Source organism: Oncorhynchus keta, chromosome 29 (assembly GCF_023373465.1).
Source record: "Oncorhynchus keta strain PuntledgeMale-10-30-2019 chromosome 29, Oket_V2, whole genome shotgun sequence".
Taxonomy (NCBI): domain Eukaryota; kingdom Metazoa; phylum Chordata; class Actinopteri; order Salmoniformes; family Salmonidae; genus Oncorhynchus; species Oncorhynchus keta.
In genome coordinates, this window is record NC_068449.1 from 31370217 (window position 1) to 31477642 (window position 107426).

General features: G+C 42.0%; 5 protein-coding genes across 7 annotated transcripts; 4 read left to right on the top strand and 1 right to left on the bottom strand.

Moving 5' to 3' along the window:
- Positions 1-6014: 6014 nt before the first annotated feature.
- Positions 6015-37166, top strand: LOC118362711 (tectonin beta-propeller repeat-containing protein 2). 3 transcript variants are annotated; one of them, XM_035743272.2, is made up of 20 exons: positions 6015-6252; positions 9244-9489; positions 9672-9800; positions 10101-10232; positions 10382-10539; positions 10782-11088; positions 11603-11735; positions 11929-12405; positions 12659-13395; positions 13643-13826; positions 14074-14247; positions 16300-16480; positions 16848-16989; positions 20471-20711; positions 21833-21922; positions 22126-22359; positions 32851-32999; positions 34132-34273; positions 34506-34655; positions 35157-37166. In XM_035743272.2, exons 2-20 carry the CDS (start codon positions 9268-9270, stop codon positions 35306-35308), a joined length of 4134 nt encoding a protein of 1377 aa, XP_035599165.1. In that variant the 5' UTR covers positions 6015-6252; positions 9244-9267; the 3' UTR covers positions 35309-37166. The 3 variants fall into 3 exon arrangements, with proteins under 3 accessions (XP_035599165.1, XP_035599163.2, XP_035599164.1); XM_035743270.2 differs by lacking the exon at positions 6015-6252 and adding an exon at positions 7071-7943; XM_035743271.2 differs by lacking the exon at positions 6015-6252 and adding an exon at positions 7950-8124.
- A 478-nt stretch (positions 37167-37644) lies between these two features.
- Positions 37645-40046, bottom strand: ankrd9 (ankyrin repeat domain 9). The gene has a single exon (XM_035743274.2). The coding sequence runs from the start codon at positions 38787-38789 to the stop codon at positions 37899-37901; it is 891 nt and encodes a 296-aa protein (XP_035599167.1). The 5' UTR covers positions 38790-40046; the 3' UTR covers positions 37645-37898.
- Positions 40047-42951: 2905 nt separating this feature from the next.
- Positions 42952-53691, top strand: rcor1 (REST corepressor 1). Its single transcript, XM_035743277.2, has 12 exons — positions 42952-43810; positions 43912-43971; positions 44703-44783; positions 47684-47898; positions 48098-48216; positions 48404-48482; positions 48564-48617; positions 48740-48946; positions 49152-49229; positions 50219-50276; positions 50468-50715; positions 51575-53691. Exons 1-12 carry the CDS (start codon positions 43663-43665, stop codon positions 51614-51616), a joined length of 1389 nt encoding a protein of 462 aa, XP_035599170.2. The 5' UTR covers positions 42952-43662; the 3' UTR covers positions 51617-53691.
- A 144-nt stretch (positions 53692-53835) lies between these two features.
- Positions 53836-74039, top strand: LOC118362713 (TNF receptor-associated factor 3). Its single transcript, XM_035743276.2, has 12 exons — positions 53836-54571; positions 54749-54794; positions 57473-57747; positions 58001-58052; positions 58691-58795; positions 59055-59219; positions 61210-61290; positions 61464-61538; positions 61786-61878; positions 62873-63013; positions 68994-69168; positions 69474-74039. Exons 3-12 carry the CDS (start codon positions 57476-57478, stop codon positions 70034-70036), a joined length of 1722 nt encoding a protein of 573 aa, XP_035599169.1. The 5' UTR covers positions 53836-54571; positions 54749-54794; positions 57473-57475; the 3' UTR covers positions 70037-74039.
- A 3081-nt stretch (positions 74040-77120) lies between these two features.
- On the top strand, positions 77121-103303 carry ehd4 (EH-domain containing 4). The gene is made up of 6 exons (XM_035743278.2): positions 77121-77717; positions 82765-82941; positions 91755-91852; positions 99368-99780; positions 100721-100885; positions 101862-103303. Exons 1-6 carry the CDS (start codon positions 77488-77490, stop codon positions 102417-102419), a joined length of 1641 nt encoding a protein of 546 aa, XP_035599171.1. The 5' UTR covers positions 77121-77487; the 3' UTR covers positions 102420-103303.
- Positions 103304-107426: the final 4123 nt, after the last annotated feature.

Below are 107426 nucleotides of genomic sequence, written 5' to 3' on the forward strand. Positions count from 1 at the left end.
CTCTCCCCGACTTTCCTATGTACTTGGAATAGATGCCTGCCTTTAGTGTCTCTATTCCACTGCTGCTGCCATATCAAATCAAATCAGGTGAAAAAAAACAGGTGTAGACCTTACAGTGAAATGCTTATTTACAAGCCCTTAACAAACAATGCAGTTTTAAGAAAAATAAGTTTTAAAAAGTACGATAATTAATTAAAAAATAATAATAATTAAAGAGCAGCAGTAAATAACAATAGCGGTGCTATATACAGGTGGTACCGGTACAGAGTCAATGTACATGTTAGAGTTATTCAAGTGACTATGCACAGATAATAACAGAGAGTAGCAGCAGCATAGAAGAGGTGGGTCAATGCAAATAGTCTGGGTATCCATTTGATTAGATGTTCAGCAGTCTTATGGCTTGGGGGTAGAAGCTGTTTAGAAGCCTCTTGGACCGTGCGGTAGCAGAGAGAACAGTCTATGACTAGGGTGGCTGGAGTATTTGACACATTTTCGGGTCTTCCTCTGACACCGCCTGGTATAGAGGTCCTGGATGGCAAGAAGCTTGGCCCTGGTAATGTACTGCGCCGTACGCACTACCCTCTGTAGTATCTTGACATCGGTGGCCGAGCAGTTTCCATACCAGGCAGTGATGCAACCCGTTAAGATACTCTAGATGGTGCAGCTGTTAAACCTTTTGAGGATCTGAGGTCCCATGCCAAATATTTTCAATCTCTTGAGGGGGAATAGTTTTTGTTGTGCCCTCTTCACGACTGTCTTGGTGAGCTTGGACCATGTTAGTTTGTTGGTGATGTAGACATCAAGGAACTTGAGGCTCTCAACCTGCTCCACTACAGCCTAGTCAATGAGAATGGAGGCGTGCTCGGTCCTCCTTTTCCTATAGTCCACAATCATCTCCTGTGTCTTGATAACGTTGAGGGAGTGGTTGTTGTCCTTGCACCACACAGTCAGGTCTCTGACCTCCTCCCTATAAGCTGTCTCATCATTGTGTCATCAGCAATCTTTTTATTTTAACATTTTTTATTTAACCTTTATTAATGATGGTGTTGGAGTCGTGCAGTCATGAGTGAACGGGGAGTACAGGGAGGGGACTGAGTACATTCTCCCTGAGGGGCCCCCGTGTTGAGGATCAGAGTGGCGGATGTGTTGTTACCTACCCGTTCCACCTGGGGGCGGCCCCTCAGGAAGTCCAGGATCCAGTTGCAGAGCGAGGTGTTTAGTCCCAGAGTCCTTAGCTTAGTGATGAGCTTTGAGGGCACTATGGTGTTGAACGCTGAGCTGTAGTCAATGAATATCATTCTCACATAGGTGTTCCTTTTGTCCAGGTGGGAAAGGGCAGTGTGGAGTGCAATAGAGATTGTATCATCTGTAGATCTGTTGGGGCGATATGCAAATTGGGTGGTCTGCACCATCACTGTCCATATCAGGCTTTTTGCATTTGCCTTGCTCATTGAAACTACAACATCCACATCCCCACTACTAAGTGCTTGTTTAGCCAGTACATCAGCTGCCTAGTTCCCCCTCTACCCCCACATGGACTAGGACCCAAGTAAATCTTGTCTGAATACCCATCTGTAGTACATCATACAGCAGGTCTTGTCTGCTACGTGAGCTAAAGACTGCAGACTCATCAACACTGCACATGAGTCAGAGCAAATAACTACATCCGGTGACTTTATTAGACCATCTATGGTCGTTCCACAAAGTTTATAAACTCAGAGGCTTAACATTGTGAGATTTTCTGGGAACGCATGTGAAACAGACCAAGCAGATCGGGCTGGGATTCGGGGTTTTGAAAAGTCAATGAGAGAAGTGAAAAATTCTTCCTTAGTTGTTAATTTTCTCTAAATCTAAATGCACAAACTAGAATCGAGGCAATGTTATTACTCTAACCTCATAAAAGTGACAAACGGACATGTTGGAATTTTTGTCAAGAACAACTTTATAGCGAAGGAGTGTGTGAGACCAGATGAAGTGATTCTGCGCATGCACTTAGCTAGACAAGCTAGACAATGTCGCCATGACATTGTCTACAAGCGTTATCTGGAGAAGCAGTTTTAGCCCATCTTCATACTGTACTGTCTTTGGTTTTTCTGTATGGGTTTGGGTCTTTGCTTGTCAAAAAAGATACACGTCAAATAATACTATTTGACAGGTTAAATAAGCTTTTAATTTGACACGTCAAATAACATAATTCTATTATAGAAAATAACATTTGAATTAAAAACAAGTTCAGCCCCTGGTTCGACCGCTATCTTTCAGAGTTACTCCATCTCAAGAATTGCATTTGGCGAAAGGCTCGGCACACGCATACTGAGGTTGACTGGCTATCATTCAGGCAAATTAGAAATAAGTGCACTCAGGCTATCCGGAAGGCCAAAGTTTGTTACTTTAAGGAGCCGTTCTCTCTCTGTGGGTCTAACCCCAAGAAGTTCTGGAAAATGGTTAAATACCTGGAGAATAAACCCTCCTCCTCACAGCTGCCCATGTCCCTTAAAGTTGATGATGTGGTTGTTACTGACAAGAAGCATATGGCTGACCTCTTTAATCACCACTTCATTAAGTCAGGATTGCTATTTGACTCAGCCATGCCTTCTTGCCCGTCCAACATTTTCTAATTTCCCTCCCCTTCTAATGCTACTATCCCCGATGCTTCTTCCTCTTTTTCCCCTGCCCGAAACCAAATTTCTCCCTGCAGGCAGTCACTTAGTCTGAGGTGCTAAAGGAGCTCCTGAAACTAGACTTCAAAAAAACATCTGGGTCAGATAATTTAGACCCTTTGTTCTTTAAGGTTGCTGCCACTATCATCGCCAAGCCTATCTCCCTTTTTAACCTGGCTCTCCTTTCTGGGGAGTTTCCCATTGCTTGGAAGGCAGCCACGGTTAGTCCTTTATTAAAAGGGGGAGATCAAGCTGATCCTAATTGTTATAGGCCTAGTACTATTTGGCCTGTTTATCAAAAGTGTTGGAAAAACTTGTCAATAATCAACTGACTGGCTTTCTTGATGTCTATAGTATTCTCTCTAGTATGCAATCTGGTTTCCGCTCTGGTTATGGATGTGTCACTGCAACCTTAAAAGGTCCTCAATGACGTCACCATTGCCTTTGATTCTAAGCAATGTTGTGCTGCTATTTATATTGACTTGGCCAAAGCTTTTGATACGGTAGACCATTCCATTCATGTGGGCCGGCTATGGAGTATTGGTGTCTCTGAGGGGTCTTTGGCCTGGTTTGCTAACTACTTCTCTCAAAGAGTGCAGTGTATAAAGTCAGAAAATCTGCTGTCTCAGCCACTGCCTGTCACCAAGGAAGTACCCCAAGGCTCAATCCTAGGCCCCCACGCTCTTCTCAATTTACATCAACAACATAGCTCAGGCAGTAGGAAGCTCTCTCATCCATTTATATGCAGATGATACAGTCTTATACAGCTGGCCTCTCCCCGGATTGTGTTAAATGCTCTACAACAAAGCTTTCTTAGTGTCCAACTAGCTTTCTCTACCCTTAACCTCGTTCTGAACACCTCCAAAACAAAGGTAATGTGATTTGATAAGAAGAATGCTGCTCTCCCCACAGGTGTGATTACTACCTCTGAGGCATTAGAGCTTGAGGTAGTCACCTCATACAAGTACTTGAGAATATGGCTAAATGGAACACTGTTCTTCTCTCAGCACATATCAAAGCTGCAGGCTAAAGTTACATCTAGACTTGGTTTACTCTATCGTAATAACTCCTCTTTCACCTGAGCTGCCAAACTAACCCTGATTCAGATTACCACCCTACCCATGCAAGATTACGGAGACATAATTTATAGAGCATCAGGTAAGGGTGCTCTCGACCGGCTAGATGATCTTTACCATTCAGCAATCATATTTGCCACCAATCAATCAAATGTATTTATATAGCCCTTCATACTGTGGCCCCATCCGAGGACACCCCCGGACAGGGCCAAACAGGAAGGATACAATGCTCCTTATAGGACACATCATTGCACTCTATACTCCTCTGTAAACTGGTCATCTCTGTATACCCGTTGCAAGACCCACTGGTTGATGCTTATTTATAAAACCCTCTTAGGCCTCACCCCCCCCTATCTGAGATATCTACTGCAGCCCTCATCCTCCACATACAACACCTGTTCTGCCAGTCACATTCTGTTAAAGGGCCCCAAAGAACACACATCCCTGGGTTGCTCGTATTTTCAGTTCGCTGCAGCTAACGACTGGAACGAGCTGTAACAAATAGTCAAACTGGACAGTTTCATCTCAATCTCTTCATTCAAAGACTTAATCACGGACACTCTTACTGATAGCTGGGGCTGCTTTGCGTGATGTATTGTTGTCTCTACCTTCTTGCCCTTTGGGCTGTTGTCTGTGCCCAATAAAGTTTGTACCATGTTTTGTGTTGCTACCATGTTTTTGTCATGTTGTGTTGCTAGAATGCTGTGTTGTCATGTGTTGCTGCCTTGCTATGTTGTTGTCTTAGGTCTCTATTTATGTAATGTTGTGTTGTCTTGTCATGATGTGTGTTTAGTCCTATATTATATTTCATTTTAAATCCTAGCCCCCAACCTCGTAGGAGGCTTTTTGCCTTTTGGTAGGCCGTCATTGTAAGTAAGAATTTGTTCTTAGCTGACTTGCCTTGTTAAATAAAGGTTTAAAAAAAATCAACAACTAAAAATATAGAATGTTGTGTGTGCTGAATTTGCACGTGCAAGCCATTACGATCATTGTCAAAGCTGTAACATTAATAACAGTTGGTAATAAGGCATTATTTGTTCGACCAAATAGTAAAATGTCTGTGTGAGCATTTGAAATTAGATCAAGATCAAACGAACAGGATCAAAAATGTTTGCAAATATCTTTGATACAGATGTAATAAGCACCTTCTGGGGTAGCTAGCTACCTCTCTAGCTTGGTAACGTTACCTAGCTAGCACCAATGCAACCAGTCTGAAAACAATGACCAGTAGATACTGTCATTTTCAATATTCTTAACAATGATTTAGGTAGTATTTGCTAGGTACCCACTTGTTGTTCCCCTATTGAAATAACTATCAAGCCAACCACTTCACAATGTTGCCCAAAACTACAGTTATAAGCAGCCAGCTAGTGTCAGTCATCTGGCTAGTATGGCTTCACCGGACCGTTATGTGTTGTGATAATAAGGATTAGCCACAATAGTGAAATTTGCGTTTCGCCTTCAAAAGAAAAGTCCATCTTTGAAAGTGATGCAGAAGGTTCATTGGTGGAATCATGCCATATTTAGACTAGAATAATGTTAAACAAGGTTGGAGTGTTGGAATTTGGAGCTATGAACTGGGGTATCATTCTACTCGGTGACACCCACAGAACACAATTGTGAAGAGTTTATGCAAATATTAGCATCATAGCTCTTATTGTGGGACTCTGACTGTGGGAAATCACCACCTCAGTCATCCTATTGTGTGTATTGACATTCATATTGCACTGTACAGCCTGACCTAAGGATTGGCTATCAATGCAATGGGGTATCAGCCTACTCAGTACCCAAGTGATTTTCCCCCAAAGTACTCCTCAAGAGTTATCAGGCTCCAAAACATCCACATTGTATTGTTTTTCCTCTGGAATAATGTTCAATATACATAGTAGGTTGACTGGTACAATAAATGTGTCTCAATTCACAGTGGTTTCAGAGTCCTGCAATAAGAGCTACGAAGCTAATCTTCTCTGGGTGTCACTGAGTAGACTGATACCCAATGTCATTGATCCACATGCCATTAGGCTGTACAGTGAAATAAGTATGCCCCCAATGCAATTCTAAAGTCTAATACATCCAGTGGTATTTCAACAGATTTTATTAATTATTGTCTTTTGTTGGATTTATATAAGAACATTCCAAACTCGTTTAGCATGATTTATGCGATTATGGCATGATTCAACTTTTTGTATTCATTTGCATCACTTTCTGTTAGACTTTTATTTTAAAGGCGAACCGCAAATTCCACTAATGTCCACTAATCCTTATTGTGGCTAGCTTCGCATAGGTGGGTCCGACCACCATTTATCAAATAAGAACTGTTTTATAAATTAGGGATATATTACATGATGGCACCCAGCTAGATCGTTAGCTAGCTAACTATAGCTACTGAAACGGATTAAATCGTTTTGCTGTGCTTTTGGGGAAGAACATTGTTTGCATCCATCAGCTAGCTTGCTTGTTCATGACCAGCTGTCCAGAGCTCGGGAAGTGTTCCTGCGGTCGTCTGGCAGCGGCAGGTGCGGGAAACAAAACTTGACCAGCATCATAGCATAAGTATAAGTATCGGTGAATCGTGGTGACATGTGAAATACGAGTGACAGTGTAATCAATCTGTAATAACTACGTAAAAATGTATGAACATGTTAAATTATTATGTGACGTGTAGTCATATTCAGATCCCGATTGGTCAACAAGCTTATTTGACGCGTCAAATAGTGTTATTTGATGTGTATCTTTTTGACACGAAAAGACCCAAACGGCGTTCGATATTTCTGTGTATTTGTTTGCAAAAATCTACTCATAAGTGCATTTCATGCATTGAAATATGCTCAACAATGCTAGAGGTGTACTGTAGGCGTAGATTTCAATAACATATTAGTTGACAGCTAAAAACCTGGGCAACCAGAGGAATTGACTCCAACCATAGAGCTAGATAGAAGGCTTGTGCTCAAAAGCCAGTTTTAGCATGGGCAGCGTCATTGAGGATTTTCACCATTTTGAAGTAGTCAACTGGGTGGGACATGGTTTAAGGAAGTGTCACATAATTTCATCCAGGTCACAAGGACGGATCACCAAATGAATTATACTCGTGAGGATACATTCCACAACTGCAAGTGGCAGTAAATCGCAAACACTGGCTTTATACCTGTACAAACAGGCAGTGTGCACCCTTAAAGTTATTTTGCCAACTCATAGAAGTAGTAGAAGAAGAAAATTGACTACTTCAAAATGGGAATCCCTAAAAACACGTCACTTCAATACAAGTGCCTTTTCGTTGCATGATAGGAAACAATTTTCATTAACCGTAACCGAATTCTCCTAACCTGTTGCGAAAAAGTCATAACTGTATAGAAGTGGTGTGTTTTCATGGAATCTCACGTAAAAATGGATATGGGCCACAATGGCGCTGCACATGCTCTCACGGACGCCATAATGGGAAAGCTACAAATAATATGATCATTGTGAATAGTCAGATTAATATGATAGTTAGATTTAAACGTTGACATGCTTTGCAAGAAAAAATATTTCCCTAATAACCCTGTTTACATGGACACATCTGAAATCAGGCTACCTGATGGGACTTTGATAAATGCTGAAAATCGTAAACCAAAATAAAGTTTCCAACATTCTGAGTTCGGACATTTAACGCTGGTGTGTGTTTTTTCTTCTTCAAACGCATACGTTCAGTTTTTACGAACTCACTTCACTCGCGCAAAAGAAAGAAGCTCGCGCTGCGCGTGCTAGAACATGCGAAAATACACCGCTATAACTGTACAAATCCTAATAATTCGAAAAATTCGAAAGCAAGCATTTGCTTACTTCGATTTTTACCTTACGCCGATTAAAATAACGGAGTAAGGTGTTTCCATGACTGCTGCCATAATCAGTTTAATATCGAATTATTAGCGTGCATGTAAATGTACAAGGCGATGTGTATCTAACGTTAAGTCTATGGACCCAACATATCTTTGCTTCACGTATTCTATTGAAATTCAACAATTTCCCCTTGCACATACACATATGGATGCTGTTCACAGACTGTGCCCATAAATACACAAATATTGGTAATAATAAAGGTGCCTTTGACACAACAACAGAGAAAATAAACAATATTGATAAACCTGTCAATAAACGTCTCATCTGGCACAGCAGGCAGCAGGCATGCATGATTGTGTTTTCCCGCGAGACAAGGAAGTGGTGTGTTGGGGTTTGTTGACGTTCATACTCCATAGCTCGAGACGGAAACATCTGCATGATAAGAGATGTTCTCGAATAATAATTCATAGAAGTGTGCGACAGCAATGTCGTCAGCTCTCTCTTTTATACATGCTTTTAGCGTAACGTATTTGTCATCTATATGATAATAGGATATAGGGACACAATCGAATGTAAGTCTGTATGAACAAGTCTTGTATTTTGTTTTTGTAGCTAGCTAACGTTAGCTAGGCTAGCTAACGTTAGCTAGCTAGCTTGTCATGTCTGAAACGTCAACATTACTTAAACTGCTGTTGGACTGGTTGTGCCTTAGTCCAAGATCGTTAGCTTCCCAGTATTTTCGGTTTCATACGATTTCATCTTGGATCTCCAAGTGATGTCACTATCTATTTACTATAGTTAGCTAGCTAGTTAGGGCCACTATGAGAGATATTTGGTAAGGTTAGTTTCAGTTGATGTGGAGTTAGCGCTAACTGTGTTTGTGCTAGTTAGAAGTAGAAGCAAGGTGTGAAAATTGGAGGATAACCATTGAGGATAACCCCACAGTAGCAACTAGCTAGGTACCTACCTTGCCTGGTCCCACACTGTATTTGCCGTAGCCAAATGTTCTATAATCATTGTATGCCATACATGTCGGCAGGTAGCCTAGTTTTTTCAAATTGTATTTATTTCACCTTTATTTAACCAGGTAGGCCAGTTGAGAACAGGTTCTCATTTACAACTGGGACCTGGCCAAGATGAAGCAAAGCAGTGCGCCAAAAAACAACAACACATAGTTAGTTACACATGAGATAAACAAAAGTGCAGTCAATAACACAATAGAACAATTTATGTAAGGTGCGTGCAAATGGAGTAAGGAGGTAAGGCAATAAATAGGCCATAGTAGTGAAGTAATTACAATTTAGCAAATTAACACTGAACTGATAGATGTGCAGATGATGATTTGCAAGTAGAAATACTGGTGTGCAAAAAAGTAAATCAAAACGATATGTGGATGAGGTAGGTTGTTGGATAGGCTATTTACTGATGGGTATGTACAGCTGCAGGGATAGGGTTAGAGCGTTGGACTTGTAACCGAGAGGTTGCAAGATCGAATACCCGAGCTGACAAGGTAAAAATCTGTCGTTCTGCCCCTGAACACGGCAGTTAACCCACTGTTCCTAGGCCATCATTGAAAATTTGAATTTGTTCTTCATTGACTTGCTTAGTTAAATAAAGTTGAAAAAAGTAATGTCTATCATTCATGTGTTCCCATGTTTATGATTGCCATGCCTTCTTTTCCTATTCCACAGAGAGCAGAACATTGCCTGTCCACCATGGCAGCCCAAACCCCTCCACAGAGCGCCTTAAGGGAGTTCTGTCCCCTGTACTACCTGCTCAATGCAATACCTGCCAAGGTTCAGAAAGGCTTCCGCTCTGTAGTGGTCTACCTGACTGCTCTGGACACCAACAGTGATTACATTGCTGTGGGGAGCAGTATTGGGATGCTCTATCTGTACTGCAGGCGGGTCTGCCAGATGAACAAGTACAACATAGAGGTGAGTATGCCACTGTTTCATGCATTGCTTATTTTATTAAATTATTTTGCATTTTTACCCTGAAACCAAATTAGATAACAAACATCCAATTATTAGTGATTCTATGAACCACGTTTACCCCCCCCCCAATAAGTAAGTTTGTCATTATGTTTAACTGTTAACATGTTACTGTATCTTCCCAGGGGAAATCCGAAGCTATCACAACAGTGAAGCTGCTCAGTTGTTTTGATGACTTGGTGGCAGTGGGCACAGCGTCTGGTCGGGTTGCTCTCTTTCAACTGGTGTCTCAACTTCCAGGCAGGAATAAACAGGTATGCCAACCAATCAACTGATCTGTTGATACGAGTAAAGATAGTGTCATGTTTTGAGCTTTTTGTTGTTGTTGTTGTATTCTATTCCCTTTTAAAATGGAAAGGTGCAAACTTAGCACATGCACTGCTCAAGCCTTTAGTGTGTGTGTCTGTGTGTATATCGGAGTGGTTCGAGAGGGGGAAAAAAGCACAAGACAAATGTCCATCTCATATGGATTAAAGTACATCGTATCATATTATGTGCTAAGTAAATGTATCCCTTTGTGTAGCCAAACACTGAGGCCTCTCTCATTTCTGTAGCTAAGGCGATTCGATGTGGTCGGTTTGCATAAAAGCACAGTCACTGCTTTGGCCTGGAGTGCCAATGGAATGAAGCTTTTCTCTGGTGATGACAAAGGAAAGGTTGTGTACTCTGCTGTGGACCTGGATCAGGTATAGCAGCTTTTATTCTTTCAGTTATGTGCTGTTTGTTTTCTAACCATCTTCTCTCACATATTTGTTGTACCCTTATACACTCAGGGTGTATGTAACCCAGTATTGTGGTTGGAGCTTTGACCTGTGTTGTATGCTCATATCCTTAGGGTGTGTGTAACCCAGTGCTGCTGTTTGAGGAGCCCTCAGCCATAGTCCAGCTGGAGTACAGTCAGAAAGTCCTGCTCATCTCCTCTCATCAGAGATCCTTGCTCTTCTACACTCAGGAGCAGGCCCTGCAGCAGCTGGGCACCAAGCCCAGGAAGAGGTAACCTACATGTTGTACTTATTCATTAAAAAGTACCACAACTTCTACATCATGACTTTTCAGCAACAAGTGAAGTATGTCCCCTTCAGACAATTTATTGAGACATTTACATTTTCTCAGCTGAGTTTCTTCATATTTTTCTGATGTATTAAACAAGAGAGGAATAGATGGTGCAACAATCTAAGCTCTGAAGTTATGTGTATATCTTATATATGTCTCTTGCGTTATTCTTTTCCTCGAAGCAATGGGAAGTTTGGTGCGTGCTTCCAGCCAGGCCTGTGTAAGCAGAGTGGCCTGCTGGTCTATGCAGCGAGGCCTGGTCTTAGGTTGTGGCGGACGGACGTGCGAGGACTGGTGGAGGACACGCGGGTCCTGAAGCCTCTGTTCAACCAGCAGGTGCCCCAGTTTGAGCTGTTCCCCAGGCCAGCCCCCACAGGGGGTTATCGGCCCCAGGAGAGGCAGCTGGGCCTGGTGAGCTGCTTCCTCAGAGAGGGCTGGGTCCTCAGCTGGAACGAATACAGTGTCTACGTGTTGGACTGCCTCAACCAGGTAAAGATGTCCTCAGGCAGGAATGGATACTAAACTAATAATACATGTATTTTATTTAGCGCTTGTTACAATGTTTTGTTAGAGAGTAATGGCGAGAGGTGGTTAGAAGTGGATCAGTTGAGACTGCAAAGAATGTAGTAATTTAAGCCATCTTAAAATGGATTGCCTCAACCACAAGGTAATCAAGTGTGAATTGCATGTGTTACAAATTATATATTGATGGAGAATAATGAAAGATAGTCGGGTAAGTGAATCAGCTTAGACAATACAGGTACCTGTAATTGAAGCCATCTTTGTGTCCTGTCAGAGTGTTTCTTCTTTCTAAAGGTCGCACACATCGCATCGAATGTGGATCTCCCGTTGACGTCTGGCTGCTGACATTTTCGTGCGATTGTACATTTAAAATCGTTTTTCACTCGGTTCGCAAGTACTCTCGGCAGGCAAACGCTATTGGTGTGTTCGAGCCCTTACGGGAAGTCGATCTGTCAATGTTATTTTGTCTTTGACTTTCAAGGTGATCATCGGTGCACTGGAAAGCTGCGGGGACATTGTCTCTGTGTCATGCACTGAAAATGAGATCTTCATCTTGAAAGGAGATCGAGACATCGTTCGCATCTCCAATACTCCCGAGGGCCTAGCTTCCAACAGTAAGATGTCATATTGTATTTTGTTTGCTTGAATACATTGAAACCACTTTGGACTACAGTTCAAACCAACCAGACGGTGGAAAGAGAGACAATCACAATCTACAAATAACTTTCTTTAGTCCTTTAATTTCTTCTATCTCTGTAGTCATTCCCTGAAAAGTCATTCCCTCTTAACCTTCTTCTTCCCGTCCAGTTTCTGAGTTGTCCCTCCGTTTGACCTCTCCCCTGACCACTCCCACCATCCTGCTCCCGCCCACCGGCTCCGTGGAGACAGCCCAGCCTATCAGGACCATGGCCATCATCACAGAGCACGGGGAGAGGCTGGTGGATGAGGAGGTGGAAGAGGTAGAGGAAGTTCTAGAGCAGGACCAGCTGAGTGACAACCCCGAGGCGGGGGAGGCCGTAGCCATGGTGGAGAGGCCTGAGGTGGGGGAGCGACTGAGCCACCAGAGAGGGGCCAGTGCAGGGGGCACCAGTGAGTCTCGTAGCCGCAGCAGCTCCATAACATCCTGGGATAGCGTTCAGGGCATGATGCTCTCCACCCCAACCACCACGGAGCAGTCGGACCTCTCCTCCAGCCGCTACAGTGCCATCAACCAGGAGGACTTCCAGCAGGAGCTGGTGGTCAAGGCCATTAAAGTCAAGAAAAAGGCAAAGAGGAGGAGACAAGGTGAGTGGGCAGTAGTATCCAATTTGGTAAGGCTCTGATTTTCAACAAAGGGCCAAGAAAACTTTGAGGTCTAGTGTTCTTTGCTCTGGTTGATCACAAAATGTTCCAAAATGGCTCTAAGTAGCATTTTGATAGCTTTAAAAAAGTTCATTGCTTGTCTTAGAATTTACCTTTTCCATATGAGTCTGGATTCAATACATTAATGTTGAAACTTAATTTCGGCTATGTTCTCTCTCTCTTTTTCTCTCTACAGAAAGTGGAAACCGCATCTGTGAGCAGCACAACAGCTGGTCCGAGAGCATTTGCAGTCAGGATGGAGGAGGGGGCAGCGACGGGGGGGCCAGCACTCCTATGAGTGAGCCCCCATCCGCCTCCGACCACACCAGTCTCATGTGCAGCAGTCTGGACCTGCAGAGCAGGAGCAGCGGATCCCCAGACCAGGAGGGATCCGTCAGTGGCGGTTCCCCAGAACTAAATAACTCTGAAGCTCAGAGCCAGGGTGGTGGCCAGGGACAGGACCCTCAGACTCAACCCCCTGACGCCCGTCCTCCTTCCTGCCCCGCGTCCCTGCCTTTCCAGGACATGGAGTGTCAGTCCTACCCAGAGAACGGCCACGGCCCCTCAGCCACGAACAAACAGGGAGAGGCCCCTACTCCAGATGTAGACCTTCTACTGGAGTGCACCTTTGCCTACATGCAGACCTCAGAGGACCAGGACCCCACTGAGGAGCAGGAGGATGACTTCCTGAGCCCCCTCATTGAACCGGATGACTCTGAGGACAAGGACGACCCGCACCATCTGGAGCCTCCTAGCTGTGTTGATCAGATGTGTTATTCCCGGGAGCCTGAGCAGTGCCCCTCCAGTGACGAGGAGGACATCTATGCTGCCCAGGGAGTCCCGTACTCAGCCTCCAGTGTCAGCCTTGGAGACGGCCTCGACGCCCTCAACCTCCAGGGCTCCAACATCGGACAGCAGGACCAAGACAAGACAGTAATATAACACACAACATGTTGTGTGATGTTTCTGCTTCCTTCCTCAGTGTGTGTGCTGCTACAGTACATTGCATTCAGTTTCATTCTGACACTATATGACTAGTAGTGTCACATCAAAATAGAAGCAATGACTCATTTGATTTTTGTTAAACGGTTGGATAGTTTTCACCATAGAATGTTGTTCATCACCAATACCAACAGTTCTGCCCCTGGTTGAACCCTCTCTCCTCTCGTCTCCTCTGTAGTTAGCAGAGAGCTGGATGGGCTACACAGGGCCAGGCTGTGGCATTCTGAACCTAGTGGTGACTGACCGATACATCTGGTGCCTGGACTTTAAAGGAGGCCTGTACTGCAGTGCTCTCCCAGATGGGGGGCTGAGCTGGCAGAAGTTTGAGGAGAACGTGCAGCAGGTGGCACTGTCACCTTCAGGTGAGGATGTCTAAAAATATGATCATTTAGCGGCAGACACTTTTATTCACAGTATCTCTGTATTATGCGTTATAGATAGAAGGTACTGTGGTACCTGGTCTACATCATTGTTGCCTCTATTTAAGATGAACATTCAATGTGTTGGTACTTTTGGGAGTTGGAAACTTCATTATCCAAGATTTCTCCTTTGGATATAAATACTAGTGGTTTGTCATGGCTGTTACATTGAAGTCTGATTTCATTTCAGGGTCCCTGCTATGGAAGGTGGAACAGAAGACCATGACAGCGTATGCATGTGGTAAAGTCACCATCAAAGGCAAGAGGCACTGGTACAAAGCCCTGGAGGATTCTGCCTTTGTGGCGCTTAGTGAAGACACAGCCTGGATCATCCATACCAGCGGAGACCTCTACCTGCAGACAGGTGAGATAGTTAACCACACAGGGAAGGAGTTTGTGATTATACTCATGAGTCTTGTTGTTCTTTACTATCTGCTTTAAGAATAAGATCACTTTATTGGTCAAACCACATTACAGGGTTCATCTGAAATTTGACCTCCTCTTTTAACCCAACCCCCCCGAAAGACACACATACATGTTTTTGGAGAGGTGCGGGGAGCTACCACGCTGGGCGCCCGGGGGGTTACAACGGCAGGCAATGACATCTAGGGTTTGAAACCAGAAACCCTTCAGTTGCCAGCTCAACTCTCGACAGACTTTTCCAATCGAAACCGGGATTCGACCCTCCGCGGGCTACCTGACACCCCCCCTTGCTCATTCCGCTATGGAGTAAAGATGAAGAAATCTGCCACTACATTTAGCAAATTCATTGCTGCATAGAAAAGGTGCTCACAGGAAGTTTCTATAATATGGTTTTTGTTACAAACCATTTTACTTTATTTTAAATGTAAGATTTGTTCATGTAAGCTATTTGGACTATTCAATTCACTCCTCCATTTGCAACAAGACTTCTGGGTTTCAGCAGCAGGTGGCCTCAGGGCATAAAGAATATTACATCATGACCCTGTTCATTGGTTCAAGCCGGCAAATAAGTTCCTGCAATTAACCAATTGGCCATTAGATGGAGCTGTTTAGGCTCCATAATAAATAGTATCATCAGTCACTGGCTAAAATATTTTAGAGGTAATCATAGTGCTGTATAGATGCCATATTTGGGATGAGAATAATGAAGACGAATAAATCCCAAACATTACAAAATAATATCTGTCCCTTGTATTATGATGGCTTGTGAACAACACCGCTAACCCTGCTGGTCAGGACGAGTAATATTATTTCCCTGGTTGTGTAAGGATGTCAGTTGTACATGAAGCATGACTCTAGCAGCTGTTCTGACACATCCAGAGCCAACAGACACAGAGGCCTGTTCATTAAATTACATGCTGTGTATGTCTGCCTCTGTCTAGCCTCAGAGAAACCCTCTGAAATGGGCAGGATTTGTCACAGAAATTGGGTGGTGGCAACGAGATAAATATACACTTTGGAGACTGACATCAAAGAAATTGAAGATTAGTGATTGGTGGGCATAGTGTTGCTGCAGGCTTGTAATTTCAAGTGGCACATTTAATTTCAATTGGATATGATAAACTAAGAAACTAATGGGAGACTGGTAATATGGCTAGATGTTCTTTACTATTCGGTCATCAGATTTGCCACCAATGCTCCTTATAGGACACATCACTGCACTCTATACTCCTCTGTAAACTGGTCATCTCTGTATACCTGTTGCAAGACCAACTGGTTGATGCTTATTTATAAAACCCTCTTAGGCCTCACTCCCCCCCCCCATCTGAGATCTACTGCAGCCCTCATCCTCTACATACAACACCCATTTTGCCAGTCACATTCTGTTAAAGGGCCCCAAAGAACACACATCCCTGGGTCGCTCGTCTTTTCAGTTTGCTGCATCTAGCGATTGGAATGAGCTGCAACAATCACTCAAACTGGACAGTTTTATCTCAATCTCTTCATTCAAAGACTCAATCATGGACACTCTTACTGACAGTTGTGGCTGCTTTGCGTGATGTATCGTTGTCTCAACCTTCTTGCCCTTTGTGCTGTTGTTTGCCCAATATTGTTTGTACCATGTTTTGTGCTGCTACCATGTTGTGTTGCTACTATCCTGTGTTGTCATGGTGTTGCTGCCTTGATATGTTGTTGTGTTGTCGTTATGTGTGTTTTGTCCAATATTTATATATATTTATTTTTAATCCCAGCACCCGTTCCCGCATGAGGCCTTTTGCCTTTTGGTAGGCTGTCATTGTAAATAAGAATTTGTTCTTAACTGACTTGCCTAGTTAAATATAGGTTAAATAAAATAGAAAAATAGTAGTCTAGACTTGGCATGATTACCATTTTGTTTACATACAGACACTCACTCACTTACTCACAAAAAAACACAACAAATGCACTAACTCACAGACTAATCCCTGATTGTGGTCGTGGTCCCATCCTGCAGGGCTGAGTGTGGACCGTCCATGTGCACGGGCTGTGAAGGTGGACTGCCCGTGCCCAATGACCCAGATCGCAGCACGGGGCGGGGTGGTATGGGCCCTCAGTGAACACAGGGCCGTCTTCTACAGAGAAGGCCTCAGCAGCTACTGCTCTGAGGGGGAAATGTGGAAGTACGACAAAATCAGGTAGAACCTTTTCTGTGTGTCATAGACCCCAGTAACAGTGAGAGATGAGTTAGCTATGCTTGCTTCTCGTGAAACTCATACGGGTTGTCATGTGTTTGTTCTATTGAATTGTAATCCAACAATGACTCTTTCACCTCTTTTGAAAAGAGGAAGGAAGATGTGTGTCATACAGGCCTAGTAACAGTGAAAGTTGAGTTAGTATGACCAACCTGGGTTAAAATCCAGCTCTCCTGCACACCAGAAGACTGCGTTAGCCTGCTGAGTTAAAGGGAGCTAATGCACGTCTTCAGGACTCAGGCAATGTTGGCTGTGCTTTCTTTGCTAATCATCACGTATTTGTGTGTGTGTGTTTTTCCTCCTTTCAAAGTGAGAGTCAAGGTCTGGAGCCCATCTGTATAGCCCTGGGAGAGAACAACACAGCCTGGGCTCTGGACACCGGTGGAAGTCTGTGGTTCAGGACTGGAGTCACTGCCAAAAAGCCCCAGGGGGACGATGACCACTGGTGGCAGGTTGGTATCCAATGTTACCCACACAGTGCTAGGGCTGTGGCGGTCACGAAACTTTGTCAGCCGGCGATTGTCAAGCAAATAACTGTCGGTCTCACGGTAATTGACTGTTAATTAACATGAACACATTTAGCATCTCCTGGCTTCCACACATAGCCTACAAGGCATTTAAAAAAAGTCTAATAAATTCATGTAATATAGCCTACACCTTCACAATAAATTCATTATTTATTGTAGACAGGTCTATAGAAACATGATATGAAGAACATGTAGTCTATTTCAGAAGAACAGAATAGCATACTCTGAGTTGTCCTTATGTTAGGTACTGATGTGGCGATGTCAAATGGCTGTAGCAGACAAGATTTACTTATAATTCCGTGGCATTATTTTATAGTATGAAGAATCCAATTGAACAAATATAAATATTTTCCCCAAACGATTTGAGGGATATTCTGTGTTGAGCGGAAATATGCTTACTTTAGAGTTATTCATGTAACTATAGTTCTACAAATGTTGGGCTATATGTTTTGATTTTTAATACATTGTATGGCTGTGGGACGAGACTCTAATGATGAATTGAGTTGCTTGAAAGGCATGAGCTCTGCTTTGTTTTTTGCACAGGCTGTACACATCCAAGTTATATTTTAGCGCTTGGCTACGCAGACACTCGCGAGCAGTGTGTGTGCGCAATAACTGAATAACATGTATTTGTACAATTATTTTTGCCACGCATTTTAGGCTATTTCTTCACATTATAAGCACAGCAATGCCCACATGGTAGTAGGCTATAATGCTTTTATTATAAAGCTGCATTTTTATGATGAAAATGATCTTCCCCAATCTTGAAACTCACACGCTGCTTATATATGCCAGTTAGGTTCTACACCCCATGTGAAGCGGATGAATGTGCTTAATTGCCCACTTTTAGTTGTGATACAAACCTTTTAAAACATCTAGGCCTCTGGGCTAGGCTACATGAGGTGTGCTACTATGTTTCAAACAAGTCGCAAAAAAAAACGTTGTTTCTATGGGCATGATGCTGGGCGTCATTCACAAGTGATAATATATCATTCACAAGTGGTAGGCTAATATTGTCACCCATCAGACTATTATTGGTTTAATCTTGTCTTTACATATACTAAATAATATACAGTTGAAGTCGGAAGTTTACATACACTTTGGTTGGAGTCATTAAAACTAGTTTTTCAACCACTCCACAAATTTCTTGTTAACAAACTATAGTTTTGGCAAGTCGGTTAGGACATCTACTTTGTGCATGTCACAATACATTTTTCCAACAATTGTTTACAGACAGATTATTTCACTTATAATTCACTGTATCACAATTCCAGTGTGTCAGAAGTGTATATACACTAAGTTGACTGTGCCAGCTTGGAAAGTTCCAGAAAATGATGTCATGGCTTTAGAAGCTTCTGATAGGCTAATTGACATCATTCGGGTCAATTGGAGGTGTACCTGTGGATGTATTTCAAGGCCTATCTTCAAACTCAGTGCCCCTTTGCTTGACATCATGGGAAAATAAAAAGAAATCAGCCAAGACCTCAGAAAAAGAATTGTAGACTTCTAAGTCTGGTTCATCCTTGGGAGCAATTTCCAAACACCTGAAGGTACCACTTTAATCTGTACAAACAATAGTAAGCAAGTATAAACACCATGGGACCAGACAGCCATCATACTGCACAGGAAGGAGACGTGTCCTTTCTCCTAGAGATGAACGTACTTTGGTGCGAAAAGTGCAAATCAATCCCAGAACAACAGCAAAGGACCTTGTGAAGATGCTGGAGGAAATGGGTACAAAAGTGTCTATATCCAGTAAAACGAGTCCTATATCGACAACCTGAAAGGCCACTCGGCAAGGAAGAAGCCACTGCTCCAAAACTGCCATTAAAAAGCCAGACTACGGTTTGCAACTGCACATGGGGACAAAGATCATACTTTTTAGAGAAATGTCCTCTGGTCTGATGAAACAAAAATAGAACTGTTTCGCCTTAATGACTGTCATTATGTTTGGAGGGAAAAGGGGGAGGCTTCAAAGCTGAAGAACACCATCCCAACCGGGAAGCACGGGGGTGGCAGCATCATGTTGTGGGGTGCTTTGCTGCAGGAGGGACTGGTGCACTTCACAAAATAGATGTCATCATGGGGAAAGAAAATGATGTGGATATATTGAAGCAACATCTGAAGACATCAGTCAGGAAGTTAAAGCTTGGTTGCAAATGGGTCTTCCAAATGGACAATGACCCCAAGCATACTTCCAAAGTTGCATCAAAATGGCTCAAGGACAACAAAGTCAAGGTATTGGAGTGGCCATCACAAAGCCCTAACCTCAATCCTATAGAAACTTTGTGGGCAGAACTGAAAAAGTGTGTGCTAGCAAGGAGGCCAACAAACCTGACTCAGTTACACCAACTCTGTCAGGAGGAATGGGAAAAAATTCACCCAACTTATTGTGGGAAGGTTGTGGAAGGCTACCCAAAACGTTTTACCCAAGTTAAACTATTTAAAGGCAATGCTACCAAATACTAATTGAGTTGTATGTACACTTCTGACCCACTGGGAATGTGATGAAAGAAATAAAAGCTGAAATAATTAATTCTCTCTTCTAATTATTCTGACATTTCACATTCTTAAAATAAAGTGGTGATCGTAACTGACCTAAGACAGGGAATGTTTACTAGGATTAAATGTCAGGAATTGTGAAAAACTGAGTTTAAATGTATTTGGCCAAGGTGTATATAAACATCCGACTTCAAATGTATGTGTGACATTTGTTTTGATTTGGAATGGACCATTATCATGTACATGTCTCGAAACAGGGGCATCGGGAAAAAATGTATGTACTTAAATAGCGAATGGAGGATGCTTTTCCCCGTGGTTCATTTTCATGCCAGCCAGGTAGGCTATACACCTGTTGTAAATATAAGCAATGTGCTTTATAGAGTTGAGATATAAATATAGGAGGCATAGCCTATAGAAAGCTGATTCTTCTATTTTTAGTAGAGGCCATCACCCTTTTTTCTTGCACTGTTGCATAACCTATTGAAATGAGCTCATGGACTCTCATGAAGTGTGTTTGGTTAGATTATCAAATGCATTTGCATTGATGTCAGACTGATTAGAGGAACAATAAAGTTCTGAGTACCAGGCAGTTAGCAAGTTTGGTAGGCTACTGATGACCAGCAGCAGCATCAGGGCTTGGAGAAGCCTAATTACCGCGACTAAATGGTAATGTGGAATTTGACTGCCTTCATGACTCGTGACCGCCGGTGTGGCGGTAATACAGTCACCGCAACAGCCCTACTCACACCCGTAATTTCCATCAGTCCTCTATTTTGCACTTCGATCGTTTTTTAAGAATGTCTATTTTATTAAGTCAAAGGGGTTGCATTACAGACAACACCCCAAGATGACTGGCACACCTTCTAATGCTTATCTATTTCTGGCCTTTTGTTCCCTCCCTCAGGTGAGCATCACAGACTATGTGGTGTTTGACCAGGGCAGTCTGTTCCAGACGCTGATCCAGGCCACTCAAAACGTGGCCACGGCCACCAAGGCCCCAGTGGAGCGGGTGGCAGAATGCCTCCGCGTGGCCTTCCTCTCCCAGCAGTCCCAATGCCAGCCCAGCCTGGTCTCTTCCAACACCACTGGCGTCTGGATTGCATCTGGCAGGAACGACTTCCATGTCGCCAAGGGCAGCCTCAGCGGTTTGTAATTAGACCTCAATACTTTTTTGTTAACTCACCAAGCTAATGCCTAGGCTTAAGCTTGGTGGGTTAACACAAATGTTCAGTCAGGAGCCATTTTAATTGTTGTTTTCTGCATTAAAATGCCATTTTGGAGAGCCCTTGATGACATAACCACATTCCATAGAAACACAGAACTTCATCAGGTAAGCCTTCAGCCCAGTTCAGGTACAACAGCCAGTCAAGACGAGACTAGATGGTTTTAAGCAGTTTTAGAACTCTGAGTGGTGTAGTTTTAGAATGTGTCATCTCAGCTGCTGGAGTTTTCAATATTCCACATGTCAAATCTTAGCAAACTACTTGAAACGAGACGGGTCCGTTTAAATAAGAAATCAAATAAAATTTTATTGGTCACATACTCATGGTTAGCAGATGTTAATGCGAGTGTACTGAAATGCTTGTGCTTCTAGTTCCGACCGTGCAGTAATATCTAACAATTTAATCGAACAATTTCACAACAACTACCTTATACACAAGGAATGAATAATATTAACATAAATATATGTACAGTGAGCTGATGTTCACTGTACATATATGTAACTAACTAATTATATTTAACTAGCTATTTTGCTGCAGTTAGATACCCTAGCTTGCTGATATTTCTCTGACAAGTTGGAAAGTGTGCCTGGTTTCTGGTGCATATATTTCATAATACTCGTTTTCTACAGCACTATTTTCTTCAACACGTTTTTTAAAATATAATTTCTATTTATCATTTATTTAACTAGGCAAGTCAGTTAAGAACAAATTAATTTGCTACAACAAGCGGCAACTTTTTCTCAAAGTTTCATCACATCCTTGTAAAGAGGCACCGTTACCGTAGATACGGTCTCAACCGTGCGTCCTATATTTTTGATCTGAATTCCCCGTCTTTGGTCAGCTGTTATACAACACAAATGTCATCTCTTCTCTCCTTATGTCGGCTGTTCTATCTGAACGGGCTTTAAGGCAACAACTATTTGCATTTCTTTACTGACACCTTCTCAAAGGTCAACGTGTGTTAAGGCAGTGAGATGGACAGTGACTTTTGTGATAATACTGCAGGGTGTTTAGTGTGACAGTGATGTTTTGTGACACCACAGGCACTTTCTGGCAGGGCGTCGTACCCAGAGGAACCGTCTCTGCCACGAAGTGGGCCTTCGTCTACTCCTCGGCTTTACTCAGTAAAGAAGGTAGATTGATGACCACTCTTTGTGAACACATAACATTATTACTATCATCCCTCCACCTTATGGCAACGACTCATTTCAAATAAATGTACAGAAATAAAGAAGACCACTCCTTTGACATTAAATTGACATTACATGTTATCTGTGTCTCTCTGTGTATTACATCACCAACATGTGACTGTGTTTGTATCTCTCTGTCTCTGCAGGGAGCTTCCTGTGGCTGGGCCAGAGCAGGAAAGACCTGTTCTGTGTTTGGGACCAGGATGGTCAGATGCACCCCACCACGGTCCAGCTGCCCCAGGACATAGAGATGGTGCAGCTCACTGCCTGCCGCGATGCCCTGTGGGGACTGGACCACCACGGCCGTGTCCACATCCGCACCCTCTCCACCAGCTGCCCCACTGGCATGCACTGGAATCTGCTGGACCTCAGCCAGCTCGGTGAGACCATACTGTTCACACATAGAAATAACATTGGTTGCCTCATCAGACAGATCACAAGCTAGGTAGCTAAGTTTAGGCTAGATGCTAAATGCAAAAATAACGTTGATTTTGTTTGCTAAATTGGTGATTTAGTGGCCTCACTGGGAGATTGATTGCAGTAGTTTTGTGGTATTTCCTCTCTGTTTTGTAGGAAAACTATACTGAACAAAAATATAAACGCAACATGTAAAGTGTTGGTTTCATGAGCTGAAATAAAAGATCCCTGAAATTTTCCTTATGCACAAAAAACATAATTCTCTCAAATGTTGTGTACAAATTTGTTTACATCCCTGTTCGTGAGCATTTCTCCTTTGCTAAGATAATCCATCCACCTGACAGGTGTGGCATATCAAGAAGCTGATTAAACGGCATGATCATTACACAGGTGCACCTTGTGCTGTGGACAATAAAAGGCCACTCTAAAATGAGCAATTTTGTCACACAACACAATGCCACAGATGTCTCAAGTTTTGAGGGAGCATGCAATTGGCATGCTGACTGCAGGGCTGTCCACCAGAGCTCTTGCCAGAGATTTGAATGTTCATACAGAGGCGGCGCTCCTAGTGAACGGGGAATTTAATGCAACTTAAATCAGTTTTAACTCATTTCTATCAGCATGTTAAATGTGTGCAACCAGAGGGGGTCAAATTTGAGACCACCTTTACTCCACACACCGAGACGCGTACAAAGCTCTCCCTCGCCCTCCATTTGGCAAATCTGACCATAATTCTATCCTCCTGATTCCTGCTTACAAGCAAAAATTTAAGCAGGAAGCACCAGTGACCTGGGTCTATAAAAAAAGTGGTCAGATTAAGCAGATGCTAACCTACAGGACTGTTTTGCTAGCACAGACTGGACTATGTTCAGGGATTCTTCCGACGGCATTGAGGAGTACACCACATCAGTCACTATCAATAAGTGCATCGAGGACGTCGTCCCCACAGTGACTGTACATACATACCCCAACCAGAAGCCATGAATTACAGGCAATATTTGCACTGAGCTATAGGCTAGAGCTGCCACTTTCAAGGAGCGGGACTCTAACCCAGAAGCTTATAAGAAATCCCACTATTCCCTCCGACACACCATCAAACAGGCAAAGCGTCAATACAGGACTAAGATCGAATCATACTACAGCGGCTCCGGCGCTCGTCGGATGTGGCATGTCCTGCAAACTATTACAGACTACAAAGGGAAGCGCAGCCGAGAGCTGCCCAGTGACACAAGCCTACCAGATGTGCTAAATAACGTCTATGCTCGTTTCGAGGCAAGTAACACTGAAACATGCATGAGAGCATCTGCTGTTCCGGAAAACTGTGTGATCACACTCTCCGCAGCCGATGTAAGACCTTTAAACAGGTCAATATTCACAAGGCCGCAGGGCCAGATGGATTACCAGGATGTGTACTCCGAGCATGCGCTGACCAGCTGGCAAGTATTTTCACTCACATTTTCAACCTCTCCCTGTCTGAGTCTGTAATACCAACATGTTTCAAGCAGACCACCATAGTCCCTGTGCCCAAGAACACTAAGGTAACCTGCCTAAATGACTACCGACTCATAGCACTCACGTCTGTCGCCATGAAATGCTTTGAAAGGCTTTTCATGGCTCACATCAACACCATTATCCCAGAAACCCTAGACCCACTCCAATTTGCATACATGGAACAGATCCACAGATGATGCAATCTCTATTGTACTCCACACTGCCCTTTCACACCTGGACAAAAGGAACACCTTTGTGAGAATGCTATTCATTGACTACAGCTCAGCGTTCAACACCATATTGCCCTCAAAGCTCATCACTAAGCTAAGGACTCTGGGACTAAACACCTCCATCTGCAACTGGAGCAGTTTGAGAGCTTCAAGTTCCTTGGTGTCCACATCACCAACAAACTAACATGGTCCAAGCACACCAAGACAGTCGTGAAGAGGGCACGACAAAACCTATTCCCCCTCAGGAGATTGAAAAGATTTGGCATGGCAGATCCTCAAAATGTTTTATAGCTGCACCTTTGAGAGTATCCTGACAGGTGGCATCACTGCCTGGTATGGCAACTGCTCGGCCTCCAACCGCAAGGCACTACAGAGGGTAGTGCGTACGGCCCAGTACATCTCCGGGGCCAAGCTTCCTGCCATCCAGGACCTCTATACCAGGCGGTGTCAGAGGAAGGCCCTAAAAATTGTCAAGGACTCCAGCCGTCCTAGTCATAGTCTGTTCTCTCTGCTACTGCATGGCAAGTGGTACCGGAGTGCATGTCCAAGAGGCTCCTAAATAGCTTCTACCCCCAAGCCATAAGACTTCTGAACTGCTAATCAAATGGCTACCCAGACTATTTGCATTGTCCCCCCTGCACATTGACTCTGTACCGGTACCCCCTGTATATAGCCCCACTATTGTGATTCACTGCTGCTCTTTAATCATTTGTTATTCTTATCTCTTACTTTTTGGGGGGGTATTTTTTCTTAACTGCCTTTTGTTAGGGCTTGTAAGTAAGCATTTCACTGTAAGGTTTACACATGTTGTATTCTGCGCATGTGACATAGAATTTTATTTGATTTAATTAGTCTACTATAAGCCACCTCAAACGTAGTTTTAGAGAATTTGGCAGTATGTCCAACCGGCCTCACAACCGCAGATCACGTGTAACCACGCCAGCCAGGACCTCCACATCCTGCTTCTTCCCCTGCGAGATCATCTGAGACCAGCCACCCGTACAGGTGATGAAACTGTGGGTTTGCACAACCAAAGAATTTCTATACAAACCGTCAGAAACCGCCGCAGAGAAGCTCATCTGCATGCTCGTTGTCCTCACTAGGGTCTTGACCTGATTGCAGTTCGGCATCGTAACCGACATCAGTGGGTTAATGTTAACCTTCAATGGCCACTAGCATGCTGGAAAAGTTTGGTATTCACGGTGAATGCCGGTTTCAACTGTACTGGGCAGGTGGCAGTATGGTGTCTTGTTGGCTCGCGGTTTGCTGATGTCAGCGTTGTGAACAGAGTGCCCCATGGTGGGGTTATGGTATGGGCAGACATAAGCTACAGACAACCAACACAATTGCATTTTATCGATGGCAATGTTAATGCACAGAGATCAAGAGGCTATTGTCATGCCATTCATCTGCCGCCATCACCTCATGTTTCAGCATGATAATGTACCGTCCCATGTTGCAAAGGATCTGTACACAATTGCTGGTAGCCTAAAAATGTCCCAGCTCTTGCATGGCCTGTATACACACCAGACACACCCATAGATCATGTTTGGGATGCTCTAGATCAACGTTTATGACAGCGTTTTCCACTTCCCACCAATATCCATCAACTTCACCAAGCCATTGAAGAGGAGAGGGACAACATTCCAGAGGCCACAATCAACAGCCTGATCAACTCTCTGCAAAGGAGATGTGTCACGCTACATGATGCAAATGGTGGTCACACCAGATACTGACTTGTTTTTTTGACTGTTTTTATTTTTAAAGGTATCTGTGGTGACCAACAGATGCAAATCTGTATTCCATTCATGTGAAATCCATAGATTAGGGCCAAATTAAGTTATTTATTTTGACGTATTTCCTTATATGAACTGTAACTGTATGAAATTGTTACATTATGCATATATATTTTTGTTCAGTGTAAATGTTTTCCACATTTCATTATACTGTAGTAACTAAGCCAATTTGTTTGCAGATGTTAAAGGGACATTTTATATATAGGCAATAAGCATTCTTAAAAATTAAATGGCCATTTCATAACTGATTAGAGCTGAACATTTATTCCCAGTGTGACATACTTATCTAGCACATTCTGTATGTCTAGTCTGTCAAATGTCAGCATGTCTTTTGGTGTCAGTTCCATGTAGCTGCATACTTTCGCACGCCCATCGTAGTGTCCCCACCAGCTTACGTTTCATGTCCCAGTGGTCGGCAATGGTACTCGCACCTCCAAACTGCAGTCTGACTTTGACCTAGTTCATGTGAGGTTGTCTTTCTAGTCCTAGTTACGCCCCTCAGGAATACAGGGAGAGCAATAAACTAGCACTCCTGAAACAGAGGATCTGGATCTAGAGGCATTGTCTTGAGTTGGCTGCTGACACAGATTCAGCAGGCAGACGTCACTCGCTTCCTCAGTTTTACTAGGGAGTTTTTTTAACTTAAGTATAGGCAGGTGGTACTTACATAAGACTTTTTTTGTGATAAGGTCCTCCTTGAGCAAGGTGTCAAAGTTCATGCCAGGCAGGGAAATTATCAGAGCAGTTCCTCCTACTACAAGTCAAGACCTTTCAATACTCCATGAAGGAGTGTCTGATAAGTTCTCCAAAGAAATCCTTATATTTTTTTTGAGTGAACTGTTTACATTGCCTTTTAGACTTTTTTGGGGGCTGTACCACGTCTCAAGCAGTAAGCTGACATGCCTGTAGAAAACACATGATTCTAAAGAGATATTAGGCCTATGTAATTACCGTCATTTGGCAATGAGTCCCTACCCTCCATTCCAAGAGGTTGGTGTCATTTAAAATTCATGGAAAGTAAGTTATCTAACAGCAGCTCGATTTCAACCCTTCGATAGATGCACCAGGGTCTTGGTAGAAGCTTCAGTGTTTGTTTATTGAAGAGGTTCAGGTTGTATATGTTCTGCTGCTGGAAAGTGGCTGGATGCAAATAGACAGACACGTGACGACAGCAGACAGCTGTAGCCAGGCCGTATTGGGCTATGTGTGCATCACAATGTAACATGAGAGGGGGAGGGAGCTGAGAGTACACACATTTTTAGCCGTGTTCTGTTAGATCATGTGGTCATTGACACTAAGTCTCCGTGCTAGAGCACTGCACAGGAATCAGGACAGGGACAAGAGTGTTTTGACACCTTTCACAGTTCATTATAGTTCATGAAGGAAGTTTTGAAAGTTATCGCATAATGAAAATACATTTTTCAGTGAAACTTATTTCATTGTAAGACGTTCATTGGGTGTCGAACATTTAGGTAATTTGTTATAAAATATTGATTTACTATATAATAACAATTATTTTTGGAAGGGAAATAATCAAGACTGGGGAAATAAATCACAAAGCATTGGTCTGCCTTGTGTGGGTTCTCCATGTTTGACATAAAGAAACATTTAACAATGTTTTATCATTTGTTTCTCAATTGGCATCTTGTCCCTGATAAAACTACTAGTAAGCTTAGGGCTGTGGCGGTCATGAAATGTTGTCAGCCAGTTTCCAGGCTTCCAGGCTCACAGTAATTGAACGCTAATTAACATAAATATGTTTTGCATCTCCAGGCCTCCACACATACAAGTCGCTGATGCGCCACTTTGGAACATCGACATTTAAAAAAGTATAATATATCTATTTAATGTACACCTTCAGAATAAACCCATTATTTATTTTTAGTCAGGTCTAAAGAAACATTATTATATGAAGAAAATGTATTTCAGAAGAACAGAATATGAATTGGCCTACTGTAGGCATATGTTATCTGGCTATGTGCCATGCTATAGGCTGTAGGCTTGTTTATTTAGCTGACAAAATAATACCATATAGTCCTGTGGTATTATTGTATATGATCTTATAGTAAAAATAATATAATTGGACTTAGCCACTTCATATCCTTTCTATTTTACTCAGCTATGTTGAGTGTAAAAGTGAACATTTTGAAACAGGTCCTATACACTAGATTTGGAGTTATTTGGGAACTTTAGTTGTGAATGATACAAACCTTAGAATGTCTTAGAAATCAAGACATACAGTATATGGGCTGCATGGTGCGACTCTAGGCTATTGATGATTTGAGAAAGTAGCAACAAAAAAAGCTTGCACTCTGTTCCTTGGACTCAGGCTGCACAGTTGTTCTCTCATCAAGTGATCATATTTTCACCCATCACACTATATTCAAATTAACCTTGTCTTAACTAATATGAAAATAGGCAGGAACAGGGGGGGAAAAGACATGTCATCTGTATGCACTCAAATAGCGAATGGAGGCCTCGCGCTTTTCCACGTGTCCGTTTTGTAGGCTACTTCGGGTTTATATCGGAGCATGTGCTTAATATGAGCAGCTGAGAAATAAATCTAAGAACACTTATTTCACTCCAAGCATCAACCACTGCTTGATGAGCAAGCTCTTGCTGCCCTGTAGGTAACATTCTGCCCAAACTCTGTATGCCATGGCCTGTCCCAGCTACCCAGTGCTTAATTTGGGAAACTTTTTTTGAAATCTGTTCCGGAACATCGATAGTGACATGTTTTTCGCAAAACAAATCATATTTCACTAAACTGTTGAGAGCAGGAGATGGAAACGCATGGTGGTGCGATATTCTGTATAGCTAAATGTAATGTGTAACCCAATTAATTGTGAAAATATAAAACAATCCCTATTACTAGGCTATTAAAATACAAATGCACTGATTGTAAGCTAACTGTAAGCCACCCTGCACAATCAATGAACCAACAGCATCTCTCCCAGACTCATGGATAGACATTTTAGAGCGTAGCATATGGTAACCAGTCCATTCTGTATGCATTATAATACTGTCCACACTCAAAGGACATTACTCACGTTTGTTTAATTTTGGAGTATAGGCTAGACCAATTATGTACCAAAGACATATCAGTTGTATTTTATGTTTTTCTACCATGTGTGATATGCCTTAGGCTAATGTATTGTATTACGGCACAATCATAATTTTAATTCAGTTTTTTTTATGGGCTTGGGCTCATAAGCTTATGCATATGCATAAGCTTTAATATGCTTATGGGAGTTTTGAATTAATCATCACCTTAGAAAGCAATGTCCATTTCGTTGTGTTAGTCTTTGAAACAAAGACTAACTACACTGTTTCAACCTGCTGTTGAAGTTCTTTCTTCAAATTGATCATCACAGTGAGGTGAGTTTTAAAAGTAAGGTAGGCCTTCTGATTTGATGATAAGTATTTGATGTGAATATGTAAGCCAATGTCAATTGTCTGTATGAACACATATTTTCTCCACTTTCATGTGAGCATCAGTTGCTGCTTGAAGGCATAGTACACTAGTAGTACTAGAGTAGGCCTAAATAGGGCTTTTAGTGTATTCGTCCTGACCTGGTGACCTTGCCAGGAAAAGTGTTTGGCTCATAGATCACCTGATATACAGTACCAGTCAAAAGTTTGACCACACCTACTCATTTAAGGGTTTTTATTTTATTTTACTATTTTCTACATCATAAAATAATAGTGAAGACATCAAAACTATGAAATAACACATGGAATCATGTAGTAACCAAAAATGTGTTAAATAAATCTAAATATTTTAGATTTGAGATTCTTCAAAGTAGCCACCCTTTGACTTGATGACAGCTTTGCACACTCTTGGTATTCTCTCAACCATATTCTAGTCAGCTGGAATGCATTTCAATTAACAGGTGTGCCTTGTTGAAAGTTGTGGAATTTCTTTCCTTCTTAATACGTTTGAGCCAATCAGTTGTGTTGTGACAAGGTTGGGTGGTATACATAAGATAGCCCTATTTGGTGAAAGACCAAGTCCATATTATGGCAAGAACAGATCAAATAAGCAAAGAGACTTTAAAACATGAAGGTCAGACAATCCAGAACATTTCAAAAACTTTTCTTCAAGTGCAGTCGCAAAAAACATCAAGCGTTATGATGAAACTGGCTCTCATGAGGACCACCACAAGAAAGGAAGACCCAGAGTTACCTCTGCTGCAGAAGATAAGTTCATTAGAGTTACCAGCCTCAGAAATTGCAGCTTGAATAAATGCAGACACATATCAACATCAACTGTGTCGAGGAGACTGTGTGAATCAGGCCTTCATGGTCAAATTGCTGCAAAGAAACCACTACTAAAGGATACCAATAAGAAGAAGAGACTTGCTTGAAACACGAGCAATGGACATTAGACCGGTGTAAATCTATCCTTTGGTCTGATGAGTCCAAATTTGATTTTCTTTGTTCCAGCCGCTGTTTCTTTGTGAGATGCAGAGTAGGCGAATGGATGATCTCTACATGTGTGATTACCACCATGAAGGAGGAGGTGTGATGGTGTGGGGGGTGCTTTGCTGGTGACACTGTCTGTGATTTATTTAGAATTCAAGGCACAATTAACCAGCATGGCTACCACAGCATTCTGTTTGCGCTTAGTGGGACTATTATTTGTTTTTCAACAGGAAAGGGCTTTTTGACCAAGAAGGTGCTGCATCAGATGACCTGGCTTCGGCAATCACCCGACCTCAACCCAATTGAGATGGTTTGGGATGAGTTGGACCGCAGAGTGAAGGAAAAGCAGCCAACAAGAGCTCAGCATATGTGGGAAGTCATTCAAGACTGTTGGGAAAGCATTTCTCATGAAGCTGGTTGAGCGAATGCCTAGAGTGTGGAAAGCTGTCTTCAAGGCAAAGGGTGGCTACTTTTACCACCAGAGGATTTCCCAGTGAGGTCAGAGGTGAAAGGGGGATATCAAAGGGTTAAAACAGTATATCCAATGTCTCTGAACACCAAAGCATGTTGGCTCTAGTACCATATACACTATTCAGAAAAATAAATACAAATACTTGTTTAGGCTAGACATGACTGTAGACCCCTATGGCGTCTATGGGCTCCACACCCAAGTCTCAGGCAACATTTAGGACTAGGCTAATCTTTTCTAAGAATGTATCTTGCCCAGAAACTCCAGGAGTAATCCTGAATTGCAACCGATCCCTTTAGCGATCCCTATAGATTATAGGTTATTTATATAGAGGTCCGGGTTTTCATTTTTTAGGGATAGGTGGAATTCATCAAGTCGATATGTTCCAGATTTTTACCTTGTCAGCTTGGGAATTCGATCCAGCAACCTTTTGGTGACTGGCCCAGTGCTCCTACCCACCAGGCTACAATGACAGCCACCTTATCAACAGTAGGGTGGTTTCACTGTCCCTGACCCTGTCTCTCCCCACACAAAGTTTGTTACAGAATGTCAATAGCTTAATCTAATAGTGATAATGTGATGAATGCAGAGAACAATGATTTTGGAAGGGTTGACCATTAAAGGGATGCTCCCAAGCATTTCAGCCAGTAGTTTTAAAAGTATTGCTCACGAGCAAAAAACAGTTCCTTGAAAATGTTGCACAATTGTGTACTACGCCATCCATTTCGTATAATATGTTACACCCTGCAACAACAAAAAAACATCCAATTTGTACAATCTGTTACGAAATTGTAAGTCCTTAAGATCCCAGACTGCATCTTTAACCCTTTGACAAGAAAATACTAAGTAATACGCTATGTTTTGTTGTGTCGGTCCTCATATTTCATAAAAGTATTCACGTCATTCAGTCGGAAACCTCTTCTAAAGACTGAAATAAGTATTTGTTTTTAAGTGATGAAGCCTTTGAAAACACAGTAAGTGTTGTAATGTTTCACATGAAATAATAACTTGTCTTTTTTTGCCTTATTGGCTTACAACCCCTAGGCCTTCATTCATTTGTTAAACAGAAGCTCAGAGAACTCTTTGCATCATCAACATTTTTATTTTATTTTCATTTAACCTTTTATTTAAACATGCCATCTCCTGTTCTGGGCGATGTGCTTTTCCTTATCTGGCTTAGATTAAAGGGACTGTCATCACATTAATGCAATCATGGGATAGAGGAGCGTCAAGGTTAGCAGGACAAACCAATTCAACTTTATCAACACCTTGCCCTGATGTGTCTGTGAGGACATCCAGGCATTTAAACTTATCCTCTCCCGGTGGTCGCTGTCCATCCGTATTCTCTGTCCTGATATCACATGTCCTATGGTTTAGTTTGGGAAAGGTATAACATACCAAGCTTCTACAGTGTCAGTTTTGTACGCACGCACGAGACCATGCATACGCCACTCACTGAACATTTTGAAGTGGACATATATGTATGCAGTCTTTATTAGAATAGAATAGATTGACTTCATTTTTCCCTGAGCGAACTTGCCATTGTGTCATTTGGATTAGATAATAAACACAACAGCACAAGAAACCGATGACAGATATACAAATAATACAAAGTCATTAACATAAAGTCAAGAATATTGCAGGCGAATGGGATTGCTCTATTTGGAGGTCATTGTTTGTTTAGAGGTCAGCCAGCCCAATAGTCAGATTATATAATGTGTGAGATCACTGTGACGTAATAGTGCTTTGTCACATGGGCCTCTAGTGTGCTGTGTTATATTGTGCCGCACAAAGCAATATCAATGGCTGTGGTTTCTGTTTTTCTTACTGAACAATAGTAAGAGAAAGTCTTACATACATATACTCCCAGTTAAAATGAGCCTATTATCAAAGTTTGTTACAATATTATGTAAAAGATCTCTGCTATTATTAGGCCTATATGTCTGAACCAATGTTCCTGCACAATCGTTTCTTCAGTGTCATGAAGAAAGACTTCACAGAAGCTGAAGAACTGACATTGGTTTGGTTTGCTTTGTCTTGCAGGTCAGGTAAGGCTGATCAGCATATCATGTGGCAGTCAGAATGTGTGGGCGTGTGATGGCTATGGGATGGTCTATTTCCGCGTGGGCACTCAACCCCTCAACCCCAGCATGATGCTTCCTGCCTGGATCTGCATTGAACCACCAGAGCAGGTAAATCCACACAGTGCATCTGCTTAGCTTATGAATACCATTTGATTGGCACAGTGATAGTTGCTTATACGGTGGAGTCCAAAATTATTGACACCCTTGATAAAGATGAGCAAAATGACTGTATAAAATAAGGAATTAAAATACTGAGCTATATTGTATGCTGCAAAAAATTGGGAAATTATGTTATTTTATACTAATACAATTGCTAAGAGAAAGATATATATATTTGACAAGTAATACTTTTTTTTCTCAATGGTAGGGGTTATAATTATTGGACACCCCTGTTTTCAATACCTCACCATGCGAGGATAACGGCACTGAGCCTTTTCTAAAAGGTTTTATGAGTTGGAGGACACTTTGGGAGGGATCTTAGACCATTCCTCCATACAGAATATTTTCAGATCCTTGATATCCTTCGTCTGCACTTATGGACTGCCCTCTTCAATTCAATACACAGGTTTTCAATGGGTTTCATTTCCGGCGACTGAGATGGACATGGCAAAATGTTGGTTTTGTGGCCATTTAACCATTTCATTGTTGATTTTGATGTGTGCTTGGGGTTATTGTCTTGCTGGAAGATCCACTTGCAGCCAAGTTTTAGCCTCCTCGCAGAGGCAAACAGGTTTTTGGCTAAAATGTCCTGGTACTGGGTAAAGTTCATGATGCCGTTGACCATAACTAGGGCCCCAGGACCAGTGGAAGCAATATAGCCCCATAACATCAAAGATCCACCCCCATATTTTACAGTAGGCATGGGGTTCTTTTCTGCTTATGTATCCTCATTTCGACGCCAAACACACAACTGGTGTGTGTGACTAAACAGCTCTATGAACATGTCATCTGACCATAGCACTGGTCCGAATCCAAGTGCCAATGCCGTTTTGCCACCTCCAGACGTTCACATTTGTTGGATGACATAAAATAAAGCTCTTTGGCCACGCACACCAGTGGTGCGCTTGGCATCAAAATGAGAATGTATGAGGGGGAAAAAAACATACCTACTGTACAATATGGTGGTGGATCTCAGTTATGGGGTTATTTTGCCCCCGCTGGTCCTGGGGCCCTTGTTCAGCCCATTATATTTTGAGTTGTGCTGTGGTGTTCACATCGTCATGGTTTCCTGCTCCATCAGCCAGTAGGAGTGCACTTGATAAGGATCCACACCAGTCCCAACGACCGCATGCTGTGGGCCATGGACAACAGAGGGAACGTACATGTCCGCACAGGAATCACGGACGAGATGCCTGTCGGAACAGACTGGGAACACATTCCAGGTAAATGACCTGTCGATTGACCGTCAATCAGACACCCAATGATATTAACACCTTTTGTTCCCTATCCCTACACCTGTCATCCATTTTCGATTTTTACCCAGTGCGTCATTGTCTCTTTGTTTAAGTTAGACAACCACGTTTCCATAAGCGGAAGATCAGACACCCATTCATAAAACCTTCGTCCAAAGACGAGACAATCAACTTCAGTGTTCTATATCCAATGTGTTCCCAGGTCTTCAGGCCAGTCAGCTGGTGCTGAGTGTGAAGACAGTTTGGGTGCGTTGCCCCAACGGGGAGGTGGCGAGGCGCTACGGTATCACTGACAAGAACCCAGCAGGGGACTACTGGAAGAAGATACCAGGCCTGCTCAACTGGCTAACAGGTGAGTGATGAGATGGAGACAGAAAGAGAGAGAGAGAGAGAGAGTGTTCCAGTTGTGGAACAACACGTTTCAAGTTTTAATGTCAAACGAACAAGTACAGTGAAATGCCTTTCTTGCTAGCTCTAACCCCAACAATACAATAATCAATAACAAGGTAGAACAAGATATACAAATAAAAAATAAGAATAACATGATACAGTAAGAACACAACTGTGTTCTAGTACAGTAGCAACAACAAAGTGTTGGCTTCCGCTCATTCCCACATATCTTGGTCCACAATTCAAGCATGTTTTGTACACAGGTCAGGGGCTTACTGTAGCTTAGAGTTAATGTTTGGCTTGCTGTTCCTTTGTGCATGTTTGAGATCGACTCCACAGCCAGAATCACTGATCTACAAATCACCTTGCGTCCCAAATAAGTCCTCATTAAGTGATCAAGATTAGCGATTCTGCTCCTTGCTTTGCTCAATCTGATCCCTCCAACCCGCTGATTGTCCCACAGTGACACCCATGGACGAACTGTGGGCTGTGAGTTTGTCTGGAGGTCTGAGTCACCGGCTCACCAAGACCATGGTGCACACCGTTGTCAAGTGCCACGTCAACACAGGCTCCCTGAGTGGAGAGGACCTGGAGGAGGAGTGGGAGGTCATCTAAATAAGACAGAATTTGCATTCTATTCCCTATACAGTGTACTACTTTTGACTAGGAACCACAGGGTGCATAGGGCTCTTGTCAAAAGTAGTGCACAATGTAGGGAATAGGGTGCCATTTGCCATGTCTCTTCCCAACCGAAACAACCACTATTATTATTCTCTTTCACTACTGAAATGGGCTGCATTTCATTTATTAGTCTGTACTTTACTTACTGTGTATTTTTTTATGTTAACCTCCTATGTACATAATATCGAAGATTTTATGGCAACTGCTATATGGTTATGAATCAGAACTGAGTGCACAATGGCTCTGTAGACAGACAGGACGGGATGATTTTGTGTTACCAAGGGAATGGGGTGTGTCGCCCAGCCCTCCATATGCTGTTTTCAAGCATTATTAAGTGTCCGACCAGTGTTTACGTTTAACCTAACCCAACCAATCCCTATTGAATTTGAATGAATTAATTTATTGATATATTAGTTATTTTATTTGTTATTTTTATCTGATGACATTGTAGGAAGGCGATTTTGTTATATTTATTCATTTTAGTTAGTCTGCACTTTAGTTGTAAGGGAGAAGGTAACCCCACTCAAGTACACAGCACTAGTCGACTTGCTGCCCTGAGACGGTTTATTTTTGTTTTCTTAGGAAACACCCTCTCCCAAAGGAACTTACTGTAGCTCTGGTGTTATTTTTTACACATTGATCAATTCCGTTGAATACTGTATTTACCACAGCACACTCAAGAGCCTTCCAATAGGGTACGTTCGATTAAAGACTTCAAACTGTTAGACCTTTAGTCCAGTTTAACCATTGTCACCCAACTCAATGCCACAGGAGTTAGATAGGGCCATGGTCTGTGAAATGATGTTTGTATATTGTTTTAAAGGGAACTACGACTGTAGTAGGAAGGAGATCCATTATTTATTGTTATTTTTACTGTATATAATAACACAGTGGTAACATGTGAATGTAAGTACTTGAATGGAGAAATTGATTACGTTAGTCACCTTGCAAGGGTACCTTAAGTTCATCTCTGTAGGCGCTTACTGTGCACAGATTGATTGATTGCTTCCTTTTTTACTGTGGAATGATGTGTGCTCACTAAGGAAGGGGTATTACTTTGCAGGATTTTGAGCTAGGAGATTTCTAACGTGTATTTTGTATAACTACCAGAAAGGGAAACTAACCAATGAATTTATCCAGTCTTAATACAGCTACTGTATTAATATGGGAATCATGCATTTAATGGTTGACAGATACTTTAATCAAACATATTAACAACAGCTAAACAGCTTTGGAAATATAACGCAATCACTGACTAGTACATCTCATAGCTTTGTGAATAAGTTGGTTGTGTTTGTGAAAAGCTATAAGTGTGGCTTAACTAGTACTGTATTACAATGCTGAATTATCTAGCTATAATATTAACATATAGAAACCAGGGTTACACATTGACATTAGGCATACTACATGGTATCATAATGCTGCTTCTGAATACTGTACTCTACATCAGTGCTACTTAGTCATTAGGGGCTTGCCAGTTCAATTCACTTTGACAAAGAGTGCATCCCAAATGGCAACCTATTATTTCCTATGTAGTGCACTACTCTATTGTTTCAACAGTGGGGGATCCCTGGTCAGACGTAGTGCACTTTGTAGGGGAATAGGGTGCCATTTGAGATGTAAAGAAAATCTGATGGGTTATCAAATGACCAATGTTTTGGAATATACTGGACAAGTTGAAGTACTGTAGCCCCTCTGTGCGTCTTTCATGGGATGCACAGTACTGTAAGTCCACTGTATGAATCCATGCCTCTCCTCAGTATGACTTCCTTAATAAAGATGTTTACAGTTATTGACTCTACGTGATGATACTGTATGACGACCATAAAGCAGCGTTTCTCAACTCTATAGGACTGCACATTTTTTGCTCTAGCCCAGCACTAACACAGTGCTGAGGTGGAACAAAAATGTGGGAGCTGGAGTTGAGAATGTTCTCCTTCTGACCACGAGCCAAGCATTTGTCAGAGAAAACAAAACCATGAATGTGTGTAAAGAGCTCATTCAAACCATTGTGCCATTTTATGGGTGGGTGATACCATGATGTAAAACATATGTTCATGCTGCCATGTAGTTTTGGACCTATTCTATAGTTTATTCTGTAGTTCTGTAACTACATTGTTGTTCCATTGCCTGTGTAGTAACTGTGTAATTACTGTAGTAGTAACATTGTATTAACATGTTCTCTGCACCCCTTCAGCCCACAACCTCCAGATAATGGCCCTATAGGTGAAGCACATTATAGATAAAAGAAAACAACAGGTTCATATATTTTATAGACAATAATAGTATTTTATTTACACATTGCAACATTAACACCATTAAATTCACTCTCGAGTGTCAAATATGACAACTCAACATTTATTCTAAAGTGCATTGTTTTTAAACATCAAAATGTAAAGAACATTTTGAGTTGCTATTTACAAAGCCACATGCTGCATTTAATTAACTTTTATTGACACTGTTGTCGAAGTGTTCACACCATAGCCAAAAATAACTATTTGATTCCAGAAGTCAGTACAGTAGTTTAATCTGAGAGGTTTGAGAGAATGTTTAACTGGTGTAGTCTGAAGTCCAGTGGTTTCAGAAAGTCTGGCAGAGGGTCCAGCTGTTCAACAGGTATGGACTGGGTCAACTTCCGCATAGCCTGAACAAAGAGAGAGGGGGGAGATAGTCCTGATAGCCACTGGAACGCCTGCTCTCCAATAAGACCCTGCCACAGCCCTGGATTCTTCTCCAACTTTCCCTTCATTTGAAAATGGAATTTTGGCATGAAGAGAATGAGATAACCAAGGCAGACGTGCTTCCGGCGCATGTCAGGCTCACCCCGGCGTATCTGATTTAAGAGGCAGTCCAAGGGGGTGTTCCCATCTCGATCTGTGACATAAGGACATGCACCGTGTCCTAGTAACAGAATCAAACACTCAGGGCGAACCAGTTCGCACGCCAGATGCAATGCGCCTTTGCCTCCCTCCACGTGAAAACATCCACGACTGTTAATGTAGCTCACGCGCTCGCTATTGGAGAAGTCTTTCAGAGAGTCCAGAATCATTTTCAGGATAGTAATACGGTTATAGCGGACAGCTACTGTGAGATGTGGTGTTGCAGATGCTTGGCAGCAGCAGAAGCTTCGACTGGGCATCTCCAGTGCGCCGACGGAGTATCTGTTGAGCAGGTATCTGGCGTATTGTTGATGATCGTGCACAAGTGCATACAGAAAAGCCTCGGATGGAGTAAAAGAGCACGCCCGCCCGTCATCTTCCCAGTGAAACACCTCCATTGTCCGCATGTCCTCGAGTACCCATACTGGTAGCAGGTCCCGCACTGCTTGGTAGAAGGCAAAGGAGGTTCTTTGGCACTGTTTCTCGGATTTATAATCCGCCCGGTTGTCAAACACACCCGCTAGATCGTAAGGCATGGTCACTTTGTTCTGCAGATACGTTTAATTTCGGAATATACCTTTTTTTTGCAAGGTATAAGCACCTCTGTGCCAGGTTTGTTTACATCAAGACAGGATGTCAACAGAAGTTATTTTTTTAGAAGACAAAAATAATCAATAGCTGAATTTAGAAAAGTTGCATGACACACTGGAAAATGTGTTTTCAAAATAAGAAATAAAAGCCGATAGCAATCGTTTAGAGCTCTTCGGTTTCGCTGCTCTCTGAGTCTGTGTTCAGTAGCAAGGGCCCTGCCTGAGTCTGTTCAGCACCGCTATTCTTGACTTGCTTCAAACCCCTTTTCGAACTCCATCGGCAGTTTATATATCCTTGCTGGTGGCGAACGGTAGTGGAACTCCCTTCACGACTGCCCTCGTTGGCCGCTGACTGCGTCAACAAATATCCCCATTGGCTGATGACGACTTCAAAGTGAGATGAAATGTGACGTCAGTTCAAGTGTCCCTAACTTTTCCATATTTGTTGTGCCATTTGAGTGATTTGTTTGGGAGACGCGCTATCGCCCCCCTATCGAGTGTCCCCACTGCATACAGTACATTCAGAACAGTCCGGTGTAGAGGATGTATGTTGGGTTGTGGGTCGCCACAGTGCAAGTTATATAATTGCGCGTCTGGTGCAACGTGCTGCTACCAACACCCCCACTGCTAAATTCTGACAGACATGTCTGTTTTACGCGTTATAACTGTTTCTCGTTTGGGTCGTAATGTCTCATCAGGATTAGGCTAAACCTATCAAGTGTAAAATCTATTTTAAGGATCGAATAAAAACGTATATTTACACCACATTTACAATGGTCAAGCAACTATAGGCATTTGAAAAGCGGTGACATGTGCATTGCAAAAACACTAACTTTAACATTAAAATGTAACCTCAAATTATGAAACAGTTTGTGAGTTCACGCAAAGTCAAATCCAGGCTATTGGTTTTAGTAGCTTCAGTATAGGGCTGACCATAATCGGCTTTTAGATAGTCGACCACGCCATCTGTTTGGTGAATACGTGTCATTACATGTCATGCATAACCTTGAATTGACAAGGTTCACCACTCATTTTCAAATGTACTGCAAACAGTATGTCCCCACATCATGATCAAATCTGATGTATTGAAGTTATTTCTTATGAGCCATGAAGTGGAAATGCAATGTGAAATGGGTATAGAAGTGGGAATTCAATGTAAAATGGTTAGGAATCTGCTAATTAAAAATGTCTAGTTAGGAAAGACAGCCTGGTATCAATAAAAAAAATTGGGGAAAGTGACATCCTGGTATGGAGTTGCATGGACTTATTCATATCCTCATTGATCATGGTTGTGAGTAATAGCAATTGAGAGAAGCATGATCCAGCTGCAGGTGGCACTCTCATGTCCCAGTGACTATGATGCAAACAGACACGGTGATGTTTCACAGTCATAAACCCCAACCCTAACCCTGCGTTATGGCCTGGGTAATCTGTGTAGCCTATGTCATGAGAAATAGATGATCACAAAAGATAATATTTAGATTTAGTGTATATCAACATGACGTGAGCATGCCTGCTGCAGCTAGATAGGTAGGATGGGACTATACTGTATAAATAGGCCACTTTACAGTTCAAAAGAAGCATGATGGATGAGTCTTTTTGATTAAATGAATGTTAAGTGAAGAATGAAATCCATCACAATCTGCAACAACCACATCTCTGTGGGAACTACATTGGAAAAAGGAATAATAGTCTTGTATCTTGTTCATGTATCTGCACAGATACGGTGCCTTCCAGATGTATTTTGCCACTGTAGTAAAAAGACCAGATACATTAACATCAGGCAATAGTAGCCAATAGAAAGTATTCCCAATGCCTATGGGAGGACCCCCCGATTTAGCAAGAAATGAGTCTAGCTCAAGTGCAATCTTTTGGAGGTATGATCTTTGAGCCTCTGTAAGCTTCTCACTCATTGTTATTAATTCATTCATGATTATCCCTAATCATGATAGCATCCACATTTAATGTAGAGGTGTTCAGAAACATCTTCTATTCCTATTTACAATAAAAGTACCTCAAAAGACACAATACATTGTTCACCATTCAGTTCAAATTGGCCAAAACAAACCGAAACACAACCAAAACAAACTGCAAATGCATCCAGAAAGTTTGTAGAGTCACAAGCTTGATTTAATCATTGTGTGCTAGGCATATGGAACCAAATAATATACTTTTGACTACTTTAATACAACCTCAGGAGGCTGAATAAATGTGGCTTGTCACCTAAAACCCTCATAAACTTTTACAGATGCACAATTGAGAGCATCTTGTTAGGCTGTATCACCACCTGGTATGGCAACTGCACCGCCGACAACTGCAGGGTAGTCTACCGGGGGCAAACTAACTGCCCCCCAGGACACCTACAGAACCAGATGTTACAGGAAGGCCAAAAAAATCATCAAGGACAACAACCAGGAGCTGCTGCCTGTTCACCCCGCTACCATCCAGAAGGTGAGGTCAGTACAGGTGGATCGAAGCTGGGACCGAGAGACTGAAAAACAGCTCCTATCTCAAGGCCATCAGACAGTTTGCCATCACTAACACAGAGAGGCTGCTGCATACATACATACATGACATCTTTGGCCACTTTAACAACTGGATCACTAGTCACTTTATTAATGCCACTTTAATGATGATGTTTACATATCTTGCATTACTCATCCCATATGTAAATACTGCTTTTATACCATCTGTTGCATCTTGCCTATACCGCTCAGTCATATCTCTTCCATATATTTATATGGACATATTCTTATTCCATCCCTTTACTTAGATTTGTCTGTATTAGGTAGTTGTTGTGGAATTGTTAGATTACTTGTTGATATTACTGCACTGTCAGAACTAGTAGCACAAGCATTTCGCTACACTCGCAATAACATCTGCTAACCATGTTTATTTGACCGATAAAATTTGTTTTGATTTATAAGTGAATTTGTCCAAATAGGGGGGACGAGCAGTGGTGGAAAAAGTATTCAATCGTCATACTTGAGTAAAAGTAAAGATACCTTAATAGAAAATGACTTAAATAAAAGTGAAAGTCACCCAGTAAAATACTACTTGAGTAAGTCTAAAAGTATTTGGTTTTAAATATACTTAAGTATCAAAAGTAAATGGAATTGCTAAAATGTACTTAAGTATTAAAAAGTAGAAGTATAAATCATTTCAAGTTCATTATATTAAGCAAACCAGATGGCACAATTTTCTTGTTTTTTTTTATTGATGGATAGCCAGGGGCACACTCCAACACAGACATAATTTACAAACAAAGCATTTGTGTTTAGTGAGTCTGTCAGATGTTCTCTTGATGAGGGATGTTCTCTTGATAAGTGTGAATTGAACCATTTTCCTGTCAACATGTAATGAGTACTTTTGGGTGTCAGGGAAAATGTATGGAGTAAAAAGTACATTATTTCTTTAGAAATGTAGTAAAGTAAAAGTTGCCAAAAATATAAATAGTAAAGTAAAGTACACATATCCAAAAAAAACGAATTAAGTAGAACTTTAAAGTAGTATTACTTAAGTACTTTACACCACTGGGGACTAGATACATAAAGTTCCTTTCCTTCTAAAACAGATATGTATGAAAATACCTTAAAATAAAAGGGGACATTCTGTACTGTCGTCTCATATGAAACATTTCAAAATCTAACTGCTGCAGTATAGAGACAAATTCAAATGTTTTAGCTTCACTCCAAATAAATACAGGGAGGAGTTTAAATAGCCTCCAGCCTCCTCATTTTCAAGGAGCCCAGAAGTAGCTTGATTGTGACAGTGCGAATGCAAGACACTGCTCCCTTATTCGGCTTCTAAGGTTGGAGAACACGGCCCTGAGGTTAGGCCATGGGGGGACATATTTGGGATATTCTGATAGGCCTATGTATAATTTGTGCATGGTCCCTGACATATAAAGAAAATATAAATTAAATGCAGTCCATATGATTTGAGGAATGTGTCCATTGTTGAATTATTTTAATTCACCTTTTTGAATGTAAATTAATTCCATGAATTGGCTGTAGAACGTAGGAAAACTTATTTTGTTTAATTGCACAAGTTCCCATCTACCCAATTAATTAATTAATTGTAGCCTCTAGTTTCCAGGCAAGAAGAGAGTTGGTCCACTCATCATTATTAGCTTGAGGGAGGCCTCTTCAGGGCAAGCCTTGAAAAATTCAGTTCCATCTGATGCAGCCAGGCACTTTATCAAGACCCCGTGGAGTGTCAACTAGCAACCGACCCACCTGGCAAGATTCTCGACACCTAGCTAGTAACGATTGTAATGGACAAAAGTAGCCAGCTAACTAGTCAAAATCTGTAGAATATCGTCGACAAATGCGTGTGTTAAAGCCACGTAGCTCTAGCTATGCTAATTGATTTCATAAATCAAGCTAGCTAGCTAGTTGCTACCGCAACTTTTATCCAAGTAGCAGCGAGCTAGCAGTCAAGCATCCTCGCGAACTTGGGGTATTTTTGCTCGCTAACTGGGGTGGCTGGTTAATATTGAAAGACCCATACAACACAGTTATTTGGCCACCCGTTATATTTTTGGAGCCAGCTATCTTAACAACTTTTATAACATAGCCGTCTTAATTGAGATTGCTGGCTAGTTGAACAGTTTAATCAGTTGGTCATCGCTTCGTCTAGCTAGCCACAATAGCTTTGCTAGCTAACCTGCTAACGTTACTTTGTTCGCTAGCTAGCAAACTAGCGCCAGGCATCTAGCAAGGTGCTGCTGACTACAGACAGACAGTAACGTTACAGTAGCTAGCTAGCCAAAATCCGAGTACTTTTGTTGCTCTTTCTCCGTTAAGAAATCCCCGCAATGATGGAAAAGAGTGGTTCGGAAATGTCAGGGAAAAGAAGGGGTAGGAATACAGTTAATAATCCTAACAAAAGTTTAGCTACGAATGGAAATAGCAACAATTCATGGGAGGAAGGAAGTTCGGGCTCCTCCAGTGATGATGAGCATGGTAGGTCAACACGACGGTGGTAGCCTCGGTCACTCTAAACTAGTTCATACACTTGTACAGTGATTTAAAAATGTTAATCCTGTGTTTTGTTATATGTTTAGGTAGTGGTGGTATGAGAGTTGGGACTCAGTATCAAGCACTCGTGCCAGACTATGATCCAGGTGAGTAATTTTACTGTTCAGACAGTCAAGAAGATGGAACAGGTTACCAGACATGATAGCCTCGAACAATTCCTGGTCGTCTATTCCACGAGCCTTGACTAAGCGGGCTACTGCTAACTACATCTGTATTATTTTGACATTCCGACTCCTGTCCACGGCTACATTGTTTGATGTTTGAACCGATTTAACTGCAGAACTATTGTCAATGTATCCAATATATTTCAGCATATTTAGCATATAACAAATCTGAGATGAGCTAATTAAAAAGTTTGTAACAGATTTACATCTGTTATAGCTAGGCCCTAATTGTTGGTCGAACGACCATGGTTATAAACGTTTAATTAAACTATCTGGAGTGAGAATGGTGTTGATTGCTTCCCTTTAAGCAATTAATCATTATGAAATGTAGTATTTGTAACATGAACTGAATAAATTGTAGTTGCTTTCACTAGCCTATTTGATTAAGCCCTGACTTCTAATGGTCCATATTTTTTTCCTTTTCAATTTGGTCTCCATGCGAGAATTGATAGGCTTGTGCTGCTAATAATACATATTGTATTTTCCAATGGAACATAACATTTCATTCTCGCTAAACTTGTATTGTTGGATATTGGTTTCACTTTCACCAGAGTTTCACTTTCAACATAAAAGCATTTACGATGAAGGCAATGAGTAGTTTTGAGTAATTAAGTCACTGGTCCTCATTCGATCCTTTATCCCCCCCGTGACAGAGATTGCCAAGGCGGCTGAGGAGAGGGACAACCTGGGCATGCTGGTGTGGCTCCCCAGCCCGAACCTGGCTGAAGCTAAATGTGAGAGCCATTCAAGCCATTTTCCTCATAATGTACCAAATGTAAACTACTTGCCCATTTTACTTTTACAAATCTTATGTTTATCTGAAGCAAAATATTTAGTTATTGTAATAGCTATGCAATAACAGAAATGGGTAGCTGAGTGTTGTGCAAGTGAGTGTTAGTCTTTCGGATCGATATATTTACACACACACAGAGAACCAGTCAAATGTTTGGACACACCTACTCATTCAAGGGTTTTTCTTTATTTTTACTATTTTCTACATTGTAAAATAATAGTGAAGACATCAAAACTATGAAATGGCTCATATGGAATCATGTAGTAGCCAAACAAGTGTTAAACAAATCTAAATATATTTTACATTTGAGATTCATCAAAGTAGCCACCCTTTGCTTTGATTACAGATTGGCACACTCTTGGCATTATCTCAACCATCTTCATGAGGTAGTCACCTGGAATGCATTTCAATTAACAGGTGTGTCTTATGGCCTCCCGGGTGGCGCAGTGGTTAAGGGCGCTGTACTGCAGCGCCCAGGGTCTGTCGTATCAGGCTGTGACTGGGAGGTCTGTGGGGCGACGCACAATTGGCCTAGCGTCGTCCGGGTTAGGGAGGGCTTGGTCGGTAGGGATGTCCTTGTCTCATCGCACACCAGCGACTCCTGTGGCGGGCCGGGCGCAGTGCGCGCTAACCAAGGTTGCCAGGTGCACGGTGTGGCCTCCGACACATTGGTGCGGCTGGCTTCCGGGTTGGATACGCGCTGTGTTAAGAAGCAGTACGGCTGGCTGGGTTGTGTATCGGAGGACGCATGACTTTCAACCTTCGTCTCTCCCGAGCCCGTACGGGAGTTGTAGCGATGAGACAAGATAGTAGCTACTACAACAATTGGATACCACGAAATTGGGGAGAAAAAGGGGTAAAATTCAAAACAAAAAGAAACCCAGGTGTGTCTTGTTAAAAGTTCATTTGTGGAATTTCTTTCCTTCCTACGTTCCTGCGTTTGAACCAATCAGTTGTGTTGTGACCAGGTAGGGTTGGTATACAGAAAAGAACAAGTCCATATTATGGCAAGAACAGCTCAAATAAACAAAGAGAAACGACAGTCAATCATTACTTTAATTAAGACATGAAGGTCAGTCAATCCGGAAAATTTAATGAGGACCGCCACAGGAAAGGAAGACACAGATATACCTCATTAGAGTTACCAGCCTCATAAGTCAAGTAACAGACACATCTCAACATCAACTGTTCAGAGGAGACTTCAGCAATTTGACCATGAATTCGACCTGATTCGCACAAAGATACCCCTACTAAAGGACACAATAAGAAAATACTTGCTTGGGCCAAGAAACATGAGTAATTAGACTGGTGGAAAATCTGTCCTTTGGTTGGATGAGTCCAAATTTGAGATTTTTGGTTCCAACCGCAGTGTCTTTGAGACGCAGATAAGGTGAACGGATGATCTCTGCATGTGTGGTTCCCACCGTGGAGGTGTGGTGGTGCTTTGCTGGTGACACTGTCAGTGATTTATTTAGAGTTCAAGGCACACTTAACCAGCATGGCTACCACAGCATTCTGCAGCAATATGCCATCCGATCTGGTTTGCGCTTAGTGGGACTATTATTTGTTTTAGAACAGGACCATGACCCAACACACCTCCAGGCTGTGTAAGGGCTATTTGACCAAGAAGGAGAGTGATGGAGTGCTGCATCAGATGACCTGGCCTCCACAATCCCCCCACCTCAACCCAATTGAGATGAGATGGACCGCAGAGTGACGGAAAAGCAGCCAACAAGTGCTCAGCATATGTGGGAACTCCTTCAAGACGGTTGGAAAAGCATTCCAGGTGAAGCTGGTTGAATAAATAAATCAGACGGTGTCACCAGCAAAGCACCATTACACCAGCACCTCCATGCTTCACCATGGGAACCACACATGCAGAGATCATCCGTTCACATACTCTGTGACTCACAAAGACACGGCGGTTGGAACCAAAAATCTCAAATTTGGACTCATCCGACCAAAGGACAGATTTCCACCAGTCTAATATCCATTGCTCGTGTTCCTTGGCCCAAGCAAGTCTCTTCTTCTTATTGGTGTCCTTTAGTGGTTGGTTCTTTGCAGCAATTCGACCATGAAGGCCTGATTTACGCAGTCTCCTCTGAACAGTTGATTTGTCTGTTACTTGAACTCTGTGATGCATTTATTTGTGCTGCAATTTCTGGGGATGGTAACTCTAGGGAACTTATTCTCTGCAGCAGAGGTAACTCTGGGTCTTTCCTGTGGCGGTCCTCATGAGAGCCAGTTTCATCATAGCGCTTGATGGTTTTTGTGATTGCACTTGGAAGAAACTTTCAAAGTTCTTAATGTTCCGTATTGACTGACCTTCATGTTTTAAAGTAATGATGGACTGTCGTTTCTCTTTGCTTATTTGAGCTGCCATAATATGGACTTGGTATTTTACCAAATAGGGCTTCTGTATACCACCTCTACCTTGTCACAACACAACTGATTGACTCAAACGCGTTAAGAAGGAAAGAAATTCCACAAATTCACCACCTGTTCATTGAAATGCATTGTTGTTACTACATGATTCCATATGTGTCATTTTATAGTGTTGATGTCTTCCCTATTATTCTACAATGTAGAAATAAAGAAAAACCATTGAATGAGGACTGGTACTGTATGTAAAATAAGGTATTTGTTTTTATTTTTCATATATTTGCCAAATTTCTCCACCAAATTTGTCTTTTGTCATTATGGGGTATTGTGTGTAGATTGATGAAAAACATTTTATTAAATACATTTTAGAATAAGGCTGTAGCAAAATGTGGAAAAAGTCAACTGGTCTGAATACTTTTCGAATGCACTGTGTGTGTGTGTAAATATTTTTTTGTACAGTGGATGAATACATTGCAATTGCCAAAGAGAAGCATGGGTACAACATGGAACAGGCACTGGGGATGCTCTTCTGGCACAAGCACAACATTGAGAAGTCCCTGGCAGATTTGCCCAACTTCACACCTTTCCCAGATGAGTGGACAGTGGAGGACAAGGTCCTGTTTGAACAGGGCTTCAGCTTCCACGGAAAAACGTTCCACCGTATACAGCAGATGGTGAGACTAACGCCTCCGAATTGTATCATTTTTGTTGGTTAACAGCAGACTACTCCATTGGCTAACATGGAACACAGGATGACATGAGACATTGAATTCTAATTTGGGGTGTTCATTGTGTGAAGTCTCTAAAACACAAATAATGCACAAAACTGTGCTTTCGTTTGTTATTTACAAGTTCTTCTTGTTCATGTGCTAGCTACCAGACAAGTCCATTGCTAGCTTGGTTAGATTCTACTATTCATGGAAGAAGACACGGAGCAAAACCAGTGTCATGGATCGCCACGCACGCAAGCAGAAGAGGGAACGAGAGCAGAGGTATGAAGTGTGTTCTTTTGTTTAAAAAGCATGAACCGCATTCTCTCAACTTCCACTCCCTTTTGGAAAAACTAGTCCTGGGTGGTTTCAACCATTCCAAATGAGACAAAAAAAAATGTATTGGAAAGTTAGGCCAAGAATACCATAATTTGTTTTCTATGTGTTAAGTTTTTGCTTTATGTTTCAGTGAGGATGAGGCTGAGGAGACCAATGGAAATGCTCCAAGCGATGTAGAGTACGACCCAAATAAGGAGGAGAAGAAAGAGGTGGATCTGTTCAGAGGCTTTTATCAGTTTTAGTAAATGTTGTTTATTGAAGCGAACTAACAAGGTAATTTTGTGTTTTAGCTGGGCGTAGCACCTGAGAAACAGGAGCCAAAACCACTAGCAGTGGTACAGAAGGTAGCTTTCGAATTGCAAATATTTGCATTACCATTTCAATAGAAACCTACAACATTCATATTAAATTGACACTACTTTTGATGGTTTGGCTTTTTAACCTAAATCTATTCCTTCACGTCTAGCCGACTACTGGCGTGGCAGAGAAACTGACCCACGTCAAAAAAGAACCACAGGGTCCCCCAGGGAAGAACCTGCATCGTGCTAAAAAGAAGCCTCCTAAAGGAATGCATCTGAGCCAGGGAGACGTAGCTGCAATGTCCACCAGCACCCCCGCTGCAGTCGGTGTGCTGCGGCAAATGGACATGGAGCTGGTTGGCATCAAACGCCAGGTTAGTGCACTGTCTCAACATTAATTCATTCATCTTCTGTGACCGCATTTCCTATCCATTGACGAGTCCATTTTGTGTCGGTCATGTATTCATGTCAATGGGAGATTTGTGTGGAAACGAAGAACCAAGCCTGTGTACCTAGAGTGTCTTTAGGGTGACGAGTTAACCTGACCATTTTTCCTTAATGGGTTTTATCCCCTTCTAGATCCAGAGCATCAAACAGAATAACAGTGCCCTGAAAGAGAAGCTTGATGTGGGAGTAGACAACTTCAGAGTACCTGAGGTAATGCTATTGCTGGCCTAAAGTTCTGACCATCTCATTTTACTATCTCCATAGAATTAAAGGTGCATTATGCAGAAATGGCTCGTAACAGTTAGCCTAATTTCAGTTTGTGACAAAACAAGCAAGTATACTGTGGAGAACCATTGTACCATCTAAACTGCTGTGAAATATATTTTTCAGAACCAAAAATATTGTATTTTTTTTAGCCGTTTGAAGCTGGTGTGCAAAAAAAAAAGTCAAAGATGCAATAACGAAACATAACGGGAAGCATAGGAGTAGTGCATGTGCATAGAATATATCTACTACTGCTTAGACTTGCTTTCAATGAGTGACAGATCTATAACATACATTTGGTCAGATCGCTCCAAAAAGTGACATATTGCAGCTTAAGTGTTACTATTGTTTTGTAAAGTGATGGGAAAACAAAGCTTTCTGAAGCATGGACGCTTTCCAGCCAAATGTGGAAAAATAGGTTGATCACCCTAGTGGTGTCTGTCTGCTGGTCAAAAGAATTTAGAGCTGCCAAATGATTATAGATTACGTCACACATGCCGTAGCGCAGAGACAGCGCTGAGATGTCTAGCAGTTGTAATGTTTTCAAATACTATATATTTTAAATCTACATTCTTCATTATGTTTGAAATTGGGTCCCATTTCCCAGCTCAATAGACGCTAGCGGCTCTCAAAATCCACCTACACACAACTTTCGGCAACCAACCCTCGAAATGAAAGGCGTTTCGCTTCCTTTTTGTTTTCGACCAATGCCAAACCAATCAGGTGGTTTGCGACAAAACAACGTTTCGGATGTCGTTTGATGACATGCTTCGGATAAAGTGATATGGGTATCGGCACACTGCTTTGAAGCAAACTGCTTTGCGGTTTCAATGCATGCTCCGGTATCCATTGTTACGGTAAATGTAACATCACTAGTCTTGTAATACATTTTGACCTGTCTTGTTGCTTGTATGTTTGACCACTTTATGTCTCAGGTGAACCAGAAGTTTAACACTCGTTGGACAACAGAGGAGCAACTGCTTGCTGTACAAGGTAATAGATTGCAAGTGCAATAGATGGGTTGGGATTCGAGAAAGGGTAGAAAGTGGAACCAACTGAAGTGGGGCCCATGTGAAAAGTCAGATGATAAAATATCTTGAATTCTGTTTCACTGGGGGGGCCTGGCACATAACAATCTCAATTTGTTCAAAATGTATTTTCCCTCCTTTGTAAACCTCTTCCAGCCATCAGAAAATATGGACGGGACTTCCAGGCTATCTCGGATGTGATTGGCAACAAGTCTGTGGTGCAGGTGAAGAACTTCTTTGTAAACTACCGCCGACGCTTCAACTTGGATGAGGTGCTGCAGGAGTGGGAGGCCGAGCACGGGATGGAGGGAGCAGCCAAGGGAGGAGAGGAGAAAATGGACACATCACCATCTCCCACTGAGGATGGAGCCACCAACCCTGTGCCGCCAGAGGACCAAAAAGAGGTATGTGACTCCACTCTTTGTATTGCAAATTGTCCTCCAAAGATCCATATTAAGATGAAAGTGTGTGTAATTACAGATGTATTCTAATAACTCGAGACCCACCTCTCACATGCCCAGGTTCGGACCCATAGTTTTTAAGAAACCCTGCTTTAAAGAGCCTTAATTGAAACCATAGCAAGGCGGTCACCCTGCCTGTGTTTTGGTAAAAAGCTGAGGGATGGGCCTTGACAAATGTAACCACTCTCAAAATCATAGACCGAGCTATGGATGCAAGGACTGACCATCCATAATATGAAAATTATAGTTTTAACTGTGTTTTGTACAAGGTTTGTTTACATTTACATTGTTTTACTCCAACGTTTATAAACAACGTTTATAAACAATCTTCTATTGTGGGTCCTGATGGAGTATGACAGTTGAACTTAGCTCATGAGGCATTTAAAAGTTATATTTAAGCAATTAGGCCTGAGGGGGTGTGGTATATTGCCAATATACCACGGCTAAGGGCTGTTCTTAGCAACACAACGCGGAGTGCCTGGTACAGCCCTTAGCTGTGGTACAGTATATTGGCCATATACAACAAACCCCCAAGGTGCCTTATTGCTATTATAAACTGGTTACCAATGTAATTAGAGCAGTAAAAATGTTTTAGGTTTTGTCATACCTGTGGTATACGGCCTGATATGCCACGGCTGTCAGCCAATCAGCTTTCAGGGCTCGAACCACCAATTTTATAATCTTTATGAATCAATGGTTCTATATCATTATGTCTATAAGCAATTAAGGATTCCAGTCTTTTATTTGATTTTTTTTGCAGATGTATTAAGTGCAAATACTCCCCAATTTTGTCTCTTTACAGGAATCCTCACTAGTGGAAGCACAACAACCTCTAGCATCCTGAGTGGCCAGCCATTTTGGATAATTCTGTTGGCAGAACGCCTCCCTCTGAGATTTTATGTCTGTTCTGAAGAGGCGATGATGAATCTGCACAGGTTACTCCCTGTCTTTGCGGGCCTGTTCAAGAAGGTCAATCCTGTTACCTCATCCCCGATTCAAGGATGTTTTGCAGCTGCCCACCAATTAACTTACAGCACCAGTCTTCAGCCGGACTGACAGTCAAAGTAACCAGAATTATCTGACTGCACTTTATCTCATCCCAGAAAAATCTTCTGTATCAAATGTAACTTGTTTATGCATCTGGCGCCTTTTACCCTGCCTCGGTCACTCAACATTACAGATGATCCCTGTTATCCAGCCCACAATATCCCTTTGTCATCTTATCCTTATGCAACCCTCTTTACTTTGTAAAGACTGGTTTTTGTTGTGTAGTATTTAATCACAGTAGGTCCCGGTATGAACTGACCCTGTCGACTACAATTATTTTGTATTGTGCCCAACGTGAGGAAGCTGTCTTTGTACACCAGACAGCCATAAAGAAAAACAACCCAAGGAAATACCATTGCAGTGTTGGAGATGGAGAAAATGTGAGTCAGGTGATTTGCCCCCTGATACACACAGTGCAGAACAAGATGATGGCATTTCCACAGGGCCATTTCATACTGAGACCCAATGCAAGTTAATACCACACAACCAAATCTATTTATATTCTTCCTTCCAAAACTCTTGTCTGCAGCTGTTTCCTTTACCCCCTAACTAACTTTACCCCCTAATGGGTACTTGTCCCCCCCATGGATTTATAAGGAACAGACTGGTGTATGAAGGTTTTAAATCCAGGAGGGGGAGTTAGCGAGACGGGTGCACAGTGTGCGAGTGAGATAGGAAATCGGAATGCAGAAATTGCCTTGCAGTATTCTACAAACTCCAATCACCATTTGGTACAAAGTAAACACTACAATCTCCCTTCCCTCTGCTTCTATGCGTTACTTACGGCTGAACCTCAGCCCTCCCCTGCTGATATACACGCAATGTTTGTCATAAAAGGTTGCTCTTACGGAATGGATGTGCCTCCAGCATAATCCAAGTAGGATTCTGGGATCTTGAAATTGCCATATCCATGGCATGATGAATGTTGTCCTCCCCCCCCCACCGTACTGAAAAGACTGTACAGACTTATTGAAAACTGACATTACATATAGTAAGTGTAGAACTTAGAATCCCGACAGGCGCTTCCATTGAAGAAATAAAGTAGGTGTTAAATTTTAAACGGTAGTGCACTTTTGGTGTTCAGTGTTCAATATTACTCAATTTAAACTAAAGTTAACATGTTCTGGTGCATATTTATAAATAATGCATTAATTGTTTGGATGACAGGTTAAAGAGACATACAAATAATGTAAAACTTTAAATAGGAGCTGTTCATCATTGAAGGAAGTCCATTTTCAGTTTACTAGTAACCTCAGGACAAACAATCATGTTAAAGAATGCTTTTCAGTTGGAAGGAGAGTTGAGTGAGAAGTTCCTTAAGTTGATGATTAGGGAGCAAGGCTACAGTAAACATGTCTCCCCCGGGCCAAATGAGATTGCTGTGACTAACACATTTCAGTTAATTACTATAGCACCCGCCTTGGGCCGATCAGTGTAATTTTGTAAATGCCGGGTATGGCAAGACTCACCGTTCGCCCAAGTTTCGTCAAAATCGGACCAGTGCTGTCCGAGATATTGCGTGTGACTAACGGACAGACAGAGATCCACAGTCCCCTCTCCGATTTTCATCTTGGGGAACAATTTTTACATTTTAATTTAAACCTTTTTTGAGTTCTGAAGTGTTTTTATTTGTCATTTCAAACCCTGTCCCTTTCACAACAACTGGCCTATGCTATTCTACCGTTTTTACTGTACTGGTACCATGATTTAGCATACTGTTTTGAAATCTTTTTATATATTTATGAAGAAATTGTGAATGCCTGAGGTGGGGTTTTAATGAGGTTGTGTGTATTGCTGTCATTTACCATTGTGTATTCAATTTGCGCATCAATTAACTAGACAATAAATTTGAAGGATTTATAGGGACATTCACTGGATGCTCATTTGTCTTTTCCTGCTATTTGTATTTAGCCTGTTCCCAGAACTGTTTTGTGCTTTTGCCACCTCTATTGCTCATTATCAAGTCCAACATTCAGTTTGGCATAATAGCACAAACAGACAGGCACTCTTGTTCTGTCTTTCAGCACACATTTTGTCATAAATATTTCAATTGTGTGTTTTAAGCTGCTTCAATATTGTGTCTGATGTGGGGTTATGCACCATACTATAAAAGACCAACAGTGAAAACCTTGTTGATTTTGTGATGAACAGTTCAAGGAATGGGGCTCCCCAGTGGTGCAGCGGTGTAAGGCACTGCAACTGTGTTAGAAGTGTAACTACAGACCCTGGTTCGATTCCAGGCTGTATCACAACAGGCTGTGATTGGGAGTCCCATAGGGCGGCACACAATTGGCGCAACATCGTTATAGGGTTTGGCCGGGGGAGGCCGTCATCGTAAATAAGAATTTGTGCTTAACTGACTTGGTTAAAGGTTATTTTTAAATAAATGCCTTTGCTGAAGAAGGATCAAGTATTGTTTCAGGACAGGAGGAGAAAATAAATGTTTTACTGAATAGGAGGAAGTGACTCATGTGCTGTAAGTGATGGGTACAGACCATTACAAACAGTAAAATGTCCCACGTTTGTATATCTGACAGCAATTCCCGTAGTACACTTGATGGTGATGATGACACTGCCATCTAGCGGAAATACCATACAACACATCATGGCCTCTACCACTGGCCGACTACCATTTTTTTCTTCTTGACGGGGATTTCCTGAGGAAGTAAGACCAAAGCAAAGGGGGCTTTCCAACCACTAGACATCAAGACAAGAGCAAGTCAGCAGCGGCTGCTTTTTCTGCTATATTCCCGTATGGATTTTAGTACATTTCCTTTTAACATTCTGTTTTTAAAATGTCAGCTACCGATCAAAAGCCTCTAGCTGCCTGTTTTAAAACCGGCAGTGTTTGGTCGTTTTCATTGTAAGCGGTTGCATTGTGGTGTTGATGAACGTGCCATTCATCGAAGCTCCATTTGTAACATTGTAGCTCCTGGAAAACGGCGTTGCGTTGGCCCACGTTATATCTGATTCATGTAAGTATTGTTGCTAGACGGGAAAGCTAACGATATTATAGTGAATTAGACTTTTATGTAGCTATGTCTGTCTGTAGATTGCAACATGTTGAGGAGCCATGCAGTTGTGAGCCAAAACATGTGTGTGGGGCTAGGGAGGCTTCAAATTGGGGTATGAGGTCATTTAAAACATCCATTGTGGTGCACTGAATTGCCTACACTCAGCCATCTAAACCATGGTGAAGATAAACCAATAATGGCATATTCTAAATATGTATTATTCCACCTTGTCATGTCATTTTACGTTAACATGACATATTATAAGATCTTCCGTTTTACACCAATGCATGTGCATTACATTAATTGCAGTTATGACAAATTGGTTGTCCAAAAATGTACCTCAAGTCATTTGCATGATTTTCTATTTTGGAGGGTGGTTTCTATTATCAGACACGGTGAACAGTCTGGTAATAGTAAATATTGGGTGCAAAAATATATTTGTATTGAAATATATGCTTATCATATGTCAATAATGCCTTTGAGACATGCCAAACGGTATGCCTGTATGCATATGAAACATTGAAAACATTCTTTAACAGAATCACATTTCTGATTGGCCAGGTCTAAGATCACTGATCAGAAAAACATTAATCTGTTCTGGGAAGATTCACCTGTTTCCAAGTTCTCTTGCTTTCAGGTTATAGTGTTCCATGTAGCTTGAAACACGAGCATTTCGCTGCACCTGCGATAACATCTGCAAATCTGTGTATGTGACCAACACACTCTGATCTGATTTAGAGCAATTAGGGCTGTGACGGTCATAGGAATTTTGGATGACGGTAATTGGTCGGCCAAATGATCGCGGTTACTGTTATAACAGACGCACATTTTCTCTCCTGACTGCATGTGTTTCTGCTGGGAGGGGGGTATTGCTTAGACAACTGAAGACTCATTTGCTACAACATTTTGCTTGTTTCAGCAAAGAGCAACAATGTTTAATCATGTTGCATAGTCCATGTTACAGCATTAACCGACTCAACTACCTGAATGCCCAGCCATCCAGTCTTCAGTTAGCTGTTAATTCCACACAATTAAAAAAAAAAAATATATATATATATATATATATATAGTCATGATGGCTGTTATTTTATTTTCATGGTGGTCTTTATCCATACCAGTAGTTACATGGTTATGGTAATTGTGCCAAACCTAAGTGCAATGAAAGGTCACTCAGAGAATTCCCCTACTTGTTTCGTTTTTGTTTTGTGATGTCATGTTACTCAACCAGCATAACAAGACTTGGCTACATCTGTATAATGGGAGTGGAGAGAATGCCCTCTGTACCTATATTGTCTGAGTAGAATAGATAGCTCGTTGCATTTCATGGCCATATGAGAGGATCTCGCCTGAGAAACTATGACATGTAACTGATTTCCCTCGTCTTTTTTCTTCCTCCACTCACTGTTAGACACAATGTGTCCTTTCAGCATCAAGCATTATGACCAGGTTTAAATACGGTAGAATAATGAGCCTGTTTCTCAAAAGATGTCGGACATTCTCCATGTAAACCTATCAGTGAGTGCATTTAACAGGGGAAATACCCAATTTTACATCATGCTCAGCGTTTCATCAGAAACAGATTTCCTGTCAAGGAAGATAGACCTGACTAATCTCGTCCCTGGACCAAATGTACCCGACACAATCTCAAATGTACTATATGCGTTACTGTAGGTAGGAGATAACAAAGATATCTATCTAGCCTAACCAATCTACATTTCTAACTTTTGCTGACAGCTTTTATCTAGAGTGTGTGTGTGTGTGTGTGTGTGTGTGTGTGTGTGTGTGTGTGTGTGTGTGTGTGTGTGTGTGTGTGAGAGAGAGTACTAAGTTTGTATGTGTAGTCAGTCAGTGGTGATGGACAGGGACAGGCATGTGGAAAAGCCCCTTGAATATCCCAGGAAGTCCCTTGCGAACCACATGAACTGGTCAGCGAGTAGTCTAGGCCTAGTCCATTTGCTCGTCCAGTGATGATGGTTGGATGGACTTTCAACGTTGAGGGCAGAGTTGTAGAAGTGGCCATATCCTAACCAGTGTCAGTCTGAATGGGTTCAGTTGTACTATATGAATGAGTCATTTGAACAATGTGTAACAGGATGTAGACCTGATGGTTCAGTCATTAGTTCAGAGTTAGGTTCCCGAGAAGCTGGAAATCTTCTCAGTTCTCCATTTTAACTAGTAGAAGTTTTTTTGGGGGGGGTGATGGTGTATGCTGTACTTACATGGGATTGATGTCAATTGAAGGATGTTCTAGCCTAGACTGCTTACACTCCTAAAGTGAATAATGTTTTGGCAAGTCAATAATAAAGGCTTGGTTCAGTCTAGATTAAGTTCTGTCCTCTCTATCTAATTTTGGGGATGTTTTATTCCAGTCCCAGGCCTTCCTGCTAGTGCACTCCACTCTGCTCCGAGTCAGAGCGGGGATAAAATTAGACCCAGTTAGCTATGCCTGTTATAAAGGGGTTTCCCAAGGCTTGGCCTGACAGTCGTGAGCTGTTGATGTGGCAATGAATGCTCAGCATTAACACACACAGCCTCAGCTGAAACACCATGTTGTGTTTGTCCTGTATGTTGCAACTGTACATTTTATGAAACATCTCTCACCACATGTCTGTCTGTGTGTGTGTGTGTGCCCTCCCCAGGTCATGTCAGCAGGGCGGAATGCGGACGGGCGGGAGCTGCAGATCCCCCTCCAGCAATGCGCTCTCTCCCTGGCCGCTCTCTCCCTGGCCCAGCGCCCCTGGCCCAGCGACCACGTGGCAGGCTTCCTACCCCAGCACGGGGGCTTCAGGGACCACTTCGTAGCCACCCCGGAACCCAAGTACTGCTGTGAGTCCTGCAAGCTGGTGCTCTGCAACCCCAGGCAGACAGAATGCGGACACAGGTTCTGTGAAACCTGTATCTCTGATCAGCTAAGGTGAGGAGAAGAGATTTGATATTCATCCTGAATGTGAGAATGAATGGGTATGTTTATTTTTTAGGAAATTACAGTTGAGAAATTACAGAAATGTCTTCTTGTCAGTGTGTTTGATATGTCAGCTGTCTTTCTGGTAAGATTGGTTTGTCATTCAATGATCATGTGATGATGGAGGAATAATGAAGTCATTGGCCACTAGTTGTTAATAGGATGCTTGATTGGACATAAATTATTAGTTAAATCTACTTTACAGCAAACCGAATCCAGTATGTCCAGAAGATAAGGAACCTCTGTTCAAAGACAAGGTAAGACTGAAAATGATTTGCATCACTATCATCACCCCTATATACCATCCCCAAGGGGGGAAAAAATGAAAGTTTATTTTTAACTCAGTCAGGGTCTCAACTAACTGTTGAGAGTTAAAATAGTAGAATACACAAGGTACATTTCGAAATTTGGTTGTGCACTCAATTAGCCCATATCAGCTAACGTTTTTTTAAATTGATAAGTTAGTTTAGCGAGCGATCTAAACCCATTCAGTTTATTAGTTACTCATTCAGATATCAATTCAAATCTGCAAACATTTCTCTCTACCCTATGGCAAAATGAGTAGAATTGCAGGAAATGAGTTATAAAAGTGGCAAGATCTTCTCTACACCCATGGTAAAGTTGCTTTAAAAACAGCAACATTTTCTCTACGCCCCATGGCAGAATGTGTAGAATTGCACTAAATAACATTTAAAACGTCATCTGACTGCGTGTGTGGGTATGGATGTGGGTACGCAGACCCACGAGCCACTGAAGCCCGCCATGATGAGTTCAGTTTTTTGGTGGCCCCCATTCCCATCAAAGTTGCCCATCTCTGCTGTATACCCATTCTAAGTGGCCTTGAACATAATCAGTGACAATCGTGTTGTGTGTGTGTGTGGGTGTGTTTTGTCAGGTCTTCCGTGACGTATGCTGCCATAGAGAGATCATGGCTCTGAGAGTGTACTGCAGGAGTGAAAAGAACGGCTGTAAGGAGAAGATCAGTTTACAGCAGGTCATGGTAAGTGTCTGACTGGGGGAAATAAAACGTCCCATTGTTGCACAATGCACGCCGTCGGTATTCAAACTCTGAACTGCAAAAGATCCACCCATTTTTGAATGGCCGTTTTAGAAAAATGTTTGTCCACAATTCTCCTTGATGCTCGTCACATTGGTTGGACATTTCCCATCAACTGTTATGAATTACTATAATAATACGTAACATTTTCTTTACACTCATGATTCCTTTTCCTTCAATGTATTTTTTTTCTTTTTACCAGGATCATTTAAATGTGTGTCCGTATTTTGAGGTGCCATGCCCTTTGGGAAAGTGCAAAGAGAAGATGATGCGCAAAGACATTCCTGAACATTTGAGTTGGAAATGTAAACACAGGGAGACCACCTGTGAATTCTGCATGCAGAAGATGGCCATGACTGAGTTACAGGTAATTAGAACTACTACTGGAGTTGGGCCGGTGCTCACCAAACCTGCACCTCCTATAGACTATTTTGTCTTTAAGGGGGAAGTTTAAACATGAGTTTCCTGCTTTAAAAAAAATATATATTTACACACTACGAGGTCGAAATAACACCCTGACATTTTGAAATAATGATTGAATAATGATAATGCCCTTTCTGTGTAGAAAAAAAATAAATAAAAATACCTGGAATTTAAGCCTGTTCAGGTGGTATGGAACTTTTGGTCCACATCATGACGTCATAATGTGATCTGATTTATAATAGAGCTCATCAGATTGTAGTCCTAGAACCCGGAAATGAGTTGCCTCTGGTTTGTTCAGCCATCCCTATGGGAAATATGAATGGTGAAAGAATAGGCTTTTTGAATAATCGCCGAAAATGAGGTCAACACAGGCTTTGGAGATCTTATACGTTTTGTTATGTGAGATAATAGCAGTCCGATAACATGACCTTTATCAATTACGAAGCCTTTATGTGATTACATAAATTATTCAAAAATTCACAAAATGTGTTGTTTGCTGAAGTTTATCTCATAGAAGAAAACATATAAGATCTCCTAATCCTGTGTTTACCACAGACTAGAGGTTGACACGGGAGTGAAAATTAATTCCTGTCCCTTGTCCTGTCATTTTTTCCCCCTGAATTGTCCTGATCTCACAACAGTTATATCACCCCGGGAACTTTCTTGTCCCTTCCCAATAAAAATCACTCCTGTCCAGTCCGTGCAAATGTTTGTGCACAGAATTATAGGCTATTGTGTTTGTTTAGGAAGTATTGAAAATAATTTCAGCAATATGCGACTGATATGTGGTTGTCTTACCTAAGTCGCTCTGGATAAGCGTATTCTATATTACATTACTAAGGCTGAAGGATGAGGACAGAGACCCCAGCAGGATGGGATGCACATAACAGCACCAGCATAAATTTCTAGCCAACAGCTGAGCACTGCGCACATATGAACATTTACAACGCATTGTCATTTACAACATGAACATGATTATTTTTTTATTTCTTTTTTTACCTGAGTGGCAGTACTGCATGAATCAATATTTTTATTTCACTCTTTAAATATAATTAGTACTGGCACCAAGTCATTTAAGAACAAATTCTTATTTACAATGACGTCCTACCAAAAGGCAAAAAGACCTCCTGGCGGAACGGGGGCTGGGAATAAAATATAAATAACATATAAATATAGGACAAAACACACATCACGCCAAGAGAGACCTAAGACAACAACATACTGTATAAAAGGATATAAAGAGGACCGGCACCCAAAATAAGTACTGCAGCGTTTCCCGTACATTCATTTAGCAGAGGCAGCCCAAAAATATGACTGCAGTTTGAAAGAAGTTGCTGACTAGCGTTTGCACAATTACTAACTAGTATTAGCGCAATGACTGGAAGTCTATGGGAACAGCTAGCATGCTAGTGAACCTAGCACCGTTAAAACTGCACGCAGAGACATACACATGGTATCCATGAGTTCATCTGACTCTGGGTAAGTAGAAAAGGGGCTTAATTGCCAAATGTTGCACTATCCCTTTAAGATCAGTGACACGTTACAAGGTATCTTTGAAGGAAACAGTGGTGTGAATGAGAGCCATGAGCGCACAGCCACTACTTGCTCCTCATCATCTCCCTACAGTGCAGTGGCGCACATCAGTTATATTTCAGATGTTAACATCATTACATTTTCATGAATTTTGGAGTAGAATGTATTTTTAAAAAGTCACCAGAATTGACCTTCTCACTGTCGTTCTGGTACTGGCATGTATTTAAGTCCACCTTAATCACTGACTATAACAACACTGTTACTTCCCTAAACAATATCATTGATTATTGATGTTGTAGAGCCAGTTCAGTATTTGTGTTCAATGTTTTTTGTGTGAATATTTACTAGGTGTATTTTCTTTCCATAGTGCCAATTTCTCTTTTACTTGATCACTTTTTCAGAAACACAAAGACACCGTTTGTCCTTCATTTCCGGTGGCCTGCCCCAATCATTGTACTTTCCCCTCCATCTTACGGAGCAAAGTAAGGAGTTCATTTACATTTTCGTAATATAAATTGTATTCATTGCAAACAAGAAGGGTCATCTTTCCACTTCTCATCAGATGGATAAACATCGTTTTAGTTTTTGTGTTGCTCATTTCAATGCTTGACGCAGAAGGAAATGATTGAACCTGAATGTGTTTCTCTACTCTCAGCTGACGAGTCATCAACATGAGTGTCCCAAGGCTCATGTCACCTGCTCTTTTATCCGCTTTGGATGCAATTTCAAGGTCAGCCTTCATGTTACTATGACTGTTAGAAATGTTATTAATAATAATGTGCTTAATAGAAGTTCTAATAACATGGCCACTATGAACTCCCTGTGATGGCTCTCCTACTCCTTTGTCTTGCTATTGTGATCATCAGAAAGTGGTGCTACTGTCCCACTGAACACCAACTCGGCCACATTTAGGACGGCATACAGTAGTTTTAAGCTGGTATGTTACTGATCTGATGTTCCCTGTTGCTCCGCTGTAGGGTCTCAACCAAGACATGAGGGACCATGAATCTAGCTTTGCCTCTGAACACCTGCGGTTGATGGCAACCAGAAACACTACACTGGAGGCCAAGGTACTGCAATTACCTTGAATTTTTTACAACCATTTGCCCTGTGTACAAGTAGAGGAAACATTTTATAGAATCAGCATAATGAAATTGTTGATTCACACGTTTTTGTACGTGCATTTATGTAACACACTAACAACAAAATATATTTTGGGAAGTACCCGAAAGAAATCAATTGGGAGAATTGAAACTAAATGAACCACACAGCTAACTTCATAACAACAACTAACCCCAGGGCTGAATGGTTGCTGCAGTTCAGGGTAACGAAGCAGTAATAACAACAACAAATCAAATTGTATTTGTCACATACACATGGTTAGCAGATGTTAATGCGAGTGTAGCGAAATGCTTGTGCTTCTAGTTCCGACAATGCAGTAACCAACGAGTAATCTAACCTAACAATTCCAAAACTACTACCTTATACACACAAGTGTAAAGGGATAAAGAATATGTACATAAAGATATATGAATGAGTGATGGTACAGAGTGGCATAGGCAAGATGCAGTAGATGGTATCAAGTACAGTATATACATATGAGATGAGTATGTAAACGAAGTGGCATAGTTTAAAGTGGCTAGTGATACATGTATTACATAAAGATGCAGTAGATGATATAGAGTACAGTATATACCCTACATTACTCATCTCATATGTATACGTATGTAAACATTATATTAAGTAGCATTGTTTAAAGTGGCTAGTGATATATTTTACATCAATTCCCATCATTAAAGTGGCTGGAGTTGAGTCAGTGTGTTGGCAGCAGCCACTCAATGTTAGTGGTGGCTGTTTAACATATTTACATTTAAGTCATTTAGCAGACGCTCTTATCCAGAGCGACTTACAGTCTGATGGCCTTGAGATAGAAGCTGTTTTTCAGTCTCTCGGTCCCAGCTTTGATGCACCTGTACTGACCACGCCTTCTGGATGATAGCAGGGTGAACAGGCAGTGGCTCGGGTGGTTGTTGTCCTTCATAATCTTTATTGTTTATTGTCTAGGTGGAGGATGTTAAAGGAGAGCTTCTGGAGCGGTACAAGGTTCTGCCGGGCCTGAGCAGCCGTCTGTCTGAAACATTGTCTCACTACGAGGAGATGAGGGAGAAGAATAGACAGCTGGACCAGAAGCTCAATACCATGCAGGTAAAGGTCCAATTCTGTGTCATTATCTAACCTTGTAATAAAGACGTAATACTCGCCTTTGGCATACATAATAATACTTGTCTTTGACATGCATCATGACATAATGCACTGTCCTTCAGTCCCATTTACTTATTTCTCAGTTGCAGGTAAAGTCCTGTCATGTATGGAAGTGGGGCTGCACGATATATGCAAAACATTAATTGCGATTTTTGTACCAATTATTGCAATTGCGATTTATAGATCAAAACACTTGGGTGAACTGTTAGAAACGTAAAATTAGAATGATCATTCTATTGCTATGGTTGGAATACAGTAGCAACATGGAATGCAGTTTTGTTTGGTATGACAACGGAAGTAAGGGAGGAGATAGTTGTGACAGAGTAGGAACCAAAGTGTTGGTCAGTGTTTCCCGGGGGACCCTAATTCGATTGATATAGATGGGTACATTCAGACAAAGACTTTAGAATATTCTTTGCATTTTCTTCTCTGATTTTAAGAACAAGCTATTGCACAAACAATGCAGCAGTCTCACGACCAGTCATCAGCGCTATATTCGTGCAATCGCAAAGATGTGTTTTTCGGTTGAGTGGTGATCAACAGAAACATAACAATCAAATTGTAGAAATATGTTGTTAAATTGAACAAGGATGAGTTTCTGAGTCGTAATTTGATAAAAAAGGAGAGTTGTTGAAGTTTGTCATCTGCTATTTTGCAAAAGCAGTCAATTGTGTCAGTTGTGTGTTCGTATCGAAATGAGTTAGCTAGCTGGAAATGTAAATAAAACAGACCTGAGGAAGATCATGTAACATTATTTTTGAGTTATTCAGGTGTCATTGCTCTTGGTCTGGCAAAGCCAACATGGTTGGGTAATATTAGAAGGATGAGGTAGTGGAAGGATTAAGGAACCGCACCTGCTTAGCAGTAGCCAGCAAAATCATCACATACTTTCTCAGTGGACACAACGATCTAAACATAGTAAGTACCAATGTGGTACTGCAATTTTAAAGAGAACTGCAGAACTCTGATACTATGATAGGAGACCGGGTGATAGGTTGGGAGTGGGTACGTTGTTCTTATAATATGTAACCTGTAATATGTTGAGACCGACGTCTCTTTGAGACCAATCACATCAGCAGTAGTGCTGCTTCTGCAGATGCAAAGTACCGTGCAAGGTTCGGCGGTTCATCAATGTTTCTACTTTTTCAAGCTACACTGTTCCAACATTTCAGTTTTGAGTTTTTCTTGGCTGCCTCTCGTCCTATGAATTGTTTCGCGTTGTCTGCGCAGCTCTGCACTGATTCGACACATGGCACACTACTGCTCTGAAAGCAGGGTGACATGCTTTGGCTGGTCTGTGTGTTGTGCAGTGAATGTGTCTTTGTGATTTTGTAAGTGTGCTTTTTATTATTTTATGTTTTTCTCTGACAAATGTGTGTGATTGGATTTTCTATTTTTCTATAGTGCAGAATAACACATTTGAAGGCCTGATTTTAGATTTGCTGTGTCCGTGAATCTTTTGTGCTGTATGAATGTGCTCCTTGCTGGGCTGCATAGGAGTGGTCCTCTCCTCTGGTCGACTAGGTCACCACGCCTGTCCCAATTCCCTAGGTCTCCATCCAGGGACAGCTTCCGGGCCACCCAACCAGCCGCATACGCTTGCGCCTCTGCCTCGACGGCTGTCACTGATCTCTTCCTTTTAGAGGGGTGACATCAACCATATTAGTAACATTCATTTTTTTCTCAATTGCTTTGGTATATTGTTGAGATAAAGGATCACATTCTCTAAATGAATCACTTTTTTACAGTTTGACTGATTTATGTAATTATTCATATAGAATTATTCGTAGTCATATGAGTACAACGCTACACAACAAAATGTGGCCAATCATTGTGTTTCTCGTTATCAATTATGTCACTAAATTTCACAGAGTGAAATTAATTGTGTATCTCCTGCACTATAAACTACTCTTACACACCTGTTCAAGTGGTGTCGATGGGAGACCGTATGGGATGGAGGTCACAGATGTCTCAAGTTTTGGGGGAGTGTGGAATTGGCATGCTGACTGCAAGAATGTCCACCAGAGCTGTTGCCAGAGAATATCATTTTAATTTCACTACCATAAGCCGCCTCCTGTCGATTTTTTTTTTTTTTTTAAGGCAGCCCCCCGCTCCTCTCTGGTTCAGAGGGGTTGAGTTAAATGCGGAAGACACATTACAGTTGAATGCAATTCAGTTGTACAACTGAGTAGGTATCCCCCTTTCCAATGTTGTTTTAGAGAATTTGGCAGTACGTCCAACCGGCCTCACAACCGCAGACCACGTGTAACCACGCCAGCCCAGGACCTCCACGTCCAGCTTCTTCACTTGCGAGATTATCTGAGACCAGCCACCCGGACAGCTGATGAATCTGTGGATTTCCACAACCGAAGAATTTCTGCACAAACTGTCTGTGAAGCTCATCTGCATGCTCGTCCTCACCAGGGTCTTGACCTGACTGCAGATCGGCATCGTAACCGACTTCATTGGGCAAATCCTCACCTTCAATGGCAACTAGCACGCTGGAGAAGTGTGCTCTTCACGGATTAATCCCGGTTTCAACTGATCCGGGCAGATGGCAGACAACTTGTATGTCATCGTGTGGGAGAGTGTTTTGCTGATGTGAACGGAGTGCCCCATGGTCGAGGTGGGGTTATGATATGGGCAAGCATAAGCTATAGACAACAAACACAATTGCATTTTATCGATGGCCATTTGAATGCACAGAGGTGACGTGATCCTGATGCCCGTTGTCATGTCATTCATTCGCCGTCACCGCCTCATGTTTCGGCATTATAATCCACAGCCCCATGTCACAAGGGTCTGTACATAATTCATGGAAGCTGAAAATGTCCCAGTTCTTCCATGGCCTGCATACTTACCAGACATGTCACCCATTGAGCATGTTTGGGATGCTCTGGATCGACGTGTACAACAGCGTGTTCCTGCCCCCCCAAATATCCAGCAACTTCACACAGCCATTGAAGAGGAGTGGGGCAACATTCCACAGGCCACAATCAAACAGCCTGATCAACTCTATGTGAAGGAGATGTGTCGCACTGCATGATGCAAATGGAGGTCACACCAGATACTGACTGGTCCACGCCCCCCTTTTTTTTAAAGTTATGAGACCAACAGATCCATATCCGTATTCCCAGTCATATGAAATCCATAGAGTAAGGCTTAATGATATATGTGACTGAAACTCAGTAAAATGTTTGAAGTTGTTGCATTTCTATTTTAGTTCAGTGTAGATTGGTAGGTAATACAGTTGATCCAGTCAGCAACATTCTGCATTATATTGACAGTGTGCATCGGCATTGTTTGATAAGTGAGATATGTGAAGGCCTACCTGCAGTAACAGAATGGCTGAAGATTTGAGTTGCCAGCCCGAACCTTCATTTTGGCAGGTGGATGTGTCGGTCTGTTAGCTCAGGAGCAAAGCTTCAAGCTGTTTGTTTTATCAATGTTGTAAAACATTTTGATGTGCCGCCACAAAAACTGATGTCCAGACTCCTATCGGGACAGAAATATAGTGATTTAACCTATTGAACCTCAATAAGCGATAGTATAATTAGCCACTTGTAATCATCTATTACATGAACTAAGCTGTAATTACTTCTAGGCCATGCTTTTTAAAGTTTCTCTGGCATATTTTAAAGAGACGAGGTAGATGACGGGGGGACGAGTCGACCAATGTTTATGCAGTGGGCTGTGTGCGACCTCTGTCCTTGTGTTCTAGGGAAGCACCAAGATCCTTCAAGGCCTTCACATTGTTGGACCCGCTGATCACAAGTTACTGCTTTCACTCAAATGATTCCTGAATATGCGTCAAGGTGTGATTTAGCAGGTGTCAAAAACAGCGGGGTCAAGCAAGAGCTCTAGGCTATAGAGAGAGTGTTCCTTCCACCCAGTCCAACATCATCAAGGAGATGAACTGCACCCTCCTATAGGGAGACTATACATACGGTCACTGGGCATGGTAGATTTGGAAACTAAGTAACCTATTGGCTGTAAAAGTAGGAGTGCATTAGTATAAGTGGTTGTCCCTTCGGTTAGTTTAGGTGGTTGTTCTCTTTTTTTTTTTGTTGTCTTGATGATAGGTAAGTAAAGAAGACATGATATAGGCCTACCTGTTTCCCCTTTTCCGTTAGGCTGGTGTTCATAGATCCTGTCTGGCAGGCTTTTTTTGTTGTTGTCTTAACAGACCCCATCGACTCTTGTTGTAATCAAGATGATCTTTAACTGTTATCTCATCAAGGACAAGTATGCACCTTCTTTCTTCAGTGGTCATGCGCTGTGCTCCTCTTCATTTGGCTGAGGACACAAACGCAAGGTTGCTAGGGAGAATGTCTTCCTCAGCTCCTTGTAGCAATTTGGGCTGTGGTGTAGTGATTGGAGGGGAAACTCCTTTTAATCTCTTTTGTGAATCTTCTCCCTCTTGTTTTTGAGCATTGCATGTTTCACTTGAGTCCTGCAGAATGCCTTTGCCTCGGGGCTCAACTGTTCGAAGGAGTCCTGCATTCCTGCCTCTTTAATAGACTCCTTCAACTTCTGCGTCCTTGAAAGAAGTAATATATCAAATAATATATCACTCAGTTCAGTTTCGGAAAGTAGGGCTATAGGCTACGCCTAATAGTACTGAGTGTACAAAACATTAAGGACACCTGCTCTTTCCATGACCGACTGACCAGGTGAAAGCTATGATCCCTTATTGACGTCACTTGTTAAATCCACTTCAGTCAGTGTAGATGAAGGGGAGGGTATTTTTGAAGCCTTGAGACAATTGACACATGGGTTGTGTATGTGTGCCGTTCAGTGGGTGAACGGGCAAGGCAAAATATTTGAAGTGTGTTTTGAACGGAGTATGGTAGTAGGTGCCAGGCGTAACGGTTTATGTCAAGAACTGCAACGCTGCTTGGTTTTTCACGCTCAACAGTTTCCCGTGTGTATCAAGAATGGTCCACCACCCAAAGGACATCCAGTCAACTTGACACAACTGTGGGAAGCATTGGAGTCAACATGGGCCAGAATCCCTGTGGAACGCTTTTGACACGTTGTAGAGTCCATGCTGTTCAGAGGGCGTAACTTAATATTAAGAAGGTGTTCCTAATGTTTTGTACACAGTGTATATCAAGCGACATATTTGTCTTCCATCGTGTTTATCCTCTTCCTCATTAGAAACTTAATTCACCTCCTCTTCCCTCTCTCTTGTTCTAGCAAGAGTTCAAGCTCCTTTATTCTCTGAAATATTGTATTGCTGTATACATTTTTAGTATAGAATTAATTGTTGGAGGGTCGAGACGTTGTGGACCTAGGTTGAAATATATCCTTAAGTTGATCTAATTGGTTATTACAGGGTCATAATTGCCCAATCAGAGCCACGTCTACATCTCCATAATCCCTCCCACTTGCACTTGAAAGTCAAGTTATCCTTGCTCTGTAGATGTATGGCAGTGTTAGAACAGGTCTTGAAATCGTGACATTACGTAATTTACCCTGACTTTTAAGGGATTGCGTGAAGATTAGTTTAGCAACTGCCGAGACACAGCATGGCAACGTGAACGTTATTGGTCAACAGTCTGCTGGGTGGCGCGTTATACGTTTCTCCATTCATTTCCCGCAGTGATTCTTATCTCCTTTTCTAATATCTCTAGCAGAGTGCATCTCGAGTGTGAGGAACTCTGCCTGCTTGAGTGACAGGGGGTGGGGCTTGGTGTGTGTGTGTGATTGGGAAGCGGACAAAAGAGGAGAGGCTGCGAGAGAAATCGGTTTTAAAAAGTGTCTTTACGGACGGCTACGTGGCACTTTCTAAATATCGAAGCCTCGTGCGATATTGCACATGTCAACATCGCAATTTTGATTAAAATTTGATTGATCGAGCCGCCCTATATGGAAGTGTGTGTAACTGCGTGCGTGTGTGTGTGATTGTTCCTCCATGTAGGAGTTGATGAGTTCCCACTCTGAGAAGCTTCTGGAGATGGAGCTGGAGCTGAGGTCTCTGAGGTCTGTCCGAGAGGAGGTGGAGACCCTCCGAGGAACCGTGGAGAGCATCCGCTCCAGAGTCGCCACTCTAGAAGGAGGGCGGGGCGGGGCCAACCCAGCCACACACACACTAGGTGAGTTGCCTCGAATTCTCTGGTTCTCAACACTTGTCTTGTGAATGCTCTTTAGCACTTCACTGCCACTAAAACCTGTAATCATGTGTAACTCGCATTTAGGAGTTTCTCAAAGTGTAATGTGACATTGGACCAATCTGTTATACTCAAAGTCTGAAACGACATTATGAGCAAAGAAATCATTGAACATTTAAAAAAAAATGAAATAGCTTTTTAGTCAAGAGTAGAGAGCAGTCCAGAGTGGTGCAGACAATACAGGGCTCTTATTCCATTAGCTTGCTTTTGTTTCTCTGCATGTTCTTTAGAGACACAGCTCTCCCGTCACGACGACATGCTGAGCGTCCATGAGATCCGACTAGCAGACATGGACCTGCGCTTCCAGGTCCTAGAGACGGCCTCCTTCAATGGGATGCTCATCTGGAAGATCCGTGACTACAAGCGGCGGAAACAAGAAGCCGTGGCGTCAAAGACCCTGTCTCTCTACAGCCAGCCTTTCTACACTGGCTACTTTGGCTACAAGATGTGTGCCCGGGTCTACCTGAACGGAGACGGCATGGGGAAAGGAACCCACTTGTCGCTGTTCTTCGTGGTGATGCGTGGCGAGTACGATGCCCTTCTGCTCTGGCCCTTTAAGCAGAAGGTGACCTTGATGCTGATGGATCAGGGCCCAGCCAGAAAGCACTTAGGGGATGCCTTTAAACCAGACCCCAATAGCAGCAGCTTCAGACGGCCCACGGCAGAGATGAACATAGCCTCAGGCTGCCCGCTGTTCGTGGCCCAGACTGTGCTGGAGAACGGTACTTACATCAAGGACGATACCATCTTCATTAAGGTCACAGTAGATACGTCTGACCTCCCTGACCCCTGACCTATGGTCTGTAGAGAACAGCAGATGTATCCGGATCAGTTTTATCTGTCAGAGGGAAAGGTGCCCTTATGTGAGCGAGATTGCAAGATGAAATGGAGTAAAAAAGAAGGAAGCAGAATAAGGTTTCTTTGCAGATCTCAGTGTGTAGCCTAAGCCTGTAGAAAGAGCAGAGTGGACCTCCGAGCAGTAGCCTTTGGTCCCTTTGTTGCTCACCAGAGAGGTGTGAGGATTATTTTTCAAAAAGGGAGATATGTCACAAGCAGGGTTGGGTAGGTTACTTTCTAAATATCATCCGTTAGTTACTAGTTGCCTTTCCAAAATTGTAATCAAAAACGTAACTTTTGGATTACCCAAACGCTTTGTTACTTTTAGATTATTTTCCCCTTAAGAGGCATTAGAAGAAGACAGAAATGTATGTTACCAATTGAACTACATCTATTGCAGGATAAATCAATGTTAAAGTTTACATAGCTGGCGTTATATGGATGTTACATTTTACATTATGGGTTGGTTATGTAGGCTTCTTCCAACCCATCGCTTTCTACTACATACAATAATACGATTTAAATTATATCTTTACATTAAAAACCTAACTCTGTCAGATTTCCAGTCATTCCAATAAATGTTATACCCCTTGACCTTCAAGAATAGGATGTGGAAATATGGAAGTATAGATTCGCCAAATTGTTTTACCTGAGCACAACCCCAAAACTAAGGACTTATTAGCCAGCCCTACTCTGTTGTTTGATTTTTGTTATTGGGCTCATTGATTCAAGTTAAAAAAAATAAATGCTGCACTCATGGAATGGCATGCTTTGAGCACTACTGAAAAGTGCTATTTACATGAGAAAAATGAATGGCATTTGCTGTAGGCCAATTGTTTTCACCTTTTTGTTGGTGACACTTTAATATCTCGATAATATGCAGCTGTTTAAAGGGCAAATCCACAGATGAAACGATAACAAAATGGCCCAACCCGCCTCTGTTTTGGTAAAAAGTTGAGGGATGGGCCTGGTGAAATGTAACCACTCTCAGATTAAGACACCGCTATGGATGCAAGGACTGACCATCCATGATATGAACATTGTTTTAACCATGTTATGAGGCTATACAGTGTATGTTTACATTTATGAGGCATTTATAAGTTCAATTCCTCAAGAAGCAATGGATATTTTTTTTATCAGCATGAATTAGATTGAGAAATAAAAGCCCCACTTTTATTCCATAGGCTGGGATCCGCACTAAGCAGCTGTTTTCACTGGCTGTCCACTGGTTTCAAAAGCAATGATTGATATGCATCTTAAACTTTTTGAATTCAACCGTTATTGGGGTCAAATACCCATTTATATTTGTGAACAGCCATCCACAATCCGTAAGTCGCAAATAGCGAAATGAGAGAGAAGCAGTGTGATTTACATCAATGAGCATCACTGCTGTCATCCTTACTTCCAAGCTTTTATTCAAGTTGTATAATCTTTGGATGCCGACAGCAGTCGCACCATTGGAAGACAGCTTGGACTGTGGCCTACAAAAGCCGATTCCTGCTCTTTTCCAGCGATCCATCGAAAACATTTGATGTGTCAGCATAGTGGTCTCTAACTTGTGGTTAGACTCGCTCAGGTGGAACAAACTTAAACGTGCACATGTTTCCTCAATGACATTCAAATCAGCATTGAAAAAAATAAGTGTCAAAGATTTCTTTTCGCAAACATCCTTTCTGAATTTATAAGTAATCCTCGAAATAATCATAGCGTTTTTCAAAAGTATCTGTGATGTAATCTGATTACAATATTTTTGCTGGTAATGGATTACAGTTACCGTTTTTTTGTAATCCTTTACTCCGCAGCCCTGGTCACCAGTGGCAACCAGGCTGAATATTAAATAGAGCAGTGAGCATGGTGGTTTAATAAGTGATAATGCCCTCGAAGCTGGTTTTTGGAGGATATATTTGCAGGGGTGTTGTTAGGCAAACCGTGCCAATATGTCCTCCAAACACTGTCTTCGAGGGCCTTATCACTTTTATACAACTGGTTACCAACGTTTTCAAATAATGATTGACATACTTTCATAAACGTTATTTTGATTAATTTATTCATATTGTTTCATTCTTCCACGAGATATAGTCCCGACAGAAATCTAGGGTTGCTACCCAAGCCAGCTGGTCCTTCGTTCTATTGGTTTGGTTGCCAGAGGCACGACCCAGTTAAGTCTTTTTGGTCTAAATCTATGGATTTTGTTGATGGCTGGTAACATTCTTATCCCTTGCTAGCTAGCCAACTAACACAGTCATGTCAAACAGTGCAGCTAGAATAACATCAATGTAGCTGCATTTGCATTTGTTTAAGCTGTTTTCTAGTGATGTTATTTGGATACATCCATAACAATGAGCTAATGATGCTCAATTTCAACTGGCATAGAAAATGTGCTCTCTCGTCGGGGTACTTGTTCAGAGGAGCTAGCCAACAACACAACTAACCTAGTCACTTCAAACTGGAAAGACTGAACTAGCAGCATTTTGTTTGACCTGTTTTCTGTTGATATTTATTTGTATATATCCATAAAAAATATGGTGGTTCATGATTTCGACTGGCTGATAAAAGCTGTCTGCCTGTCTGTCTCATCCCGACCCTACAGGTTCATTGCTATGGGACAGCTGGAGATCGAATTTCAATATTGAAACAATGTTGCAAATGTCAGAGTCAGACCGCAAGGTTTATACAAATCTCTGCTATTGAAAACCAATTGCTAGTCTAAAAGAAATGGGAGAATGTCTAGATGCTTTTTACAGTGGAGAACAAGTTAATAAATTGTCTGGCTGGGCTGATGAGACGATGGATTGCGCAGTGAGATGGAACAGAGTAAACAGTCATTTTAACGTCCTAGTTTTAGCCGGTGGTAACTTGTGGGATAGACACCGGCTTGAATGTGGTTTTAACCAATCAGTGTCCAGGATTAAACCCACCCGTTGTATAAGTCTAGAAAATGTCTATGCTACTCAGAGCAGGGATAGGTATAAATGGCATGGAGAGTGGATCATTCTAAGCCAAGTTATCAGGATGTAACCATCATCAAACTATATGGACCCATTATGTATGTATGTATGGCAATCTACCAAAACTAAAGATCATATAGAATGGAGATAGTGAATAAATTTACTTCGGCATTAATCATTTCTGCCTTGAAGAACATGAGTGGGACAACACATCATCCAACGCAAGTCGAGGTACAGACAAATATTACAGGAGACATCAAATATCACTAAGGAGAACTCCGACTTGACTTTGTTTGATGAAACATTTCTAAATTAAAGCTGGAAGAGACAATCCCACATGACATGTTGGATAAGGAGATACAATACTTTACCTTGTTGTGTTTGCATTGATGGTGAAGTTTGGTCGTATTATTGCATTGTTAAAGTACAGAATGTAACGTATGTATGTTTCCAGTGTTGTGATGGTGTTGGAGAACGTTGTTGATTGACAAGCTTTTATTAACAGTCGTTGTGTGAGTAGTAGTGTTTTGTGTGCAGGCTCTTATTTCAGATTTGGTTTTAGTGGACCTGGTACTTAGGCAGTGTGCAAAGTCTGCATCTGAAATGGCACCCAGAGCTGGCCAAAAGTAGTGCACTTACATGGGGATTCAGGTGCTATTTCAGACGCATATGGCACAAAGGAATGTATACACACTGGTATAGAAATGCCACTGCTACATTGGAGTCAACAGGAATAGCCTTTCATTTCTGAAGATCTATATAGATCTGTAAATTACTTCTATACTGCTTTTTGTACCAATACCTTACACATTGTTTTTGTAATGTTCAAAACGGATGCTGTGCATCATGCTAATTATTATTTTTTTAACAGTTGGGAAAGCAAAATGCCTCACTCCAACCATGTTGATTGAGCTGAGACATAAAGTGGACTTGTTTTCGTGATGGTTGGTGGAGAATGTTATTTGCACAAGTTATGTTTTGAATGTGTAATATTAAAATAGTTAAAAAGAACTTGAATTTGTCTCTTGGCTGTGATGTTTGGTTCCTGTGGCGGAGGAGATCCAAAGGAGATGATGGATTGGCCACACACTCTGAAAGCCTCCTCCAACATCACCAGGCAAGCTCTATCCTGGAACACACAATGGAAAGCGGGCACCGGAGAAACAACTTGTGGTGGGAGCTTGAAGCAGACCCCAGAGGATCAGGCACGGGATGGAATGAGATTGACAAGACAGCAATGGGAGCTAAAATGTGGAGGTGTAGATGGAATGGCTGCTTAAAGTTCTAATCATAATATATATATTTTTTAATGTAACCTTTATTTAATTAGGCAAGTCAGTTAAGAACAAATTCTTATTTACAATGACTGTCTACATGAGCCCTATGAGACGCCCAATCATGGCCGGTTGTGATACAGCCCGGGATTGAACCAAGGTCTGTTTTGACACCTCTAGCACTGTGGTACGGTGCATTAGACCACTGCGTAATACCTACTTTGTCTAATTTTATTATATGACTGACACTGGTCTGCCACACTTGCCTCTTTTGAATCAAGAAAACTACAGTGAAGTTGGTTAATTGATGTCTTGATGATGTGTTTAGTGATGGGGGGGGAAGGTCTGCGCAGACTGTAGCTAGCTCTCCAGGATATGGTGACCACTGCTTCATAGGAAAAAGTCTATCTTCTCCTTCCACTAGATGTCAGGATAGTACAGAAGCATAGTATCTACTACTGTATATTTTCCACCAAGGGTAGGCGACAACCGCCACGTGACTTTTCAAGAAAACTTGACAACCACAGTTACAAGACCAGACACCCTCGGTGAACTGTAGTGTTTAGATAGTTGCAGGTAGAAACGTGTCATGTAGACACAATTCCACATTCTGTACGACCGATCTGATCGAGTACATTCAGGTCATGTATTACGTAACCTTGATTTAACTAGGCAAGTCGGGTAAGAACACATTTTTATTTACAATGATGGCCTTCACCGGCCGAACCCGGACGACGCAATCATGGACGGTTGTGATACACCCATGATTCAAACCAGGGTGTCTGTGGTGACTCCTCAAGCACTGAGTTGCAGTGGCTTAGACCACTGCGCCACTCGGGAGCCATTTTTGTAAAGTTGCACCCATCTGGATATTAAATCCCCTGGCATTAGCCGCTGTCTGGTAATGTTATTCAGTGTATACATATAATGAGCTCTGAAAGTATTGGGACAGTGACACAATTTCTGTTGTTTTGGCTCTGTACTCCAGCACTTTGAATTTGAAATGATCCAATGACTACGTTTAAAGTCCAGACTGTGCTACGCTACCATGATTACAGCTAGTCCTGAATGAGTGAGAAAATCAGACACATATCATACATCAGACATGCTAACCTCTCACCATTACAATAACGCGAGGTTAGCATTTTTTTTGGGGGGGGGGGGTATGATATTTATGCCCCTAACTTTCTCACTCATTCACAATTCATTCAGGTTTATCTGTAATCATGGTAGCATCCACATATTAATGTAGAGGTGTTTAGAAACATTCTTATTTACAATAAGTGACTCCAAAAATGACACCATACAGTATTTAGCATTAATTTCTATTGGGCACAAAATAATCTGAAACAAAAACAAAACAAACAGCAAAAGCATCCAACAAGTTTGTAGTGACACAAGTTTGATGTAATCATTGCCTCCTTTTGACAACTTTGATACACATGCGTGAGTTTGTCCCAATGCTCTTGGTCCCCTAAAATGGGAGGACTATGGAAAGTGCTGTAATTTCTAAACGGTTCACCCGATATGGATGAAAATACCCTCAAATTAAAGCTGACAGTCTGCACTTTAATCTTAGCCATTGTATCATTTCAAATCCAAAGCACTCACTGTCCCAATACTTTTGGAGCTCACTGTATAAATCATGTTAGTATGTGAAGATATTGTATGATACCACACTTCTTTCTGATATTTGCATCTAAGCAACATAAATGTAGACGCCTATATACTGTATGTAGTACATGTATTCTTATCAGACCTGGGTTCAATACTATTTAGTATTTTACTTTCAAAGTAAGGATTTGGATATTTTGTCTTTGAAAATACAAGTTGTTAACTATTGGAATGTATTTGGAAATACACTTGGAAAGTATAGGCAAGTATTTGAGAATGCTCAAATACACAGACAAGTGTATTTTCAAATACAAATATTGAAATTCTCCCATGCATGTGAACCCAGGGCCCGTATCCACAAAGCATCTCATCGATCAATTTATCGATCAGTACTCCTACTCTGAGATGCTTTGTGGATACAGGGGTCTATTTGGTATTTGAAATAATGAAAATACTTTAAAATATATCCAAAGGAAGTAGTTGATTCAGGCCACATCGTTTGAAAATACTCAAACATAAAATAAGTATTTAAATAACAAATTATGTATTTGTTTAACCCAGGTCTGATTGTCACTGAATATCGATTAAATTGTGTGTGCGTAATAATTAGACAATATAAAACTCCTGTATTGTCCATACAAGTTTGCAGTGAATGTAACGGATGTGAAACGGCTAGCTTAGTTAGCGGTGTGCGCTAAATAGCGTTTCAATCGGTTACGTCACTTGCTCCGAGACCTTGAAGTAGTGATTCCCCTTGATCTGCAAGGGCCGCGGCTTTTGTGGAGCGATGGGTAACGATGCTTCGAGGGTGACTGTTGTCGTTGTGCGCAGAAGGTCCCTGGTTCGCGCCCGGGTATGGGCGAGGGGACGGTTTAAAATTATACTGTTACATGAAGACTTGGAAAACTATATTGCCCTGCTTGGTGTAGAGCAGGGCTGCCAAATCCTGGTCATGAGATTCCGTAAAAACACGCCATTTTTTTTAGTAGGTTAGGAGAAAGGGTAATTAGATAAGGTTAGGGTTTAGCGAAAATGCTCTCCAAACCTGACACAAAAAGTCACTGCCGGTCGAAGCGGGATTTTCTTTTAGGGAGTTCCCAGCTCCCGGAGGGCTGAAACATTTCTGGTGTTCATCATCTCCTTCTAATCGATCTCCTTCTAATCGGGGATTTATTTAGTCCTGGGACACCAGGTGAGGAAAATTAACTACCAGGTAGAAAAAAACAGAAGTGATTTTACCCTCCAATGCTCCAATGGGAATGCTAGAGTATTTTTCGCTCTTGAATTCTCAGTCATGCCCCTATGTTATTTACAGGAAGGGCGGTGCCGTTCAGGTAAGGCAGAGTCAACACTGTACCACTGCGCCACGCAGAGGAGCTACTGTGAGCGACCAGTAATCAGTTGGAAAACAACCGTGGAATACATGTGCCAAAGAATAACATATTTTATTGGAAGTAACAAGTGAGACAATCGGATGCAAAGTAGATCGTTGCGCAAATCTTGAAAGCTGTGAAAAATAAGGAAATCAAACGTTAGTTCTTGGTTTGGGAACATAGAAGAACAACAGCATCATGTTTAGTTGGGTGAATAATGAACAAGGAGGCAGAAACAAGGACGGCGAGATGTACCAAACTGTAACGGAGGGTCTTCAACAACTTTACACCAAAAAAATATTACCATTGGAAGAAACGTACCTTTTTCATGATTTCCATTCACCGGCGTTGGAGGCAGCAGATTTTCAGAGCAAGCCAATGGTTCTACTGGTTGGACAGTATTCTACGGGGAAGACGACGTTCATAAGGTAGTCCATCCAGACATCTGCAACAGTTATGCAGCCTCATTTTTGTGACAACTGTATTTTACCTACAGGGCCTGCATGCCAAATTATTGAGTTGTTAAATAATCCCTAGGCAAGTACTTTGACAAATTGAGCTGTCAAAATGTAAATGAGGAAACAACCACAGATGAAGGTTGTTGCCCTCTGCAACCTAATATGTAGTGTTAGAAAATGATCTAACATTATGTTGAGGTTGTAGATGTTTTTTTTATTTTTTAAATACCAATATTCCATGTTCACATTCAATACAACATGAATTAGACTTCCCATTGTCCTTAGATCAGGGGAGGGAGGTGCCACACTAACTGCTTCTTAGATATGTTTTTTTTTTAAATGTCAAGAGGTAGTGACATTAAATGTGTGCTGATGGGTGTACTCGAGGACTGGAGTTGGGGAAACATTGCTTAGCGAGAACAAGTTAATCCACCAGCCTGTTCTTGATTGGTTGCTTTCGAGTTTCCGCCATTAATATCAATGACACGTCTGGTGACCATTGAAACTTAAGTCTTTTGTGCACTCCGGGTCTCTGAACAACCAATCACAATAGGTGAGAAATAATAGAACCATTATAAAGGTCTAACTTCTCAGTTTCAATGGCAATTTTGAACACCTTATTTTTGACTCACCAGGCCTAGAGCAAACACTGTCAGTTTAGTAACTAGGTGAGCGGCAGGTTCTGGATCAAGATGGGACATGCAGCTTCACTATCTTTAGGAAAGGAGCCTCTGGTGGGCTGCCAGCCTGCTGAAAGTAGATGCACAATACTGAGAATTAGGTCAACACACCCCTTTATGTCGCAGGGGTCACATCTCACATTGCAGATTATGTGCACACAATAAGAAAAATGGTTTCAATTGAGTCAAATCCCTTTTATTACTTGACCTTAAAGTTTTTTAAAAAAGTTTTTAAAAAATAAACTTGAGTGAAAATAGTTTCTTATCCTAAGTAGACTACACAATTACTTGGTGTTTGTACTGCTCCTACACAATAGCGGATTTCATTCTTGCAGCGCTCAGTTACATCAGACAGAATCCCACCCAATTCTAAGGAATGTAATGATGAGTCAGGGGAGTTGATCATTGCCTGATCCCAGATCTGTTTGTGCTGTCTTGTCAACTGCTATGGTCATTGTCAAGCTGAACGTGATGTGTTTGGTGGAACAATGACCACAGGAGTTGGCAAGACTGCACACAACGATATGGGACGAGACTAGGGTAGAAAGCCACGAACAGTCCTCCTCAAGACATGTCTTCTCCTTTTGAGTGGATGTGGCCAAGGCAAGCTGGCGTTCCTCTTTTTCAAGACCTTTGACACAATGTCATCCTCTCACAGGAAGGGCTGAGTACCTGTAGCATGGCCAGAACTTTGCAGGAAAAACAATGTTTTTGTTGTTGTTTTTGTCTTGGGGGGGCATATATAAAGCACTCCGCCAGACTCTGCCAGACATTTTCAACTGCCTTGGCAGTTGAAAATGTGCCATCCAGTTAAGCCCATATCAAACAAAGTGTTTTTTTAAACACGCTTGTACACGCTGAATTTGGAATGCACATGAGCGAATGAGAGAACAGATGGGACGCGAGCATCTACGGCGTCATAGCTCTTCAAATTAGAAAGCGAGTCTATTTTTCTGGTGTCTATGCAGAGTAATGCTGGTCAAATAAGCAGATAGATTGCGTGGGTCGTTTTGTGGAAAAGGAATTCGAGGAATTATGATCTTCCCTATGCTAGACTAAAGATGTATTGCGCTGTAAGGTTTATTAGCTTAGTGGTTAGAGCGTTGGACTTGTAACTGAAAGGTTGCAAGATCAAATCCCCGGGCTGATAAGGTAGAAATCAGTCGTTCTGCCCGTGAACAAGGCAGTTAAACCCACTGTTCCTAGGCCGTCATTGAAAAATAACCATTTGTTCTTAACTGACTTGCCTAGTTAAATAAAGTCAGTCAAATAGGCTACAAATTAAATGTATTTATAAAGCCCTTCTTACATCAGCTGATATCTCAAAGTACTATACATAAACCCAGCCTAAAACCACAAACAGCAAGCAATGCAGGTGTAGAAGCACGGTGGGTAGGAAAACTCCCTAGAAAGGCCAAAACCGAGGAAGAAACCGAGAGAGGAACCAGGCTATGAGGGGTGGCCAGTCCTCTTTTGGCTGTGCCGGGTGGAGATTATAACAGAACATGGCCAAGATGTTCATAGATGACCAGCAGGGTCAAGCAATAATAATCACAGTAGTTGTCGAGGGTGCAACATATTTGGAAACAATTGCAGGTTTACCTGTGTTGATTTCGATCATAGGCATATAGCCTTGGCAGGCTATGGCTGGGAAACTCGAGGAACCCCGATTTCAAGAGAATACTGTTATGTAGACGAACAAGAACAGCTGAATTCTTTCTAAACTGCTCGGATTTACTAGCTACAACTCTCCTCACGTTCACTGAGGTAAAGACCGATTCAGGTTGGATATTCACCTGTAGTTTTCCTTATGTCCACAAACAGCAGTTAGGGACCGTCAACGTAGTGACAAATCACATTTTTCAAATTTCAATAGCTCTTTAATCATTGCTCCTAAAACTTTCAAAACTGGTTCTAGCTAACCCGATGGCATAGACGCACTTTGCGCACACTTTATTTTTTTGTCGGTTTACAAGTCACATTATTTTACATTTATTTATTGTAATTTCTGAAATTCAATTGAATCCTGGTCATGTGACCCACACACCTCAAACAAGGTTCCTAATGTACACTGTGGGCTTAGACACTGCACACCCTTTTGTTTGCCCATTTGCATCACATGAGATTTTACGATTTTAAATTTTTAAAAGATTCAAATTTCAATAGCACCTTTTGTCTTATGACCTACTACTGACTACTTTCAGAATATCCACTGATTAGCCTTATATGTAGCACAACCTTTTGTTTGTCCATCTTCATCTCACACAATTTTACATTAATTGTCAATGTTTTTCAATGTTTCTAATTTCAACAGCTCCTTGGTCATGTGACCTACAACCCTCAAACTACTTTCAGAACTCAGTCACTAGGCTTATATATTGCACACCCTTTAGTTTGTCTATTTTTATCTCAGGGGATTTTACATAAATTTGTCTGTTTTTCACTGTTTCTAATTTCAATAGTTCCTTGGTCATGTGACCTGCTGGACTCAAACAAGGTTCAGAATGTACACTCAGTGGGTCTACACATTGCACACCCTTTAGTTGATTCATTTTCATCTCACATGTTTTTAGATGAATTTTGTCAACTTTAGAATTGCAATAGCTCCCTGGTCATGTGACCAACTGACTTCAACCTAGGTTCAGATTGTCCACTAACTACCCTTCTATATTGCACACCCTTTAGTTTTTTAATTTATCTCACACAATCTTACATTAATGTTTCAAAATATTAGATTTCAAGAGCTCATTGGTCATGTGACCTACTGACCTCAACCAAGGTTAAGAATGTCCACTGACTACCCTTGTATATTGCACACTCTTTAGTTTGTCCATTTTCATCTCAAGTGAATTTACATGAGTTTTTTGACATTTTAAATGACAATAGCTCCTTGGTCATGTGACCTACTGACTTCAAACAAGGTTCAGAATGTACACTCAGTGGGTCTAAACTTTGCACACCCTGTAGTGTGTCCAATTTCATCTTGCATGTTTTTACATGAATTTTAAAATGTTTTTAATTTCAATAGTTTTGTGGTCATATGACCTACAACCCTCAAACTACTTTCAGAATATCCACTGACTAGCCTTCTACACGGCACACCCTTCTGTTCGTCAATTTTCATCCCACACGATTTTACATTAATTGCCTGCTCCGCTCCCCTGAAGGACAGTGTCACTCACACACCTATTCACTTGGCCTTCTCCCTGGGACTTTCCTGACCCCCAGGCAGTCCCCCATTGACCTGGTGACCTCTGACTCCAGGCCTCTAGCCGTACACTCCCTGCCCGCCTGCCTGCCCTCTCCCTGGGCCTGAGAGTATATAGCTTACTCCCTGGAACTATAGACCTCCAGGCCTCCATCCACACCTACTCTCCCTACCCGGTCAACCCCCCCCCCCTCTCCCTTGGCCTTAGAGCAGGGATGGGCAAACTTTTTTGGGGCTCAAGGGCCACGTCGGGATTTTGAAATTCAATGGAGGGACCAATTGTTTGTTCAAATCAATTTGCAGGGTCTTCCCAAGTGGTGCAGTGGTCTAAGGCGTCACTACAGACCTGGGTTCAATCCCAGGCTGTGTCACAGCTGGCTGTGACTGGGAGACCCATGAGGCGGCACACAATTTGCCCAGAGTCGTCCGGGTTAGTAGAGGGTTTGGCAGGCCGAGATGTCCTTGTCCCATCGCGCTCTAGCGACTCCTGTGGCGGGCCGGTGAACATAACAAATAACTGTTTTATTATGGATTCTCATGGCAATTAAGTTGGCATATGCTGTGCTGTGTATGTGAATTGACAGTCTCCTCTCGCACGCAGATTTTGATGTAGTTGACTGCGTCTGTGTGATTTCGACTAGGCAGATGGCCTAGCACTCCCATAGTAGTGTAGCAGTCAAATACAAATCATGACAAAAACAAAGTGATTAACCAGTCATAACTAGCCAGTGGCAATGCAGATTACACAGTAAGCAAACAATTGATTAAACACAGGATATGACATCATGGAACACCCTGCTTCTTCGCTTCTAGAAACTTTTTAAAAACACAAATTAACAAACTTAGTTGTGCCCATCCATCCTTTTAAAAAATAATTTCATCTTGGTGGTATGTGGCATTCCTATAAATGTGTATATGCAAGTATTCTTTAGTCGTTCTGCCTAAACAGAAAGGCCTAGTAATAGTTGGCCTGGTGTTTGTGCAGATGTTTCAGTCGGATGTTTCACTCGTTTCATCTTACTTCATCTTCATCAACCATCATGCCAAGTCCTGTGTTGTATTGTTGTAATGTTTTGCAGATCTCAAAATATAAATGTCCACAGTAGTGATTTACTCTGTTCTGTTTCAGGTACCTGCTGGAGCAGGACTTCCCAGGCATGCGGATTGGCCCAGAGCCCACAACGGATGGCTTCATCGCTGTCATGTATGGGGAGAACGAGGGGGTTGTCCCTGGTAACGCTCTGGTGGTTGACCCCAAGAAACCCTTCCGTAAACTCAACGCCTTTGGTAACTCCTTCCTCAATAGGTAAAGTGGACTGTTTTTTTATTTATTACGGCTAACACTTTACATTAAAGGGGAACTGCACCCGCTGATTTGGCCTCGTTTTTTGACTTGCTCAAGAAATGCTTTGTGGCCATGTCCGAAGTCAAATGTGATGGCTTGGGGGTGTGGTTTGATGTGGGTGTGGGTGTTTTTTGGGTGTGTCCTTGCCACCACCAAGACACACCCATCGTCAGAACCTTGCTCGCAGCTGTTTCCCCCTGCTCAATCACAACAAACAAACCTGCAGGTTGAGTTCAATAACTATAGGCAAATGTATGGTGAGATGCCTGAAGAATCTTTGAATAGGTCAGTAGCCTACAGATTAATATGAGAATGCATTTGCTGATTTTATCTAGATATTCTAAATGTTTTTTTGTTAAATTTTAAATGTAGTAACAGGTCCATGTAGAATAAACAAAACTTTACATAACACCATAGACGCAGTGTTCTGCTAATATAACTAACAATGTGTACCTTTCATTGTCATTCCCAGCCAATACAGATACTGTGCCTATCTGCATTTTGTCTGGTGGTAATGGTAAACTTGGCAAACAATTTATTGGTCATACCTTCCTGTGCGGTGTCCCGTATACAACAAGAGTTCCCTGATCCTGGTGCGGAATACACAGGGTTTCTCCCTTCCCATATTGACTGAAGCCATTCAATTAAATAATTAAAAAAAAGACAATACAAGTCAAATTTGTCTAGTAAACTTTTAATGCTGAGTTCCAGGTCTCTTCATTCAGAGACATCAGTATCAAGCCTGTCTGTCAGTCTGGACTTCATCACATCATTTTGCAAGTCCCCATGTTCTGGCTCCATACATGTTTTTGTGAACACATACACACATAGTCATTGTACTATTACCAATGGCGGTTAGGATAGGTGATATCTGACCAACAAACATACTATGTTGAAGTTTGAACAGGTCAGACTAAACCTACCTAATTCTGGTCTCGCCATCAGACGACTGAGGCTGGCTTCTGGCAATAGCATCTACAGTACTCTCCATCTGTAGAAATAGGCAGAGTTCATGCAGAGTTCATTTGTGACACATGGAATGAAAAGGGTGTTGCAAATACGGGACATTTCTGCTGTACTGTATTATTAGTAATCAACTTCAGCCCCACATTGTGGATGTGTTGAGTGGCAGGTCTATCTCCATTCAGAGACGTCTGTACCAAGCCTGTCTGTCGATCAGGACTCCATCACATCATCTTGCAAGTCTCCAAGTGCTGGCTCATTTGATCCATCTGTGAACACATGCACACATAGTCACTGTTCTAATACCAATGGCAGTTAGGATAGGTTATATTTTACAAACAAACATACTATGTTGAAGTTTGAACAGGTCAGACTAAAACCTACCTAATTCTGGTCTACCCATCAACAACCGTTGGTGAGCAGACGAGGTGGCTGGAGGAAAGGTCTTTGCCAGCTCCACATTGGTTGGCATGGCAGCGTAGATAAGCTCCTGGCCCCTCATCAAATATACTGGTCACACACACACACACACACACACACACACACACACACACACACACACACACACACACACACACACACACACACACACACACACACACACACACACACACACACACACACACACACACACACACACACACACACACACACACACACACACACACACACACACACACACACACACACACACACACACACACACACACACACACACACACACACACACACACACACACACACACACACACACACACACACACACACACACACACACACACACACACACACACACACACACACACACACACACACACACACACACACACACACACACACACACACACACACACACACACACACACACACACACACACACACACACACACACACACACACACACACACACACACACACACACACACACACACACACACACACACACACACACACACACACACACACACACACACACACACACACACACACACACACACACACACACACACACAGAGTCAATGGTTGTTATGATTAGCCTGGTGCAACCAACCTGATCGCTGTGTTCACCTTTCTATTTCACTTCAGATATCATATGATGTGAAATGGAATAGTGAACACAGCGATCAGTTTAGGTTATGCCCTAGACATTATATGGATCTAGGAAGTAGAAAATAAGCAACAAATAATATCAGTTTAAATCATTTATGTTTCACTATTGGGTTATCAAATGTACAGTGGGGCAAAAAAGTATTTAGTCAGCCACCGATTGTGCAAGTTCTCCCACTTAAAAAGATGAGAGGCCTGTAATTTTCATCATAGGTACACGTCAACTATGACAGACAAAATGAGAAAAAAAATACAGAAAATCACATTGTAGGATTTGTAATGAATTTATTTGACAGAGGTCAAACGTTTTCTGTAAGTTTTCACACACTGTTGCTGGTATTTTGGCCCATTCCTCCATGCAGATCTCCTCTAGAGCAGTGATGTTTTGGGGCTGTTGCTGGGTAACACAGACTTTCAACTCCCTCCAAAGATTTTCTATGGGGTTGAGATCTGGAGACTGGCTAGGCCACTCCAGGACCTTGAAATGCTTCTTACGAAGCCACTCCTTCGTTGCCCGGGCGGTGTGTTTGGGATCAAGAAGGAGGTTTTCAGTCAAAATCTCACGATACATGGCCCCATTCATTCTTTCCTTTACACGGATCAGTCGTCCTGGTCCCTTTGCAGAAAAACAGCCCCAAAGCATGTTGTTTCCACCCCCATGCTTCACAGTAGGTATGGTGTTCTTTGGGTGCAACTCAGCATTCTTTGTCCTCCAAACATGACGAATTGAGTTTTTACCAAAAAGTTATATTTTGGTTTCATCTGACCAAATGACATTCTCCCAATCTTCTTCTGGATCATCCAAATGCTCTCTAGCAAACTTCCGACTGGCCTGGACATGTACTGGCTTAAGCAGGGGGACACGTCTGGCACTGCAGGATTTGAGTCCCTGGCGGCGTAGTGTGTTACTGATGGTAGGCTTTGTTACTTTGGTCCCAGCTCTCTGCAGGTCATTCACTAGGTCCCCCCCGTGTGGTTCTGGGATTTTTGCTAACCGTTCTTGTGATCATTTTGACCCCATGGGGTGAGATCTTGCGTGGAGCCCCAGATCGAGGGAGATTATCAGTGGTCTTGTATGTCTTCCATTTCCTAATAATTGCTCCCACAGTTGATTTCTTCAAACCAAGCTGCTTACCTATTGCAGATTCAGTCTTCCCAGCCTGGTGCAGGTCTACAATTTTGTTTCTGGTGTCCTTTGACAGCTCTTTGGTCTTGGCCATAGTGGAGTTTGGAGTATGACTGTTTTGAGGTTGTGGACAGGTGTCTTTTATACTGATAACAAGTTCAAACCGGTGGCATTAATACAGGTAACGAGTGGAGGACAGAGGAGCCTCTTAAAGAAAAAGTTACTGGTCTGTGAGAGCCAGATATCTTGCTTGTTTGAAGGTGACCAAATACTAATTTTCCCACCATCATTTGCAAATAAATTCATTAAAAATCCTACAATGTGATTTTCTAGATTTTTTTTCTTCTCATTTTGTCTGTCATAGTTGAAGTGTACCTATGATGAAAATTACAGGCCTCTCATCTTTTTAAGTGGGAGACGTTGCACAATTGGTGGCTGACTAAATACTTTTTTGCCCCACTGTATCAAAGTAATAAAGTGGGTTACCTTCTGTATTTGTACAAATGATGAGCCTGTGAAAGCTGTTTCCGCTGACAGGTGAAGGTTGATGGCCGGATACTTACCAAAATGTGTCTAACTGTTCCATTCATAGGAATGCTCAAAGCGAGAGCATTTCTGCATGATGCTGATGAGGGCCTCCTTGCTGGTCTTCTCTAGGCTGCAAGCTGGACATCCCTCAAGCAACTGCAGCGTGCAATCCTATGAGGTGGTGTTGCCTGGGAGGGCCTGTGAAAGGGTGATATAATTGACGGCTGAGTGGTAAATTGCATTTTCTTCTAAAAGAAAGAACAACGTTTTTTGCTAGTGCAGTTCATGACCAAAATGACGACAAGTTATAACTGCTTGGCTGGGGAATAAGCCTACTAGTTTATTAAGCCAGGTATTTTTTTATACTACAATTCACAACATACCTTACCTGTCATTGTTGATGGAGCCATCTTTGTCATCAGGGCAGTAACTCGGGTCTATATCAGAGGCCTCATGATGGCGTGTCCTTTTCATAAGAGTCGAGGGAGATTTTGGCAACAATGGAGGAGGTGTCACAAGGGTAATTCTCCCATGACGCACATTTATTTCCCTGACAAGCTGTGAAAATAGCAAGTGAACAGTGAATTAAATGATTTTTCGAGGTCAATAGCAATCATATTTCTGGACATGTTAATATGCCCACCTTTGCTCCTTATGGTACGTCCTGGCATCCGTTCATAACCAGGGGATCAGTCTGCACCCAACTGCACTTTGTCTAACAGAAAAACAGGGCCAACGATTGTGATCATCCCTCACTTATGCATATAGTTAGAGAAATAACGTGATCACGTTTGGAAGCTAATTCTATGCTTTACCAATGTAGACTGACTGGCTCCAAATTGGATTCAGGCCGGTGACACCGTTACACTATGCAACCAAATGTGACATGTTTTGTTATGGCCCTGGGTTGGTTTGAGTTTGTTGCTGTGAGTTCGAACACTGTAGTCACACGGGGCGGGAGGTAGCTTAGTGATTAGAGCGTTGGGTCAGTAACCGAAAGGTTGCTGGATCGAATCCCCGAGCTGACAAGGTAAAAATCTGTAATTCTGACCCTGAACAAGGTATACCCACTATTCCCCGGTAGGCTGTCATTGTAAATAAGAATTTGTTCTTGGATCTACCCATCCCAGATCCGGGAGAATTGTCATCAACTGGCACTAATTATCATAGCGCAACGGACACAAATATTGCTAGAAAATGTAATCACAAGTGAAATGTATTGAAACACAGCTTAGCCTTTTGTTAATCACCCTGTCATCTCAGATTTTTAAATTATGCTTTACAGCCAAAGCAAGACAAGCATTTGTGTAAGTTTATTGATAGCCTAGCATAGCATTATGCCTCGATAGCAGCAGGCAACCTGGTCACGAAAGTCAGAAAAGCAATCAAATTAAATCGTTTACCTTTGATGAACTTCGGATGTTTTCACTCACGAGACTCTCAGTTAGATAGCAAATGTTCCTTTTTCCCAAAAATATTACTTTTGTAGCCGATATAACTCCGTTTAGTTCTTCACGTTTGGCTGAGAATTCAACCGGAAATTGCGGTCACGACAAAATATTCAAAATTGGCCCCATAATATCGACAGAAACATGGCAAACGTTGTTTATAATCAATCCTCAAGGTGTTATATATCTATTCGATAATATATCAACCGGGACAGGTGGCTTCTTAGTTGGAAAGAGAGAAACAATGGCCGCATTTGTCTTTTACGCACATATCACTCTGAGAGCCTCCAGCTGACCACTGACGCAATGTTGACGTTCAGGCTCATTTCTCAAAATAAAAGCCTGAAACTATGTATTGTGACACTAGACACATTAGGGAAGCCATAGAAAAAGGAATCTGGTTGATATCTCATTCACTGCTCAATAGGGAGGCATAGGAACGCAGAGCTTTCTAAATAAGAGTCCCTTCCTGATTGGATTTGTCTCAGGCTTTCGCCTGCAATATCAGTTCTGTTATACTCAGACAATATTTTACAGTTTTGGAAACTTTTGTGTTTTCTATCATAAGCTGTCAATTATATGCATATTCTAGCATCTTGTCCTGACAAAATAGCCCGTTTACTTTTGGAACGTTATTTTTCCAAAAATGTAAATAGTGCCCCCTAGATTCAACAGGTTTTAACTGACTTATAGCCCGTTTACTTTGGGAACGTTATTTTTACCAAAAATTTAAATAGTGCCCCCTAGATTCAATCTGGCGACATCACAATCATGACAAAAGGTTTTCCTACTAATTATTTGCCTACTTCTGAAAGGTTATCGTGTTTTCAAGCCAAATCCGAATTGTATTGAGGTAGGCTAACATTAGCCAGCTAGCTGGGTAGCTGTGCTAGTAACTATTTAAAAAAAAAAATGTTTACCTTTATTTAACTAGACAAGTCAGTTAAGAACAAATTCTTATTTTCAATGACGGCCTAGGAACAGTGGGTTAACTGCCTGTTCAGGGGCAGAACAACAGATTTGTACCTTGTCAGCTCGGGGGTTTGAACTTGCAACCTTCCAGTTACTAGTCCAAAACTCTAACCATTAGGCTACGCTGCCGCCCCAGGGACCAACAAGCTCCAACCACGTATTCCGTATGGTAGGGTCCTTCAACAGGGCATGCAAACCATAGTTGTGCATCCTGCTGGAAGCATGCATTGCCGAGCCGGAGGAATGGTCATTCCATATGGGGCTTTTCAGTCTCAATGGCCATGATCCTTTGAGCCCATTGGGGGAGACGAATCAACGGAGCCCCATTTAATGAAGGGGGAAAAGTGGGCGGAGGGGCGATTTGCACATGTAGTTTAGCAAAAGGGGGCATGGATTATTGACACCTTCATTTACTTGTTGTGGCGCATTCAGGTTTAAAACTCAGTTTTAGACGAGGCTGAATTTATGACGACAAATTCCTATTTACACGTTGTAGTCAATACTAGAATATATGTTGCTGACTCATATCGATGCGACAGGCCTTTTTCAAAGAGATTAGTTCAGGGGTGGGCAAACTTTATGGCTCGAGGGCCACATCCGGATATTGAAATTCAACGAAGGGATGCATTTTTCCGGGGACCAATTGTTTGTTAAAATCCATTTGTGGGTGCTTCCCGAGTGGCGCAGGCCTTCACTACAGACCCGGGTTTGATCTCAGGCTGTGTCACAGCTGGCCGTGACTGGGAGACCCATGACGCGGTGCACAATTTGGCCCAGCGTCGTCCGGGTTAGAAGAGGGTTTGGCTGGCCGACATATCCTTGTCCCATTGCGCTCTAGCGACTCCTGTGGCGGGCCGGGCGCATGCATGCTGACACGGTCGCCAGGTGTCCGGTGTTTCCTCCGACACATTGGTGTCGTCTGGCTTCCGGGTTAAGCAGACATTGTGTCAAGAAGTAGTGCGGCTTGGCTGGGTCGTGTTTCGGAGGATGCACAGCTCTCGACCTTCGCCTCTCCCGAGTCCGTACGGGAGTTGCAGCGATGGGACAAGACTATAACTACTAATTGGGGAGGGGAAAAATGGTAAAATAAAAGTGTCTTTAAATATCTTTTTTAAGGGTCTCACGGGCTGGATTGAATTGCCCGGTGGGACGTGCTTTGCCCCCCCCCCCCTGGATTAGTTCGTATTTAGGGGCAGGTGTTTGTTAAGTTGTTCTCACAAAGCTGCTTTCACATTTATGTAACAACAATATTGTAACAAGTAATTAGTGTTACACACAGGTAGAAGCATAGAATTACATTACTTTAATTTGAAGGATCCGTGGGTATAAGAGCAACTCAATGTCAGGGGTTACCCACATAGTTACAATTATTACTGAAATGCTGTGGCATGTGGAACTTTCCATTACATAAATAGGCAGCTGAGCCTAAGCAGCTGATAACTCAAGGTGAAGACATTTTCTTTGATATGAGGATTGATTACAACCAGACACCACCTCCCACTGCCCCATGATCTATTATCTTCTCCACGGTTTACCTCCCTCTCTCACTTGTCCTAATAAATCAGACATTAGTGACATGGGGGTCCCTATTCATTATAACATCCTGTATAATTCATTCGTGTGCAACGAGAAAACAACATATCTGAAATGTTTTTTTTTTCACATTCTAAATATGTTTTGTCGACTACATTTGTCCAATCCTGCATTCCTGCAGTGCAAACAAACAAAAAAAGAATTTGCTTTTCTCTCCCTGTGGTTAGAGGGTTTGGTTGGATCCATTTTTTTTAATGTAATCATGTTTTAAAAAAGCAGAAGTTAGCGATTTTATTTTGGTATTGTCGTCCCATTTCTTCCTGTCAGCCCAGCCCTTTTGACATAGCTGTCATTTTTTTTCTGAAAACAGTTAGGAGAGGGAAGTGACTGTCACTTTTCCTTTAGTGCATGCTGCAACCACAATATCTTTGATGTCTGTTGTTGGCTCAGTGAAGAGGTTCTCTTAGCTTTAACTTTAACCAAACAACACTTGTCTGAAGCATGTTTCCTATTTCCAGATGTTTGTAATCCATGGGAAATGGTTAAGTACTTATATGACACTTGGCCAAGTTAAGGTCAAAGACATTCCTGACAGGACAGAGGACATCTCCTCCTTTCCAGAGGAACCTCTGACAATGCACATTGTTTCCAGTGGACGTTAATGTGCGTCACACAAGATGTCACTTGGAGTATCAGTTATCTTACATAGCGGAATTTATAGAGCTTAAGAAGGCACACTGGTTGCATACTAGACCTACATCATGTTTTATTTTTGCAGTTGAATCCTTCCTGCCCAAGTGCCCAGACTAAAATAATAGACATCACCGGTGTTGGCCTGAATCTGCCAACAAACCAGATCTACGGCGATCACTAAAGCCATCTCTGTTACCATCACACGCGGTCTGATCTGAATGGCTGAATCACTGCTCTTCCAAAAACATACCAGCTTAGAAATGGGAAAGAATGGGGGTAAAAAAAAAATAGGAAGAAAACATCCTTACTATGTTCTGACAACCTGAGTTTAGCAGGGTGTTTTTCTGGAGCTGCTCTTCAATTCATGTCTGTAACATTGTATTGTGTTTTCTCTTCTCCTGTAGGTTAATCTGTTCCCAGATCCCGAACCAGGTCCTCCGGGGTATTAGTATAATTGACACACCAGGAATCCTGTCTGGAGAGAAGCAACGCATTAGCCGAGGTCAGTAGCTCGCTATCGAGCTGAGATGTGGCATTGATTGATACGGGAGGAAGGTCTGTATCAATCAAACTACCCAACTTGGGAGAGCTATGGTTGTACATTTCTTTAAGAAATCAAAGTTGTTTTGTTTATGATGAATCAATTGAACAAGTCTATGCTTGTTTGTATACATTTCACAGGTGCAGATATTTAACACACTGGCTTTTTATTCAAAAGTGCACTAATTTGATCAAACTAATGGTAAATGGGTAGCTGTCACGTGTGATTTTAAATTGTCAAAGCATGGGTTGTATAGCTGTTTTAAGTGTGTTGTGTAGTTCTTGTCAACAGATAGGTCACTCTATGCCAGCTGTTTGTCCTAATTGTACCAATATTACATCTGATAATATCACAACATGATGCAATGCCTCCAGTGCTGTAGTTATGTTTTCTCCATAACTAGAATCCAACATTGGCTTTCCAAGCCTCCACTGGAGACCCTGGGATATGAAGTCATACTGAAGTAGGTCTTACGACCCTGCTACACTGCAACTATTGGGCAACTGGCGTTGGAGTCAGACATCAGCCATGGAGGGAATACTTCCTTTAAAAATCAATGAAAGCTGCTCTACTGCCCATGTTGCGCTCATGTTGCGGCGCGTCCAATGACAGCATCCAAGCTCAATAATCGAGGTTCAATTCTTGATGCCTGCATTCATTCTATCTTGTGAATTGAAATTGTGAAAAAAAAAACGTGATTTTGGCTGCTTATCTTATTTGGATATCCATTATCTGTTGCGAAAGCAGCAGCCGCTCTTCCTGGGGTCCACACAAAACAGGAAACATGTCAATACAGAACGTTAATAGTAACTCAAAACGAGCAAGTGTTTACTGGTTGCTCAGGAGGGAAAAGGGAAGTCAGATCTGTGGGAGACATTTGACTTACTTGTGGAAACTACTGGAGGGTATAGGAGCAACCATTGCGTGAGTATTATGTGAGCCAAACCGTTACAGTTCGATTACAATGTTATATTTTTTTCTGACCATTTGGAACAATGTAAACAACCCTAAGTGAATCAGAGAGTCTGTTCTAACAATGTTTTATATATACACTACCGTTCAAAAGTTTGGGGTCACTTAGAAATGCCCTTGTTTTGTAAAGAAAAGCACTTTTTTTGTCCATTTAAAAAAAATATATCCTTAAATTGATCATAAATACAGCGTAGACAATGTTAATGTTGTAAATGACTATTGTAGCTGGAAACAGCTGATTTAAAAAAATAATTGAATATCTACATAGGCGTACAGAGGCCCATTATCAGCAACCATCACTCCTGTGTTCCAATGGCACGTTGTGTTAGCTAATCCAAGTTTATCATTTTTAAAAGGCTAAGTGATCATTAGAAAACCCCTTTTGCTATTATGTTAGTGTAACTGATGTGAAATGGCTAGCTAGTTAGCGGTGGTGTGCGCTAATAGCGTTTCAATCGATGACGTCACTCGCTCTGAGACCTTGAAGTAGTTGTTCCCCTTGCTCTGCAAGGGCTGCAGCTTTTGTGGCGCGATGGGTAACGATGCTTCGTGAGTGACTGGTTGAAGTGTGCAGAGGGTCCCTGGTTCGAGCCCAGGTTGGGGCGAGGAGAGGGACGGAAGTTATACTGTTACATTAGCACAGCTGAAAACTGTTGTTCTGATTTAAAGAAGCAATAAAACTGGCCTTTAGACCATAGTACGGTGGCAAAACCACTTCACACACCAGCGTCACCTGGCATGTTTTGGTCTCAGAAATTCAACCATATGCAACCACCGCTCACACTGGAGTTAGCTTAGTCCTAACTATTCGTGACCACAGCTCACACTGGGGTTTGCTTAGTCTGACTTGAATTGGGTCATGAGTGGGTTTTACATGTAACAGTAGAAAAGGGCGGTCCATGACACCTAATCTGGGTCTGCGCTCACGGGGGTGTGGCCACTGACTAGTTCATCTTTATGAAAATCCATACTCTTATTTAGAAGGTTAATATCACATTACATCTTTTCACAAATAGTTTCATGTTTCGTCACATACTTTTCACAATATTTAGATGTAAACTTGATAGCTGGGGAATGTACCAATATGTGTGTTTCCTGTTCCTCATGAGATCACCAAATGAAACACACTCAACATGACTGTCCCTTAAGTGTCCAGGGATCATTCTCAAAAGCAGAAACTATGTTTAATTCTACCATTTTGGTGAATTAGGTGTCTCCAAGTGTCCATTGTTCTCTCTCTGTGCTCTCTTTTTCTGCATGACCAGGGGGAAAGAGTCTCAGAACCTGGGTGTAGGAGAGGGGAGGTAGCCATGATCTACACCCAGAAAGGGCCACGTCATGACAAGATCTACAGTGCATTTGGAAGGAATACAGACCCCTTGACTTTTTCCACATTTTGTTACATTACAACCGTATTCTAAAATTAATTAAATTGATTTTCACTTTGTCATTATGGGGCATTGTGTGAAGATTGATATTTTTTTGTCCATTTTAGAATAAGGCTCTAATGCAACAAAATGTTGAAAAGGGGAAGGAGTCTGAATACTTTCCGAATGGATTGTATGGATGATTTGTTTTTGTTAAAACAAACTATAGTTTTGGCAAGTCGGTTAGGACATCTACTTTTGTGCATGACACAAGTCATTTTTCCAACAATTGTTTACAGACAGATTATTTCACTTGTAATTCACTGCATCACAATTCCAGTGTGTCAGAAGTTCACATACACTAAGTTGACTGTGCCTTTAAACAGCTTGGAAAGTTCCAGAAAATGATGTCATGGCTTTAGAAGCTTCTGATAGGCAAATTTACATCATTTGAGTCCATTGGAGGTGTACCTGTGGATGTATTTCAAGGCCTACCTTCAATCTCAGTGCCTCTTTGCTTGACATCATGGGAAAATCAAAAGAAATCAGCCAAGACCTCAGAAAAAAATGTAGACCTCCAGAAGTCTGGTTCATTCTTGGTAGCAATTTTAAAAAGTGCAAATCAATCCCAGAACAACAGCAAAGGACTTTGAAGATGCTGGAGGAAACCGGTACAAAAGTATATATATCCATAGTAAAACGAGTCCTATATCGACATGACCTGAAAGGCCGCTCAGCAAGGAAGAAGCCACTGCTCCAAAACCGCCATAAAAGCCAGACTACGGTTTGCAACTGCACATGGGGACAAACATCATACTTTTTGCAGAAATGTCCTCTGGTCTGATGAAACAAAAATAGAACAGTTTGTTATGTTTGGAGGATAAAGGGGGAGGCTTGCAAGCCAAAGAACACCATCCCAACCGTGAAGCACGGGGGTGGCAGCATCATGTTGTGGGGGTGCTTTGCTGCAGGATGGACTGGTGCACTTCACAAAATAGATGGCTTCATGAGGAAAGAAAATTATGTGGATATATTGAAGCAACATCTCAAGACATCAGTCAGGAAGTTAAAGCTTGGTCGCAAATGGGTTTTCCAAATGGACAATGACCCCAAGCATACTTCGAAAGTTGTGGCAAAATGGCTTTAAGGACAACGAAGTCAAGGTATTGGAGTGGCCATCACAAAGCTCAGACCTCAATCCTATAGAAAATCTGTGGGCAGGACTGAAAAGTGTGTGCGAGCAAGGAGGCCTACAAACCTGCCTCAGTTACACCAGCTCTGTCAGGAGGAATGGGCCAAAATTCACCCAACTTATTGTGGAAAGCTTGTGGAAGGCTACCTGAAATGTTTGACCCAAGATAAACTAAATAAAGGCAACGCTACCAAATACTAATTTAGTGTATGTGAACTTCTGGGAATGTGATGAAAGAAATAAAAGCTGAAATAAATAATTCTCTCTACTCTTATTCTGACATTGCACATTCTGAAAATAAAGTGGTGATCCTAACTGACCTAAAACAGGGAATTTGTGCTAGGATTACATGTCTGGAATTGTGAAAAGCTGAGTTTAAATGTATTTGGCTAAGGTGTATGTTATCTTCTGACTTCAACGTTATGTAGTGCACTACTCTGGTCAAAAGTAATGCATTACGTAGCGAATAGGGTGCCATTTGGGACACATACCATGGGGATATGGGCGTTCTTCTACATCTGTTGTTGGTTGCTCTCTGTGTACAGCTGAGGTTGCATTCCTCAAGCTCTAGCCATTTAAACATTCTTTCAATGACTCATCATAGCATCACAGCATTGGTAGTTTTCATGTTGAATTATATTGTACATTTTTAAAGGCCCACTCCTCAAAATCGCAGAGTGGGCATTTTTGAATATGAGTTAAACATCATGGCCAAATTTAAGTCATTCATGATTACTGGACTTGGTGAACTCGGAGTAGTTATCAGAATAAGAAGTGGTATTGATATATTTCCAAGTTCCAATTGATTCAAATTAGTCATACAGATTAAGTTTGTTTCATGAGTGTCCGTCTATACCAATGTCCTCTGAGTACTCTCTCGCATCATTACAGCGTTGACAGTTCCCACACTATCCTCTCTCAGAACTCCTCCTAAATGGCTTGGCCCTTTTAGGCTGCTCTCATTTTTTAAAGCCTTGTAATCCCTGCCATTTGTGTGTGTTAGCAACACAGCATTAAAGGGAAATTGATTGCTGCTCGAAGGCAACTTTTTACATTTTCCTTTTGAAATTGAAGCACAATTATTTGAGGATTATTGCTCATTCAAGAAAATCACAATATGCCTCGTCTTCCAGGCAATCATTTGATTGTAATGTCCTTTGCAAATGCATGTATGCACACTTTTACTGGGGACCGTCTAACGATACTTGTCAATGGGCCAGCATGTGATACGCCTCCTGAAATCTGTAAGACGATCTCGGTGTCGGTCTTTGTGGACCCGTTTTCATTACAACCTGACATGGCTTATTTAGAAAAGGAGTGCCACAGCTGCCACATGCACATTTTGTTTTACCTGTCCCTGTAGGCTAGTGTTTGAACCTCCAATAGTGTGTATTTAGTCAACAGAAACATAAAGGATATACCTGTCATTCATATGTCAACCCTCATTCTATTTCAGGAGGCCCAGAGTGTAGTCATTGGTTGGCTGTTGTATAAACATTAGTGGTGACCTTTAAAGAGATGGTGCGCTCTTTTTCTACTTACCCAGTCAGATTAACTCTTGGATACTATTTGTATGGCTCAGTGTCCAGTTTGAAGGTCGTTTCACTAGCCCAATGATTGGAAGTCTACCGGAACAGCTAGCATAGCTGCAGAGACATAAAAATGGTAGCGGAGAAATACAATTGGTATCTATGAGTTAATCTGACTAGAAGTAGAAAAAGAGCTTAATTGCCAAAATCTTGCACTATCCCTTTTAAGCCAGCAGCATGCCACCCTGCATACCACTGCTGGCTTGCTTCTGAAGCTAAGCAGGGAGTCCTGACTCTCTGAGGTCATTAAAGATCCCATGGCACTTATTGTAGGAGTAGGGGGTGTTAACCCCGGTGTCCTAGCTAAATTCCCAATCTGGCCCTCAAACCCTCATGGTCACCTAATAATCCCTAGTTTACAATTGGCTCATTCATCCCCCTCCTCTCCCCTGTAACTATTCCCCAGGTCGTTGCTGTAAATGAGAATGTGTTCTCAGTCAACTTACCTGGGGAAATAAATAAAAGATGGTGCTTTCACCCTTGGCCCACTGTAGAGATCTTAGTTAGAGGATGTATAAAAATCGGACTGTCTGATTATTTGTATGTGTTCCATCTATCTTTTCAAGTGCAGGAAATCGTCACATTGCAATAGATTGTAAATCATGTGTTCTGCAGACAAGACTGTAACCAATAGCAGTACAGCTACAGTGGGGCAAAAAAGTATTTAGTCAGCCACCAATTGTGCAAGTTCTCCCACTTAAAGATGAGAGGCCTGTAATTTTCATCGTAGGTACACTTCAACTAATGACAGACAAAATGAGAGAGAGAAAAATCCAGAAAATCACATTGTAGGATTTTTAATGAATTTATTTGCAAATTATGGTGGAAAATAAGTATTTGGTCACCTACAAACAAGCAAGATTTCTGGCTCTCACAGACCTGTAACTTCTTCTTTAAGAAGCTCCTCTGTCCTCCACTCGTTACCTGTATTAATGGCACCTGTTTGAACTTGTTATCAGTATAAAAGACACCTGTCCACAACCTCAAAACAGTCATACTCCAAACTCCATTATGGCCAAGACCAAAGAGCTGTCAAAGGACACCAGAAACAAAATTGTAGACCTGCACCAGGCTGGGAAGACTGAATCTGCAATAGGTAAGCAGCTTGGGTAAGCAGCTTGGTTTGAAGAAATCCACTGTGGGAGCAATTATTAGGAAATGGAAGACATACAAGACCACTGATAATCTCCCTCGATCTGAGGCTCCACGCAAGATCTCACCCCGTGGGGTCAAAATGATCACAAGAACAGTGAGCAAAAATCCCAGAACCACACGGGGGGACCTAGTGAATGACCTGCAGAGAGCTGGGACCAAAGTAACAAAGCCTACCATCAGTAACACACTACGCTGCCGGGGACTCAAATCCTGCAGTGCCAGACGTGTCCTCCTGCTTAAGCCAGTACATGTCCAGGCCCGTCGGAAGTTTTCTAGAGAGCATTTGGATGATCCAGAAGAAGATTGGGAGAATGTCATATGGTCAGATGAAACCAAAATATAATTTTCTGGTAAAAACTCAACTCGTGGTGTTTGGAGGACAAAGAATGCTGAGTTGCATCCAAAGAACACCATACCTACTATGAAGCATGGGGGTGGAAACATCATGCTTTGGGGCTGTTTTTCTGCAAAGGGACCAGGACGACTGATCCGTGTAAAGGAAAGAATGAATGGGGCCATGTATCGTGAGATTTTGAGTGAAAACCTCCTTCCATCAGCAAGGGCATTAAAGATTAAACGTGGCAGGGTCTTTCAGCATGACAATGATCCCAAACACACCGCCTGGGCAACGAAGGAGTGGCTTCGTAAGAAGCATTTCAAGGTCCTGGAGTGGCCTAGCCAGTCTCCAGATCTCAACCCCATAGAAAATCTTTGGAGGGAGTTGAAAGTCCGTGTTGCCCAGCAACAGCCCCAAAACATCACTGCTCTAGAGGAGATCTGCATGGAGGAATGGGCCAAAATACCAGCAACAGTGTGTGAAAACCTTGTGAAGACTTACAGAAAACGTTAGACCTCTGTCATTGCCAACAAAGGGTATATAACAAAGTATTGAGAAACTTTTGTTATTGACCAAATACTTATTTTTCACCATAATTTGCAAATAAATTCATTAAAAATCCTACAATGTGATTTTCTGGATTTTTTTATTTATTTTGTCTGTCATAGTTGAAGTGTACCTATGATGAAAATTACAGGCCTCTCTAATCCTTTTAAGTGGGAGAACTTGCACAATTGGTGGCTGACTAAATACTTTTTTGCCCCACTGTATATCAGTTATAATTGATGTTTATCGAAGAGTGATACCTCTTCAATGTTAGCTGAGCGTCATGATTGTATTTTTTATTTTTTTTTCACTCAACAGGCTATGATTTCTCAGAGGTGCTGCGATGGTTCGGGGAGCGGGTGGACCGCATCATCCTCCTCTTTGACGCCCACAAACTGGACATATCAGACGAGTTCTCTGAGGCCATCAAGGCCTTCCGTGGCCAGGACGACAAGATCCGCGTGGTGCTGAACAAGGCTGACCAGGTGGACAGCCAGCAGCTGATGAGGGTCTATGGAGCTCTGATGTGGTCCCTGGGGAAGGTGATCAACACACCCGAGGTGGTGAGGGTCTACCTGGGTTCGTTCTGGGCCAAACCCCTGCGGAACACGGAAAACCGTAGGCTCTTTGAGGCAGAGACGCAAGACCTCTTCAAGGACATTCAGGGCCTGCCTCGGAATGCTGCCTTACGCAAACTCAATGACCTCATCAAACGGGCTCGACTTGCTAAGGTAATAAGCTGCTACGGTAACTCTACCGTTACTGTTCTCCCCACTCTGCCCTGCCAAATCCTGTGCTTTCTGCCCTGCCCAAATCAGCTGCTTCTGAAAAAGCTAACGGGGATCTAAATAAACAAACAAAAACAGGAATCCCACAGCTCTCTGTATTTCTTCCTTCTATGCTGAGAGTGTGTGAGTGTGAGACCATGTGATGTAGTAAAGCACTCTGTACCCCCAGGTTGGCCCTATTCCCTGGTCAGTGGAGAATGTATGACGTCCTAACCACAAACTAAGACCCTGCTTACCCACCCTCTCAACCTCTCCCACCCTGTCCCTGCCAGTCTGTGTGCCATGTTTACGCCGACCTTGTCTGTCTTTGTCTGTCTGTTTGTCCATCCCACAATGCCTGCCTGCTTCCAAGAGGAATAAACATAATATGGAAACTAAAAGGCAAAACCTTACCTTGTCCCCTGGAGCGAACTTCCTTCCCTTTATTGAGGACATGTTAGTGTAAACATTGGTGTGAATGTTCCCCTGGCAAGGACATCTTAAAAGGTGGAGTCGCACATGCGAACACATTGATAACCCTGCTGGTCCAACAATGCTTGGAGAGGTTGAAGGACCCTGCTGAATGAATGCAATCAACTTCTTTCCGATGTGTTCTATTTTTAACCCACCTTATCATTTCCCCTCATACAATTTGAGTTCACACATACTGTGCAAGTCTCATTATGAAATCAGATGAAAATATCAAAGAATGGAGAAGGAAGGGAACCACACAGATGTAGACCGAGTTTGCTCGACAGCAGCATGACCCCATACCTACAGTGTAATAGGAACTTTATTTGAATATGTAGAAAGCTGAAATCTGCAAATGAATTCAAAAGACAAGTGGTTCATGCTGAAACATACTAATACATTACCTCTCTCTCTCTCTCTCTCTCTTTCATAGGTGCATGCTTACATCATCAGCTACCTGAAGAAAGAGATGCCGTCGTTGTTTGGGAAGGAGAAGAAGAAGGAGGAACTGATCATGCGACTTCCTGAGATCTACACCATACTGCAGAGAGAGCACCACATATCCGCTGGAGACTTCCCCAACGTCGTCAAGATGCAGGTCAGCTGGGTTACCATGGCGCCAGAGAATGAACGCGGCTGTGTCCCAAATGGCACCGTATTTCCCGTACAGTGCACTACTTTTGACCAGCGCTATCTGTGCCCTAGTCAAGAGTGAGTGCACTATAAAGGGAATAGCGTGCCCATTTGGGACGCATGATAGGTTATCATCTAGGTGCAACTCAATGGCCCATCTGAAAATGCAGAGTATTGTCAAATATTTACCCTTAATCGGTTTAGTTAACTTGAACACCTCAAGGGAGTTGTGAGACCGTGCGTGTAGATTCGAGTAAAGGGGATAGATCGTCAACAATGAATCAGAACGTCATCGTTGCCGGACGTTTCCATCCAGTTGAAAGCGAGAGACGGCCACACCCCTGGCACTTCCCCAGCTCTGTGTGAACGCAGCTGTTTTCTGTCAGCTACACAGGAGAGCGAGAGCTAGGCCTTAGAGGTAGACCGAGCCTGGCTTTGGATTTGGAAGGGAGTAGCTCAACTCGTTGAACCTAGATAAATCATCACAACACTTGGACGCGAGAGCATTGCAGCTGGTTATGAGACATTGTCTAGAGAGAATGCTCACAATTGAGCATGTTCTAGTACGTATGGGTCCCCGAGGAGCAGTGTTATGCCCGGTCCTGTTGTTGTGTGTTGAGGAGAGGGACCACCCGCCATAGTCTCAAATTCCTCTGCATTTTAGTCATGGGAGTTTTACATAACAAAATGTTCTACACAGCACCTCCGAGACCTGTCAATCAGAAACAGTCAAACAATGAAATGTAACATACCCTTTGGTCAACCCACTGTTATCTTAACCCTGATATGATTTTAGGGTCCCTTTAATCCAGATCCTACCTGCACCCTACTTATTGGTTGTATGCAGGAAGCCTGTAATGTGTGATTTTTGTGCCGCAACAAATTACATTGATCTCTGAACGTTCTTTGTGTCTTTTTGTTTATATCTTTTGTTTATACAGGAGCAGCTCCAGCACTATGACTTCAGCAAGTTCCCCTCCCTGAAGATGAAGCTGATCGAGTCTGTGGACAAGATGCTGGCCAACAAGATCTCCGGCCTGATGACCATGATCCGCGATGAGGAGAGCAAGGCGCCACCAGCTATGGTGAGCGGCGGGGCCTTTGAGGGCTCCCAGGATGGGCCCTTTGGCCAGGGCTACGGAGAGGGCATCAGCGCCGGGTCTGACTGTGACGACTGGATCGTGAGCCATGACAAGCACAAGTACGACGAGATCTTCTACTCCTTGAATCCCATCAATGGGAAAATTAGTGGAGTCAACGCCAAGAAGGAGATGATGAGCTCCCGTCTGCCCAACACAGTCCTGGGGAAGATCTGGAAGCTGGCGGATTGTGATAAAGACGGCATGCTGGATGACGAGGAGTTTGCCCTGGCGCAGCACCTGATCAAGGTGAAGCTGGAGGGGTACGAGCTGCCCTCCGAACTACCTCAGCACCTGGTGCCTCCCGCTCACAGGAAGAACGAGGTCGCTGACATCCTCTACAACCACGACGCGGACTAAGGACGAGCAAAAGAAACACCAGTGGAGGACACTCCAACTCTGTTGTGTCCCAATGCCCAAACTCATACATTATGTAGTATGACGTGATGTTTTGGCCATGCATACTAAGTAGTGTGCTAGTGTGAATATTGGGAAATAGGCAGTGATCCAGTCTTAACAGGAAATAAAGCGGGGGGGAAATTTGATTCAAAAACAAGCAGTGACCTTACTAAAGTTGGAATTAAAAACCTATTTTTTGACCCAAACCTTTTATTTTCAACAATGAAGGATTTATTTAAAAGATTGACACTGCACTTTAGTTAATTAGTGAAGGTTAGTTGTATAAGTATCCAGGAACTGTGCTTACCATACAATGCCTACAGTACCATTCTGCCACACAATTTCACAATTGTCTCAAATATGTTTAGTCTGTAGTCAAAATATAGAGAGAAAATATGCGGAATTGTATTCTTGAACAAATACATCCTGGGAAGCTGTCTGGGTGAGATACAGAGGAAGTTTTCACATGGAGAGGTTGATGTCATAGACTTGACAAAGGTTAAAGTGCATCTCCTCTTGTTTTAAGTGGCTTGGCCATTTTACCTACCGGAAAGAGATTTCTATTTTCAGAGAGCACAGTCTGGTTTTGAAAAATCAAGCATTGAGGCAATGGTGGTCTTTTTGCAACAAAATAAACAGTTTGGATAACAAAATAAATGTTGTCCCATGTTTGTGTGCTTATGACAGGAGTGGATTCCTTGAGGACACATCATTGATACTCGCAAAAAGTTTATGATTGTGCCTTTTGTATAAGTTCTTGTCTGTATAGTTAAGTTAAAAATGGTGCACTGTCTTGCATATAGAGAAACTCAAACATTTTAAATATAATAAAAAGTTAAAATGTGTTTTTGTAACATTTTGTTATTGAAATAGTTTAAGTGATATGCATGTTCATCTCTTCAGCCTTAAAGCCATAGTCTGACATTTAGGCAATTTAAAGCCTTTTTTTTGTACTTACCCAGAGTCAGATGAACTTATAGATACAATTTGTATGTCTGTGTGTGCAGTTTGAAGGCTGTTGAAGGTAGTTTCTGGAGCCATTGTTAACTAGTGTTAGTGCTATGACTGGAAGTCCACAGGAACAGCTTGTTAACTACCTTTAACTTCCTCCTCTCTGTAAGTAGAAAAAATGTTGCGCTGTCCCTTTTAAAACTTCTATGCAAATCCTGTTTTATTTCACTTTATCCAGGTATTTATGATCGGAGACATTTCTGTATTATTCACCCAAAACAGACCTGTCCTGAGGCAGAATTCATGTTTTCAGAACATAGTTTGCAGGACGGGACAAAATAGTCAACCTAAGATCTCATGCATACAACACTGTCTGTCGCTCTTGGGAGATGTGCTTGAGTGTAAATTCTTGCCTGTCAACATTGAAAAAAAAAATGTTGATATTGTATAATTTCCTCTCTTGGGAGGTGGAGGCTCTTTTTGCTTGTGTTGTAAAAATGTGTTGCGCATTCTAGTGATTTACTCATTCTAATGATTTATTTTTGGCTCACTAAAAATGTCCAAATTAGCTGGAAAGGGAGGTGAGTTATGAATATACAGGAAACTCTATATCATATGGGTCAAACCACACGTGATGCACTGAAACCCATCTGAAACATTTTTGATTTCTCCTTTGTCAAGATAATCCTTCCACCTAACAGGTGTGGCATATCAACAAGCTGATTAAACGGCATGATCATAACACAGGTGCACCTTGACAGTTAAAAGGCCACTCTAAAATGTGGAGTTTTGTCACTCAACTCTATGCCACAGATGTCCTAAGTTTTGAGAGAGCGTGCAATTGGCATGCTGACTGCAGAAATGTCCCCCAGAGGCGTTAGCAGAGAATTGAATGTTAATTTCTTTACCATAAGCCGCCTCCAATGTTGTTTTCGGGAATTTGGCAGTACGTCCAACCGGCCCCACAACGGCAGACCACGTGTTGGCGAGCGGGTTGCTGACGTCAACGTTGTGAACAAAGTGCCCACTGTGGCGGTGGGGTTATGATATGGGCAAGCATAAGCTGTGGACAACTAACACATTTGCTTTTTTATCGATGGAAATGTTAATTGCACAGCGATACAGTGATGAGATCCTGAGGCCCATGGTCGTGTGCCATTTATCCGCCGCCTTCACCTCATGTTTCAGCATGATAATGCACGGCCCCATGTCGCAATGATCTGTGCACAATTCCTGGAAGCTGAGTGTCCCAGTTCTTCCCTGGCCTGCGTTCTCACCAGGCATTTCACCCATTGAGCATGTTAGGGATGCTCTGGGTCAATGTGTACTGCAGTGTTCCAGTTTCCGCCAACACACAGCAACTTCGCACAGCCATTTGAAAAGGCCACAGGCCACAATCATCAGCCTGAAACTCTTTGCAAAGGAGATATCGCGCTGCATGAGGCAAACACAATATTCTGACTGGTTTTCTGATCCACACCCCTTACTTTTTTTAAAGGTATCCCAGTCATGTGAAATCCATAGATTAGGGCCTAATGAATTTATTTCAATGGACTGATTTCCTTATAGGAACTGTAACTCAGTAAAACCATTCAATTTTTTGCATGTTACATTTATATTTTTGTTCAGTGTATAGTCGTAGCCAAAAGTTGAGAATGACACAAATATTGATTTCCACAACGTTTGCTGCTTCAGTGTCTTTAGATATTTTTGTCAGATGTTACTATGGAATACTGAAGTATAATTACAAGCATTTCATACGTGTCAAAGGCTTTTATTGACAATTACATGAAGTTGATGCAAAAAGTCAATATTTGCAGTGTTAACCCTTCTTTTTCAAGACCTCTGCAATCCACCCTGTCATGCTGTCAATTAACTTCTGGGCCACATCCTGACTGATGGCAGCCCATTCTTGCATAATCAATGCTTGGAGTTTGTCAGAATTTGTGGGTTTTTGTTTGTCCACCCGTCTCTTGAGAACCACAAGTTCTCAATGGGATTAAGGTCTGGGGAGTTTCCTGGCCATGGACCCAAAAAATCTATGTTTTATCCCCGAGCCGCTTAGTTATCACTTTTGCCTTATGGCAAGGTGCTCCATCATGCTGGAAAAGGCATTGTTCGTCACCAAACTGTTCCTGGATGGTTGGGAGGAGTTGATCTCCGAGGATGTTTTGTTACCATTCTTTATTCATGGCTGTGTTCTTAGGCAAAATTGTGAGTGAGCCCACTCCCTTAGCTGAGAAGCAACCCCACACATGAATGGTCGCAGGATACTTTACTGTTGGCATGACACAGGACTCATGGTAGCGCTCACCTTGTCGTCTACAAGCTTTTTTCCGGATGCCCCAAACAATCGGAAAGGGGATTCATCAGAGAAAATGACTTTACCCCAGTCCTCAGCAGTCCAATCCCTGTACCCTTTGCAGAATATCAGTCTGTCCCTGATGTTTTTCCTGGAGAGAAGTGGCTTCTTTGCTGCCCTTCTTGACACCAGGCCATCCTCCAAAAGTCTTCGACTCACTGTGCGTGCAGATGCACTCACACTTGCCTGCTGCCATTCCTGAGCAAGCTCTGTACTGGTGGTGCCCCGATCCCGCAGCTGAATCAACTTTAGGAGACGATCCTGGCGCTTGCTGGACTTTCTTGGGTGCCCTGAAGCCTTCTTCACAACAATTGAACCACTGTCCTTGAAGTTCTTCATGATCCGATAAATGGTTGATTTAGGTGCAATCTTACTGGCAGTAATATCCTTGCCTGTGAAGCCCTTTTTGTGTAAAGCAATGATGACGGCACGTGTTTCCTTGCAGGTAACCATGATTGACAGAGGAAGAACAATGATTCCAAACACCACCCTCCTTTTGAAGCTTCCAGTCTGTTATTCGAACTCAATCAGCATGACAGAGTGATCTCCAGCCTTGTCCTCGTCAACACTCACACCTGTATTAACCGGAGAATCACTGACATGTCAGCTGGTCCTTTTGTGGCAGTGCTGAAATGCAGTGCAAATGTTTTGGGGGGATTCAGTTCATTTGCATGGCAAAGAGGGACTTTGCAATTAATTGCAATTCATCTGATCACTCTTCATAACATCCTGGAGTATGCCATCATACAAACTGAGGCAGCAGACTTTGTGAAAATGTATATTTGTGTCATTCTCAACTTTTGGCCACAACTGTGTGTATATATAGCCTTCCTGTATTTTGTTTCAATCAAAGCACATTCTGCCTAGTGGTACGTGTTGAGTTTTGGCTGCATTCATTTTTTGTGGGAATATTCAGCTAACCAATCCAAAAATCTCAAGGAATGAGGTGGTGTATTTGGTGTAGCAGTAATGTTATACTATGCTATTATATTTGGTTATGTTGAATACTAATGAATGGTTATTTGATCTTTCAAGAAATTGATTCAGATTTGATCTAACTTTAACCAGAAATTGAAGCACACCTAGCCTAGGCTTCTCTTTGTCCTCATGCAAAATTTAATAATCCAGAAACGAGAGAGCCCATGTGTGGCTGTTTTTATGAAAATCTGTGAATATTTGGTCAAGGAAACATTTCTGGTTGGTCTCAGGGAATGTGAAACCTTTAAGAAAGAAGACTTCTAAAACAGGGGTTGAGTGAAGTTGTAGCGAATATGTGGAATGAGCATGGAGAGCCTCACAAATTTGTTTAAATTACCTTATATTTCAGTCTAATACAGCTATTTATTTTTGAAGCTCTTCATCAGAAGTAAATTTTTTGTAAGTTGTTTGGCCTCAACTGTCCTCTCCAAGTTTAGCTGGAACTTATCCCGAAAGGATTTGAGAAATATGATTGTTTGACCGATAGGCCTATGACATTGGCCTACGTCTCATCTTCCACTGTGCAGAATACAAGATCTCAACAACGATTGGAGAGACTGGTTAAAATGTCTGACTGAAATACGGGACAAATCTACTTTTTAAAATAAATGAGTGGTGTTTGAATTTGTTTTTACAATGCGGGACCTGGTTGTTTGGTTCCGGGACGAGGGTCAAAA

Coding starts and splice junctions, on each gene's coding strand:
- LOC118362711 (XM_035743270.2), top strand. CDS start 7,761: ATGCTGTTCACAGACTGTGCCCATAAATACACAAATATTGGTAATAAT. Junction 9,801..10,100: donor TTCCAGGCAGGAATAAACAG/GTATGCCAACCA, acceptor TCATTTCTGTAG/CTAAGGCGATTCGATGTGGT. Junction 16,481..16,847: donor TGGAAGTACGACAAAATCAG/GTAGAACCTTTT, acceptor CTCCTTTCAAAG/TGAGAGTCAAGGTCTGGAGC.
- ankrd9 (XM_035743274.2), bottom strand. CDS start 38,789: ATGCCTTACGATCTAGCGGGTGTGTTTGACAACCGGGCGGATTATAAA.
- rcor1 (XM_035743277.2), top strand. CDS start 43,663: ATGATGGAAAAGAGTGGTTCGGAAATGTCAGGGAAAAGAAGGGGTAGG. Junction 48,618..48,739: donor CACTAGCAGTGGTACAGAAG/GTAGCTTTCGAA, acceptor CTTCACGTCTAG/CCGACTACTGGCGTGGCAGA. Junction 50,716..51,574: donor CGCCAGAGGACCAAAAAGAG/GTATGTGACTCC, acceptor GTCTCTTTACAG/GAATCCTCACTAGTGGAAGC.
- LOC118362713 (XM_035743276.2), top strand. CDS start 57,476: ATGTCAGCAGGGCGGAATGCGGACGGGCGGGAGCTGCAGATCCCCCTC. Junction 58,053..58,690: donor AACCTCTGTTCAAAGACAAG/GTAAGACTGAAA, acceptor GTGTTTTGTCAG/GTCTTCCGTGACGTATGCTG. Junction 63,014..68,993: donor AGAAGCTCAATACCATGCAG/GTAAAGGTCCAA, acceptor TCCTCCATGTAG/GAGTTGATGAGTTCCCACTC.
- ehd4 (XM_035743278.2), top strand. CDS start 77,488: ATGTTTAGTTGGGTGAATAATGAACAAGGAGGCAGAAACAAGGACGGC. Junction 82,942..91,754: donor GGTAACTCCTTCCTCAATAG/GTAAAGTGGACT, acceptor CTTCTCCTGTAG/GTTAATCTGTTCCCAGATCC. Junction 99,781..100,720: donor AACGGGCTCGACTTGCTAAG/GTAATAAGCTGC, acceptor TCTCTTTCATAG/GTGCATGCTTACATCATCAG.